We start from the raw sequence: 120,175 nt of genomic DNA, 5'->3' as shown, positions 1-120,175 counted from the left end.
GAAATTGGGTATCCTCCCCAGACCTCTGCTTTTAGGTGTAAACTGGTGGAGTTGGCCCCGAGAGCTTGAAGTGAGCCAGTTGGTCCCCAAGCTCCTTCCTGGCTTAGACAGTCCATGATCCCCCAACCCAACTGCTGGGACTGGGACCTCAGCCTTGAAGCAGGGAATGGTGCCTTCTTTGGAGGGAGCTGTTCTCCCTCTAAAGCATTCTGGTGACTTAAATGTGGACGCCCTTGGGTGTCCCAGCCTAGAAGAGGTTCCTGCAGGAACCATGCAGTACCGCCCAGACACAGCCTCTCTGCAGCCTGAGAAGGATGAGGGTTTCAGTGCACTGGGCCTGGATTGGTGAGCGCGCTGTGAGGTTGTGTATGTTTCCATCCTTCTGCCTGGGCCCAAGCCCCCCAAATCTGGCAGTCCTAGGTCCCAACTAGAGGCAGAGGCAGCACAGCCCCAAATGTGTTTTGGCCCACCACACAGAGGAGACCCTTTGCCCACCCTGGCCTGGCCAGGATTCGTGGCTCCGCCACATGGGATGTCTGAGGATGGTCAGGCTGTGTCCTCCTGGGATCTGAGGATGAACTCCCTTTCTTGACCCCAAGACCATTTAGGGTCTATAGGGGCTGGGCCCAGACTCAAGGTCTCAGGCCCCAAAGAATAGAAGGCAAAGCACCCTCCCAAAAGGTGCTTACCCAGTTCTGAGCCAAGGAAACCAGGCTGAGAATCACTAATGTCTGTCTTCTTCAGATCCCCACCCCATGGGATTCTATGTGAGCAGGACTGCCTGGGGAAGGGAGCCTAGTGTGTGCTAAATAAAGATCCTGAACCCTAACTCAGGGCCCTGGGTTCCAATCAAGTCTTTGCAACCAGCATTCTGAAGGACTTTAAACAAGTTGATCTCCCGCCTGGGCCTCAGTTTCCTCATCAGGCCAATAAAGTCATAATATCTACCTGACTCAGAAGCTCGAGCAGAAGGAGGCAAGGGAAAGAGCCTTGTTGAGCCTGAGGTAGCAATGCCCCCTCATCCAAGAGGGTTTGTGGTTAAAAAGCCTGGACTTGGGCTTGCATTCCGGTGTCCCGGCTCCCAGCCCGATGACCTTGGGCAAGTAACAGGACCTCCTGAGTCTCTCTCTCCACGTCTATGAACTGGGCTGACCTCCCAGGTGTGGCAGGGGCAAGAATGACAGGAAAGGGACTAGGCACACTGTAGGTACTTGATTGGTATGTGCCGTATTACATCACTGTGCAAAAAACTGCCCCCAAAAGTTAGCGACTTAAAACAACACACACTTATCACCCGTACAGTTTCTGTGAGTCAGGAACCTGAGCGTGGCCTAGCTGGCCCTCTGCCCGGGGGTCTCTCATAGGTTGCAATCAAGCTGTCAGCCAGGACTGCAGCCATCTGAGCTTGACCAGGGATGGATCTGCAGCCAAGTGCACTCACGTGCTTGCTGGCAGGGTTTGGTGCCTTGTGGGTTGCTGGGCTGCAGACCTCAGTTCCCCATTGGCCTTGCTGGCCTCACTGGCTGTTGACCGAAGTCCTCCCTCGGGTCCTGCCCATGGGCCTCACAATTGGGCAGCTAGCAATATGGCAGCTGGCTTCACTCAGTGAGAGCACAAGGGTGCCCAAGAGGAAAGCCATGGTCTTTTTGTAACCTAATATCAAAAGTGACATTCCATCACTTTTGCTGTATCCTCTTTGTTAGAAGCAGTCACTAAGCCTACCCACCTTGGAGGAGGGGATTACATGGGGCATGGATACCAGGATGCAGGGATCACTGGGGGTTACTTTAGCAACTCCCCACCACACCTGCAAGGCCTTGTTCTGAGCACAGCCCTCTGATTGAGGGAGCGGTGAAAGGAGGGGGATCCTGGGAGAGGCCAGAGAAAGGTGTGGCCTGGTAAGGGGCTCCTGAGACACATTCCCCTGTGCCTGCCCACCCTGATTTTTATCTTCACCGCAGAGTCTGTCTAATGGTGGGGGGTTACTTGTAGCCAGCAGGAGCTGCATTCCAGCGCTGGGTACTTAACATTCCTGAGGAGCTCTCAGCTAATTACTGCCTTGCCAATCCCAGGCTGGACCACCCAGCTCCCCTGAGCTCCACTGTCTTGGCCAGAGGACGGCGGTGGCTTTGTTCTTGGGTCATTTAGAAAGGCCCAGAGATGGGCCAGATTTAACCGGCATCACACAGCAATGGGTTGGAGGCAACATCAGGGCCAGAGCCCAGGTCTTTTCACCCATAGCCTGTGGGCAATGGGCAGATACAGCAGGAACTTTGGGGCTGAGCCTCCTGGGGCTGAGGTGGACTAAAGCAGACCTCAGGCGAAGGGCTACTGCTCTGAGCCTCCATTTCTGCACCTGTAAAAGGGAATTTCCATGATCCCATGAGATGACAAAGACTCATTCCTTTACCAAACTCCAGACAAGTTCCTATGAGCTTTCTTTTTGAGCCACATCTTTGGGCCTTGCCTTTGACCTGCCTAGTGCAGTTTTAGCAAAAATCCTGCTAAGTCAGTTGGGTGAGAATCTCCCACCCTTATTTCCTTTTAGTATTTTCTACCCACTGATCCCCTTATTCTGCTTGTTGACTGCAAATCCCCAGCTATTCTCACTATATCCAAAGTGGAGCCCAATGTTTGTACTCGCTGCAATAGTTTTGACATCTAGCATGAGAGTCCTGACTAAAGTCTTCCTTATTTACTGTTTTAACCCTTTTAACAAGTGTCAGAATAACTTTTTTCTTTAACACATGCATCCTATTATATATGTTCTAGTCCCTTCCCCACGCAAAGGGGTCCCAGGAGGAACAGCATTTCCACTGCTCCTTGGGTGGTCCTTGGGGATGTAGGCTTGGGGCAGCCAGCCCTTTGTCCCAGCACCAGGAATGAGCAGAGGATTTGGACCTGAGACAGGCCAGTGGGGCCCAAATTCTCTGGATGCCCTTCTTGGCTTCTCCTCCTCTCATAGTTGGGCCTATTCATCTCTGAGTCCTTCGGAGCAAACCCTGAGGGCTGAGGGAGCAAGATGGCATGAGGGAGGCCTCTGGCTAGGAGCCAGGGGAATGCCAGGGCAGAGGCAGGGACTGAGTGGGGCCTGGGCAGCTGAGTGGGACAAAGCATGTGAAGAGGCAGGACAATTCCAGGGAAGACAAGCCTGGCAGAGCCATGGAAGCAGATAGCATGAGCTGCAGGGCCCAGAGGATGGGATATCGCATAAGTGGGAGATGCACCAAGGATTCTGGGAAGCTGCTGCACCCCTGTGCTGTCAGGGGCCCAGTGTCAGTGTCCCCCAGCAAGAGCCACAGGCAGGCAGCCCAGCCTCTCTTCTGCCTGGGGGTGAGGCTCACCTGCTTCTCCCCTCTTTCCTCAGCACCCAATTTCTGGGGTTTCTTCAACCTCCCCAAAATAGTAGACACTTTATTATAAATATAAATCACATAATTTATTAAATATGTTCACATGCACACAGCACAAACTCAAAAACTATCACTTCCCCCATAATTACCTAGCCCCCTCTTCCCTTCCCCTGAGGCAAGCTTTGCCAGTACAAGTAGTTATACCTTTTTTCTTACCCAAACAGTAGCTTACTGCAGTCAGAGGAATGCACCTGGCATCTTTCACTTATTGTTATATATTGGATTATTCCAAACCAATCCACGACATCCATTTGACCCTGGCACAGCAGTCTATTAATGAATATACCAATGTGTATTTAACTAGTCTCCAAAATGGTAGCAGATTTTTACTGGCAGCTGAACTTTCGTCAATAAACATGTGTAGATACACATTCTTTTCAAGGCATATGGAACATTCTCCAGGATCAATCAAATGTTAGGCCACAGAAAAAGTCTCAATAAATTTAAAAAGATTGAAATCATATCAAGCATCTTTTCTGACCATAACAGTATGGAACTAGAAATCAATTACAAAAAAATAAAACTGGAAAAAAAACAAATACATGGAGGCTAAACAATGTGCTACTAAGCAACCAATAGGTCAATGAAGAAATCACAGAGGGAATTGAAAAGTACCAGGAAACAATGAAAAGAAAAACACAACAGTTTAAAATCCTTAGGACACAGCAAAAGCAGTTCTAAGAATGAATCTTATACCAATACAGGCCTATCTCAAGAGACAAGAAAAATCTCAAATAATCTATAATCTTATACTTAAAGTAAATAGAAAAAGAACAAACAAAGCCAAAAATTCGTAAAAGGAAGGAAAGATATATCATGCTCATGAATTGTAAGAATTAATATTGCTAAAATGTCCATACTACCCAAAGTAATCTACAGATTGAAAGAAGTCCCTGTCAAAATACCAATAGCATTTTTCACAGAGCTAGAACAAATAATCCTAAAATTTGTGTAGAACCACAGAAGACCCCAAATAACCAAAGCAATCTTGAGAAAGAGTAACAAAACTGGAGATATAACAGTCCCAGATTTAAAAATATACTACAAAGCTACAGTAATTGAAACAGTATGGTGCTCACCAAATATAAACAGATCAATGGAGCAGAATAGATCGCCCAGAAATAAACCCCTGCTTATATAGATAATTAATCTACGACAAAGGAGGCAAGAATTAACAATGGGGAAAAGACAGTCTCTTCAATAAATGGTCTTGGAAAAACTGGACAGATATATGCAAAAGAATGAAACTAGACTGCTTTCTTACACCATACACAAAAATAAAATAGATTGAAGACCTAAATTAAGACCTGAAGTCATAAAACGCCTAATAGAAACATAGGCAGGCAAGTCTTAGACACTGGCTTCAGCAATTTTTTTCTGGGACATGTCTTCCCAGGCTAGGGAAACAAGAGCAAAATATAAACAAGTGGGACTACATCAAGCTAAAATGCTTTTGCACAACAAAGGAAATCATCAGCAAAACAAAAAGGCAACCTACTGAATGGGAGAAGATATGTGCAAATGATATATCCAGTAAGGGGTTAATGCCCAATATGTATAAAGAACTCATACAAATCAATGATCCCAAAACTAATAACCCAATTAAAAAATGGGAAGAGGAACTGAATAGACATTTTTCTAAAGAAGACATACAGATGGCCAACAGACACATGACTAATCATTATGGAAATGCAAATCAAAACCACAATGAGATGTCACTTCATACCAGTCAGAATGGCTAGTGTCAAAAAGACAAGAAATAACTAGTGTTGGTGAGGATGTGGAGAAAAGGGAGCCCTCCTGCCCTGTTGGTGGGAATGTAAATTGGTGTAGCCACTGTGGTAAACAATATGGAGATTCCTCAGAGAATTAAAAATGGAACTATGACCCAGTAATTCCACTTCTGGGTATTTATCTAAAGAAAATGAAAATACTAATTCAGAAAGATATAGGCACCCCTATGTTTACTTCAGCATTATTTACAATAGTCAAGATATGGAAGTGACCTAAGTGTCCATGGACAGATAAACAGATAAAGAAGCTAAGATACATATATACAATGAAATACTACTAAGCCATAAAAAAGAATGAGATCTTGCTACTTGCAACAACATGGATGGACCTAGAGGGTATTATGCTAAGTGAAATAAGCCAGACACAAATATCATATGATTTCACTTACATATGGAATCTAGAAAACAAAACATACAAAAGAGAAATAGACTCATAAACACAAAGAACAAACTGGTGGTTACCAGAGGGGCAGGGATGGGGAGGTGAACAAGGTGAAGGGGATAAAGAGGCACAAAATCCCTCTTATAAAATAAATACTATGCTATGAGAAGTATAGCATAGGAATATAGCAAATAATATTGTAATAACTTTGTATGGTGACAGATGGTAACTATACTTACCATGTTGAGCAATTTCAATGTATGATTATTGAATCAGGTGTACTATGTTGTACACCTGAAGCTAATAAAATACTGTATGTCAGCTATACTTCAATTAAAAAAAATGTGTAGAGTGTCTGCTATGGCTCAGGCACTCAGTTTTGCCTAGAGATACAGGAGTGGTTGTGACCTGGTCTTTGTGAATTGGAGCTCCCAGGCTCATGGAGGAGACAGAAAGGCTAGGGCATTGCAGAATGGAATAACAACACCTGGTCATCCCAGGAAAGGGTTCTTCTTCCTTGGGCTAGAAGAGAGGTAGGTCTCTGAGCACTTAGGGGGCTTTCTTTGAAAGGTAACTTGGATTTTACTGACAGGAAAGGAAAGGAAAGGAAAGGTAAGGATGGCGTGCTGGGCCCAGGGAACTATGTGAACTAATTATTGGAGGAGTGACAGCCTGTGGCACGTGTATGTAATGCATGAAGATCCACAGTGCATGGACGGAGGGAGGTGGGGATGAAGCGGTTTGGAGAATTCGTCTGGGGAGGCCTCTTATTTCAAGGAAGTGGGCGTGGTCTGATTCCTGCGACTCTACCACAGCCCTGCCTGCACACTCCTCCTTTGGGAAACGGGGCTCCCCGGGAAGGGATGGAAGGAAGAGGGGCCCTCTAGGAAGGAGGCAGGCAGAGGCATCTCTAGGACCCTGGAGCACTGACTGTTGATTATTGAGATCTCCCCTCTGCTGGGCATTTATTTTAATTTAATTTGATTTTTGCTGCATTTACTTTGTCTCTGAACCAGTAGAGAGTTGTTGCAGACATCATAGCATTTTCCCCTAAGTATTTCAGCAACTATCTCTTAGAGTGAGGACATTGCCCACAGAATCCCTATACAGTGATGACACTCAGGAAATTTAATATTGCCATACTGTTATCTAAGGTACTATCCATAAGCAAACTTGCCCAGCTGTCTCAATCATGTCCTTTCGTGCTTCCCTACCCTTCCCAGGCCCCAAACAGGGATCACCCTTTTCCATCTCCTTTAATCTAAAATAGTTCTCCAGACTTTTTATTTATTTATTCCTTTCATGCCATTGGCAATTCTAAAAATCCAGGCCAGACATTTGCATTCTATTCGATTTGTCTGATTTTTCCTCATGTCTAGAATCAGGTTCAATGTTTTCGTTGGGACCCTTAGGGCTGTGTGCTTCTCAGAACCCGTTCCTAGTGATTTTAAATCTACTTACTGGACGGGGTCTGCCAGATTTCCTACTGCAGCGCACTAGGCTCTTAATGTGCACCTCTGCTTCCTTTTGCAGATAAACTGCCTGAAGTTCAGAGAAGACAAGTGACCTGCCCACCTTCCCTGCAACAGTCCCCACAACATACACACAGCTAGGATGTAACCCCATTCTGACTTACTAACCACTGCACTATGCTGCCTTTCCACAATACACAATAATTACAGAAAAATTAGAAAATACAGAAGAGCCAAAAGAAACCCACTAGGATTCCATTACCTGGAGATCACTTTGGTTAGCCTTTTGGGGTGTATCTTTCTGGATTTTCCCCCATGTGAATACACACATATAAATGACATTTTTTACAAAAATGGGATCACCTTGTTGTCCAAGCTGCTGCTTTCATTTAAAGTGCTACAGCCCGAGTAGGGAAGGCACAGGGCCAAGGTTACCGCCTCTTCTCTCTGCCACTCCCCACTCAAGCCTGCCCCAGGAGTGTCAGAAACTCCACCTGTGCTTGAAGGACCCAGGGAAGAAAAGGACAGGGAACAGTGGGCTTCTCCCAAGGGGGCCTCCCAGGTCTCTTAGCTACCGGGACCTAAGTGGTCAGTGGGTGGAAGATCAAGAACACAAGTTCCAGCCCCTGCAGCCCCTATCTTCCCATAGCTCCACAGTCCCATGCACTGGGTGGCCTGGGTATCTTCCCTTCTGTCTCCAGTCACTCAGGTCAACCCTCTTTATGCACCAGCTCTTCCCAACACTGCCCTTGGGCCCCACTCAACTTCACTGTACCTGGGCACCTAGTTGGGACAACATGGAATAATAACCATGCTGCTGGCCCCTGGAGCCTTGTGCACCCTGGGCTTTAATGAGGATGCCTTTAATACATCTCCCCCTCTGCCTGCTGTTGAGGTTTGGTGAGTACTTCTAACCACGTTTAGGATTCCTTCTAATCGCTTTATCAGGAAGGTCTGCCAGCAAGCATGCAACTCTTTTCTTCTATTTATTGAGAGAATGACATGGCTTCTCCCCCGCTGTAATGCACACTTGCTAGAATCCTCAGTATCAGCCATCCTTGCATTCCTGAAATGAACTATTGTGGTATGAAGTATTATTCTTTTAATTTAGTGTAGTGCTGGATTTCTTCTGCTAATATTTTACTTTGAATTCTTATATCTACAGTCACAATGAAACCAGTCCTGAGTTTTCTTTGAGCTGTACATTCTGTGGACTTTGGGCAACTATTAATAAGAATGACATAGAACTCTATTCAAGTGGAAGGATGTCCATAATCTATTTAGTGGAAAAACAAATGATGTATGTCACACAGTATGATCCTATTTCTTTTGAAAACTATACATTTATAGAATTCAAGTGAATGAACTTTAAAAGCTTTTCAAAGGGCAAAAGTAGCTGGTCTCTGCCCCTGGAAAGCCCACTTGCTTGCACACAGCCATGCCTGTACTATACCTGAGAGTCTTTACGAATGATCCTGGAGCTGCCAGGTCCCCCGCTATTTCCCCTATGGGACCCTATGGCTTCCATGGCCTGGCCAGTGTTGGGACTTCTCTCTCCATGTGACCCTACAAGGCCAATCACCCACTGCTGGTGGGGATGGGAGCCAAGCTTATCCCAGGTGTCAGCTTTGTCCTGCATGGCTACTCAGCAGGAGAACCCAGCCAATGACTTCAGAGTCCTGAGATGGGACCACAACAAAGTGAGTGTCAGGCAGAACAGAGGAAAGAGGTCATAGCCACCTGGGCCCTGAAAGGTCTAAGAGGTGGTGGCTTAGGTTTGGGGCCTAGGGGAGGACCACCTCTGCCCCTGGCTGTCTGGGCACATGAGTCATAAGCAGGCCTCAGAGTTGTCGCAGGACATGATGTCAGCCTCCTCGGCCAGCTGGCCTGGTCTAGGGGCTTGGCCAGGCCCTGGCTGGGCTACCCAAGTAGACCACCCCCAGCCCCACACTGAAGACCTAATAGAGCCCAACCAGCTTGGCTCTTCTGCAAGATGTACAAACTTATTTAATAGAATAGTCAAATAAGCCCAGAGAATCCTGGACTCTGCACAAGGCCCCAAAGAACCACAAGGCCAGTGACTTTCTAATGCAGCCCTTCCGGCATGGTGCGTAAGTGCACAGGGAGCACCCAGCCCAGGCTCAAGTTTCTGTCAGCCACGTGACTCTAGGCAAGTTGCTTATCATCTCTGGGCCTCAGTTTTCTCATGATCCTGGAGCTGCCAGGTCCCCCGTTATTTCCCCTATGGGACCCTATGGCTTCCATGGCCTGGCCAGTGTTGGGACTTCTCTCTCCATGTGACCCTACAAGGACAATCACCCACTGTTGGTGGGGATGGGAGCCAAGTTTATCCCAGGTGTCAGCTTTGTCCTGCATGGCTACTCAGCAGGAGAACCCAGCCATTGACAAATGGAAATGATAATAATTCCCACGTTTGGAGTTACCATCAGGATTTAATGAAATAATAAAGGCGAGGCTGCTTGCTCAGTAAGTAGACAGTCACATAAAAATAGATCTCACTGTGTTTTCCTTTAAAACAGGTGGGAGTATTTTAGTTGTAATAGAAACTCACCTGAACTAGGCATAGCAAGGAAAGAAAGTGTTGGGGGTGGGGGCTGTGGAAGTTATTGAAAGGGGGCCTGGAGTATCCCCTGCCATCCCAGAGCAGGACCCAGCTGGCCTCAGGCAAGGGTGGCTCCAGGGCTGGGAGCCCCGTGGGTGCTCAAGTGGGCCCCCTTGGCCTCCTGCCCTGCTGTTCTCCGTTGTCTCCTCAGCCTCTGCTTACAGCCCCTGCCTGGCTCCATCTGCTCTTCCTGTCAGGGGGGAAAGCATGGCTGTCAGCAGCTTGTGGTTTGACGTGGCCTTTGGATGTGAAGACAGCCAGCTTTAGCTGAAGTCTTTTGTTCTGATTCCAAATGCTCTGCAGAAGATACTGATTGGCTCATGTGGGTCAGGTGCTCACCACCTGGGAGAATAAATGTGGCGAATCCCACTGGAAGCCTGTGGGCTAATGGTGGGGGCAGTTTTCACAAAGGGGCAACACTAGGCAAAGAAAACAGTAGGCGTCTCTTGCATGCTCTGGGTTCTACCTTCCCAGTCAGACCCTGAACCCCCTCCCCACTTCCATCCCAGAAGCAAAGCGGGGGTGGGAGGCACTTCTGTCTTCCAGGCCGGTTTACTTCATCGATCTGTGTAAAAACATACCCTCCCACCCCTCTAATACATACAGGACAGACATTCGTGCTTGGGAAACCAGATCCCGGAGCCTCCAACCTGCCTCTCTGCTGTGTCATATGGGTGCTTTGAGGACTGTATAAAAACACTTCATTTAAACTGGGTGGGCACACACTTCCCAGCTTGGCACAGGCTGCATGCCTGGAGGTTGCTACCCTCTGAGTCACTTTCTGCACTGGTTGCCCACCTAGTCCCTGTGGACATGTGGGCAGTGATCCTGCCTGGACGAGTAGTCACTCTAGCACTTGGGCTTTCTAGCCATGCAGACCGCCGCAGTCCCAGTCTCCAGGGTCATGGAACACTGGTGGGGGAGCAGGGGCTGGGCTGCAGTTAGAGTCTGCCTTCAGAGCTCTGACCAAGGGCTGGGCATACCGGGGCCAGAGGGTATGAAAGGCCGGGCGGAGGAGGAAGGGATGCACCACCGGTGGCCAGTGGCAGCTCCCTGGGGAGCCGAGGCCGCAGCAGGACCATGTAGGCCAGGCAGTACTGCCTTGGTGCAAGTCCTGGCCTGTGGGGATTCTGGAATGTGACCTGCGGGAGGCCCTTCTCAGAAGTGTCCACAGTGAGGGCATGTGGGCACAGCACCTGGGCACTCGTGAAGGCCATTCCCATCCACCAACTGGAGCCCTCGATATGCCCTTGAGAAGCAGGCTGCCACTTCACGGAGGGAAAACTGAAGCTCTAAGGCCCCGGCACTTCCTAGGCGGAGGTGGAGTTCTGCAGCCACACTGTGGGCCAGGGGAAACCCCTACTCTTCTGCCTCCAAGCCCAGAGTGGGGGGCTCAGAGAAGGGCCTGTACTTCCCATTGCCCACTCCACGAGCGCCTCCTCTGTGGCTCCCATTTTTCTCTGAGAGCATTGTCTCCATGGTCCCAGCCCACCACAAATAGTGTATCTCTGATGTAGGTATGTGGACTGTCATTTCTAAAGCATCCAGCCCATTAGGCCTCAGGCCCCAGAACTAGCAAGACAGCTTTACTCAAGGGCCCCCAAGAGCCACCTCCTGGCCTTGTTTATAGCATTTCTCTGGCTGGGGACCCCTCAGCCACCTGCCCCAGCTGTCCAGGCCTAGGTCAGAAGTCTGATGGGAGCTCTGGCCCTTCTCTCTGTGGCCCTCCACACAGCAGCTCCATCTCCTCAGTGACCACAGCTCAAGGGCATCTCAGGGTCTTCCATGGGAAGGAGACGTGTCTTAACTATCAAGAAGCTGGCCTAAAGGCAAGTCCACAGAAGAAGCCACGTTGAATCACTGAATGCCTCAGGGGAGAAGGAGGGAAGCCCCTCGAAGGCCCCGTGGAGACAGAACCAGCCGTGTGTTTCAAATACAGAGGTCTTTGTACCTGCTGTTCCTGTTGGTGGGAACACCTTTCCTAGCATCTGTCCTCAGTGTGGCAAACTTGGCCAGTTATAACCACCAGTGTCTGGTCCCCAAGTTCTCTTTGGAGACCCCCACTTCTTAGCTAGCTGGGCACATGGCCCCCCAGAACAATGTGTCCTGGTCTTCCCTGCAGTTAGATCGGCCATGGGATGAAGCTTCGATGACTACTTACAAGTGCAGTGCACGACTCCCAGAAGCATCCGTGAAGAGACAGTGTTGCTAGAGTTGTGCCCCCACCTTGCACCAGGAGGAGCATGGGGGTGCAGGCCACGCGTGGGCAGCAACAAGACAGGAGGAGCTGCGGTGTCTGTCACTGTGCAGTGCCATGGGGGCCTTGGGCCTCCCACCAGCAGATTTCTACGCAAGTCAGACATAACTTTCTATCTTGTTTAAGCTACTGTTATTTGGGGGGTTGTGTTTTTTGTTTTGTAGTGAGGGTGGCAGTTGCATTTACTCAGAGCCAAGCATAAACCTCACTGATAAAGCCAGAAAACTCTTGTCAATCCTCAAGACCCAACTCGATTGTTACCTCCCTCAGGAAGTCTTCCTAATTCCCAGGTAGAATAAACCACTCCCAATCTTGACTATTCTCCTGCTTTAATTTTTATTTTTTTATTCCTCTGTATTGCTACTTACCTGTTTACTTACCTATACTTCTATTTTGTGAGACTGTGAGTTTCCTCAGGTCACGAACATAGAAATATCTAGCTCAAAATCCCTGGAACTAGTAGTAGTACTACTGAATACATACTGAAGGCTTACAATGTGTCAGACACTGTTTTTAGAGTCTATATATTACCTCCTTCAGTCCTTATAGGAACTCTATGAAACAGGCTCAGGTATTAACCTCATTTTACAGATGAGGATACTGAAGCACAGAGAGGTTAAGTAAGTTGCCCAAGGTCACAAAGTGGCAGATCTGGGCCTTAAATCCCAGGAGTCTGACCCTAGAGTCCAAGCTCTTAGCTTGTCATTCTTGTAGGAGCTCCATTAGCTTATCAGAGGAGCGCCTTTGAAACAGGGTGTAGGGGAGCAACACAAATCCCCTCATCTCCCCTGGCAAGACTAAAATGGGAAGAAAGCCCTGGCCAGTGGTCTGGGAACCACGGGACCCAGGGCTCCAGGCTCTGGAGGAGCTTAGGGGTCCCAGGGACTCTAGAGCCCAGGCACCCAACAGGGCCCCTGTTCAGTTATCCATGCTGGGTAACAAACCACCCCACCACTTAGTGGCTTGACATAATAGTGATTTACTACTTCTCGCAGTCGCGTGGGTCTGCTGGGTGGGCCCCCTGCTCATGGGTCCAGCTGGAAGCTCAGCGAAGCTGAAGCGCCCACGAGGCCTCCCTCGCACGCCTGCCCCGGGGCCCCTCAGGCAGCTCCTTGGTTCCTCCTTACTCTCTGGTCTGCCTGCCTGCACTTCCTGTCATGGCAGCTGGCTTCCCAAAGAAAGAGGAAGTGTAAGTCCCCAGGCCGTTTAAGGCTAGGCCTGGAAGTGGCACAGCGTCTCTTCTGCCATGTTCTCTTCATCGAGAAAGTCACAAGGCCGGTCAAAATTCAAGGAGACAGGGCCCAGCCTCCTCTCTCTGGGAGGAGCATCCTGTGGGTGGGCTCAGCCAGGCAGAAATGGCTGGCGACCGCCTTTGGAGAAAATTTACCATCCTTCTTCACAGGATTTTAGGAGGGGGCACCTGGACAGACTGGTATAGGACCAGTAAGATTGCCCCATGTCAGACAGACTGGGTCCCACCTGTGGGTGGGGAAGCTCACCCACCTCTCCGGGCCTCTAAGGCTCATGAGTGTCTGCTCCACAGAGCAGTGAGGGTTCAAGGCAGTGAGCGGTAGGGGAGCTCCAAGAGGGGACATGGCCCCCCCAGGCCACATCCCCAGGATACGGTGACATGGCTTTGGAACCTGGGTAGTCTCAGGCTCCAAAGGTCGTGGCCTCCGCAGCAGCAAAGCCCTGTCCTTGAGGAGCTTCAGAAATGGATTCCTTGACTTCAGTGCTATGAGCAGCTCTGGGGACACCCAGGTTCCAGTGACCCTTACTCTAGGGTCATTGCCTAGGCCAGTCTGGGGCTCCATGTGGAGGTCAGAATCAGAGCAGGGAGGTGGGGCTGGAGCACAAAGGGTAGACGAGCCATGTAGGACTTGGCACCTGAACACACAGGCAAAAGAAAAGAACAAAGCTCAAGCCTCCCCGTCTTAGTCCATTGAACTGCTCTAACAAAGGGCCAGAGGCTGGGTGACTTAGAAACAACAGAAAGTTACTTCTCACAGTTTTGGAGCCTAAAAGCCCAAGCTCAGGGTGTTGGGCTCTGGTGAGGGCCTTCCCCAGGGCTGTAGACTGCCCACTTCTCATTTCATTCCCACAGAGCAGAAAGACAGCAAGAGGTTCTCCAAGCTCTTTCATGAGCAAGTAATCCCATGCATGAGAGCTGCACCCTCATCACCTAGTCACCTCCCAAAGCTGCAGCTCCTAATACAATTGCACTGGGAGTTAGGATTTCAGCATATGAATTCTGAGGGCACACAGACATCAGTCCATTGCACTCCCTATCAGCTTATCAACTTTCAATGGCTCCCCATTGCCCTCTGGGAGACCCCAGGCTCCTGAACCTGGCATTCAGAGCTCACCACTATCGGGCCCCTTGCTGGAGCATTCTAGTCTCATTTCCCGCATTGCCCTCCACGTACTGGCCACACCGGGCGACTTGCCATTCCCCAGCACACCTTGCAGTTGGACACCTGTGCATGTGTCTGCTTCCTCTTTCTGGGACACCTTCTTCCTTCTTCAAGATTCGGCTCTGTGTTACTGGTCTAGGGTCCATTCTTTGACCTCTCAGCCCAGAATCCACTGCTCCTCCCCACCTCATGCAGACCTCCAGCAAAGCCCTTCTCACCTGCAATCTATTGTCAGATCGGCCACATACACATCTGCCTCTGTCACCGACTGCCACAATAATGCTGCATAACAACCCAAAAAGTCAGTGACAAACATTCATTTAGCTCACACATTTGTGGGTTGCCACTGATCTTGGCTGGGGCCTCTTGCACGTAGGACAGCTAGCTGACCTACGATGGCCTCGGCTGGGATGGCAGAGGTAACTTGGCTCAGGGACATGTCTGGTCATTCAGGAAGCTAGCCGGCATGTTCCCCTGACAATGGCAGAAGAGAAAGAGCAAAAGGGAAAATGTGCCAAGCCTCTGCCTGTACCAATCTGTTAACACCCGTCTATCAAAGAAGTCATGGAGCTGAGCCCCGAGCCGAGGATGGGCCAGAACATTCCGGGTGGGAGAGCAGTGCAGAGTGACCAGGCAAGGGACGTGGCTACAGGAAGCGGGGCGTGGGGGGGGGCGTGAAGAATCATGGGCCATGAATACAGTTGATCTTCCGCAACATCCATCTTCTCCACTAGCCCGTGGGTTCAGTCCTCTAGGCTGTTTATCTTCACTGGGCTAAAAATCTGTCCCAGGGTGGTTGGAATTTGATAGGAGGAGAAAAGCTGGGGAACTTGGCCATTCCAAGCTCTGTGACCGTGAGAAAAACATATGCCTTCTGCTCAAAGTCTCGGTTTCCTCATTTCTGCAAAAACAAAGAGGGAAGTCCACCCTCCTATGGCACGGAACTTAGGGGAACCAGGGAGATTGGGTTCTTCCCAGTTTCCTTGACTGTTCCTGGGGACAGCTGTGGCACCCTCCCCACGGGCCACGGAAAGATCAGGGAGGACCGTCTAGGGCTCCGTCAGGCACACAGCAAGTACCGACCTTCAGTGCTGGGTCTTGTTATACGGTCTCCCAGGACCCCATCTCTCTCCTCCCCAGCACTTGTGAAATGGCATGATTTTGTGTTGTTATATGCGGCTATTTGTATAAAGCCTTTGTCCTCAGGCGTGGAGAGAAAGCTCCACGGGGCTGGCGCCACGCTCAGCACTGTATCCTCAAAGGGTGGCCGCCGAGTATCTGCAATGAGGGGCTGAGGGAATGAGCAGATGAATGAGAAGTAAGCAAGGTGGACGGAGGCACAGATGGGTATCCAGTTGGGGCCCTGGCAGGGCTAGAAACAGCTTCATATCTTTGGCCAGGGTGGCCTGAATATTTCAAGTTCCATTACCAAGTCCAATGTCTTTTCCGAGGCAAATCTCAAATTTACGGGGACCCTGCCCCACCCACTCCCACACCCCGTGCCAGGGGATGCACCCTTCTAGGAGTTGATCACCGAGGGCAGTAGCCTGCTCTGCATTCCCATCCCTAGGCACCCTGAAGCCCGAGCTCTGTCCATAACCAAACCCTGACCACTCCGGCCAGGGAGCTAACAGGGCTGCTGTTCCCTTCACAGAGGAAAAAGCTGAGGTTGCTAAGTGACCAAGCAAGTCCGTTTTACACCCCACAGAAATAGCCAAGTAACCAGCCCAGAGCACCCCCAGGCGAGTGGGCACTGAGCAGAACAAAGCTTGGGGTTCCAGTGCGCCCCTTTCACTGGAGACTTCACCCCTGGAGAGAAAGAACCTCTGGCTGGAAGGGCCAGCAGAGATGGTCTCAGCCCCAGCTCCTGCCAGTAAGAGTCGTGACAGGCCCAGAGTCAGCAGCCGTCAGAGTGCCCGCCCCCGCCGTCACTCAAACCCAGAGTTGCTACGTGTAAGAAGCCAGGGGATTGGCTGCCTCGGCCTGGACCGCTGCTCCCCCCAGGGGGGTGTCTTGGTTATTTTTGCCGACCGCAGTGCTGATGGGCAGCTATGATGGTCTTGATTATTTAGGAATGGGAAATGAGGATTTAATCAAGGTCATCTGAGAGTCACACCGACTCGCCTCTGCTGAGCCTCCGCTAGGCCCTCTCAGTCACAGCTTATAGCCCCCAGGTGGGGCTCATCGTTCCCACTGGGCAAATGGGAATCTGAGGGTGGAGATATTAAATTATTGACCCAAAGTTACCCCACTTGACAGTGATAGAAGCTGGAGTATCTTAGCTAGCAGTGACACTGAGATCATTTGCCACTCATTTGTGCCGACTTAGTTGCTTGTCTGCCCCTGGGAGAGTAGAGGAAGGGGGTCATTCCCTTTCAACGGAATTTTTCTTCTTCAGTGACTTGTCTGGCAAACATAAAGCTTTCAAAATATATGATCACACGGGTGCGGGGGGGTGTTACACTGGCTCCTTGGTGGATGTCCGGCGCTCGCATTCGGGGCTGACGTCTCCTCTCTAAAGGCCTTTGTTCCCGTCCACTGGTGTCAGGGAGCCCAGCACCTCCGAGGACTCCTGCATTCCGGCTGAGCACACCAGACCCCGGGGGGCTCTCAAGAGAGAGCCTAAGCCATCTGAAGCAGGGAGGAGAAAGTGTTCTCCACAGAGCCAGTGGCCTCCAACTTGAGTCTCATTTTCTGAGGCCAGCGCCTCTCCCATCCCAGGGAGATCGTATGTGCTCGTATAATGGAGCTGTGGTTTCCACTCTGGGCTCTGCCGCCAAACTCCATGGAGTTTCAAATATTCCCAGGGCCTCTGAGGAGGAAGGCTGCTGAGCCCGTCCAGGGAACGGGCTGCATCTGGTCCGTGTTAACCAGTAGCTGCCACTGCCTGGAACCCTGTCGGGGAGCAGGGCTGGATGGCGGTGCCTTGAGGGAGGACCTCGAAGGAGAGGGCTCAGCTCCCTGCTAGCCTTCCTCCGGCCCTCCCAGCCCTTCCCTCAGGGCCGCAAAGCTGAGACAGTCCTTTTGACATTTAGACCGAATGTCCCATTTCTTAGGGCAGAAGCTGAAGTCTGAGGCGGCACAGGCAGTTCCGAGGCAGGACCCTGAGGCGTCAGGGCTTCATGCCGCTCAAGAGTTCTTCCCACTGCACTGTGCCGAATGCTTAGAACCTGGCGAGTCCGAGGCAGGGCCATCTCCCAGGATGGGGGCACTGCCCAGCAGCTTCCTCGTCTGCCCCTTACAATGCCTCAAAATGGCACAGACAGGCAGCTGCTGGTGGCCAGCCAGGAGGAAGCAGAAACTGGCATTAGGGTTCATGTGACTTCAGCACGAGGTGGGAAAGACCCCGATTTGCAAGAAGGGATTCACAGAAGGTATGAGGTTCCCAAACCAAAAACACAGCAAGGGTTTCTCAAAACACATGTTTTTTGACCTGCAAAAGCTCCCCTCTACCCCAGGCCCATCTTCACAGACAGGGCTCAGCCCATTCTGCCTGGACTCCCGGCCGAAGCCTGGTCCTCCCTCTCATGGGGCCCCTGTGTCATCCCAGGGGCTCCTCACAACAGCCCCGTTTCATAGAGGAGGGAACTGGGGCTGCCCTCTCTGAGCCTGTGCTGGGTTGGGGGGAGTCTGGCTACTCACTCCAATTGCTTCTCCCCACTTCTGAGCTGGGACCAGGGCCGGTGGAGCCCCTGCGGCCTGGGTGTGCTGCTGGCTCTGCTTCCTGGTGCCCCCAGACCTTTGTCCTGGGGCCCCGCCCAGGGTCCAGCTGGGAGGGAGGCAGAGAGCAGAGTGCTTATGATCTGGTTTTGTTTGTGTGCCTGTTCCTTGGCCCCTGAGAAGCCTTCACAACAGTTTTATATAAATAAGAAAGAAAGGGGGTGTATTCTTGGAGCTGTTTTCTACCACCTCCTCATCCACACCCAACATCCTAATGATTTAACCTCTTGTATGTACAAAAAATGTACGTAGTGCTAGAAAAATTTAAACAATACTCATTATTTGTCCTCACTTTCTGGCAAAAAGAAAGAGAGTGAAAAGAAGGAAGAAAAAAAAGGAGAGAAAGAAAAAGGAAGAAAAGACAGAAGGGCGGAAGGAAGGAAAAAACAAATGAAAATTTTCCAAATTCATGAGAGCCCAGATTAGAGAATAAGGGGCTCCAGAAATCTTGACATTGCACAGTCAGACTGCCTCTGGGGGGTATACAAAATGACGTGGGCTCCCTGCTCCACCATCTGCAAGAAGGTGAAGTCCTCTGGGCACATGGCCCAGCCTAATTTAATTCTCTAAACCTTGGGTTATAGATGTTTCCATTTTTCCCCATTATGCTTCTGAAACAAAATTTAAAATACTGAGAAAATTGGAAAAGTAAATTGTCAATATTCCTTCTATCATATTGCAATCAAACACACACACACACATGTGCAAATACACACAACCATATGTATGCAATTCAGAATATTTCTTTTTTCACTGTGCAAAAGACCGACAGACCTGTATTTAAATCCTGGCTCTGGGCAAGTCACTTCAGGCCTCTGCACCTCAGGTTCCCCACCTACAAAATTCAGTAGCTGGTGAAACCACGGGGAGCATAGGAGACAGGGAGTGGGGAGCATCTGGCCGAGGTGAGGGCAGCACTCATTGCTGATTGCTGTTACTTTTGCTGATGTCCTGGGTGCTGCTTCATCAGGCCCCACTCCTGAGGATCCAGAGGGCTTCCATACTCTCATTCATCGCAGAACCACTTAGAGGGGGCGTGCTCCAGGCTGGGGGCCCTGTACCAGGTGACAGGAGCATGGAAACACATGTGACAGGTCTGCCTTCAGTCCAGAGTTCAGTCCAGGAAAGGAGGGGAGATATATAAACTGACTTGGGTCTTGATAGATGAGAACTTGGGTGATGATAGACGGTGGCCACTTAGACAGGTGCTGTGGGACACTGCATAGAAAGTGATGGCACAGCTGGCCCAGGAGAGAAGGGAGCGTGTGTGTGAAACTGACACCTGGGAGGGCACTTCAGGCAGAGGAAACAGCAAATGCAAAGGCCCGGAGGCCCCAGAGAACATGGACCATCGTGGGATTAGCAAGTCATCAACTCTGGCTAGAAGAGCTGATGTTGACATGAAACAGGGCCACTGGGGTCTGAGCCTGGAATGACATGCGGAGAGGTCTGGGGTTCATCCTTACATCAGAAAGAATGATTTCAGCTGCAAGGAGCAGAAAACCCTGATGTGACAACTTAGCTCATAAGAGATGTAAGATCTCATGTGTCAAGAAGGCCGTATTGTAGTCAATTCAGCACTTCCTCCACATCTTTGAAGACTCATTAATTCCTGCCTCTGCTCTACTCCCTTCAGTGTGTTCAACTATTCTCGGATTTGTTCCGTCATGGACCTAAGGTAGCTGCCATAGTACCAACATAACATGCAGACGCCACAATGTCCAGAGATGGAAGAGGGACCATTGTATGTTCCATGGGCTTCCTTCTCTATCTCTTTTACAATCAAGGAACTCCTTCCAAAATTCCCCTTTCTTCCACTTCTCACAGGCCAGGAGGCATCCCCTGCCTATGCCTCAACCAATCTCTCACAAATGGACCATCATGAGTGGCTGAGACCCGTGAAGAGCCTCCCCTGGGGCTGGCCTCTCCTGAAGCTCCAGTGTGAAGTAAGGGGGATAAAGGGACAGTGTGGCTGCTCTGCCAGGGAGACAAGCAGGGGCGGGTGTGGGAGAGGCAATGAGGAGTGTTTGCTAAAATCCTGAAAGCCCTGGGGGCTCATTACTTAACCTCTCTGTGCCTGAGTTGCCTCAACTATAAAATGCAAATAATAGTTTCCCCGTAGGGTTACTTTGAGGATTAAATCACATATTCCCTATAAAGCCCTTACAGTAGCGCCTAACACATATTAAGAGCCAATAAATACCAGTCATCGTCATCATCACTAAGTTACCCTTCTCCCTAATCAAAACTGTGGTTCTCCATGTTCAGTTAGGCCCCAGGATGAAAATAAATCTAGCAGTGTGACAGTTGAGAGGTCTCTTCTTCCCTCTCTGGGCCTCAACTTCCTTATCTCCAAAGCAAAATGATCGGGTCAAGTGACCTCTGTACCTTACCTGTTCAGCTGTGGACCCCTTTGGGGTCCATGACCCACACCAGACTGTTCACCAGTCCTGGGACGCACCACGCTTTGGCCACCCCCAAGCCTTGCTCAGCCTGCATTCTCAGCTTCGGATGGACTCCCATGTTTAGGGGCCTACCTCAAATGTCCCAGGTCAGGAACCCTTCCCAACCTGTGCCGTGAATTCAGCTGAGCTAAGCTTGCCATTGAACTCCATCTGCCAGAAGCTGTTAGTGCCTGTTACAAGGGTGGGTAAGTGTGATGCCTCTCCTGACTGTGAGCCCTGGAGGGGAACCTGTGTTTGAGCTCTGAGTCTCCCAGGACCAACCAGGGGTGGGGCACAGCAAGAGCTCAGTGTTGTGTTCCTTCTTTCTTACTAACACCATGGGTGAGTAGGGTTAAGGACCTGGGGCTCAGAGAGATTAAGTGACTGGTCCCAAATCACACAGCAGGTGAGTGAGATAGCCAGGATTGTATCCCTTGGGTGTCGGGCTCCAATAACTGGGTCTCTTGGGCAATAGAGCCAAATGCCCATGCCCAGATGTTGCCCAGATGCTGCCCATAAGGTGGGTTATATGGCCCAGGATCTTGAACGTTCCATGGGAACTTGAGAAGAATGTGAATTCTGCTGCTGTTGAATGACATGTTCCATAAATTAAATCCAGTTGATTGATGGCGCTGTTTAGTTCAACTGTGTCCTTACTGATTCCCTGTCTGCTGGATCTGTCCATGACTGGGAGAAGGGTGTTGAAGTCTCCAAATGTAATAGCGGTTTTCTCTTTCTCTTTGCCTTCCGATCCGTGTTTGGCCTCATGTACTTTATTGGGCTCTGGTTAGATGCATATACTTCAAGATTGTTTTATCGTTTTGGAGAGTTCCTCCCTTTCCCATTGTGTAATGCTTCGTTTGTCCGTGATCATTTTCCTTGTTTTGAAGTCTGGAATTCGTGTAGGTACTCCAGCCTTTTCTGATTAGTATTAGTGTGGTATAGCTTTCTCCATCCCTTTACTTTTCATCTGTGTCTTTATTTTTAAAGTGGGCTCTTGTAGACAAGAGGTAGTTGAGTCTTGTTTATCCCTCCGATAGTATCTGTTTTTTAATTGGTGTATTTACACCATTCATATTGAAGGTGATTATAATATAGCTGGATTAATATCTATCATGTTTGTACCTGTTTGCTATTTGTTGCCCATGTTTCTTTTTTCAATCTTCTCCTCTTTTCTACCTTATCTGATTCTTTGTGACTCTATTCTCTCCCCTCTCTTAGCATATCAATTAGATTTCTTTAAAAAACTTTTCTAGTTGTCGCCTATCCCTCAATGTACATTTTCAGTGCATCTAAGTCCACTTTCAATAACACTTTATCCCTTCCTGGTGCCTTAAAGCAGAGTGTTTATCCCCGTTCCCTCCTTCGCACCCTTTATAACACTGCTGGTATTCATTTCACTTTTCTATATGCTATGATCACCCAATAATTCTTTTGCTATTATTTTTGCTACTTTTACTTTGAACAGTTACCTATTAGATCAATTACGAATAAGGTTTTATCTTCATTATTCCTTCCCCGATACTCTTCCTTTCTTTATGTAGATCTGAGTTTCTGACTCATACAATTTTCTTGCTCTCCAAAGAACTTCTCTGGACATTTCTTAGAAGGCAGGCCTACTGGGGACCCATTCCCTTTGTTGCTGGAATGGCGTATCCGCAGTACACACATTGCACCTTCTATAATTGTCCTCGTTCCCATATGCTCTGTTCCTATGTGTTGGGTTTTTTCCATTCCTGTTTGTCTTTGCATTTCAGCTTGGGAAGTTCCCAGCGACACATCTTCCTGATCACACTGGCTTTTCCTCGGTCATGCCCAGTCTGCTAACGAGCCCATCAGAAACATGCCTCCTTTTGGTTTCAGTGGTTTTGATTTCTCACTTTTCCTTTTGATTTTTTTCTCAGAGTTTCCATCTCTCTGCTCACACTACCCATGTGTCCTGGCATATCATTACTTTTGCCACTGGAATATTAATCAGTTATTTTAAATCCCCTATTTAATCCCAAAAATCTCTGTGATATCTGAGTCTGGCTCTAATGCTTGCTTCATCTCTGCAGGCTGCTTTTCCTTGCCTTTTAACTTTTTGTTGAAAGCCAGACACGATACAGTGGATTGTAGGAACTGAGGTAATTAGGCTCTTACGGTGAGGTATTATGTTAACTTTGCTGCAGCTGTAGGTGCCAGAGGCTTCAGGTTCCTAGAATTTCCTTGATGGGTTTTTCCTCCCCTGTTGTCTGTGGGTTTCCCTAAGAGTTCCTTCTTGAAAAGAGTCTGTGTCTTGCAGCTGTAACCCACTGTTTTTACCCTCGAAGACCTGCTGCATGGGTGGTAAGGTATTGGGGAAGTGAAGCATTCCACACCCCTATCATTAAATCTAGAATTTTTAGTTGGCCTGAGTCCTGGGCCGTGACCTTCAGAAGCATATCGTGGCCCTTTTTCCCTCCCCTTAAATGGACAGGAGGCTCAAGAAGGCTGGCTTGTCTAATTGCCCTTGTCCCAGGTCAGACAAGGCTCTGAAAAAGTAGTTTCTCCTGAAGGGTAGGTCTTTCTTATGGAAAAAACTCTGGGCATATTTCAAAATGTTTATTTTTCCTGCCCAAAACAGAAGGGGGTTTTCTCTCATCTTCACCATGTAAACTCAGTAGGGTTCCTGGGGATAAAACCCAAGAAAATATGGGGAGCTAAAGGCTAAAACCCCAAAAGACTTTTTTAAATTAATTTTATTTTGGTATCATTAATCTACAATTACATGAAGAACATTATGTTTACTAGGCTCCCCCCTTCACCAATGCCCCCCCACATACCCATTCACAGTCACTGTCCATCTGTGTAGTAAGATGCTGTAAAATTACTACTTGTCTTCTCTGTGTTGCACAGCCCTCCCCATGCCCCCCCATACTATACATGCTAATCGTAATGCCCCCTTTCTTTTTTCCCGCCCTTATCCCTCTCTTCCCACCCATCCTCCCCAGTCCCTTTCCCTTTGGTAACTGTTAGTCCATTCTTGGGTTCTGTGAGTCTGCTACTGTTTTGTTCCTTCAGTTTTCTTTTGTTCTTATACTCCACATATGAGTGAAATCATTTGGTACTTGTCTTTCTCCACCTGGTAAAGCCCCAAAAGTTTTTTAACTTTCAAGTTAGTCCACAGTTTCCAGCAGTTCATTAAAATTATCATTAATAATAATAATAATAATAATAAATAAATAAATAAATGAAGAGGGTGGGAAGAAACTTTTGAAGGTGATGGATTTCTTTATGGCACAGATTGTGGTGATGGTTTAATGGATATATATTTATATGCAAACTCATCAAGTGCTGTGCATTAAGTATGTACAGCTTTTTGTATGTCAGTGACACCTCAGAAGAGTCGTTTTAAAAATTACCATTTAAGTGCTCCTAACAGGGGCTCAGGTGGCTTCTGCTTCAGGGAAGCTGATCTTGGCTGTGATTCTCTGTATTCACCTGTCTCTCCAGACTTTAGGCATTTTGCCCTGTGACCTTAATTCTCTGATGGACCTAAAAGTTGCTGATTTTCAGTTTGTTCAGCTTTTTCTTGTGGTGAGGATGGGAGAGAGAACTTCCAAGGTCCTTATGCATCAGAGCCAGTAGCTTCTCCACTCCTCTGCCAGCTCTGGCCTTCTGGACTTCCCACCTCCTCAGGGTTGGACTCTAGTGGAGGCAGAAGCAGAGGTCAGGTGAAGTGGGTGTGGGGTTGAGGTCAGGCTGGCCACCAAACACTAACTGTGATCTTGGGCTGGTCACTGCACTTCCAGGGCCTGGACCCTCATCTGTAAGCTCAGAAAACAGCTACTTTTCTAGTACAATTATGGAGAAGAGGGAAATCAGTGCCTGGCACTGAGACTGGCATATCACAGGCATTACACAAACACCCTTCCCTCTCCCCAAGGCAGCCCCTGCTACCTCCAGAATCCAGTCTGGTAGCCCTTCCTTGGTGCTGACTGCTCACAGGTCAGCACTGTCTTTCCTCCATCCCACTTAAGCCCAAGGGCCACCCAGTGGAGGGAAAATCGGAAAGCAAGGAGCTCATGTTAACGGAGGGATGTGCCAAGCACTCTTCTAAGTACTTTCTGTGTATTTGATAGTTTAATCTGCACCAAAAAAAAGTGTATGAACTAGGAAATAGTGTTACAGAAAAGGAACACTGAGGCACTGAGAAGTTTACAATAAGAATAACAGTCTGTAAGTGGCATTGTCTGAGTTTGAACCCAGAGCCCACATTCCAGGAAGAGAGAGGAAAGGAAATGAGGATCGTGACCTTGGGAGAGGGGACTCGGTGGTGGAGAATTCCTCCCACCAGATGAATTTGGCTGTGGGTTTTAAGGACTGGAGGTTCTGTCCAGCACCTTTGGGCTCCAGGGTTTACTGAGGGGATGTTTATGCTAACGTGGGAACCCGAACCCCAAGGGACCTGGACTGAAGCTATTGTGGACCCCAGATTCCTATTATCCTGTCTGCTCTGCAACAGGTAGGGGTCTGAGGATGTGCCCACCTGCCCCAACCCATGTTTCTGGAGCTTTTTCAATTTGAATATGTACACAAACCCCTAGGGGTCTAATTAAAATGCAGATTCTGATTCCCTAGGCCTGGGGCAGGCCCAAGATTTCACATTCCTAACAAGCTGCTGGGTCGTGTTGGCGCTGCTGGTCCAGGGACCACATTTGGAGAAAGATTCCACAGGAGCCTGCATCTCTCAGGCCCACAGCTTCTTTCAGTCTCATTTCTCCCACGCCACCTGCCTTGTTTCCTCTGGATTCTCCAGGTCTGGAGTGAGAGTTCTCCCCATAACCAGTGCTTAGAAGGCAGAGCAGTCTCTGAAGGGCATTTAAGAAGAGCTACGTAGGGAAAGGTGGGCCACAATAACCAGTTAACCAGCACAGGCCACGTCTGTACATTGGATCCAGTGTCTCCCATAACCTCTGAGATCCCAGAACGCTGGCTTCTGGCCAAAAAGCAACACTTACATCATCTGTAAAATGGAGAAATGATCACAGAACCTGACCTCACAGGGTTGATGTGGGGATCAGTGGCAGGTGTAAAGCAGTTAGCAGGGTATCTGGCACACAGGAAGCACTACATAAGCATTACCTCTTAGTTTTTTGAATGAATAACCAGCAGATGTGGGTTTGAAACTGACGTACAGATCATTCAGTGCAGTGGTCCTCAAACCTGAGCGTGCATCAGAATCATCCGGAGGGCTTGTTACAACGCAGACCTCTGGACTCCACCCCCAGTGTTTCTGATTTAATTTTGGTCAAAGTTTTCTGATTTAGGCCTGGGGTGGGGCCTGAGAATCTGCATTCCTGACCAGTTCCCAGGTGATGCTGATGGGCATGTATAGGGTCCAGTGGGAGGACCTCTGATCTAGGGGTCCTCCTGCTCCTGCCCCCTGAGGAGGAGCCCCCAGGCCGGAGCTAGCAGGGCTGGGCCAGGCCGCACTGGGAGCTAGGAGCCTTCCCAGCAGCCTGGGCTTCAAGGACACTAGAGAGGGGCTCATCTGAGGCCCGGACCCCCTCCGCAGGCCTCTCCCTCAGGTCTGCGCCCTCTTCCTGGCACAGCGCCCTGGCCCTCAGAAGGCCCCTCCACCCAGCTTTGTTTGCATTCCCAGGGCCTGCGTCAGCCTGGGCAGCGGGCATGTCTATGCGGGCAGGCCTGGCGCAGTCCTCACGGCCGGCCCTGAGCTCCAGGCCTCCTGGCTGGGGCCGCAGTGGCCACGCAGGGCTCACTTAGCAGACCCTGTGACTCACGCTTCCTCCCGGATTCCGGGAAACGCTTCCCTCCTGCTGGGCTGCTCTTTCTTGTTTAATGAGAAGTTCTCTGCAGACTTCCAAGGCAAGCTCGGAATGGGGAGGCAAGGGGAGAAGGTGAACTTACCCATTCCCAAGAGGGCCCCCAAGAATGCCCGCATCACACACGCACACACTCACTCGCACACAGGCACTCCCACCTTCCCCAGCCTGAGCCCACAACCCACCATGGAACTTTGGTCCAGGAGGGCCAGCCCCAGAAATGCTTGCTTTTATTAAAAAGGAATGGCCTCACAAAGGCACGACTGTAGGAAAGGTTGTAATTTGCCCAAATAAAACTTAATTTGATCCATGAAATAGCTGTGGTTTATTGTGTAATAGATGTGCTATGTGTTTCAATTTAATAGAAGCCAATATAATAGGGGGCCAGCTGGGGCCTCCAGAGGCCAGCCTTTTCCCAGCACGCACAGTAGGACCACACCGCCTGCCCTGATGATGGGACCCTCCACCAGGCCAAGATGGAGAAGGGCTGGCCGCAGACTCCTGGCCCCGCCCACGGGGACCCGTGGGAGACAGCCCGGGACAGACGAGTACGAGTGCTTGGAGGGAAAAAACAAGAAATGAAAACCACCCTTTTTCCAAAGCAAGGCTCTGAGTGTATGAGTCTGAGGAGGGGGCTGTGGGGGCTGAGTCACCTTCCTGTCCCCTGCTGGAGTGGGAGGGCCCTTGTCGGGGGGCTGTGGGAGAAAGAAGGATGGGTCTGTCACCTAGAATGTGTTGGGGGTCGGGGATCCCTCTGAAGAAGCATTTAGGGTTAGCCCCTGGGGCAGTGGGCCGTCTCCCTGTCCCCAGAGCCTCTGCATGCAGGCTGTCCCCAGGCTCTGCATGAAGGTGCTACAGGCTGGGGAGGAGCGCCAGGGATCGGGGGCTCTCTCGAGCAGGCGATGTCCCCAGAGATGGTCCAATCAGCACCCCCTAACTCCAGCCCACCTGGCAGTTCAGGCTGCTGCCCAGAGAGGGTAGGTGGGCCGTACAAGGTCAAGCAACCAGGGAGCAGCTCTGGTGGCTCTCACTCCATAGCCTTTGGACCACGCCTGTGCTGGGACAAGGACACGGACAGGGACAGGCAGCGAGGGGTGCCAGGTGGAGCCTACAGACCCCCAGGAGTGTTCAGCAGCTGACAGAGGCACCCATAGGAAGGGAAAGTGGAGTGGGGAGAGGAACCTCACATGAGTCAGGTGTCAGCTGCAAGCTTGGGGATGCTCTAGGCGTGTCCTGTGCAGTATCTCACTTCATCCTCATGACAGCCCTGTATGCTAGGCATTAATGGTGCCATTTTTCAGATGAGGAAATTGAGGCTGGGGTGGTGGCTTGTCCAAAGTCACAGTTACCCCCTGGGCCCTCTGCTACCACCTGTGGGTAGAGACAACTAGTAGCCCCACCTGTTTCTAGGTCCTTCTAGTTCTGGGGCTCTGATCCTGGGTCCCGGTTGCTTGATTCCTTCTCCCCATTAACGCTTCCCTAAAAAGGCCTTTATTTGGCTCTGTGTGAACTTGGACAAACCTCTGAGCCTCAGTTTTCTTATTTATGAAATGAGAATAACTATACATACCCTACAAAGGCTGTTCTGGGGATTAAATGGGATTCCATGTAAAAAGCACTGAGGCCAGGGCTTGGCATTCAGTAGGACTCATTCAATCCAACTATTTCAAACAACTCCCACTTGAGAATACCATTTGCAGGAAAATTCTAGACATTAGTTTGGAGGAAGAACCACTGATTTAAATTCCATCTCTGCCAGTTACTTGCCCAGTATCTGCATAGGTTATGTCACCTCTCTGAGTCTCAGTTTCGTTACTTGTACAATAGACATATTATTACCTACTTCACGAGGATGATGGGATAATTAAGTGAGATGATAGAAGGCACACAATAGGTGCTCAATAAATGACAGCTATTTCATTATTGTTATTATTATTATTACTACTCTCTTTCTAAACTCTTTCCTGTGGCCTAACCTCTAATGCGTCTGATCAACATGTTAGTGAAGTGCGGCCCCATAATCTTGCTCATGCTGACCCCAGTCCTGCAAAGATTTCTTAGTCCCTCTGTGAACTGGGGCCTCTGCACTGAGGCTCAGAGAACCTCTGTATTTCCAGAACCCGAGAGACAAATCAGGGATGAATCCAATGACAGAAAGAATGGAATGAAGTTATTCTGGAAGGATCTTCAGGACATGGTCTTCTGCTCTTCCAAAGAAATGTCACCTCTTCACGAAACCCATTGTTGGGCACAGAAGGCTGGGTCTGTGGGGAGCAGAGGGGCAGGACCCTTATTAGTCAGGGCGGGGTCTTCCAGGGACAAGCAGGCAGGAGGTCTCCTCTGAAAGCCAAATGAGAGGGGAGCTGCACCCTCTCACCTCTCGAGGACTCTGAATGAGTTCCTCTCCTCCCCTCTTGCCCTGCCGACTTCCACCACTGCTGACTGAAGTGCAGCAAGGCCAGGAAGCCCATTTAGAAAGCCATCCCGGGACCTGGTCATCCAAAGCTGCCAACGTGCAGCTTATATGAGATTGGAGCCCTCAGGGACTGTGACTCGTCCAAGGTCACAAGCAGATGCATGTGTTTATGTGCACATTTTTTCCATATTATGTTTTGTTGAATTCCCTTAATCTCAGTACCTCTCGGGGTGCCACAGGGGTCAAGGGAGGCAGCCAAGTGTGGAAGTGCACTGTTACATGATGCAAATGTGAGGATATATTTATTGTCATTTAATACAGTTAAACTTCAATTAGGCAGAACACAGGCAGTTATAAACGTTTAATTGAGATTTAGTGCCAGATCTTTCTTGGTTTGTTTATTGTGGAGAATCTGTCTTTATAAATATAACTTATAATAAAGTTTAATATAATATACTAGAAATAATACATGCTCATTGTAGAAATTTGGGGAAAAAAAGCAAAAATCATCCCAATCCCACAACCCAGAAATATTCGCTGGTTATATATTACATACATATACATGTATTAATATATTATAATATCAACATGTATGTATATATTCAGCACTTTCTTTGCACCTGGGACTGAATTAGGGCTTACTACATAATGTCTATTTCTATGTAAATGAAGTCATATTATGCATATGTAGATTTACCTGCTTTTTCCCATTTGGCATTGTACCATGTTAACTCTTCCAAATATCAAAAATATTCTAAAACATGATATTTATGATACTTTACTTTATAAAAATAACACATGCTTATGGTAAAGTACATAGTCCAGAAAATTAGAAAGTAGAAAGAAAAAAACTCCAGTTGCATCTTATCTCCCCTCCCATTCTGTGAGGTGCAAATTGCCCTTAACAATTAAACATAACTTTTAAAGGCTGCACAGTATATCACGTAGATGTACCATCATTTCTTTAATTCCCTATTTTGGACGTTTAGACTATTTTAGGATTTTTGCTGTTAGAAAAAAGTGACTATTTCTCAGGAAAGATCCCCAGAGGCAGAATTACTGGAACAAAGGGCAAAAAACATTTTTAAGACTTTTGATCCATATTGAGAAACTGATTTCCTGAAGCCACCCCCTGTTTATAGTCCTGTTCATCATAGAAGAGCATTCATCTTGCTCATCTCACTTTATCTCAGCCCCAGTGAGCACTACTTAAAAAAAAAAAATGGTTTGGCCAAAGTGGTAAGTGGAAAATAACATCTCGTTATTTTAACTGAATCTTTTGTTTTCTAACAAGGTTAAACATCTTCTTGATCACTTAGTTTTAAACATAAACAAACTTAGTCACTTACATTTTTTCCTTTTGTTAATATTCTTTTCATGACCACTGCCCATTTTTTTCTCTTGAGGTTTTTAGATGTTTTTCTTTCTGATTTTCAAGTGCTTTTTATATATGTGTTTTTATTTTAATTCTATTGATGGTATGTTTGTATGCACAGAAGTTTCTAATTTAAGTATACAAATATATATATATATAATTTTTCCTTTATAAGTTCTTCCATTACTGCTGTGTTTAGAGAGACCCTTCCCATTCAGAGATCAAAATCATGAGCACTTTATTCTTGGTATTTTATGGTTTCATTGTTTTCACATTTTACAGTCTCATCCATCTGGAATTTATTTGGTTCTTTTGAATGAGGTGGAGATGTAGCTCTTCTCTCCCCTCTGCCCTCTGCCATCCCCTCAGTTTCCCCAGCACCACTTATTAAGTAAACTTTCCTTTCTAGGGGACTTTGTGAAGTGCAGCAGCCCCAGGCACTGTGCCATCACCACCTGAAGACACCCACAGTCCTCCAACAATACCTTCATCTTATATTCACCATGCACCAGGGCCCTCTGCTTCCCCCTAGGGACACAGAACCCAGCACAACACAGCTACCACCCTCAATTAGCAACCAAGCCAGAGAGAAATAGGCCAGTCAATAGACAACAGGCATTCACAGTAAAATGTGCCAGAGGCTTGAACAAGGAGGGACATCTGGGTGCTGTGTGAGGCTGGGCAGGCAGGGTTTGCCTGGCTGGGTGAGGGGATAGCCATTAGGGATGGGTCCCAGAGTAAAGAACAGAACACCAAGAAGTGAACATATTAAAGAAGACAAAGATATGCAGAGGTACGCAAAGGTAACCCAAATGGGTCTGGGTGGCTAGGGCCTGGGTGGGAGGAGACAGTTCTCACTATAGGCCATTTTGTATCACGTGCATGTATCTCCTAAGAAACATATTATATATTCATGGATGAGACTGCAAAATGTGAAAAACAATGAAATTATATATATAAATATTATATATTTAAATGAATAAAAAGGAGTTTGGCAATAAAGCAATGGAATGGGTAAAGGACATCTAGGGAGAGGAGACAGCATAAGCAAAGGCCTGGAGTCACAATTCAGTTCAGCCTATTTAGGAAAAACTTGGTTGAGCCTAAGGAGGGCGAGGGGCTGCAGACCAAGAAGGGTCTTAGATGTCCTGTAAGGGGACTGGACTTCAATGGGCAGCTAATGGAAGGCTTCATGCAGGGGAAGGACTTGGCCAGGGATCCCTCTGAAGATCCATCTGGCTTCAGCAGAGCATGGGGAGCAAAAGGGGCTCCTGGGGGCCTGTGGTGGGGCCACTGTGAGGCGGCTGTGGTAACATCACAGAAAGGGTTTGTTGTTCCCAGAGCCATGGTGGCCTGGGGCTGCCCCTTCCAGCCCAGGAGCCCCTCCTAAAGGAAGTTCAGCCTGTGGGCAGCTAGCCTCTAGTCACTTGTTGATCCCACCCACAGGAGAGGATTCTAGCCCACTCTGCCCAGACCCTAGCCTCAGAATGCTTGGCTTCTCTGGGGGTGAAAGTCAAGGATATTAAAAACCAGGGAGCGCAAGGGCAGGCAGACTTGGAAGCAGGAGCCATCTCAGCCCAGACCCTGGCTCTGTCCCTTACCTCCCACGAGATCTTAGGCGGATCACTGGACTCCTCTGAATCTCCTTTTGCCAAATCTATAAAATGGGGCAGACGTATCTGTGAAAGGGGTCAGCGTGAGTGTTCCACTAGCTAATGCACATGAGGGAGGGGCTCTGTGAAGTCCAATCCCACGGCTCTCAAGACGGTGAATGTTTTAGGGGGAAGCCTGGAAAAAGTACTGCTTAACCCAGAGGAATGTTCAGGGTTTCAGTAGCAGGAAGGCGGGAAGCCTCACAGCTGACAACAACAGTTCAGAAGGGAACCCTGGCCCCGGCTGTGGCCGACTGGCCCTTTCCGCTCTGTGGTCTTGCCATCCCAGGCCCTCTGTCAAGCCCTTCATCCTCTCCTCCTGGGCCACATGTCAGACCACGTCGGTGTTCACATCAGCACTCTAGTTTCCCAAAGCCCTTGCCTGCTCCTGAGTTCACTGGTTCCTTGCAACCACTCTTGAAACAGGTCTTTGACCCATTCCCAGATGAAGAAACTGAGACCCCCCCTACACACACACCATATGAGGAGCAGTATTGGAGAGCCCCCTGGCTGCCCCATGCTCGCCCTGCCTTCTAAGCCTCCCAATCACAGTGTCCAGAACCAGGGCACAAACCGAGAGGCATGAAATTAAATGGGTCAAGGTCTGAGAGGCACGTGAATGAACCCAGCTCCTTGGAGGAGGGAAAGGTGGAGTTCAGAGAGCCCGGAACAAGGGTCAGGCCGACCCTGTTACAGCCCAGCACCAGCACGGGGCTGTGTGACCTGAGGTAATTGTTCTCCTTCGCTTTTGCTTCTCCTGTAAAGCAGGCCTCATCCCACAGATGCTGAAGCCTTGCTGTGAGTGTGAAACAAGCAAACAGATGGTTTGTTATTCATTGCTGTTGTTTGTTCTTAGACTGCCTCCCAAAACTAGTCAGTCCAACTTGTTCTGCTTGCTGACACCACCGATCAGGTGGCATTTGTCAGTCCCACAGGGTGCCTGAGCAATGGCAGTGGGCCTACAGAGGATAACCAGAGGGGCAGACAGGTGTTTTGCATGGACGGTGCGAGAGTCAGGGCTCTCTCGTGCTGTTTCTCATAACTTCTTGGTCTGGGGGGACAGTTAAGAGAAATGGCCATCAAATCACAGGCAGAGCTGCCTGGAGGGGGGATGGCTCACCCAGCAATCAGTATATTAAGCACTTGCACCGGTGTGGAAGGGCCGCCCAGTGCACTGCCCACTGCGAGGAAGGCCCTGGTGTCTGTCTAAGGCTATTCCTTCCCAAGGGCTGGGGTGTCACTCCGCCTCCTCTACCACAAATGCCGTGTGTTCTACTTCTGTGCCTATGACCTCACCTTTTCCCCAATCATCTCCTCCTCATACCCAGGCCTTTCTCCCAGAAAGCCCAGGCACAAGAGCGACAGGGCATTGTTACACATTTTTATACATATTTATAAATTTTATAAAACCTAACCAGAATTCAGCTTGAATCCCCTTTCAGCCAGACTGCCAGGCATAGATTGCATGACCTAGGCTAGTTCCTTGGGGAAAGTAAGAAGGAGCACCCCAGGAAAGGCTAGAGTAGAATTTCAAATTTCAAAACAGGTCCATATAACCGGGCCCTCCTCCTCCCCACCCCACCTTTTCATCCTAGTCATCACCCGGGAGGTGGCCCAGAGTACATGGTCCCTTTCTGGGGTAGGCACAATGACCAAACTACCTTGCTCAGATGTATGGACCAAGAGGAGATAAGGGAGGTAGAGGTGGGACTTGGACGCAGCAAGACTGTCCTTGTGGATGGCAGGGAACAGGAAGGTCATTGAACACCTCGACTGTCACACAGTGGAGTGTCTTCTGTGATAAAAGGCACACCAATATCAGACTACAATGGTCCAGAAAGCTGAAAACATGACACAAGTTGGTTTCACGGGCTGGAAGTGTGGCCAATCAGACTGAAACAGCAATACATAACCTGAAAATACGTCAACGGGGGAGGCACCACCCATAGCCACCAGACAGGGTCAAGGGTCCAAGGCAGTGACTCCACCGTAAGCAGGTAGGAACCATGCCCACTGCAAGGCAGCCAGGTCACCTCTTGGCAGGAGTCACGGGCCTGGTGTCCAGCATAGAAACAGGGAGTCCTTCACTTGTATGGGTCTCTGAGGGTAGGAGCGTGGCCGCATCTGGTAGGATGGTGCATCCAGGCAGCAGCTGGTGCAGCCCGGGCAGGGCACGCATGCAGTCAGTCTCATCAGAGAACAGACCCTCCCCATGGACATCTACAGGAGTGACCCCGCACAGTTTGTGACCCTAGAGAGGTGTGTCTTTAATCTGTCAGCCTGTAGTTTTCCAAGTGGCAGACGAAACAGCCAGGTTATTACTCTACCCAAGAGACAGTGAACATACAACAAGCTTCATCAAATGGAGTGTTGGCTGGAGCGGTGAGAACAGTCTTGAGTTCTGCCCACTGAGCAGGGTGGCTGCACCCATTTTCAGTTCTGCAGAGCCAGCACTGAGGTGGAATAGCCACAGCTGCCCAGGGGACTCCATTGGGACAAACCCGACCTGCAGCAGCAGGAACCCTAATACTAGTCAATTCTTCCCTGGGAGTTTGTCTGCCACAGGGAAATTTCCCCTTATTGGTCAAAATTCCCTTAGAGCAGGCAAGACCCACTTACAGCCTTTTATTGTCATCTTGGGGTGGATCTAAAGTTGGCATGATAGACAAGAGCAGTCATCCTTCCTCAGTGAGATGTGCCCCACCCTCTCATCTCCACGTGAAGCAGCCCAAGGTCTAAGGACCTTTCTGGCTGCTGCCCTTAGCAGTTGTGGGCCTTACTCCTTTCTCTCTCAGTGTAATGCCATCTCCACAACTGCTACCTCAGAGGCAGTAGCTCCTCTGCTCACCCAGGACAATCCTACTGGTCCCTGTTTTGAGAGGGAGGGAGTAAAACTGGCCCCTAGATTGATGAGGAAGTCCCACCACCCAAAGGAGAGTCAGCCACAACAAGGGCACCATTTTGGCGGTTAGTTATCTTTGAACCTACTTCCCAGTACGCACCCTACAGTCACCACTTCCCAATGCCTCCTCATTAAAAGATAGCCATTAAGTATATGGCCCTTTATTGCCCACTTGGCCATACAATTTTCTCAACATGTTTACTACTGATTTCCATGGACTTCCCTCAAAATCCCATTAATTGTCTTGTGAGGCACTCATGTTTCCCCTTCTAGAAAGCCATGTCTCTATCAGCATCCCATCCTCATCACTGTCAAAACTGTGAAGGAGATGAGATTTTACCCTCTTTGCAAATAAAAAGTCAGCTTGCTCTGTTTCCTGGATGCTGGCAGAAGATACAAGACTCCTTGGTCAGAGACAGCAGACTTCTATTACTCATGGCACAGCTAGCAGCATGAGTGTCATGTTTGCATTTGTTTCTTGAGGTACAAAGAGAAACAGGTGACACCTGCACACTCCACAGGGTGCTTTATAGAAGAGAAGCCTTGAGCTTAGGGAACCCAAATCTTTTATAATGGATAGTAAACATCCCTGCCCTCTGCATGTCTCTATCTCCATCTTCTAAGGCTATTAGCTATCATATATCCTTGAAGAGATAGTCTAGAATAAAGATCAGTGCCTTTGCTTGCAAGATTTGCAGTGAAAACCATGGAGAATTGTCTCCCAGCACTACATGGTTTCTCAGTTGGTCCCTACATGATAAAGGATATCATTCCCATTTCATTTAATTAATTTTTTTAAATTAAATTCTAGTTGACATACAATATTAGCTTCAGGTGAACAGCATAATGATTCAACAATTACATACATTATAAAATGCTCACTACCATAAGTGTAGTTACCATCTGTCACCAAAGTTATTATAATATTATTGATTATATTCCCTATGCTGTACTTCTCATCCCAGTGGCTTATTTATTTTATAAGGGGAAATTTGTACTTCTTTATCCCCTTCACCTCTTTCGGCCATCTCCCCATCCCCTGCCTCCCAGTAACTGTGATTTGTTCTTTGTATTTATGAGTCTCCATTACTGTTTTGTTTGTTTTGTTTTTTAGATTCTATATGTAAGTGAAATCATATGGTACTTGTCTCTGTCTGGCTTATTTCACTTAGCATAATACCCTCTAGGTCCATCCATGTTGCTGCAAGTAGCAGATCTCATTCTTTTTTATGGCTGAGTAGTATTTCATTGTATATATGTATCATAGCTTCTTTATCTGTTCATCTGTCCATGGACACTTAGGTTGCTTCCATGTCTGATATATTGGAAATAATGCTAAAGTAAACATAGGGGTGCCTATATCTTTCTGAATTAGTATTTTCATTTTCTTTTGGTAAATATCCAGAAGTGGAAATACTGGGTCATAGTTCTATTTTCAATTCTCTGAGGCGTCTCCATATTGTTTTCCACAGTGGCTACACTAATTCACATTCCCACCAACAGGGTAGGAGGGCTCCCTTTTCTCCACATCCTCACCAACACTTGTTATTTCTTGGCTTTTTGACACTAGCCATTCTGACTGGTATGAGCTGACATCTCATTGTGGTTTTGATTTGCCATTTCCCTGATCTGTTGGCCATCTTTATGTCTTCTTTGGAAAAATGTCTATTTAGTTCCTCTGCCCATTTTCTTTTATCTTTTTTTAATTAAGGTATCACTGATATACCATCCTATGAAGGTTTCACATGAACAACATTGTGGTTTCAACATTCACCCATATTATCAACTCCCCACCCACCCACCCCATTGCAGTCACTGTCTATCCTCTGCCCATTTTCTAATTGGCTTATTAGTTTTGTGGTCATTGAATTGTACGAATTCTTTACATATATTGGATATTAACCCCTTACTGGATATATCATTTGCAAATATCTTCTCCCAGTCAGCAGGTTGTCTTTTTGTTTTGCTAATGGTTTCCTTTGCTGTACAGAAGAATTTTAGTTTGATGTAGTCCCACCTGTTTATTTTTGCTTTTGTTTCCCTAGCCTGGTAAGACATGTCCAGAAAAAATTGCTGAAGCCAATGTCTAAGACTTTCCTGCCTATGTTTTATTTTAGGAGTCTTATGATTGCAGGTTGTACATTTAGGTCTTTGATCCATTTTGAGTTTATTTTTGTGTATGGTATAAGAAAGTGGTCGAGTTTCATTCTTTTGCATATAGCTGTCCTGTTTCTCCAAGACCATTTATTGAAGAGACTGTCTTTTCCCCATTGTTAATTCTTGCCTCCTTTGTCATATATTAATTATGTATGTAAGCATGGGTTTATTTCAGGGTCATCTTTTCTGCTCCATTGATCTATTTGTCCGTATTTGTTGCAGTACCATACTGTTTCAGTTAGTGTAGCTTTGTAGCATAGTTTGATCTGGGAATGTAATATTTCCAGCTTTTTTCTTCTTTCTCAAGATTGCTTTGGTTATTTGGGGTCTTCTGTAGGTCTATACAAATTTTAGGATTATTTGTTCTAGCTCTGTGAAAAATGCCATTGGTATTTTGATAGGGATCATGTTCAATCTAGAGACCACTTTCATGGTATGGACATTTTAGCAATATTAATTCTTCCAATCCATGAGCACAGTATGGTTCCATTCTTTTGTGTCATCTTCAATTTCTTTCAATAATATCTTAGCTCAGAATATAGGTCTTTCACTTCCTAGGTTGAATTTATCCCTAGGTATTTAATTCTTCTTGAGGCAATTGTAAATGGGACTGTTTTCTTAATTTCTTTTTGCTAGTTCATTATTAGTATACAGAAACACAACAGATAACTCATCCCCATTTTACATAAAAGAAAAACAAGGCCCAGAGGAAACACATGAAATGCCCAAGTTCAAAGTGATGAGCAAATGGTAGAGCCCTTCAAACCACTGCCCATGGGCTTTCCCTTCTCTTGAAAGCTGGCCTCTCCATTCTTAGCAGCAGCAGCTTGGGCATAAGGCTTGATGGAAAAGATGGTGAATCACTCTATTCAAAGATGGATGTCACTTCCTCAATATGTCCTCTCTCCCCAGCCATGCCAAATTCAAGAACAGACTCACCTCACTCAAAGGCCTTTGGCATCTCCTGGTCACTTGGGAGCCAACCCCCACCACCTAGAAGCTGTCACAGAAGATGTCTCATGACATCACGTTGCTTGGACTAGGACCAGGCCGTCCAGAGCCCACCCCTAGCAGAGCACCCCTGGGAATCTCCAGCCTCAGATCAAACAGAATGGGATCCCAAATATGTGGACTGACAGTTCCTCAACTTCAAATCCCATGTGACTTAAGCTGGTTCTTCTTCCCTGCAAGTCATGGCAGGAACACCCATAAGCAAGGCCAGGGCAAGTGGTCCCAGTGGTCAGACCTCAGCCCCCTGGAGCCCCAGAGTGAGGAGAGCCCAGGAGCCAGCCAAGAGCTGTCACCAAGGCAGCCCCGGTGCCGCTCAGCTTGCTGGGGATCTGATGTGGTTTTAGATGTTCATCGACATTATATTTTGGGCAGCACAAAGCAAAGGATTCTTAGAGAGTCAAAATAGTTGTCGTCAGAGACAGAAGTGGCAATATCCTTGCCCCATGGGTAGAGAAGGAAAGGAAAGAAGGAGCACGGGTGGGCATGGGGTCACCATTTCCGAAGGGTTTGCTTCCAATACATGTACTTAGAAAACACCAAAATGCTGCCCATGTTTGACAATTTAAGGAACTCAGCCAACACTGAATAGTCCATGGAAGAGAGTTTTTTTTCTCTCCTCTACAAAAACTCATGAATAGATGTGTTTCTGTTAAAATGTTAAGGAAAGTGCATTTTGGACCTCATGCATGTATGCAGTATTGTTTGTGTGTGTGTTTTTCTAGACATTCCTAAAGCGGCATTTTGTTCATTGCTCAATGATGAGGAGTAGAAAGCAAAACTATTAAAAATAAACATTTCCAATTATTTTGCTGGTTCAAACAAAACCCATGCACATATACACACTCAAAGCTAGTAACAAACATAATATTTTAAAAATTCAACAAATGCTAAATATTCCTCACTATTTAGAATAGGAGCCAAGTCCTATTCTAACAGCTTCACAAATATCAACACAGTATTCAATCTTCCTAACCACCCTATGAGTGGTATGGACGGGGCATATTCTTCTGCCCATTCTAACAGATGAAGAAACTGAAGATCAGAGAGACCTGAAGTAACTTGCCCAAGGTCACTTAGCTAGAGGCAGAGCTGGGCCTGGAGCCCCAGGAGTTGCCTCCAAAGCCTGTGTGCTCAGCAGCCTTGGAAAGTCAAGTTCAGAAATGCTGCCACCAGCAGGGTCGGGGGTGGGAACACAAGCTCTGGAAGCCGAGAGATCTGGGTGGAAATCCTAGTTCTGATACTTACTAGCTGTGTGACCTTAGGCAAGTTGCTTAACTTCCCTAGCCTCATCTATAAGAAGGCTAAGATTAAGTGAGATGATACAAAATGCCTAGTATATAATAAGTCCCTCAGTAAATGATAACCGTTACTATTATTGTAAATCAAAGGAAGAATTATGTTACTAGTCACCTTCCTGGCTCTTCCCAGCAGGTCTCATATGGAAAAATCTTCCCCAGCTGCTTCTCTTGGGATATAAGATCTTTGAGTCAACAGGAGGGACTGTCTAGAGCCACTGGGCTCCCCCAGAATGTACCTCGAGACATCCAGTTTAGACTTTATATTTTCAAGGGGAAACTGAGGCCCAGATATGAAGGAGACTCTCCCAGCATGTCTTAGCCAGGTCTTCCATGGTGCCTCAGGGAGTCCAAGGAGGTCATATCAAAAACCATCCGTCTCTGCTCAACCCATGGGCTCCTGGTCTCATGCTCAGAAATTCTAGGCATTTTATCTAACCCTACTCGCCGCCCTGTGACCTGCTTTGAAAGCAGTCAGTGAGCTATGTGAGGCTGCTCCAGCCTATAACCCAGGTGACAATCAGCCTTGACTAGATACCCACTACCCAGCACCCTCTACCAATCCCCAGTGGGGCCAAGGTGACACGCAGCTTCCTCTGAGTTAGCCAGGCTGCTGGAAGTCAGCTAAGGCTTCAAAGTCCCAGGGGGAAGAATTGGCCTTCTATTAAAAACATAGGGAACTCTCATCTCAGGGATGCAAGGATGGTATAACATTCGAAAATCCATCAGCATCATCCACCACATCAACAAAAAGAAGGGCAAAAACCACATGATCTTCTCCATAGACACTGAAAAAGCATTTGATAAAATTCAACATCCATTCATGATAAAAACTCTCAACAAAATTGGTATAGAAGGCAGGTACCTCAACATAATAAAGGCCATATATGACAAACCCACAGCCAGCATCACACTCAACAGCAAGAAGCTGAAAGCTTTTCACCTATGATCGGGAACAAGACAGGGATGCCCACTCTCCCCACTGTTATTCAACATAGTACTGGAGGTCCTAGCCATGGCAATCAGACAAAACAAAAAGTACAAGGCATCCATATTGGTAAAGAAGAAGTCAAACTGTCACTATTTGCAGATGACATGATATTGAACATAAAAAACCCTAAAGACTCCATTCCAAAACTACTAGATCTAATATCTAAATTCAGCAAAGTTACAGGATACCAAATTAATACACAGAAATCTGTTGCTTTCCTATACACTAATGATGAACTAGCAGAAAGAGAAATCAGAAAAATAATTTCATTCACAATTGCATCAAAAAGAATAAAAGACCCAGGAATAAACCTAACCAAGGAAGTGAAAGACTGCTACTACAAAGCCACAGTAATCAAGACAATTTGGTACTGGCACAAGAACAGACCCACAGACCAGTGGAACAGACTAGAGAGTCCAGACATTAACCCAAACATATATGGTCAATTAATATATGATAAAGGAGCCATGGACATACAGTGGGAAAATGACAACCTCTTCAACAGCTGGTGTTGGCAAAACTGGACAGCTACATGTAAGAGAATGAAACTGAATCACTGTCTAACCCCATACACAAAAGTAAATTTGAAATGGATCAAAGACCTGAATGTAAGTCATAAAACCATAGAATTCTTAGAAAAAAACATAGACAAAAATCTCTTGGGCATAAACATGAGTGACTTCTTCATGAACGTATCTCCCCTGGCAAGGGAAACAAAAGCAAAAAATGAACAAGTGGGACTATATCAAACTAAAAAGCTTCTGTAAAGCAAAGGACACCATTAGTAGAACAAAAAGGCATCCTACAGTATGGGAGAACATATTCATAAATGACAGATCCAATAAAGGGCTGACATCTAAAATATATAAAGAGCTCATGCACCTCAACAAACAAAAAGCAAATAATCCAATTAAAAAATGGGCAGAGGATCTGAACAGACACTTCTCCAAAGAAGAAATTCAGATGGCAAACAGACACACGAAAAGATGTTCCACATTGCTAATCATCAGGAAAATGCAAATTAAAACCACAATGAGATATCACCTCACACCAGTAAGGATCGCCACCATCCAAAAGACAAACAACAACAAGTGTTGGTGAGGTTGTGGAGAAAGGGGAACCCTCCTACACTGCTGGTGGGAATGTAAATTCGTTCAACCGTTGTGGAAAGCAGTATGGATGTTTCTCAAAAACCTCAAAATAGAAATACCATTTGACCCAGGAATTCCACTCCTAGGAATTTACCTTAAGAATGCAGCAGCCCAGTTTGAAAAAGACAGATGCACCCCTATGTTTATCGCAGCACTATTTACAATAGCCAAGAAATGGAAGCAACCTAAGTGTCCATCAGTAGATGAATGGATAAAGAAGAGGTGGTACATATACACAATGGAATATTATTCAGCCATAAGAAGAAAACAGATCCTACCATTTGCAACAACATGGATGGAGCTAGAGGGTATTATGCTCAGTGAAATAAGCCAGGCGGAGAAAAACAAGTACCAAATGATTTCACTCATCTGTGGAGTATAAGAACAAAGAAAAAAACTGAAGGAACAAAACAGCAGCAGAATCACAGAACCCAAGAATGGACTAACAGTTACCAAAGGGAAAGGGACTGGGGAGGATGGGTGGGAAGGAAGCAATAAGGGGGAAAAAGGGGCCTGACTATTAGCAGACATAATGTAGTGGGGGGGGCACAGGGAGGGCTGTGCAACACAGAGAAGACAAGTAGTGACTCTACAGCATCTTACTACGCAGATGGACAGTGACTGTAATGGGGTATGTGGGGGGGACTTGATGGTGGGGGGAGCCTAGTAAACATAATATTACTCATATAATTGTAGATTAATGATACCTAAATAAATAAATAAAATACATAGGGAACTCAACAAGGACACTACACTCAATGCCACAAACTGTACACTTAAAAATGTTAAAATGACAAATTTTACAACATTTAAAAAAGCATAGGGAAGGTGAAAAGTTTCTAGAGCTGGGTGGTTGGTGATGGTTGTACAACGATGCAAATGTGCTTAATGCCACTGAACTGTCCACTTAAAAATGGTTAAACTAGTTAATTTTATGCTATATACATTTTACTACGATTGAAAACAAACAAAACCAAAACACGATCTGCACCTCCGCCCTTGTTGCTGCTCACGCACTTTGCTCAGGCTAATGCCGGCTTCACGGAGCCTTTGCCGCATTGCTGAGAGGCCAGCTCTGGAAGGAGCTCCAAGTCATAAGTTTGGCTCCTATTGATTGCTGCTTTGCTGTGCAACCCTGGTTAGTGCCCTGCCCTCTCTGAACCTAAGTTCAGTGATAATGATGGAACTAGATGCACTCTAGGGCCCTTTCCGGCTTGGACGTACCCAGGGTCTGTGTTCTAAATCATGGAAGGGACACCCCCCAACCCCCAAACCAGGCCATCCCTGAGCATGTAGAATAAGGCTGCAGAACCTAAGCCCCCAGAACCTGGGGCTTGAAGGCTGGAGGGGGTGAAGGTTCTTAGGGGCCCATAAGGAGAAAGCAGCTGGAGTTGTCATGGAGGCACACAATACTAATAAACACCCACCCCGGATGCCCACTTGGTTCTTTAGAGTTTATAAAACACTCCCACATCCATTACATCCATGGCCTTTTCATTCTGCAGACATCCAGGGAGCGCAGCCCCTGTGCCCAGCACAGGGCTGTCCCTGAGCTCTCTGGCTTCCAGGTGTCTCCCTGGGAGGACAGCAGGGCAGCAGTGTGGTCAGAGCTTGGATCGGGCAGGCTGGGGTATGGTCAGGAAGAGGGGACAGCTTGGGCACAGTCCTGGGAGAGAGATCTGGAGTGTGGTGTTTGAAGGTGATTGGCCAGACAGATTCACTCAGGGCCTCACAGGCCACTCTGAGAGGTGGTTCTTTATTTCAGGGCACAGGGAGTCACCGAGAGGTCATTGTCGTACAGAGGAGGCACCCCATCAGATTTGGGTGCCGACCATCACTCTGAATGGAGAGTGGATTGGAGGTAGCAGGAGAGGGGCAGGAGGCCCAGTTAAGAGGCCATAGAGGCTGTCTGGGAGTAGGTCCTGGTGTCCCCAACTACAGATGTGCCAGTGGACCAGTGGCTCCACTTTCCAGCTGAGGAAACAGGTTCCCACAGGTCAGGTGGTTGCCTGAAGTCAAGAGTGAGCTAAGGGATCTGGATTTCAGGCCTCATATATGCTGAGTCCCCAACCAAAACTTTTCTCACCAACCTGAGCTGCCTACCAGGCCCCACAATAATCCTAGTGGTCCCTTGCTGAGAGGTTAACAGCCTGTCCAAAGGCCTAACCCTTCTCCATAAGCCTAGTCAGTCACTGGATGGCACCCCCACTCCTCCAGGCCTGAGCCTGCATTGGCACAGGAGGCAGGGGCGGGCAGTGAGCCCCACCCACGTGGCTTCCCAGGGCCAGCTGGGCCAGACCCCCATCACACTCTCCAGAGAACGGGCCTTGTTTAGAAAGCGTCTCCTTTGGAGCCTGAGTCACTGGGTCTCTGGGTGGTCTGGGAGAAGCCGCAGTTACCGTGAGCACCGTGACTGGGGAGGGGGAGGACAGCAGGCCCTGCCACCACCTGTGCCCTCAGCAACCCAGCCTATTGTCTGGGACTTGATTTCTCCATTTGTAAACTGAGGGGCTGGAACTGGAATCTCAGGCCCCCATGAGGAAAGAAAGAGCCATAAAGCCTTCCCCAACACTCGAGGCTACTACATGGGCTCAGGGAGGTCCTCAGCCTCATGGAAGGACAGGCCTGGGAGCAAGATAGCTTTCAGATTGACGCCCCTGGGCTCCCTGAAAACAGTCCTCAGGCTCCAAGACCATCCTTGAGGAACAGGCCCGGCCCAGTGGAACCAATCACAACCAGCGCTTAGGAGGAGCCCCAGCAGGCATCTGAGACAGAAGGCTTGCTCCTTCCCCCAGAAAGCGTGGGCACATGGCAGCGCATGTGACCAGTTTCCCCATGTGAGAAAGGGCAATAACAGAATATGCAACCACCACAGAGGTTCTCAGGAAGACTGGACGTGTGAAAGATGCTCACAGAAAGGCTCGCAAATGGTGAGTTAATGTTCTTAGTTAATTGACTCCAGCCCTTCCTTCCACAGAACCACTCAGCACTGCTCAGTGCTTGAGAGGAGGACCGAGGCCTGGACAGAGCAGGACAGCAGAGGAAGCTGGGCCTTAGCGAGCATCAAGCCTGATGGAGGAGAGTTGGGCTGGCAGGGGGACCATGGGAAAGTTTTCCTTGAAGGACAGTGTGGCCTGTCAGGCTTAACTCCGGACAGAATCAATGACATCTGTCTACACAGGTACCCTCTGAGGATCTGAGAGATGGGCAAAGGGTGTCACTGCTCGATCTGCACAGAGCAGACCCTGTGCTGGGAGGCAGGAGACCTGCGTCATGTCCGAGTACCCACATTGACAGGCTTGCTGACGTGCTCTGGCCTGTTTCCTCACCTATAAAATGGTAGTGTCTGTCCCGGTCACACTTGCTCCCTAATGACGGGGAATTATGATCACCGCCTCCACACCCAGGTGGTATGGTGTGACTGGCTGCTTCCTCTCAAGAGATGGCACTGGTGGGCACTATGCTCTGGGAGCCGGGATGGCCTCAGGGCTCACCTGCCCCATCCCACCTGCAGCCTGGCCTTCCTTCTGGGGGCCCCTACAAGGAGCTTCTTGGAGCCCAGCTGTGATCCCCTCCCTGGTCCACTCAGAAACTAGCTCACCTACTGCACCCTAAGGGTCACCTCAGCTCACCTGGACATCTGAGGCTCCCTTTCCAGCCCTGGCCCTGCCTTCAGAACAGGTGATATGCTCAGATGGTGGGCCAGGTGCTGTGTGCTCAGTCCTCCCAATGCACTCCTACTACTGTGGTGGGAACAATTTTATCCCATCTTACAGTTGGTACCACTGAGGCACATTGTGAAGTCTCTGACATCACTGCAAGTCAGATCCACTGTAAGGATCTGAACTCAGGCAACCTGGCTGCAGAGCACAAGGGCCTAAGAGTCCCCTCTCCTGGCCCCTGGGTGCTCCATGCAACAGGGTTCCCCTGGTTTCTGCTGCTCCCACGGCACGGCTCCTTTGCTCTTGTCCCCAGCCCACCAGTGTGCCACTCATCTGTCCTAGGGGGCCTCCTAATTCAGCTCCTCAGTCCCATGGAATGGGATCCTCACTCCATCTTGAACTCCAATAATTGCCTGAGCTCAAGGAGCCTCCCACGCTGACCCCTTATCAGGAATACACCAGCGAGGCAGGGAAGGGCCTCAGCGTGGGATACCCTGGTGGGACCAGCAGTCAGCAGCAGCCAACCCAGGGGTACCAGTGCATCTTGGTATGGGGACAGGATTAGCAGGAGTGGGGAAAGAGTCCATTGGCAAAGTGATGGTTTATTTCTTAGAGGATGTGATGGCCATGATCCCCACCTCCTGGCATTCACATTCTTATGTAAACCCTCCCACATCATAGTAAGAATGGCTCCTGTGATTAACAGAATATGGCAGAAGTGAATGGTATGTCACTTGCAGGATGCTATAAAAGATGGCAGTTCCACTCTTGGTCTCTCTTTCAATTCAGTTGCTCTGGGGGAAGCCACCGCCTGAGCAGCCCAGCGGAGAGTCCTGTGTGGTGAGGGACCGGGCTTTCCAGCCAACAGCCATGTGAGCGAGCTTGGAAATGGGTCCTCCGGGCCCAGGCAAGCCTCGAACGACTGCAGCCTGGCTGACAGCCTGAACACAGCCTCAGGAGACCAAACCAGGAGCACCCAGCTACACTGCCCCTATCCCTGAAGGCAGAAACTGTGGGAGATAACAAATGCCAGCTGTTTCAGGCGGCTAACTTTTTGGGTAATTTATTATGCAGCAATAGATAATACCCAGGACTGCTCAGAACATTTAGTACGCTAATGTGAATCTCTAAGAAAGATGATACGCAGTGTAACATTCCCCTCAGTTATGGGGTCAAGGAGACCTTCTTTTTGGACTTTCTCAAAAGAGAAAAAATGATTGAATATTGGCTTTGGTCCCATAATTAGATGTAACTTCTAACCTTGGTCTGATGAGCTAGTTATTTACCCTTGAGAATCTCAACTTTCCCTTTTTATGGAAGAGAAAGAAACCACCTACCTTGGCATAAATCATGAACACAGTCCCAGAAGAGCAGGTTCTGAGCTGTTTGGAAGGAGGGGGGTGATGGCAGAGAAGGCGGCTTCTTCTCTGTGTTCTAAGAGGAAATTCACCTTGGGGCTCAGGTGGGTTCCACAAGGTTGTAGGTGTGCCCAAGGCCCCCCATCTCACTCTTCCTCAGGCCATTTCCCCAAAGTGTGATTTTTTTCAGTTTGTGCACAGCTCAAAAACGGGAGGCATGACGTGAGCCTCCACCATCAGACGGAAGAGCTTGTTCAGGACGGAGGGCCCGAACTCTCTCTTCTTCCCGCCGCATCCCGTGGACACACGCAGCCACAGGCAGGAAGGAGTAACAGAACCTTCCCTAGCCTTAGGGTAAACCTGTGTGCTCCCTCCCTTGGCAATTTATTCCCTCTGCTCTTTTTCTGGGAAAAGATTGAAATCAAATTTCAGGATGCCTGGTGGGTCAGAAACCGGGTCAGAAACCCGGGTCAGAAACCCACGGAAACCCTGCATGTTCCTCTTTATGAAAAAGAAGACGGTTTAAAAAAAAAAAAATTATAATGCAAATACTTTTATTATCAATGAGTGACTGGTATTAGCTTTTTGTCTGGGCATTAATATTTCAAAAACCATACACCAAACCCAGGCTTTTCCACCTAGCTCTGCTGTATCTTTTTCTTTAAAACAAAACAAAAAACATAAAGAAGAGGAAGGAGGAAAAGAAAGAAAATATACCTGTATTGAAAGAATTATAAGCCAAAGTGCGTCTTTCTTGTTTTGTCCATATACACACATTGCACCATACATAAATAATTACATTGTAAAAATGACTCCATAATTACAAGTATAATATATATTTCCATATAATATATAAAACTTTATATTAAATCTAGGTAGCTGATATTTGGGGGTTTCGTCCATGGGGACCGTGTCTCGGGGCACCAGCCCCCCCGCCGTGGGGCAGGTGGCAGGGGCCTTGGGCCTTCGCGGCTGCCGCTATCTGTGGTTGTTGAGGAGAATCTCAAGCCAGCAGGGACAGGAGGTGATGAACTGCCGGGAGTAGCAGGGCCCCCAGCCCTTGGCGAAGCTGATGCGGACGCTGTTGGGGTCGTAGGGGCCGTCGGCGGTGTCGGGCTCGGGCCCGTGCTGGAGCAGGCCGGAGCGCTCGAAGTCGAACACCTTGATGGAGTAGCCAGGCGGCACCTTGCGCACCACGAGGGCGCGGCCGCCGGGCGCGTCCAGCGTGGGGGAGTTGACGAAGATGGGGTGCTCGCCGCGGTTGTACGCCCACACGCCATCGGGCTCCTTGCTGAGCAGGATGCCAAAGCCGATCTTGCTGCGCGTTCGCCGCACCGACTCGCTGCGCTGCTCCAGGTTGAGCTGGCCCAGGCAGAAGCCGCTGCCCTGAGGTAGGTCATAGAAGATGCTGACGGCCTGGTCGTACACCGCGTAGAGGCGGCCCACACGTGTCCGGTGCTCCCAGTATGCCACACTGCACCAGTGGCTCGGCTTCGTGGCATCCGGAGACATGCTGGCGTCTGCAGGGCAAGCACAGGGCACAGGGGTGTTACTGGCCAGAGGAGGAGGTGGAAAGCAGAGGACAGCAGAGGCGGCCCTGCTGCCTGGATGGCTGGGGCTTCTAGCATTCAGCAGACATGCACACGTCCTGCATGCCAGGCTGTCCTCAAGAAATGCCCCACACAGCAGGCTGTCCACCCATCCACATGCACATAAAAGAGAAAACCAAGGTTATGAACCTGCAGAGAAGTCAAGGCACCTATTATGTGCTAGGTGCCACCAGTACGCAAACATGAGCCACACCCAGCTACTGCCCTTAGAACTTTACAAGCTAGCAGGAGACAGACACTCATACCCCCAAAGGTGGGACTAGAGGGCTCCAGGTGCTATGTGTGGCACTTCTGACTCCACGTGTGACTTCCCCGGGTCCTCCAGTCACGGTGTGAGAAGGCCACTTTCTCCTCATTTTAGAGATAAGGATCCAAGACTTGGCAGACACCAGCAGCCTGCCCAGGGCCACACAGCCAGTGAGTGGCACAGCCAGGATTTGACCTGGTCAGTCTAAAGCTAGTAAGCTGTTAGGGAGCAATCACCACTCAGAGGCCACTCAGGCACGGCCAGTCCTGGGGCCGGGTGGGGGAGCTGCACCCAGATTCCTTCCAGCAGGAATCAGGGCTGCCTGACTGCCTCCAGACTCTGCCTTGAGCGCGATGCCGAGTCTCCCAGTAACTCCCAGCCCTGGCTCCTCAGGGGGATTTCTTGGTGGGAAGTGCAGGTTTTCACGAGAACTGCAGCCACCTCTGTGAGACAGATGCTGAGGGCCTCCAAGTGCTAAAGACAACCACTTGCAGGGGGGTGCTGCTTCTCTCTGGGCCTCAGTTTCCCCCCAGACGGCAAAGGGATAGCCTGGATGACGACTGGAATTCCTTCTCACTCCAGCTTGAGGCGCCCCTGTGTGTCTGATGAATCTAATGATTTTCTGAGAGCCGACCTAAGTTCACACATAAGCTGGGACGTGGCTGAAAGGGGAGTCCCATCCTCACGGCTCTCACGTGCGGCCAGCTTCTCGGCTTCAAGCCTTCCTTGCCATCCCGCCCTTCCTTGGAGCTCCTGGCTCCAAGCAGCAAGTGGGCGAGGCGTTCCCGTACAGGTTCCTGGCTGGGGCTTCAGCGCCGATGGAGCCGTCCCACCAGAGCAGGGCCCTGAGGAGGGCTCAGCAAGGACCTTAAGGTTCGGCTTCTCCAAGAGAGACCGATCAAAGTCCAGCCAAACCCGAGGGAGAAAACACTGCGAACACCTGCAAGCCAGGAGCCTAGGAGAGGTCAGCTGCCTGCCTCCACCCAGCCCAGCCTAGCAGTCCCAGAGCAGCACGGTGACAGGGCCCCCGACGACCTCTCCTCTTCTGTGCGGGGAGGCCTGCCTTGACACCTAGCAGGAAACCGCCCGAGGGACTTCTGTGGGGCTGCCAGCTCTGCTCGGGCCTTGGGCTAGGCAATCCCACAGGGTGTGCCCCTCACCCTCTGCTGGGCATTAAGGTCCCAGCCACAGGTCCCCAGGCCAGCCCCATTCTGCCTCACAATCCCTGTCCAGGCCCCTCATGGTTCTGGCTGGTGGGGGGTGGGTGGGTAGGGGGGAAGAGGCTCTACTCTCTGTCCTCTCCTCACTGGGCCCTTGGCCAGTCCCAGCCAGGAACACCCCAGGCCACTGCTCCTCTCTCCACACAGTCCGTCTGGGGGTCCCCAAGAGCAAGGAGAGAAGCAGCATCCCAGCCTGGCCAAGAAACTCCAGCACCAACCTTTTCACCAAGCAACAATTCCTTTGGTGCCCTAGACACAGAGAGGTGGGGACGCAAAGAAGGTGGGCTGGACAATGGCGGGCACAGGAAGGCGACAGGCAGCCCTGAGCGCCTTCCATGAGCCAGGCGCCTCTTCCTCACAGCAGCTTGGGCTGCCCCATTTCACAGGTGAGGAACCTGAGGCCCAGGGAGGTGCCATCACGGGTTGAGGGTACACACCAGTGAGTGCCACAGCTGGCATCAGTGCCAGGCCACACTCCCAAGGGGAGCTCTTCTCCATACTCTGGGCAGACTCCCCCCAAAACCCAGGCATTGGGCAAGTCCCTCCCTTTGCTAAGGCTCGGTTTCGCTGTGTATAACCATGACTGCTCTCTTGGCCCCTGCGTTCAAGATGTGCTTACTCACAAGCTGGTTGAGTCACTCTCCACCCTGCAAATGAAAGGCCTTCGCTCCTGCAGACTCACTGCCAGGTCTCAGGGAGGGATTAGTGCTGTCCCCTTCACAGATAAGGCTCAGAGGCCACCCAGTCATAAAGTGGCGGCTCTGCCCCAGGGTGTAGCTGCTACATTGTAAAAGGCAGTTTGGCAGTCAGAATGGGCAGGGGTGGGGGCAGGGGCGGGGGGTGGTGGTGGTGCCAGGAATGGGGCCTGGAGGAGGGGCACTTTCTCTCTCCTAGCTCCCAAAAGGGTTTCCACTCAAGGCCAGGTGGGATTTCCTGTTCCCTTCCTCTTAGTTCCCACCCCAGTCAAGCCAAATGCCCTTTCACCAACTGTTCCCATCTCCTCAAGACCTGTGTCCCCAGCCTTGCCCCCATCCCCCTCTCAGGGAAAAATAGTGTCCTGTGCTTAGTGGCAAACCCTACAGAGCTGCCCCGGGGCCCAGCCTGCCCCCACCATCTGGCTCTGGGACACTGCCTGTGCCAGGCCTCACCTCCTGCAACCTCTCTGGTTGAGCAGCCAGGGTAACACCTCATCAGGCCTGGGCTCCTGGCTAAGTCTTCCAAATTCCAAGCGGTGGACTGCTGCCTCTGAGAAGCCCTCTCTCACCTGTCCCTCCTGGGGGCCCACAGACTTAAATGCAGCCTTTCCCTTGGCCTGACCATGTGTCTGCACTGTTGGTTGGTGCCCCTGTCTGGTCTAAACTCTCAGCCTCAATCCCAAAACAGTATATGTCTCTAGAATATGCCCTCAGAACACTCTAGAAGGGAAGGAGGAAGGAAATAAAATACATCTGCGGCTGTTGCACACTGCCTTCACTCCCACCCCTACTGGAATCCTGACCAGCAGGGGGCGCTGATGGTCTCGACCCCAGGGAATGGGCAATGACTTAGATCTCAAGTGTGACCCTGAGAGCAAGCTGGCAGGTGAGCCCATCACCATGCCTGGGGAGCTCAGGGCCTGCCCATCCTCACTCAGTCTCAGGTTCTTGGGGCTCCAGAACTTGAGGGACCCCTGACATCATCTCGCCCAGGAAGCCTACACTTTGGGCTCTCACAAACCAATAACACTGTTCAACGGGGTGGAGAGGGAATGTCACAGGGTTACCACCCTTTCATTTTGTCATGCACAGACTTATCAAAATCCTGGACTGTCTACAATCATGAGCACAAAAGAAATTTGATACTAACGAAATAGGTAGGACCTAAATCAGAAATGTAAAAGTTAATACATTTAGAGTACAATAAATGTTCTTTTTTCATTCACTGTGGACCAATGAAAACTTAGTCCTGAGACTGGTCTTTGGGAACCACTAGTTAAGTCCAGTGTCCTTCTGCCCCAAAGATGGTGCCCCGGGGGTAAAGGATGACTCACCCAAGGACACACGGCAGCTCAGGGCAACGCTGGCACCAAAACTAGACATCCCAGAGTTCAAATCTAATGCTTGTCCCATGATCCCGAAGGTTTCAGAGTCAGACCAGAGGCTCTTAGCACTATTGGGATGTGTGGCCGTGGACAAGCCACCAAACATCCCCAGACCTCAGTCTCCTCATTTACAAAATGGACTCATGCATAACTGAGTGCCTCGTTTACATTGCCCATTTTCAGATTTTCTGGAAAACCCAGCAGCTGTTTAACTGGATACACAAAGAGGCAGCTGTCTGTTCACTGGCCCCAGAGCTGGCCTAACCGTTCCAAGGCTGGGGGTTAGGGGTCATGATGCAAGGTCACCACCACGGGAGGTTAGTGGGACAGACAGCAAGGCCCTCCTAAAACTGTACAGTGCTTTATCAATATTCTGCGCTCCTAGCCTGGTCCCTGAGGTCAAAGAGGCACTCAGTGAGCGAATGAAGGATGCAGCTGGGAACAATGAATATCAAGGACAAAGACAAGTGTGGCTGTGGCTTGGTTTCCACGCACACATCTGCAGCATGTTCGCCTCTTGTGCAGTGTGGCCCACTGGAGCCGATGCGCTCTGCGAGTGAGAAGGCAGGCGCCCCCAGACCCAGGGTTCCCTCTGCCCCACTCCCACCACACTTCTCATCTGCAACCTGGCCCCACTGAGGCTGCGAGGGGGCAGTCTCTTGCAGATCTTTTTCTCCTCATGGCTCCAAGGCTGTGGTTCCACCATCAGCCTAATTAGGATCCAGCTCCTTTAATTGCAAATAAATACCGGGGAGTCAGACCAGAGTAAACATCAAAGATGCCCGCACTCTGACCGAAACTCCTGCTCACTACCCCCTGCTCAGGGCCTGGCCCGGTTCCCAGCCAGACTCTGGGTCCCGGCTGGGAGGAGAGGCACAGTCTGTTGCCATGTCTGGGGTCGATCCGGCAGAATGGCACCAGGCCAGGGTCGGGTGTCCTGCCTCCTGGCCCCAATCAGGCAGGCTGTCTCCCTTACTCTGGCCTCAGTCTTCCCATGTACAAGATGCACTAAATTTCTGATTGAGTGAATGCTCAAAGCAGCTCTACTTATAATGACCCAAACTCAGAGAACGGTTTGGATGTCCGCCAACAGAATAGATGTTATGGACTGAATGCCTTGCCCCTGCCCACTCCCATCCCCGCCCCCGATCATGGGCTGGAAGCCTAACCCCCTAGGTGTTAGGTGGGGCCTTTGCGAGCTGATTAGGTCATGAGGGTGGAACCCTCATGCAGGGATTAGTGCCCTTAGGAAAGCAGCCCTGGAGAGCTCCCCCACCCCCCACCCGCCGGCTTCCACCTGGGGAGGACACAGCACAGAGCCATCTGTGAGCCAGGAAGCAGGCCCTCCCTAGATCCCTCGTCTGCTGGCAGCTTGATCTTGGACTTCCCAGCCTCCAGAACTGCAAGAAATAAATAGGTATTGTTTATGCCACCCAGTTTATGGTATTTTGTCAGCTCAAAGAGATGACAATCACGGATAAACAAAACTAAGGTATGTCTGTATAATCAGACAAGACTCACCAATAAAAAGGAACAGACCACAGAAACACACACCAACATGAGTGGGTCTCAGACGCACAGCGCTGCGTGAAAGAGCCAGACACAGAAGATAGCCTGCTTGTTTCCGTTCATGTGAAATTCTTGAGTAGACAAAACTGACAGTGAGAGAAGTCAGAAAAAGGATCCCCTCTGGGGCGTGGGGATAGCTAGAAAGGGGTATGAGGGGACTTCTGGGGTAACGGAAATGTCTGGTATCTTGCTTGGCACAATGGGAACTAGGTGTACACATTGTCAAAAACCACCACCTCTATACCTAGGAGCTGTGCATTTCATTGCAGACGTGATACCTTGAAAGAATGAGGATGAGAAAAGTGGGGAGTTGCCCCTAGGCCAGCTCCCTGTGGCTGTCCTGGAGTGGCCTTGGCAGCACTCGGTAGTGGCCCAGGGGACAGGCCCTGTGCTTCCAGGCTGGGCAGGGACGACCCAGCAGCCTCACGGCACCCACATTCCTGCCACAAGAGGGTGGTGGATGCCTGCAGTGGGCAGGAGACTGGTCCGACAGTAGGCCCTCTGCCCTGTGCTGGAGCCAGGCCCACCAATGGTTGGCATTCCTTCCTCTTGGCCTCTGTGCCCAGTTAGCATGCTGCAAACCCAACGTGTAATTTTGTGGAGTTGCTGGGGCACCGAGGGGGCAAACTGCAGTCTCAGGGAGGTGGGAAGAGCTGAAATCCTAAGAAAAGCCTTTAGCTTCTTCGAATCAGCAGTTTTCTGTCAAAACAAAGGGCAGGACCATTCCAGGGTGCTCCCCCGTGGGCTGCCCACTCCAAACGCCTGAGCACACGCAATGCAGCTTGTTTTCCTTGTGATCTCCCCCTTTCCATTTGGCCAAACTGCTTTGGACTTGGCCATCCTGTGAAGGGAACCAGAGATAGGCCCAGGCTGAAGTCTCTGATCCCTCAGATTGGAAGGAAGGGAGATGTAACGGCCCAGAGCATTCGCAGGAGTCTGGGCCCTGGGTCCTCCTGGTCTCCAGGGGCCTGGCTGGGATGCCTGGGCTCCACCATGTTCAAAGCCTCTGCAGCTGCTTCACACTTCCTTGGGCTACGGCAGCCTTTCTGTCTCCTGTGGGGCTGGATGGAAAGGGCTGGCTCGGCCACAGGTCCATGAGCACAAAGCAAGAGCAGACACACCCAGATCCCACTGAGACTCGGAGACTCAGAGGCCCAGAGAGGTTAAGTGACTTGACCGGGGTCACCCAGCAAGTTGGTGGCAGAGCCAGAGAGGAGCCGGGGCTTTTCTAATCCCCTTTCCACTGGGGCCCCTCCTGCCCCCTGGAAAACTTTCTTCTGTCCCATGTCATGCCTGTGGCTTCAAGTTCCCCTCCATTTGGCAGCTTTTTCATCTGCAGCAGCTCCCAGGCCTGGGAGTAATTACGTGGCCCTGCGTCTGGTTAACCTAACACCCCTTTAAAAGCCTTGTTTGCCCATTAGATAAGTAGTTTTTGTTATCAAACTTAAGCGGAAAAATGGAGTTTCCACTTAACCTTCCTTTGTCATTTTAAGCTGGAGAAATGGCTTCAGGTTTTGCAGCAAGACCAGAGATGCAGCATTAATTAGAGGCTCATTTTTTTTTCCTTTGTTAAAGGAGGGGGAGACCAGTCCTTTAGCCACTGGGCTCCGGCAGTAAAAGCAGAGAAGGAATGTGCACGGGGCCATGTTAATGGTCAACAGCTCAGAACGAGCCTCTCTGCGGAACGCTTTCCAAAAGCAGGGCCCAGCTGACAGGAGTTTCCTCTGATTCGCTCCCACCCGCCCCTCCCCACCCGCCGCCTCAGCTCCGGCACCTTTGGCTCCTAGAGGAAGCCAGGCTTCCAAGAGGAAGTTCCTAATCCGTCATTACATCACGGGCGGTCTGGCCACCGCCAGCCCTGGGTCCACCTCAGGGGCTCTTTAGGCCACTGGTCTCTTGAGTCCAAAGCCTGTCTTGCTACCCACTCCCAAAGGTCGACCAGTTGCTCTGCTGGCTTTTTGACCCCCGAGGTGGGGAGTGAGATCCGTGTACCAAGGGAGAATGACAGCGAGAGCAGGAAGGAGGCCAGGAATGCAAAGTCCATGTGGCCAAAATTCACCGTTTTGTATATGCAGAAACTGAGGCTCAAGGAGCTAAAGTGACTTACCAAGGTCACAGCAGAAATTAGTGAATAAACTAGGACTGGTGGGAACCTCCTGCATCGGGCTGGATTAGCGAGAGCTTGGGAGCAACACTACCTGCATGTGAATTACAGCTCTGCCACCGGCTGTGAAATCTTGGGCAAGAGGCTTCACCCCCCTGGGCCTCAGTTTCCTAATCTGTAAACTGGGGGTGCAACCAATGCTTATGTCATTGAGCTGTTGGAATTAATTTCAAATGTGTCTAATGCCTGGTTCAAAGTAAGCACTCCATAAGTAACAGCAATTTATTTTTACTAATATTGTTACCATAATAGTCTTATCTCTACATATTATTTGTACAAATTATTTAATACATTGACTCAGCCTGTACAGTTCATAAGGGTATTCAGTCATAGGTAATGCCTGCAAAGATAAGATGTACCAGAAGAACTGAGAATCAAAGGGAAATCATAATGGCAGTAGTAATACAATATGCCAGATAATAACCATAATAATATACCAGCCAACACTGAATGAATCTTCACCAAATGCCAGACAGAGTGTGAAGCACTTTAAATGCCCTTTAACGACATACAGTTCATCTTCTCAGTCATTCCCATTTTCAGATGAAGGAACTGAAGCCTGAAAGTTGCTAAAGTGTCCACAGTCCTCAGCTGGAAGGATGCAAAGGTGGGATTCGAGTTCAGGTCAGTGGAGGCTTGAGACCAAGGACTTTGCGTTACTCCTGTGGTTTTTGCCATGGGCCACAAAACCCGAGACACTGCAGGATACTGGCACAGGGACTATGCTATAATAATCCAGCCCTGTCCACCCCAAGCCGACAGGCATATGGAGGCTCTGTAAACTTGGGCATTAAAAGGGGTCCTTGGGTGTGGCATCCTGGCGACCACTGCCCCCCCTCCCAGGAGGGCAGTGGTCTTTTCAAATAACATGCCTCACAGCAGCTAGCTATGGTCCCCTATGTGGCCCTGCCAACACATCCTCATTTTTAGTTTTTAAGTCCTACACACTCCCACCGGGCGCTTTGTGCTCTTCAGCCATTCTCCCCAAGTCCAGGAGGTAGAATCATACCCATGCTCAGACAGACCCTAAGTCAGAGAGGCCACACGGTTGGTGGCACGGGAATCCCGACTGGCTGGCCTGACTCTGAGCCCACCCTCCCTCCGACAGGCCCCGCATGCTGCCTGTCTGCTCCCTCTGCTCTTTTGCGGGGGGTGGGGGGTCCTTAGAGCCCCAGCCCTGGAGGGTTTAGGAGGGATGGGGGTATAAGGATAGTCAGTGGTCTCATGCAGTAACCAGCCTTCTCTAGGGAGAGGCCTGCTGGGCCTGCAGGAAGGCCTTTCTTTCAGCCTTGGTGCCCTGACCCCGGCCTGCCTGGCCCCACGTCTCCGGTAGAACAAAGTGGCAGCCTGGGCTGAGGTGGGTAAGGTTTCTACTCTTTTATCTCATGCAGAATTCAAACAAATCCTGAAAAGATGAACTCATCTTGCAATCGTGACATAAAACAAGCTTTCTCTCAGGCCCTAACACACAGGCCTGTTCAGCGTCTCCTCCAGACACATTCCCCAGGACCTACTGCTTCTGGGGCAAGACCATTGCAAGTTCCGAGGGCCCGGGAGCCCTGGCTTCTCTCCCCAGGCCTCACTCAGTGCTCTGTGGTCCAAGATCCCTTCCTGACAACACTCTGCAAGCCGCTGAAGCTTCTGAGAAGCATGCTGAGGTACCATCAGCCTGACCTCCTCCATGAGACCTGATGATGAGGCTCTACACCAGAAACACTGGCATGCCTGCCTAGGCTGGCCCAGTCCTCGTCAAAGAAACTCCACCACCCTAAGCCAGACAAGACGACCCCAAGGGCACAGGACAGGGAAACCACCCAGACCTCTGGCAAGGGACAGTCCGGGTGGACGCGTTCTGGTTCCCGGTGCCCTGGGAGGGAAGGACTGTGACATATCTGCGAGCAAGTGGGGAGACAGCAATAAGCAGCTTATAAAATCAGCCCACATTTTCAAGAAAGAACCAGTTTCTGCAACAAAAGCCTCTGAACTTTACTCCCATTCCAAGTCCTCTTTTGTTTTATCACAGCGTCAGACTCGTGAGTTGTTTGTTTTCTTACCCAGAGTCCCCCTGGGATGGGAAAGCCTGGCTTTTTATATTGCCCCAGAAAGATTCTAAAATAACACTGTTTGTGCAAGAAAATTAAGCTGGGTGCTTTGGTCCCCAGGAAAGAGGCAGCAGTTGCAAGAAGAGGGGGGGTGCCCCCAAACCCTCCCTAACTGCAGGTCTTTACTGTCTTTACTGCTGGTGGCCAAACCTCTCAATTCACACACAAACCAGACTGGTCTTTGGAGCTCCTCTCTTAGTCAGCTGAGTCTAGGTTTTCATCTTAGGCTTTAAGTGCCGAAGTTCACTTATCCAACCCAACCTTGACTTCCCTGTTAAATCTGAGAGCCGAGAATGAAATGAGCCCTTTGGGACTTCAGATGGGGACAGACTGGGCATGCATGAGGCGCTCAGGGATGCTGTGTGGCCGTGTGCCTCAAGGATGCCCATCACCGGGCACACTCCTGCCCTGCAGGCTCCCAGAACTGAGCGAATCCAGGGAGCCTCCATTTTTCTTTTAATTTCCCAAATACTACTTGAGTTTTATGGCAAAACTCCTGCCTCAGACTTCTCCATGGACCAATGTAAAGCCGTAAAAGCAAAGGACCTCAAAATCACCCTCCATCAGACTGGCTCAGCAGTCAGGCACAAGAGGCCACGCTGGCGTAGAAACACGCAGGGGATGACAAGGTGAGGCCACCACAGCCTGGACCCGTCAAATCCCTGGCCTGTTATTAGGGCCCCTTAACTCTCTGTTCCTTGAACACCCCACTCTGTGTACTCTGTCCATCCCACTCTCCCTTGATTTGGAAGGCACCCTGAGACCACAGGCAGCAGCGAGGTGAACTGGCGCAAATCCTAACATCTCTGTTACTGTGGGCAAGTGCCTCTGAGTGCCAGGACCAGCTACATAATTTTGGGGACCAGTGCAAAGCGAGAATGCAGTGCTCCTTGTTCAAAAATTATGCAGGATGTCAGTGGTGCAAGCAGAGTATTGCATGGAGCTGAGGTCCCTTCTGAACATGGGCCCCGAGCACAGCACATGATGCGCACCCAGGAAGGTGGTCCTGCAGCCACTGGTCTCCTAGCCAAGAACCCCTCACTCAATGGGGCTGAGCGGACGGAGTAAAGGGCCTAGCAATTGTTTCCTCCTTCTGTCCCCAGTGTTTGTCAGGCCCTTGCTTAACCATTGAGACCCAGACAGTTGTTACCTCCTTTGGAAAGCTTTCCACAGTCCCTGGAAATATTCCCCTGTACCCCTCTCCCGTGGCACTCTCTTTGATGTTGTCATCAGAAGGGCACATCTCTCCATTCTACTCACCTGCCAGCAAGCTGGCCTGGAAATAGACCTCTGCCCCTCCTCTTGTGGGACCAGGCACTGAGCCACCTGACACGGGTGCTCTCTACAATGGGTGCTGAATGGAATTTTACCTTTGCGAGCTGGGCGGGCAGTGGGGAAATCATCAGGTTTTCCCCAAGTTTGAAAAAGGTGCAGCAACTGTTCCCACTTACCAGATGACACCACTGGCACTCAGAGGCTGGGACACTGAGGCAGGGTGGGCGAAGCATCGTCCTGATTTGCTGATCCTCCTGACACAGCCCAGCCAATAGAATGCCAGACCAGCTCACCATGTGCAAGGCTGGTTTCAGTGGCTCAAAGACAAACAAAAGCAAAAAACAAACCCCATCACCTAAAGCCTACACTCACCTATCTGGCAATGGATGTGGATTTAATTTATCTGGCTTGCTGAGTCTGTGAGGTGAAGGGAACAGTAAACATGGCTTTGAAAGGAAGAGTCAAAGAACATGGCTTTATCCAACACCAGCCTGTTGTTATTTACCAATAAGACAATATCATATGACCTTTGCAAATCAGACATGCTGCCTTGATTTACACTAAAGATGCTGTTTAAATTAAAGTACCAGAGGCAGAGACACTCAATTTTAAAATAATCCTTACATTTACTCCTCCCCTTTAAAATATCCTTTTGTAACATAAAGGTACATAATCTATGCCTCTGTGATAAATACATAGTCCTACACACTGGGTTTTGTTAACGTGAGGGTTTCCTGGATCATTCTTGTATATTTCTGGAACAAACAGGAGTGCTTCATAATAAGTAAAAAGCTAATATTGACTGGAGAGATCATTAAGCCACAGTTAAATACAAACACTTGTAATTTGCTATAAAGAACACAGTAGCATGAGATTTAAACAGTTCCCTGCAAAAATGCTGCAAAATGACCCGTGGGCTTGGCAGAATCTCACCCCTGCAGCCCAGGTGAAGCAGTTGAAGCTGCTCTGCACCATCCATGCCCCAGCTCCAAGCTGCCTGGAAGGGGCTGGCTTGTTTGATCTGGGGTAGTAAGTGGTGAGGAGGGAGGGAGTCAGGCAGTCTGTCCATTAGACTAGCAGGTGGACACAGCCCACAAACCTGGGCCCCGTGCCTCAACCCCAAGTCCAAGACTGGTTTCCAAAGCAGAGGAGGCCAAGCTTGGTTCCCACAATCCCTATAGCCCAAGCCAAGAAGGTGGCTCTATTCCCATCAATGGTGATGGCGGGATGCTATTTTTAAGTGTAGAGGGTTTTCTAATTCTTCAAGCCTGTTCATAAATGACCCCATCATAGATTACAGAATATAAAGCTCAGAGAGGTTGCATGACTGCCTGGCAGTCCAGAGTTAAGGAAGCAAGACCAGGGCTCACCCATGTCTTCTGAGGCTGACGACTGTCACTGTCATTGCCTCCCACCAAGTATCTTGGGAAGGTGTGCCATCACCTTAATAATGGTTTCATACTTCTCAAAGGAATTCTTTAGCCTGAGTCTAGATACACACAGACACACACTGCATGACTCCAGTCGGTGCAGCAACAGTGGGAGAGTGATGGGCACAGCTGCCACCTGTACTCCTGTTTGGTCTTCTATTCCCAGGGCTAACTTTCCAGCTAAGAGGGGCATATGGCTTGTTTTCATCATCTTTGATTTCTTCTAGAAAAGAGAAGGTGCCCAGGAAAACACCTGGGCTGAATCCAACCGATGGCAATGCGCTAGTGCTTTCTAGAACTGCCTCCTCCTCTGGAGGGCTGTTGGCAGCCGCAGGGACCTGTGCCATAGCAGAAGAAAGGAGTGCCTTTCCTCAATCAGGGGAAGCCTGAAGGACTCTTGGGGGAGGGGGCTGAATAACCGGTGTACCCTAGCTAGCCTGGCATGCCTGGGCCTAGCAAACAGTAACAGAGATTCGCTAAGTAATGACACTGCTTAGCGTTGCAGCAGGCACCCTTTGCCACTGCTGGGTTGTTCCCAAGTTCCGCTCTCATCGCTCTCATCGTGTCCTATGGCAATCCAGTTGCTATTGAGTACCTACTGTCTGCATACCTCATCTCATTTAACCCTGAGAACAATCCCAGCAGGCAGGTATAATCTTAAAGAGAAGGAAATGGAGTCTCAGGGAGGTTAAGCCCCATGCCCAAGGTCACACAGCCAATTAGTCAGAATTTGAACCCGGGGCAGGTGGACTCCACACCCACTCTTTCTTCTATTCCCCCTTAGGGAGCGCTCAACTTGTAGCCTATACCTAGTTCCAACAGGCGGATGGCACTGACGACCCATGGGTGTGACAAGCACCTCCTCCACGGAGCTGGCGCTTGCCACGCTGCCCCCCACCCCTTCCTCCTCCCTTCCCTGTGGGCACAAATGGCCCTGCAGGCTGCCAGCGTCTGCATTCCTGGAGCACATGCCCAATTTGGGCCCACTAAGGAGGATCCAAAGTAATTCAGCCCATAAATCATGGCCATTGTGAATTTCCCTTTTAGCCACAGGCAAAGTCAAACTTTTCCTTCCCCCACTGTAGTTAACCACTCTTTGTTCACTGTATCTCTGCAGCTCCGCCTGGCTGGGGGCCAGCTTTCAATTATTAATTAATCTGGGAGGTGCAGGTTGCATTCCTGGCCACCTAACCACTTCCTCCTCAGTCGGGAACTCCAAAGCCAGGCCCTTTTAGTTACATCAAGCCTCTCACAGTACCCAGGCCCTACCTTGCGGCCACAGCTGCAAAAAGGATGCTTAAAACAAGAGTTAAAAATAACAGCAGAAAACTCAAAACACCCAGAAGTCTCCTTTCCCAACACCATCCCACAGTGCCGACCCAGCCTAAATGCCACCATCACCATACAACCACACGCCTCAGCTTCTTGTCTGTGAAATGGGGATATGTTTCCCCAACACAAGGCTGCCATGTGTGTGCATGTGTGGGAAGGGGGTACCTGGAGGTCCCTCCCCTCTGATAATTCTCACTAGCCAGGAAAGGAGACACTAAGACTTAAAGCTAAAAGGCAATCCGGAGCTCGGCTGCAGAAGGGGCTGCCTCTAACTTCATCTGCTTGCTTTAGCCTCACTGCATGAAGAAAAACACCAGGCAGCTGGGTAAGCAGAGGGCAGAAAAGGCGGCAGTTGTGTTCAAGTTTACTGAAGTCATTCAGGTGTCTTAAGGCACGGTGAGGAAGAGGATGGAAGTGAGAGCCATTCTTTGTCTGGGTCAAGTCTTTGGGAGGCCTTGCATAGAGAAACACCCCCAGTAATTCGGGCATCAGCAGAATGAGGTGACCAGTCTTGCTGTGCAATGGAGCCCCCTGTGGCAGTGAGCCCCAATTGTGAAATCAACATAGTTCTCCTAAGGTCAGTGCTGAGCCCCTGTGCTAAGTAGGATCTTTAATTCCTAATTAGAAGTAATGCTAGCTGGATGAATGTCAAAGGTAAGCCATAAAATCAGTGAAGGACAAAAATGAAAGAGAGCACATAATCAGATCATAAGAAAAGGTAAATATTTGTTGTTGCTAGAAATTGCCATTGAGTAGCCTTTGGTTATCTTCTCCCCTCCTCCTTCCTCCACTGGCCCTACACACAGCCCAGAGTACATCACCCTCACCGGGGGTGTCCACTGAGCCAGACAAGCTCCAGGGATTCAACATGTTAAGGTACATAGTCTAGGAAAGGTCATCAAAATCTCACGCTTTATCGACTCCATAATATGTCTGCTTTTGATCCGATACAACATCTGACTTGTCCAAATCTTCATGCAGCATTGACACACCGGGGAGGAAGGGACACTTTTGGATAAAGCATGCATCCTGCTAAGATAAATTATTGTGCACATACAATAAAGTACCATTAATTACGACCCATAAATCCAGAGTTTGTAATAATTCCGAAAGCAGCTGGCTTGAAGTTAAAAAAAAAAAAGTTTTGATAAACAAATGCAAAATATAAATAAGGTTCAGGAGAACTGTTTATCCTACTAGCACTGTATAAACAACTGGCATACCAATTACAAATCGCTCTTATCTGTTCAGTAAAGCAGATCTCCAAATGACCTCTAACAGGAAACATTATCCAGTTAGCATCACAGCCGATGGTATGTGAAAATCCCAAACTTAGTATTTTAGACAGTGGTTTCCTATCACCCACCACCCAATTCACCTGAACTCGTGAGGAGTCCCAGAGTTGTCAGTGTTCCCTTCTGTGTCTAGAAAGGAAGTCACTGGGATGGTCAAACCCCCAGCGCCCAGGCCCTTCAGCGGCACCCAAGAAGCAGTGATAGCCCTTGGCCCTGGCACGCCAAAGTGCCACCCAGTTATCTCCATGCCCTTCTTAAAGCAGCATTTCCTAGGGCATTTGGCCAGGGGACCAAGCCAACAGGGGCATTCCCACGTGAGAGCGAGAGCGCACTGGGGAAGGGCCGCACCCTGTGTGGAAACCCCTCAGGCATCACCTGCCTGCAGCAGGGGATCCAAGGCCATTTAAGACCTCGTTGGCGATTTACAAATTAGCCAGGCCCCATGCTTTCCCTGGGGGGAAAGAGGCATTTTCAACTCTGGGGGTCAATCATGTTTTCTCAGGAGCAGGCAAGGTGAGGGGCCCACAGATAAAGCGTGGGGAGTGTGGGGTGGCAGAAAGAGGCCCCAGGCAAGGTTGGGAAGTCATCAAGCTAAGAGGGTGTGTTGGTCCTGGCCCGCAAGGGACAGACTGCAAGGCCCCAGAGAGGCAGGCAGTGGGCCAAGCTGGAAATACCGAGGGCTGCTCCAACTCGAGGAGACGGCCTGCCAAGTTGGGGAGGCAGCACTGATGGGGGAATGGCAGGTTCCGGCCAGGCGGGTCCCCAAGGCCACCGAGTCAGGAGCAACCGCCTGTGCCTCTGGGCACGTGGGGGCCAGAGCGGTGCCAGGGAGACCCAGAGCCGCCAGTCTCCCTGGGGTGCCTCTGTCCTGGAGCTACCCCGCGGCCTGCCTGCCTAAGGACCCCTGAGGAATGCAGCCCCTGCCAGTGGCACTGACCTTGGGCAGGGAGTCAGGTCCAGCCTAGAGGAAGATTGTTCTTCTCCCTCCACCTTCCTTCTAGTTCTGGAGCTGCTCAGCAGAGCCCCTGAGACACCGTCCACACAGGCCTACTGTTGCTGCTCCCGTGGGCATTTCGGACATCTCCTGAATCACCAAGGCCCTGCCACCTCCCGCCGGGTGACGCAACCAGCCTCCCATGGCTAGCAGGGGGCTCTCAGTTGTGTTCGTTGGGGAGGACTCATCTTGTGCGGTAAGGAAGCCTGGTGTACTAGCACAGGCTTTTTCTCCCTCCTCGTACCAATTCCTTTGCATCCCCTCCTTGGGCTTCAAAAATTGCTATCAGGTCAGATCAACAAAAGCACAGAAGCTGGGGTTTGCCACATGCATGCATCCTGCCACCAGATGGACATTCTGCCAAAGAATGTCACCTGTAGTTCTGCAGTTGACCCACAGTTTGATTAGAAGGTTCTTCATCCATACTGAAGCATCTACTAGGTTCAACCCTCTCCATCCTCATGGCCTTTACTGTAAAACAGACCAACTCACTTATGCATAAAGATCCACCAAGAACCACATCCTAGCAGGCCATTCTGCCAGAGTCTGACCATTTCTACCTTCCCAAAGCACCCCCTCCTGACTGCTCCCACCCAGCCAAGAGAGCTGCCCTGCCCAGGCCTCGAACTTGTGGAGCTCCACCCTGAAAACCTGAAAGCAAATTCCCTGAGGGGAAAGAGTGGGTAGGATGTTTGCAAGAACCACTCATTGTGGGTTTGGGGCTCAGCCGACAGAAGTACCACTGAGAAGCAAGAACATTTGCTTGGGCGGCTGGGCCCCTCTCTCACGCCCTCTAAATACCTACTGTGTGCAAGGATGCACCGACACAGGCTCCCTGGAGGAATTAATAATCTGTGGTGATGGAAATGAGGAGGAAATCATGGAGATGTCCAAGGGAATAAGAAAGATTCTTGTTTTTGTAAACATCATTCTTTTGGCCACTTCCAAATTATTTGGTGGGCTACACACACATTATTTTTCCCTCAAGCCAAAATAGCCCTAAGACTTCCAGTCTAAGGGGAATAAAAGCAACAGCATAAAATTTCTTTGCAGCTGGCCATAAGAGGCAAGCACTAGCACAGGCCTGTAGTTAACTGCAAGCCCGTAGAACACCCCACTCCCTGTGAGTTCTGAGGGTCCTTTCCCTGCTCCCAATTCAAAATGGGCTCTGTCACCTGGAGAATCCACCCACCACCCCAGAGGGTCACATGAATGTCTCAGAGTTGGTGGTGGAGGGCATGTCACAGGGACTGACAGAAACTCTGACAATTATAGGGTGCTGTGGAACCTCCTGCCTAAGGGCAACGTCATGTTCATTTCAAAGAGAAACTTGGAGGAAGTTAGGGAAATCTAAAGGATTCCTGGGGAATTGCTAAATGTCAGGGCTAGAGGTCACTCAGCCCAACCTGCTTGCTTTACAGAGAGGAAACTAAGGCTCAGAGAGCAGAAATCATTTGCCAGAGGCCAGGCAGTAGGGCCAGGCCTCACAGCAAGAGCGCCTGTCTCTGAGGAATGACTCGGTCCCCAGTACCACTGGGCCCAAGGAACAAATAATACTGATGAATCCGGCCAACATGAATTATTTTTGCAAAAGGGTCTGTTTGTTTACCCTTGTGAGTAGCAGAGAGAGAGTCCTTCCTCACATCACTGTCAGAACAGCTCCCCGCCTCTGCCTGAGAAGTGACCCGCCCTGGCTGGCCGGCACCACCACAGACTCTCAGGCAAAGGATGTGCGTTGCAAAAATGGGGCAAAGTTTCCTATTCTGAAGATAACATTGTAAGACACAGGAAGTCTGCGAGCGGTGCCTGCGTTTCCAGAAGGTCTCTGCACACCCATTCGCAACCACTTCCATTGTACAGGGTTTCTGGAGATCCCAGGTGGGGGGTGGGGAGGGAGGCGTGGGCACAGCGCTAGGAAGGAGCAGTAGCCAGAGGCCAGGTGGGACTAGACCAAGGGCTTCCCAGTCCTCCAGGCTCCCCGGGCCTCCCTGCAATGCAGACCCCTCTCTGAGGCCCAGATTCCTCAATCAAAAATAAAAGGGTTAAAAGAGCCAGTGTTTCCCCTACTTCGGGCCCTTTGGTCCAGATTCCCAGGCCCCACCCTTGGAGATTCTGATTCATGGGTCCTGGGTGGAGCCCAGGAATCTATGTTTTTAATGAGATTGAAGAGGCCCCCTTTCTGGCTGTCATGTCGTGATCCCACAAGTGGAGGGCTCACCAGCCTGGCAGGGTAGTGAGAGAGCTGGCTTCCTTGAGGGAGGAATGACAGGGGCAGGAAGGAGACCAAACCAAATTGACTTCCTAGCATTAGACAGACGTGGCGGTCCCAGCGGCCAGGCTGGGAGACCGGCAGGGAAGGCGACTCTCTGGAGCCGCTGCGGATGGCCCTGACTCAGTGCGTCTGGGTGTGTTAGAGGACAGGCCCTCTGGACAGTGTGCACCAAGGCATGGGGTTTGGAATCAAAGACCTCAGTTCAAATCCCAGCTCTGCCACTTCCTAGCAGTGCATCTGGGGTGAATGGCCTTAGCCTCTCTGAGCCTCAGGTTCCCCACCTGTGAAATGGGATCTAGAGTACCCATGACAGAGTCGTCAGATGGGGACTATACTACTGACAGCTGGCATGTCCTGCAAGCTCACCATGTGCCAGGCACACTTAGTTCTGACAACAACCCTAGGAGGTAGATGTTATTAACTGCCCCATTTTACAGATGAGGAGGAAAAAGAGCCTGCTGACCAATCCAAGGTTACCCACCGGTGAAGCGGTGGTGCCGAGATTCACAAACATTCAGCCTGACCTCTCGGCTCCCGTGGGTGTGCAGCAGGCAGGGAGGCCCTCCCCAGACGCTGCCTTCCTTCCATGCTGCACACAACACTGTGCTCCTGGGGGGGCCAAGAGCGCAGACACACCTCTGGCCTAGAGCTCCAAGTCCAGGCAAAGAGAGGACATGATTACACAAGTGCATTGTAACAGAGGGGCAGCAGGCGAAGGGCGGGCCACCAAATCCATCTAGGGCAGGAGGGGTGGAAGGGATGGGGAGGGAAAGTGGCGCTCCAGTGATGAGGAGTGACTGGGCACAGGTTCATGGGGAGAAGACAAGGTGAAACAGCCTCCTGTGGCCAAATCACAGGCCACAGCAGGGCTCCTGCAGAAAGAAGAGTCTACAGAGGTTGGCTGGGGTCAGACCATGCAAGACCTTGAGATCCTACTGGGGTTGAGCATCTGTGTTGGGTTGTGGACAAGGGGGGTTGGGGCCCAATCAATTCGCCACTCTTCCACGGGTGCACACCCCACACCCCAACAGACCATTGGCTCCTTAATAAGGGCAGGGACCCTGCCTGTAACTCCATAATTAATATAATAAATACTAGGAAACAGGTAGATTTTATATGTGGGAACATGAGGACTATAGGAAGACCTAATGCTAAAGATACAGTGCTTTTCTCCTGATCTTTATTTGTCAAGCCCACTTAGAGAGAAGATAAAGCCCTCTGGTTTAAAAATCCAAGGAGTGAGCAACGACCTGGCACAGCCCAGCAGGAGAAGCACCTGTAAATACGTATCAAGTTTACAGTGTTGTGCATAATCCTATGTCTTCTGGGCCTGGCAACTTCTGACAGCAAAGTACCACTCTTCCGGGAGTTTGTCAAATTCTCTTTTCATTTTTATCCATCTTTGACTAGATGTTTCAAAACTATGTTGTTAGGTGTATTAAAATTCTTGAGCATTTTATCTTACTGATCCTTTGAGCCTTGATTCAAGCCAAGGGTCAATAAAGCCAAATTCGGCCCACCCTTTATTCTTGTAAATAAAGTTTTACTGGCACACAGTCATGGTCATTGTTTTAGGTCCTGCCTGTGGATGCCACAGGGGCAGAGTTGAGCAGCTGGGGCAGAGACTGTACAGCGCCAAAGCCAAAAATGTTTACTATCTGGGCCTTTACGGAAGTCTGCCAAACCCCTGATCTATGTAAAATTTGCTTCTGTTTCTTCGAATGTTCTTTTGCCTGGAATTATATTACTTCATATTAGGGCTCCTGCATTTGCTTTTTGTTTAGCATTGACTAGCGTATCTTGTTCTCCCATTCTCTTTAATTGCAATCTTCCTATATAATGGCATTGAGGTGGGTCTCTTCTGGAAATCCAGCAGGTAGCTGGATTGATAAAAACACCATCTGAGAGCTTTTGTCATATTTACTGCCACTAATGTTTACACTTGCCATATTGTTATGTATATATATATATATTTTTTTAATCTACCATGTTTTATTGTTTTCATCTTGCCAAATCTGGGAGTAGTTAACCCTCAGGAGGAAAAGTGGAATTGGCTAAGGAAAGGAGACTTCTGCTTTATCAGTGTATTTTGAATTTTACAGAAAGAAAATATAACTATATTACTTGTGTAATGACATATAACTTTATATATAAAAAGGAGAGTTTTAAAGAACCAAGCAAGATTCATGAATACACAAGGATCTGTATGATGAATTCTTCAGTCAACAAAAGTTCCAGTCCCACTTTCCTGCCCACCACCTCCACCCACAGACACACACAAAGACAACAGCAACTTTATATAAAGAAATGGAGTTTATATAATGTGGAGTTAGCTTCCAGGAGGGTCCCCGGCCCTCTGTGCCAAACTAAGCAGAAACCAGCCCCTCCGGGCCACAGGGAGCTGCCCCCTGAGGTCACTGAGGTGCTGAGGCGGCCGTCCCTCCCTCCCCGGCCCAGCCAGGCCATCTCCACGTTTACAGAGGACTTAGTCCCCAGTGCCCAGTCCCGATGCGTTCCGCCCGCGGCTCTGTTGTCCTGCCAGCACTTCCTTCGCAGCTCGGCGGACATTCCAGCATGCAGGGCGTGTGTGCGGAATGCGGCGCTCCAGGCAGGCCCGCCCGGGCCCCTCCGGCACCGAACTGCTGCCCCCGCTCTCGCTGCTGGCCCCACCTCCAAACTTTCTTTCAGTCCTTTCCAGAAGGCAGGGGCCAAGCAAGACCTCCAAATGATGGGAGTGAGGTCCTGAAAGAGGCCAGAATGAAGACAGACCAGCCCCCGCCTGGGGGTTACGGAGAGCCCCGTCCTGAGAAGGTCGGCCCTCGCTCAGCAGCCAAGAGCAGTGACACCCTGGCTTCAAGCTCTGCCCCTGCCAAGTGTCCTGCAGTCTCTGGGCCTCTGCGCTGCTGAGCTAAATAACTTGTCCATTCCTCCTGACTCCACATGAGTCCCTGTCATTCTGAGTGACTCCTCATTAAAGAAAGGGTGACTGGAGGAGGTCCTCTCAATCAAAAGGGAAGGGGCATTTCCTGCTATGTCTGACATGGATCCCCGGCACCCACAGGCACCACCAGATCCACTCACATGTCGCACCCCTCCTCTTGTGTCCTATCCTGTGTATTGAGGTTGACAGTTCCTGAGGATCTTTTATAAAAGCATTCCCCAGACAGCTGCTTCGCTTCATGCTAGAACTTCTCACACCATCTTCTTTCATTAGATCATTACAACAGTCTGGGAGACAAGGAGTATCCCCTACACTGCACAGATGGGGAAACTGAGGCTCAGAGAGATTAAGCAATTGGCTCACAGAAGGTAGCCCGCAGCAGATGCCCCTGCCCACAACCCCAAGTCTCTGGTCTCTCTCTGAGGTTTTTTTCCACAACACAGAGCTGCCTCAGGTAGACATCAAGCAAAACTTCTCTCCCAACACAGGAGAGTCCAACCCAAACTCCCTGGGGGGGAGGAGAAAGGTCTCTTTCTAGGGAGAAGAAACAGCAATAACAGCCACAATGCCAAGAACCCCCTTACCACAGCCTCACCTCTGTCCAGAGGAACCAGATTATGCCTCGTGCCACTCTGCTAATTTGCTATGTGATTCTAGACAAGTGACGTCCCCACTCTAAGCCTCCATTTCCTTAAAAAAAAAGGGGGTTGGACCATAAGAAACTTTGCTGTCCCTTCCAGCTCCATCAATCCAATTCCACCCATTACTAAATCTGATTGAGTCTCCCCTGGAAGATTCTCCCATGGCAGAGGACCCCTCCCCGCTGTGGATATGTGGGATGGAGGGGAGGACAGACAGAGCAATGGAAAACAAATATTTTCAAGGGACGGGAGTAAACACCACGGTTGGCATGGCAGAGCCGGTGGAGTTGCTGAACTAGAATCCTGAAACCGTTAAAAATAGGAAAAGAAACGGTACAGTTCACATATTTTGCAAAGCTAAGTTAAATCAACATCTGCAAAAAATATCCCCGTTAAACGGAATAGCAGGATTTCATTAAGTAAATTGCAAGTTGGCAAAAATTCTGAAAGAAAGGGGAAAAGCCACGGGCTGGCCTGTAATTTAAACCTTATTTTAACTGTGACAGCATGACTGCAAAGGGCTCCATTTCCAAACAAAAGGAAAAAAATAAAATAAAACCTAAAAAAAAAAAAATTTTTTTGTTTTAAAGGGCCTCCTGCACTCCCAGGCATGGCCCTCCCCCTAGCTTCCACAGACCCACAATATTTTCAGTAATTATAACGTTACCTAGTTTTCCCATGGATGTAACAAACGAGGGATGGAGAGAAGGGGGAGGTATGGGCAAGAGGGAGGAAAAAGTGAGCACACAGACAAAGTCACCATTGTCACCTCTAATTAGGTTTTTTTTACCAAAATGGCTTGAAGCACAGAACTCTGGGAATCTTTTCCTTCCTCCAGGAGGCCTTTCTGTTTAACCCCACTGCGGGTTCCCCTGGCTTAAAGAGCCCCTTACGGGAGGGGGGCCAAGCCCAGCCCTGCCCAGGGAGGAGATTACCCCCAGCACAGCTGTGAGGCTCCTGCCATTCACCCAGTCCCTCCCCTTGGGCAGGCTCCTCCTCCCTGAGCCTCAGTTCCTCACCCCTAACATGGGCTGATAGCTGCTGCCTCGCTTAGGCCAGTTACTGTAAGATCAATGCGTGCACCTTATAAAACACAGGGTGCCCACAAAGCTCAGGGGACATGCCAGGGCTCTTCCACCTGCAGCCCAGGTTGGGCCATTTCTGCAGGTAAACGGATTGCTGCAGAGGTGACTTTGTGGACTGGTAAGCAGTCGTGGGCACAACCCTTCATATTCAGGATCCTGTCCTACACCCAGCACCCCATCCTCCTCTCTAGATCTAGTTCCCTGGGGTGTCATCCAAGGATGAGGTTAGCATGATAATGGCCTCATCATAAAAGGGACTTGAGCAGGAAGGGATCATCTACTTGGTTCTTAAAATTTCTTTCATTTAGCAGTGTAACACCCATTGCCCTTTCTCCCCCATGTAGAATCTGTTAATCCCAGGATCTAAAATAGCTAAGAGTACAGGACTCTACCCATCATGCTATTTTGTAGCAGCACCTAGAAGAGTCTGCAGACCACAGATCCAAGTTGACTCCTCTCTTCTGCTCCCCTGGTACAAAAGGGGAAACGGAGGCCTAGCAACAGGTTGGTTTCAGGGCAGTGGGGACTCCGGGAAGTGTGGCCCTATACTTATGCTGACGAGGCTTACGAAGCCAAGAGGGCCTGCCTGGCATCTTCCTGAACAACAGCAATTTCTGTAGCTCGAATCCTGCCTTTAATTTAAGGCCAACACAAGCAAGAGGGCAGCCCACTCAGTAAGGGTGGCAGTGCCTGAGGAAGTCCAGAGAGCACAACAGCGTCAGATGGAGACAGAGGAGGGAGGAGAAATGCCCGCTTGGGCCTGAGGACCAGATACCGACACTGCCCACTCACGGGGCACTTACTACACATGTGCTATTAACGCCTTCCCCGGAGGGAGGCCAACATTATCCCACTTTCACAGAGGACCAAGGAGCCCATGCCAGCCGTGGTACGTGTGGCGGGGCTGATGCAGGACCCCGGAGCTTGAGCTCCCAGGCCCCTCGGGACCTCTGGCAGAGAGGGCAGGCAGTGCGGGGAGCCAGGCAAGGAGACGGAGCCTCAGGGTCACCCAGCTGGGGCTCTCTCCCTCGGCAGGGCCCCTTCCCCATCCCCACAAATCTCCAAAAGAGTGATGAAGCCCCTGCAGGAGGAGGAAAACATTTTTGTAAGTTTCTTCCTCAAGTTCATGAGGATCTTTGGGGTGGAAGGGTGAGAGTTGTGCAAGGTCGGGAGCAAGCAGAGGATCCCATTAACCATCCTATCATGGCAGAGGGCTGGAGGGTCCACCAAGGCCACTCCCAGCCAGGGATGACCACGAGTTCTGGCCCAGACCCTAGTACAGCATGACCTTGAGTGAGTTGCCTCTCTTCTCAGAGCCTCAGTTACGCCATCTGTGGAGTGAAATCCTGAGTTGAGTGAGCCCCTGATGTCACAGGCTTATGAAGCTGCACCCTTACAAAAGGCCACCCAGAGTTTGGGAGATGAACAGGGATGCAGAGGCCACCCTGGCCACACCTGCTCGCCCCTGGGCATGTCAGAGAAGTGGGGGGCAGTGCTGAGGGTTCCGGAAGACGTCCGATGCACAGAAGGCCCAGCTCTGCCCAGGTCCTGCGGCTGAGAGACACAAGCGCAGGCTGGGGGGCAAGGCTGCTGGCACTGAGGTGGGGCACTGGGACCACTCAGCCTCATCACTTTTTGCTGATCTCAGATCCTACAAGCACCAGGATGGTCTGATTGGGCCTTTATGGCAATGGCATGGGAGGCTATGGAAAAGTGGAAGGAAGAAAAGGGGCTTTAAAACCCTATCCATGAGACCCCGAACAAATTATCACCCCTCTCTGGGGTCCAGTGAACACACCTGTAAAACGGCAATAACTAATCAACCTGCCCAGGGTAGTCTGTTGTGAGAATTCGTAAGAGAACACACATTAAGCACAGAGCACATGGTACATGCTTGGCAAATGCTACTGTCACCCCATAAAGCTTTTCCCTGCAGTGTCCCTCACTGTCCCCTGCCCAATGTGAAATGTCACCGTCATGAAGTCGTCCATATCCACCTCGGCAATCCCTGCTGGGGCCCCACAGCGATCTGTTCAGATCTTTATTATAGATTTCTGTATGTAATCTTTAATTAGGTTTCTGCTTTCATTACACTGTGAGCATCTTGCAAGAAGAGGCTAGAGCTGGTGGAGTGACATGAGACTGTCTATCCTAATGAAAGAACTCAAAGCACAGGGTGATATGACTCCCTATAGTGGCACAGCAAGCCAGGGCCAGAGACGGCCTTGAACCAGTCTTCTGAGCACCAACCCAGGTCTCTCTCCCCAGAAGCCCTCCCCACAACACTGCTTGTCGTCTGTCAGAAAGCAGGGAGGGTACCTCCCAGCCTGCTCTTCGGCCCCAGCCCAGCCCTCCTGACCCACTAGGGTCCTGTGCTCAGCAGAAACATCACTACCCTGGGAGTTCCAAGACCCAGGCAAGCTTCCTGGGCCTCGGTTACTCCAGCTTGAAAATGGGTGAGGCCTGTTTGCCCCTCAGTGGTTTTCCTCAAGGACAAAGTAAAGAGATGGGTTGTAAAGTGCTTTTTTTTTTTTTTTTAAAAAGACACTGTTACATGTAAGGGGTTTTTATTATGTTTATAAGCAACTATAATAAAACATACTTTACATAGCAGCTTCCTACGGAAGAAGTAGGAAGAAAAGTGAGCCTGCCACCCGGAGCCTGGCTGCAGTTCTAGTTGTCAGTAAGTCACTGTGTGAACTGGGGAAGTCACTGGTGTCTCTGGGGCTGTTTCCTCTTCTCAACAAAACAAAGGTTTGGCTGGCTGCCCGCCAACGGCCCTCCAGCGCTGATATCCCACTCCATACCCAGCCCTGGCTGGGTGCTTGAGGATACAGAGTGCACGAACCAGGAGCTCAGGGTCTAGTGTGTCTAAATATCTTGATGCCACCCCTGCTCAAGAAGGGTGTGTGCCACCTCCACAGAACATGGCCTGTCCACCTCCACCTCCTCCCCACCCTCCCCACCCGAGACTGCCTTTCACCTTGACACACACACCTGTCACATCAAGAAAGTGGTGTGGCCCAGGGGCTCAGGAGACCCGGGGTTCGGACTTAGTTCCTATGAGCCTCAGTTTCCTATTGTGAAAGAGGCAGTGACAGGCCCCAGCCTGCCTGCCACCACACAGCCTGTCGGGAAGGCCATGTGCAATTGGACTGGAAGGGATGGAAGGGGGAATGGCCACTTTTTGAGCATCTACATGCCGAGGCACCAGGCTAACAGGGTACTTGGGTTATCATTTAAGGCTCCCAGGAGCAAGGTAGGTTCAGCAAGGCCGCAGGCTACTGACTGGCCCTGTGTATGGATTCGGGAGTAAGATGGGAAAGCCTCCAGGCCTGAGCCCTCTCTGCAGAGCTGTGCTCGCCACCACCATCCTCCCGCCGCCTGCAGAACGGAACTCAACCATCTGCAGGGCACTTTCACAGAAGAGCATCAAACACTGGCGTGCCCGGCACCGGGTCTCCAGAGGCCAGGGGCTTGTCGGGCTCTCCTTTGCTTAGAACAAACTACTGCTCCCGGAGGCCAGTGGTGAGGTCTCTGGGCCACCCGTGGCCTGGCACACAGAAGGTGCTCAACAAGCCCTGGGCAAATGAACAGAACTAACGCCTCTGTGGGTGCCCTGCCCCACATTCCCTCAGCCCTCACCGATTCGGCACATGGCTCTGATTCTAAATGCCAACACCTGCTTTTGTCTGACACCATGCCCTGGCTATAGGGGGCTTTCTCTGCCTGCGAACTGGGAAGTGCCAGAGAGGAATGTCCCAGAAGCCAGGGAGTAATGCCCCAGCTCTCTCATCCATCAGGTGAGATACCTCTGAGGTGAGCTGGACATTGCTTCCCAAAGCTCCCATCAGGATTCAGCTCCAAGCATCCACAGAGGGAACTGGCCTCCTAACACTGCCTGCACTGACTCCTGCCCTTCCCTGCCCCCCTCTCCCACTGCCTTTTCTTGGGTCAATCACCTGCCCCAGTAAACTGCATCCTCGAAGCTCTGTCTCAGGACCTACTTCTAGGAACACCCAAACTAAGCAAACCTTGCCTTGGCACCAAACAAATCATAATTTACAGTAGCTCCTAGACAGGCGGGAAGAACCCCAAGAACAAGGTTGTGTCTTCTGTGCTTTGGGCCCTGGCACCAGGCACAGGCCAGGCTCCCAGAAGGCGCCTGCAAATGGAGCAAAACAAGTGTAAGACGATTCATTCACTGATTTGTCACTAGCCACATGGAATCCTGGTCCTTGTCCTGAGGAGCCCCCAGTCTGGCTGGGAGATGACACATTAAACATGAATGGGTAGTATCATATCATGAAAATAGTCACCAAAAAAAGAGGTATTTGGTACCAAGGGTTTTTCCTATGCTTCTAGACAAAGGTCATGAGTCTTACTGAGAGATGACCCACCCAAGGTCACATGGCCCTTCTGTTGTACCTGTGAAAAGGGATTACCAGCCCCTTATGGGCAGGATTGCTGGAGCATCTCTGTGTCCCCCACAGCATGTCAGATGTGCCCTAGATGCAGCAGGCATTCAATAAAGGGCCGCTGGTTAATCTCTGAGGACAGACCCAGAGCCCCAGCCACAGCGAACATTTGAGGGAGCGCCTGTGTGTGTTTCCCGTGGTCACACATTAACCTCGAAGAACAGCACCTGGCCAAGTTTGGAAAATGTGCTGCAGACCCATGATCGTCCCTTTCTCTCTGACGCCAAACCCAGTCCGTCAGCGGGCCCCCACTGGCTCCACCGTACCGGTGACTTGGAACCACCGTGTATGCACACAGACTCAATTCCAGGATACAGCACGGGACAGGGCTGCCTTAGGGAGGTATCGGCCCAGTCCACCTCCCAGGACTAGAATCCTGAAGTCCCCAACCCCAAGAGGGTTCAATGAGGCAACTGGCAGTGAACACCGAGCACATGGCGCAGCCCCAGGGGTGCCTCATGGTCACTGCGTCCCAGCCCCCCCGGTTTCCTCGACCTGAAAGGGCCCTCAGGAGCTCCTCTTACTCCTGTACTTTTTGACCAGAAGTCACAACATCAGGACTGGGGAGCCCACTGAATCAGATGCGGCACCCAGGCACGTGTCCTGCGGCAAAGTTCTCCTGAGGCTCTGTTCCAAACCCCTCGTTTAACAGGAGAAACTGAGTTTCCAGAAGGGGAGGTGATTGACCCAGGGTTCCAAAGTCAACACCAAGTCCCACCAAATAAAGCATTTGAAAAGCACATTTCATCTAGGCCTCTCCCTATAGCTTTGGAAGGAAACCCATCCAGTCTCCTTTTCCTGAAGATCTCAGGCAAAAGTGAGCTTGGGTGCAGCAGGCTTGGGGAAAACCTGGGGAGGGGCAGGCGCGTGAGCTCTCCCCCAAGGAGTCTTGCAATCTAACGAAGCGAAGAGAAAGATTCAGGTGGCAGTTCAAACGCTCACGTTTTTCGAGATGAAAGTATGTGATTCAATTAAACGTTTAAGTAGTGTTTTCTCATACTAAATCACTGAAACATTTGTGCATTCCTTGAATTTCTCAGGGCACTGTTCATTTTTATTTATTGTTGTAACCCAATGCCCTTAGCAGCATGAATGGTGCTATTTGGAGGAAACGTGTTTTGCAACGGGGAAAGTTGTCCCAGGTCTCTTAAAAGGTTCATTATGTGCGTGGTAATTCAGTTCTATTAATAAGCCCCGACCATATAGGCAGGGCTTACTTTCCATTTAGCATTATATTTTCCACAATTCTGTAAACAGCCCCACCACACAAACCCTTTTGATATTCAATTCCTCCCTGTTTTTTTTTTTCCCTAAACACTCTTTTCTCTGGGCCTATTCCTTATTTAAAAAGAGAGAGAGAGAGAGAGAGAGAAAGAAATCACCAAGCACACATATTTTTTCAATTAGGCCATGCTTGGTGCCAAAATATATGGATCCCACTAATAGCCATAAGTAATCTTAAGGTCTTTTCCCCAAATATTTTGATTATTTTACAAATCCCCCAAGGAATGTGCTCTTAGGGAGATTTATGGAGCCCAGGCAGGATGCATGATTCGGGGAGGGGTCTGGCTGCAATGGGGCAAGTTAGGATATGGGGGTGCCCTCTAAACACTATCTCATGCTAGGGCAAAGGGCAAGGGGGACCCAAAGGGCTCTCAGGGAAAACTTTAGGCCCTCTGTGCGGGGCTGAGGTTGAGTTAGTGGTTCCTACGCAAGACAGATGGCTGTAGTCGGGCCTCTCAGGAAATGGTAGCTGGAACAGAAGCGAATGCCACAGGTAACCCTGATGCCCAGCGACCCCCCAGAATAGCTGCACTTGCCTCACATTCTAAGATGGAGTGTTTTGTTCAACTTCTTATCAAATTTACGCTGCTCACTTTTCAACTTTTACTAAGTATATATAACTAGGGGGGAAACGATGGTGTCAGGGGAAGACTAGCTGGGAATTAGGAACTATCCGTGAATAATCTTCAGGTGAAGAAGTTATACTACGAGACAGGTAGGAAGGTGTCTACAGCCCAGTGGACTCTGTAAACAGCACCTCCAGCCCCCTGGCCGTGAAGTCCCTCAATCCCCTGGGCAACCCCAAAAGGACTTGGCTAGGGACCACCAAAGACCAGCTAAGATGGCACATGGGGTTTTCCTCAGGGAAGCTGAGGGGTCTGGCCAGAGCTTCCCACTCACCTAGGGGCCCAAATCAAGGATGGGCTTGCTAGCAGGGGCAGATGAGGCTCTCAAGGGAAGGGCAGGTGTGATGACAAGGGTCAGGCCCTGGTAGCCAGAGGCCCAAGGCCCGTCCACACCCCACTGACTAGCTGCACGACCTCGGCACACCATGCAGTCTCTGCCAAGCCTCAGTCTCCCCACTTGCCAAGTGGAGCTAAGAATTTCCATCTCTCTGGCTAGATCCTCTTGTGGAAGATTGACTGGATTATTCTTTGTAAACTGAAAATCAGGCCAGACAGAATTCCGTATATTAGTATGGTTATACCAATAACTGACATACTAATAGTCCAAACGCACAGCACCTCGGGAGAGTGGCTTCAACATACTCCTCCCTTATTTATGCTTTTTAACAAGATTAACCCTTCAGAGCCAATGTCTTCAAATTCTGGGGTCATCCCCCCAACTCGGAAATTCAACTCTTTGTCACTGAACCCTGACTCCAATGTTTCAGTGTTAGGTTCACACAGTGGTGGGTTGTGGGGGAGGGGACCTTGCTGGAGTCACTAGTGGGTCACTGTAACCATTCACAGCTGGAAGTGAGCCCTCTCTGCTGTACTTCCATCAGCTACTGCCAGACTGAACCTCACCCTTGACTGGCCACCTGAGGAGGTTAATCATCATGCCCACCAAGGGCCTGATAGCAGCCATAGCCAAAAGCAGCTAAGCTTCAGTTCGACAAAACTCAAGATACAAAAGGCTGAGGGGTATCCAGTCTCTCCCATAGCAAGCCAATGTCCCCAAATGACATGCACCCTGAAAGAGTGAATGACTTCCCACGTGCAGGTATGCACAGATTCCAACCCTCAGCCCCCCACTGCCAATACCAGGAACCCCCCATCCCAGTGCAAATCCAGAAAGGAACTTGGAGCCTCTGTGTCAGCAGTGGGAACAATAGGTAGGCTAAAGTCAGGGTCCCTGAGGATGTGGAACAAAGAACTGGCTCGCAGGGAAGGGAGGCCTTTAACTCCCAGAAATCACACATGTCTCATCCCACACGTTGTCTCACATGCCTGGAGGGAAACCCAGGGTCATGTGGCCCCTTGAAGATCCCAGGTTTGTTGGGGCCAGAAATCCCCCAGCCCTGCAAACACATAATAGGATGGGAGTCACCAGAGTTGCACGGCTGCTGCGTCATGACAAGTCCAGCATCTGTCACGAAACCTCTCACCTGTAATGAGAGGGCTAGGGGCACCCCCTGTGGGGGCAGGCAGAGGCCGGTGAGACTGGTGCCAGCCTGCTCTATCCCCCCGCCCCTAGCACCTCCAGCTGATTCATGGGGAGTCTTGGCCTCTTATCAGGGCCCGCCAGCCAGGCACCAGCACACATCCCCACTGGCCGCACCTTCCGCCCAGAGCAGGCCTTTGTTTCTGGCTCCAAACTGGCTGCGGGAAGTGGGGCACAAGGGAGGGGTGGGGGTGCCGCACGGCCTCATGAGGCACTGCAAGGGGCCTCCCCATCTGATGCCACATGATCCTCACCTAGAGACAGAGAAGCAGAGGCAGAAGGAACCCAAGAGTTCATCTACCACCCACCCACTCACTCTGGGTGAGCAAGTTGAAGCCCAGAGAGGGAATGGGACTTGTCCAAGGTCACACAGCAGGCTGAAGGCACAGGCTGGGTTGCAGGCCCAACTTTCCTGGCCTGACTGTCATATGCTAGGTCGCTGATGCACCATGTGCCCTGAGAAAGTAACTTCAACTTTCTAATGCTTAGTGTCCTCACCAACAGAATGGATTCAGCACTCAGATTTTAAGGATATGATGTTCAAGTTGGGAAAGTATTTTGCCAAAGTAAAAGTGCCTTCCTCAAGTATGAAGCTCTTCTCCTCTTAGCCTAAGCAGAGGGGAGTTTAGGGAAATGATGGTTGGGGAACAGGACTGGAGGGAGAAGGGAGCCACAGAGAGCTGCTTTACTGTGGGGCCCAGGAGGAGGGGGTGGGTTTGCAGGGGGCTGGGGGTAGTCAAGCTGAGGGGCAGAAGGCATGCCAGCCTGGGGCTGTAAAAGAGGGGCCTCCCGGGTTGCGGGGTGGAAGGCCTGGGGCTAGAGCTTGGGATTTTAAAAGCAGGATGTTTGGCTGGGGCCTCTCTCTTCTCTCAAATAAACAATCCACAACCTTATTCAAAACAGAGAGGCACCTCTGGGGAAGGGCTAGATCCCCTTATTTTCATATCTTCTCTTTAGGGGAGTGCCACAAGCCACCTGGGAAGGACCTGCTGAGGGGTGGGATGGGAGGCAGTGGCAGGGACCAGGACTGGGCAGCAGCTGCCCTTGGTCCAGAGGTCACCTGGGGGCGCCCCTCATCTTGCTGGACATGTGATATCAGTGTCTTGCCAACTGGACCCCCTCCCTGCCCCCATCCTGACCAAAGGCGTCCAGATTCTTGGCCTGCAAGCAGAGGGGGCCCTGAGAACAAAGCTAGTCCCTTCAGAAAACTCACACTCAAACAGTGAGGGGACTACCCTGGTCACACAGGAGCAGGGCACAAAATGGGCATCCAGATTCCCTGTCCAGAACTTTCTAGTACCAAAGAGAAGGGCAGGGGATGCACAAGCAATGGGACAGCTCACCCCATTTTCCTTCGGAGATCTGGACTGCTCCTTCACCAATTTCTTAGATTCAGAGGTCTCAAGGGGCCTTCATTCACCCAGTCAGTACTTATGGAGAACAGACACTGTTCTAGGCTCGGGGTGTAACCAGCTGTGAACAAGACTCGAATGCTACTTCAAAGAGCTCACATCAGCTTCCGTTGGTAACAAGCTGCTTTTTGTTATTCGACAAATATTTACCACACGTCTAGTCCGCGTGAGCTCTGAACCAGAAGCCTGGGACAGAAGGGCCAAGGCCCTGACCTCAGCCTGAACCTGTCGCCAGTCCTGGGCTCCCACGCCCGTGGCCTTTCAGGTAGTCACCATCATCCCCATCCAGGCAGAGGGGAAGCCACCAGAGACACAGACCAGATCTCAGCTCTTCCGTGTTCCCAAACGGCCTGAACTAAGGCGGCCGCAGAGCATCCACTCAAAAACTGGGAGTGGACTATTTACCAAATGCCTCCCTTCCTCTAGCAGGAAGTTGCTCCCAGCGCAGTGTTTTTTGTTTTTTTTTTCCTCAACTCTTTCTGGGCTCGTGGTTTGGAAATAGCAAAGGGCTGTGAGTTACAAGATCCGGGCCTTTTCCTCCACGACTGCTGGGAGAGAAAACGGATACAGCCTTTCCGGAGGACACTCTGACCTTAAATGTGCATAGCCTTTGACCTAGCAGTCCCACTTCTAGGAATTTATCCTAAGGAAATAATCAGTGATGTGTGCAAAGACATACGCATGAGGACACTTGCCAAGGGGCAACGTTTAGGATAGCTAAGAAAAAAAAAAATCATTGCTGCAGTGACCCAAATGTCCAGGCCTAGAAGGTTGGCAAGTGAACATGGCACATCCATGAGATGGAATACTAAGCAGCCAGGAAAAACCACACAGAGTATTTGTGGAATTTAGGAAATGTTCCTTAATGTTGCTAAGGGAAAAAAGGGAGATACAAACTACGATATGCACTTTATAGAGGTCCCATCTTTTCATTATGCAATACATATATGAAGAGAGCAGATTTCTACTTCCCATTTTTTGCTAAGAAAGAGGATGACAAGAAAATAATATTCTAAACTAATTAAATAATAATGATTTTCTTTTCAGGTGGCAGAGTTAAGGGTAATTTGTTTTTCCTTTGTATTTTTCTTGTTTTCTAAATGTTTTGCATTAATCATGTGTTACTAAAAAAAAAAAGAAAAGAGGAGACACTCCTGGGGCGTGGCTTGGGCCTGCCTCCTTCACTAAGTGGCTGTATGCAGCCATTTAATGTCTTTGGGAGCCTCATCTGTATAATGAGGACATCAGTGACCTTGATTAACTGGGAAGGCAATACCTCCACAGGTGTCAGTGTGCATCGTCTCACTTCACTCCCAGAAGCCCTTTCAGGTAGGAACCCATTTTACAGATGCAGACTCCATGCAGCCCAGAGGCCTCTGCTACCACCCAAGCCCCACCCACCACCAGCCACCCCAAGAGAAGGAAGCCCAACTAACCTAGGAGGGGCAGCCACTCTGGAATGCCAGGCCTCCAGGTGGGAAGCTCCAAGGAAAAGAATTTCAGGGCCAAAGATTCAGGCAAAAACTCAGTAAAAGCATCCAAGTACAGTTAGCAGAGCCAGGTCTCAGGTAAGGGAGCAGTCCAAAGCAAAGGCCATGACCCGCTGGGCTTCCGTAGGAAGGCTGGGACAGGGCACTGACTGGGAACAGGGTCAAAATGCCAGTGGTGGCCTGAGAGCCACAAGCTATATCAGGAGGGGGCACAGAGCCAACCAGCCTCCCCTTCCCCAGGGGAAAGATCAACCAGCAAGAGCAGTATGGCCAAGTCCCATTCTTGGGACCACTGATTACTGTCCAACAGGCTGGCTGGTTTCCCCATGGGCCCCAAGACCACAAACGTCGGGGCTGCAGAGGATCCCACACAGGGTCTCATTGCCTAGGGGCAGTGGCCTGCCTGAGACCACCAGACATACCTTCAGCCAGGGCAGAACCTCCTATGCTATCTGCAGGAAGCTGAGGGCACCCAGAGAAAGAACTTGTCCCCTTCACTGACAAGGTGAGAACTGAAGTGACTTTCCCTGCCCCTGCCCCAATTTTGTGACTTTCAGAAAGTCACAACTTTGTGACTCTCATCTCTACTAGGGGATGAAGTTTCCAGGTGCCCGAGCAGCTTGGAGGGAATTTTCAGGCTTGGCTGGTGGAGTAACAAGGATCAGTGCCTCAGCCCCTAGTTCCTGCAGCAGGGGCACCTTATCAAGGCAGCAAGAAGATGCTGACACCACCGGGGACTGGCTGAGAAAGGCGAGAAGGGTATCCATGGGGGTAGGAGCAGCCCATGGGTCATCCCTGTGCATGCCCTGGCTGTGAGCCCAAAGCTGCTCAAACAGCTCCCAGAATTCCAGGCTGGGGGGGGTTAAAGGGTCATCAGATCTGGGTAAGCAACATTTGCCAGCTTGCAGGATAAGGGGTATACTGGATAGAAATGGGGGAGCCTTTGCTCCCATGGAAAATTGTGGGGAAACAGGACCACCTCTCCCCCAGCCTGGCCTCCTCCTCTCAGTGACCCCTCACCTTAATTCACAGAGGTCCTGGTCACCTGATTCTCTCAAGAGGAACTTGAGCAGGGAGCAGCCTTACCACCCGATACCCAAAGGTTCAAATCAATGGTTCAGGGGCACTTGCTTGCAGAGGTCCCCAGAGGGACGGGCAGCATCAGAATCTCTTCGGGCACTTGTTCAAAATGTACATTTCTTCTGGAATTCCACAGTGGTGATGGTTACACAACACAGAGAATATACCAAGAACCAAGGAACTGTACACTTTAAAATAGTGAGTTTTATAGTAATCTCAGTGATTAAAACTGCCCCAAAAATGTACACTGCTAGATCTACCCGGGAGAATCTGATTCAGTAGGGCTCAGCCTGGGAATCTGCATTTAACAGACGCTGCAGGTGATGATTCCTGGCCAGGACTGGAAACTCTCAGCCTTGGGAGCCTGGTTTCCACATCATGCAGGATGTTAAAGTCACACCCAGCCTCCCATCAATCTCCCCCCTCATTTTACGGGTGGAGAAACTGAGGCCCAGAGCAGAAAAGGACTCAAAGCTTTGGCAGGATCCTTCTGAAATTCCAACAGTCCTGCCCTAAGAGCAGGGTCTGCTGCAGAGGGTCCCTGCAAGGCCAAGCGCCTTGGCAATCCTGCTCAAACACGAGGAGTGGCTGGACCTTTTGGCAGATGAGAGGGGAAGGGGAGGGCCTTTCCTGTCTGAGCCCCACACAGAGTTCACAGGGCAAAGACATCCACTGTCTCCCCACCTGGACCCAAAGGAACCAGAAAGCCAGAGAAGGTGGAGATTTTTTTTTTTTATTATTGTTATTTTTTAAATACGAATTATTTCCAGCCGGAAGGCAGAGGAATGAGGGCCATTGGAGGCCTCCGGCCACAGGCACCCAGCCAGCCTCGTAAATGTCTGGCAGCTGGAGGGAGACTCAGCTCATTGCTATCGAAATGAGCTCGTTACTGCTAATTTCCCTGGCTCACTAACTGATGTATCCAGTGTGTTCCTGAATCTCCAAAGACGTTTCCTAAGCCACCCTCTCGAGGGATCTGCCAAGAGTCATGCAGTGTGGGCGGATCTCCAGGGTGGCCTCAGTTTCCCCAACCAAAGTGTGGGCAGAAGAAAAGGGAGCAAAGATAGTTCATTCATCTGTGGCTGAGTCAACAATAGTTCGGGTCAACCATTCCTGAGCACTGGGCTGCTCGTTCCTGTGGGTGAAAGTGGAGGTGACAGGACAGGACAATCCCACTGCTGACACCTGGAATAACCCTCACCACTTAATCAAGCACCCACCTTGCCCCCTGATAGTACTGGGCACATGGCATATATTATCTCTTTTCATTTACACAACGATCCAGCAAATAGAACATAAGGATCACTCTCATTTTTTACACAAAGAAACCAAGACTCAGAAAGGTTAAGGAACTTGCTCAAAGCCACACAGCTAGTGAATAGCAAGGCTTTCCTCTAAAGCCAACATTCTGCTCAGCAAGCAAGAAAAAGAAGCCAAACATGACATAGATGATGCCCAGCCTGCAAGCCCACACAGCCTGGGTGGTATGTGTGAAGACCCCTCCTTACTGGGAGTTCAGAGAGGAAGACAAACACCCACTTGTCACCCCAAGCTGGGGTGACCAGAGAAGGCTTCTTGGAAGAGCCCTACCATTCAAGCCCAGGACTCCCTAAGCCCAAAGGAGGGAGTAGTTAACATCACCGTGCTGGGTGTCCATCTCCCGGGGAATAGGCCTGGGCAATGAGCAACACAGCTCAAAGGAGCAGTCAGAGAGGACTGAAGGAGCAAGAGCCACTGCCTGCCCCGTGGGCAGAGCCCTCCTCACAGCTGGGGTTCATCTTCCCACCTGTGAGGCCAGGTGTCCCACTTACAAGCTAGTAAGTCAGCCCTGGTAGACCCATAGGCTGGAATAGAACACACCCATCAAAAGCAATGTTTACGAAGAGTGTTAATGACACAGGAAAATATTTACATAGTGCTGAGAGGGAAAGGCAGGATGCAAAATTGTATTTTTTAACAGAAAAAAAAATTTAAACAAAGAAAGCCAAAATGTTAACAACAGTAGTTATCTCTGGAAGGTAGGATTAAGGGAGTTCCTGTCCTGCACCTCTTTGTAATTTTCTATGCTTTCCAAATTTTCCATAATGAGCCACATGCTTCTTTTAAAAAAGTAAGTAGGTGTGTTTTAAGCTAACCAAAATGATGCCACAGCCAGGGCCTCCCCAAGGGCCCCAAGCGCTGCATGCCTGTGTCTCTGAGCAGCTCTTCACCTGCCCACCGCACCCTCTGTGCTGAGGACAAGGGAGCTAGCTGCACAAGGAGACAGACAGCCTATGGAAGGCTCTCTCTCCAGGAGGCCCTGGGAATAGCAACCTGAGGGCCCTGGAAGAGGGACACACAATGCCAGACATTCAGGGCCTACCTCGCGTGTCTGGAGGGCTGCCTGGTGGAGTAATCCACCCCTGGGCTCCATTTGCAGCCAGGTGAGGGCCTTAGTCCCCCCCACAGGTGATCGAGGACAGAGAGAGGGATGCCTGTGAATGCACTACATGGACTCAAAGATGCCACATCGTATTTCCGGCACCCACCGTGCATGACCTTGCTCAAAAAAGAAAGTGCCCCACCAGCTTGCCCAAATGTCTGGACTACTCCTTCTACATTACGGCCCATCCATCGGAATCCGTTCTCTGGCCCCCATGCAGCCAGCACGCCCCACCCACCCTTCCCTTGGAGCAGGTTATTGGCAGGACTGCTCCAGGAATAAAGCAACATCGCTTGTAAACATTTGGAAGGCTAAGGGCACAACACGGAAAAGTGTTTCTAACATACATTGGGCGAGGAGGACAGAAAACACAATGCTATCTTGCTGCCACTGCACTGAGAGCATGAAAATATATGATACAAGAGACTGGAGGACAGAGAGGAAACAGGGCATGGCCCTTGTGAAATGGGCAATTTTTTTCTATTTCTGAGCAGTCTCTATTAACTGACACTCATTTCATGCACCAATTTTCATGGGGACGATGTGAACAGATACACTTACAAGAGTGGCCCGTGTGCACCATCACCCAATATCCCATTCGGAGCCTGAGACTAGCAATGTCCACCCCTGACCCCACCCCCGTCACACATTCAGCTATGTCCCCACAATTCCAACCTCCCTTGGCTCCCTGATCCTATCTGCCCCACAAGAATGAGAGCTCCCTAAAGCAGAGGGCTGTTTTATTTATCTGTGGCCCGCCCCAGCCAGTCATGTAAAAACAGCCTCTTGGTGTATATTTTCAACAGAATTTAATACAAGGCTTTCAAAAGCCATCGTCCTTTTACAAGATGAAGAGATTTCTGTGAATGGAAGGTGGCGATGGTTGCACAGCAGCGTGAACGTACCTGATGCCACTGAATTGTACACTTAAATATGGTTAAAATGCTACATTTTATGTTATGTGTATTTTACCACAGTTTTTAAAAATACCAAATACCATTCTTTTAATACCAAAAGAGCAAGTGCCCTAGGGCCGCCACTCCTAAGCAAGGTCCTGGCTCCCCCTTCTTCCTCTCCAGGCCCTCAGCCTCCTTCTGGGCCATGGCCTATTTCAAAAGGAGGGAGGCTGTGCACCTCACTTCCATGTTTATCCCGAGCGGAGTGCTGGGAAGCAGAGACCCAGCCCAGGCCAGCCGGGGCCTGGCTCCAAGGCTCTGGGTTTTAGGGGCCTTTTTCCACCTACCCGGGCCCAGAGCTGGCACTGCCCGACTTCCTGGCTCACTTGCTTTATTTTCCCTCCAGTCATTATAACCCTGTTTACCTTTGGGCTTCGCAGGGCCTAGGCTCCAGGCAAGCAGTCTTAAGTGCCAGCCAATAAGAGGAGCAGCAGGAAAGGGGGACCCTCTTGGGGACAATGGGGTGACTCTGATTTCAGTGGTTTGGAGTAGGGCCCAGGTATCAGTACTATTCAAAGCTGCCCAGATGAGTCAAATGGGCTCTGCTGTCAGGCAGCACCCTTACAAGGCCCTGGCAACATACTGCCTCCAAAACCTTGTGCTGGTGCAGTACCCAAGAGGGTTGAAAAACATATGCTTTGGTGTCGGCCCTGAGAATGAACAATAGCTCCAGCACTTACAAGCTACATCAGGTAAAATGCAAGATGCCCAGTTACAATTTGAATTTCCAATAAACAATGAGTAACGTTTTAGTAAATGTATGCCCCCAATACTATATGAGACACAGTCGTACTAAATTTTTTGTTGTTGTTATTTGTCTGAAATTCAAATACAACTGGATAGCCTGCATTTTTATTTGCTAAATCTGGCAACCCCAGACCTAGGGCTAGTTACTTCTCTGAGTCTAAACTTCCCCACCGATTATTAGGGAAATGATCCTGGTGAAAGAAGGCAATGAGATGCTTGGCATAAAGCCAACGCTCAGTGGATGGGAGCTCCCTTTTTCTTCCTTTCTCCTCAGAACCTTGTTTCAGCTTTTCTTTTTCTTTATGAAAATTTCCAGCACACATCAAAAGTAGAAAGAGCAGTAACAATGAAGTCCCATAGATCCGGGCAGTGCACGCTGTTACATGCCCCATCCAGGTCCCTTTATACCCAGCTACTGAGAGGTATGGGCAGCTAATGGTTCACAGATGCCCGATGGGGAGAATTGTCCCAGGCCAGGCAATTATAGCCCCCAATATCGGTTTGTGCATGCATGTGTGTGTGTGTGCATGTGTGCTCACACACACACACATGCTGACAGCCACTGACTCACCCAACACAGGAACAAAAGGCTGACCCCTTTGCCTCAAGCTGTGACCAACTCAGCAGTGCAGGTCCCCCTTCCAGAGCCCCCTGTGGATCAGGCTGAGGCTGGGCTCCAGCTGAGACCACACCCCTGCTGCCCCGTCCTGCTCCCCTCACTCCCCATCTCCTGAGAACAGCCCCCCAGCCCCCCCCTGATTAAACCACGTCCACCCCATCTCCATCTCAGCCTCTGCTTCTAAGAACTCAGCTAAAGCTGACTCTCACTCAGAATCAACAATTATCAAGATTGCTTCATTTAGCCCCTTATATTTCATTATTCGCTTGTCTGTTTTGGCTGAAGTACCTCATATCATTTCCCCCTACATCCTTCATTATGCATCTCTAAAAAAATAGGGGCAGTTAGGTTTTGACTTCCTTCCCTGATTTCCCTCCCATGGGATAGGCTCTAGTGGGGGAAAGAGTCATAACTCGCAGCAGTGCCAAGGGACAGAGACCAGAGGCCAAGCAGGCAGGCACCGGGCCATCCACTCTGGCTCCAGCCCAGCCCTGGACTATAGTGTGGCTTTGGTGGCCAGCACGCCACGGTCATCCTAGGTCTTACCTCTTTTGTGTGGATCAAGAGCTCTGGAACAGTGCCCCAGCATCCTTCTGGGGATGCTGCCAGGGTCTAAGTTTCTCTCTATCCTTGAAGAAGGGGATGGCATTGAAGGGCCAACCTGGCCATGCCTATCTGCTGGCCAAAACCCCTGCCCACCCTTCTGCCTGGGCCTTTGGCAGTCCCATCAACCAGGAGTTACAGCAGCCGAGGGGCCACACTCTGCCATGCGCAGGAGTTTCCTATAGCAGGGGATAGTGTGGATGGGTGGAAGGGCATGCCAGCTTTTCTTATTTTTAATTGTGGTAAAATACACTTAAAACTAACCATTTTAATCATGTTTAAATGTGCAGTTCAGTGGCATTAAGTATATTCACAAGTTTGTGCAGCCATAATTACTACCTAGCTCCAGAAGTTTCTCATCACCCCAAAGAAATCTTGTGCCCTTTAGCAACTCCTCCCATCACACCAGCATTTGAATTCAGAGAAAACCTAAGTTTGACTCACAGCTCCTTCACTTGCTCCCTGTAGCTCTGGTAGGTAAGTAAAACCTCACTGAGCCTCGGTTTCTTCGTCTGTAAAGTGGGATGAAAACTCAAGAGGGTATGACGAAAATCAAAGCCAATAGGTATTCAGCGCTGGGCTGCCCCTGGTATTACTGAATGAAGGCCAGGCCGAGACCTCTACGGAGGCTCTTCTCCTCTTTCCCTCTCCTCCCTGCCAGGCCGTGGAGGAACGTACCCTCGACATTCCGGGCTGTCTGCACTGACTTAGGGAAGAGGGGGCTGCTTCCCTCTCCCAGAGGCGGAGCAACTGAATTAAGCACTAATAGGTTCCAGTGTTTTCCCCTAGCCATGCCCAGACCCGGTTCCAAACCAAAGAGTTACAAAGGCCTTTCAACTCCACACACGGGGGCAAGGTCAGCCAAAACCCGCATTTCCAAGCATGGCGCTTTTATACTTTGAAAACAGCCAAATGTGAACTGGCCGCTTCTGGGGGTCACAGCTCCCAGCGGCCTCTTAGCTGCTGGCACTGATGGCCGCCTCTACAGACACTCCCTCCCTCCCTCCCTGCTGCGGACCCACCTCCCAGTCACCACACTGCGCTATCTTGCCCCATCCAAATCAGCCGTGAGGGCCCAGGGTTGGGAACAGGAGACCTGTCCTCTCAGCACCTACTGTCCAAATCTCCCACCCTGGAGTGTATGGGAACATCGGGCTCAGAGCTGGAAGGGATCTCACCAGGTCATCTGATCCAGTTCTCTCCAGTGCCTTCCATTTTACAGACAGAAAACTGATACCCAAAGGCTAAGAGAACTCACCCAGATGACACATCTGTCTCAGTAGGATACATTCACACTTGACTGTCGTAGGAATGTTATGGGGCAGAGGTGATATTCCTGAGAATCCAGAAGAAAAAATTCTCTACTTTGTAACTCTTCCTCTGAAATGTGGCACTCAACACCAAACACCCAAGCCACTAAAAATCCTATGCATACAAGGTCAACATATAAAAAGTAACTGCATTTCTACATGTTATTAATAAATAATGGGGAAATGTTTTACAATTTTTGGTACCAAGACACATGAACAACATGGTATAAACTTAACCATATGCAAGATCTGTATTCACTGATGAAAGAAATCCAAGACCTAAATATGGATTGGAAGACTAAATATAGTCAAGATGTCAATTCTGCCCAAATGATCTATAGATTCAATGCAATCCCAATCAAAACCCTGGAGGTCTTTTTGTAACAATCAACAGCTGATTCTACAATTCACATGGAAATACAAATGCCCGAGTAGCCAAAACACCTTTGAAAAAGAACACAAGTAGGGGGACTCAAACTACTTGATCTCAAAACTTAATGTGAAGCTACAATAATCAAAGACAGTGTGGTGCTGGTAAAAGACACACACACACAAGAAATCGGGAAACAAATATATACATGATCAATTGATTTTTGACAAAGGGGCCAATGTAATTCAAAAGAGAAAGGGCAGCTTTTCAACAAATGATATTAGAACAATTGGACCCCATATGCAAATATAAAAGATCCCAGATCAGACCTCATCTCACACCTTATGTTAACTCCTGGATCATAAATCTACATGTAAAACCTAAAACTGTAAAACTTCTAGAAGAAAACATCAGAGAAAATCTTTGTGACTTTGGGTTTGGAAGAGTTCCTGACACAAGAAACATGAAAAGAAACCTTTGATAAATTGGACTTCAGCAAAATTAAAAACTTCTGTTCTTCAAAAGACTCCATTACGAAAATTAGATGACAAGTCACAGACTTGGAGAAAATATTTACAAAACCCTTTTTTTTTTTTTAAAGGACTGAAACCAAATTTATAAGGAACTCCCAAAATTCAATAAGAAAACGATCATAAACTGCACATATAAAATACTTAAAAATGTGCAAAGATTTGGACACTATACCGAAGATATACAGGTGGCGAACAAGCACACAAAAAGATGTTCAACATCATTAGTCACTAAGAAAATGTGAATTAAAACCACAGTGAGATACCACTAAGCATCTACTAGAATAACTCAAATAAAAGTAAACTGACTATACCAAGTGCTGGTGAGGATACAGAGTAACTAGAACTCTCAAATGCTGCTGGTGAGATTATAAAACAATACGACCACTTTGAAAAACAGTTTGGCAATTTTTTATGGAGTTAAACATTCCTTTGACCATAAACCCAGCAATCCTACTTCTAAGTATTACCCAAGTGACTTGAAAACTTATGTCTACACAAAAACCTTAACACAAATGTTTAGAGCCAAAAACACTGGAAATAACCCAAATGTCCATCCACATAGCAAGGATGAGTCTCAATGCATTATTCTGAGTTAAAGAAAAAGGTACAAAAAGGTTGCTGCATAATGAAATTTGTACGATATTCTGGAAAAGGTAAAAACAACAGAAATAGAAATCAGATCAGGGCTTGGCTAAGAGTTGGGGTAAGGACTGACCCCAAAGGGGCACCAAGGATCTTTCTGGGGTAATGGAAATGTCCTTTATCTTAGTTGTGTGATAACTGTCAAAATTCATAGAACAGTACACTTTCAAAAAGTTTTGCTATATATAGATTGTATCTTAATAAACCAAAACAAACAGCAAACCCTATTTAGCCTCATGAGGGTTTGCCTTGTTTCTCCAACAAGCCTGTGAATTCACTGATAGAATGTGGACATGATTCTGGCCCAGAAAAGTAAAGTGACTTGTCCAAGGACGCAAGCTCTGGAGTGAGGTGGATCTCGGTTCAAATCCTACCTCTGCCACTTACTAGGTTGTTGTCCTTGGCAAATTACTTCCCCGCTCTGGGCCTCATTTTTCTCATCTATAAAGTGGGATAAGTAGTAACTGAACCTACCTAATTGGGATTGAATGAGTTCAAGGAATAAGAAACATATACAGTGTCTGCACATGTTTTATACTCAAATTTTAGCCACTATTATTACTACTCCCACTGCTATTGTCATTTTTACCATGGAAGTGTCAGGACTGGGTTTTGGGGAATGACTCTAAATTCTACCTTCCTGCATGAGGTGGGCAACGCCAGGAACGAGGGCCACCAGTTTTCTGGTTATATCCCTGAGAGGCAGAGGTACATCCAGGTCCTGCCCAGACGATATTCACAGCCTGGTTGGGGACAGTGGATAAACTCAGGGCAAAGTCAACACACTGCAAGGGAGCAGCATAGAGATGAAAACCACTGAAAGTTCAGAAACAACTTTCTGCACAGCAGGCTGTGAAATCCCTGAAGGCTCCCTGGAAAAGGAAAACTCTTAATGATCCTCTAAGGGCAAATCAGGTGTAATCAAATCAAAGGAAAGGAGCTATCAGTAAGGCAGGAACCAGAAAATCCCTCTACCCCTAACTTCTCCCCCACCCATCCCTGGCAAAAGACAGCAGGCAACAGGCAGCCTTGGCATTTCCTTCCCAGGAATAGCCTTAGGCCAGGGGGAGGTGCAGGCATGACAGCAGAAAGTCCAGGCACCATGCATCAGCCAGGTTTCAATATGTGTCCCCAAATCTGGGCAGGAGGGTCCAGAGAAGGGCTGGCCTGGGCTGCTGGGCTTTCAGTTTTCCATGGACCTGAATTTGGGTTTGTCTGGGGAGTGTTTTCTTAAGCCCAAGTGTTTTTCCTGCAGCCCTGGCCCGCCCCCTCCCTGTTCCTCCTGGCCCTCCTCTAGAGTGCCGGCCAGTGAAACGCTGCCGGGCTCACCCAGGGCTGCCTTTGATGCGCACCCCTCTCCAGACTTTAATGTCGCCGTGTGCATGGCCCCTTTAATAAGTTATTTCCGTGGAAAACCCTGGTAACTCAGTCATGAATCAAGCCTATAAACACCTCAAACCCATCAAAGCACCCAAGAAAGGTAGGAGGAGGGCAAGCAAAGAAAATCTCTTACGGTAACTCACACACTGCTCCCTCAGAAGGGCTGGGCTCCCCTGTTGTCAGAGGCCCCACTGGGGCTGAGCCAGCCCACTGAAAAAATGACCTACCACCCCCAAGCTCAGGGAGCCGAAGCCTCGGAGGACACTGCCCGTCTGTGTGTCCTGGGAACGATGCGAGAGTCCCGACCCAACGCCCAGCAAGATTTACAGCCCGGAGAGGCATACCCGGCCGGCTGCTCCCGGGCTACAAGAATGTAATGTTTTGGCTACCGGTGAAAGGCCCAGTTTATTGGAAACACACTTATTTTCCAATGTTTGGTTTCCTTCCACTCTTTTCTCCTTTTTGTTTTTCCCAGAGTGCTCTGCCCAGGGCCTTCAGAAAGGATATGGAGCTAAAATCCTGCTTCGGGGTGAAGGAGGGGGCAGGGGTACAGAACCTGAACGCATCTGAGTGGAGGACTGAGCACCACCGCTGTGTGGGCAGAGGCCCTGGCGTGGAGCAGCCTGGCCCAGGTCTAGATGGAGCTCTGCCACTCGAGAGCTGTGAGGCCAGTGATAGGCACTGCCTCTTTCCAGGGGTCATCTGCAAAATGGGTGGGATGAGGCAAACCCCTCCCAGAAGTGCTTCTGAGTCAACACAGTGGTCTAGGACAACAGTCTAGCAGAGCACATGTTTAACATATAGCCCAGTGATTCCATCCCCAAGTGTACATCCCATGCCACAGAAAGGCTTGTCCAGGAATATTTACTGTAACATCATGGGTAGAAGCCAGAGACTGGGAACTACCCAAGTGCCCATCAATAGTAAAATGGACACATTAGACTAGGAGAACTGAGGCAAGTGTCCACAGATAATTATCCAGCCATGAACGCGCAGTCGCAGGTGTTCCCAACAATATGGATGAGCCTCACAGACATGCTGTTGAATTAAATAAGACCCCACAGGATTTGGTGGTTGCCAGAGGCAGCGGGTGGGGAGTGGGGAGATGGTCAAAAGGTACAAAATTCCAGGTATAAAATAAATAAGTCCTGGGAACACAATGACAATGTACGGAGTGTTGACTATAGTTAACAACACTGTATCACATATTTAAAAGTTGCTAAGAGAATAGATCTTCAAAGTTCTCAACACAAGAAAAAAAATTGTCAACATGTGTGGGAGTGGATGTCAACCAAATTTTTGTGGTAATCATTTTGCAATATATACATTTGTCAAATCAGTATGTTGTTACACCTACAACAAATACGTTATATGTCGATTATGTCATAGGGGATGCCTCCATGTGTACCAGCTTCATTAAGTAGTCTATAGCATTCCAAGTCAGGATAGAGCTGGGTTACCTGTGGGGGGTGGGACACAGGATGAGAGGGTGCTTTTGAGGTCACATGTTTCTTCATCGGGGCAGTAGTTATACGAACCCATTTGGTTTGGGATGATCTGTTAGAAGGACAGTGACGTATGTCCTTCTCTGCCCATGCATATACATCAATAAAAATTTACATTATACGAACAAAACTCTATACCCTTGGGCCATACAAACCCAATCTCCAAGACTACAGTCAATCCACCTGTCAATCAAAAGTATTCCAGGGACTCGCAGCCATGGCCCACCACAGGGAGAAGTCTGGCCCTCTCTGTAGTGGCGTGCGACACCCTCTCTGGGGCCTCTCTTCTTACTGCCCGGCCAGGATCATTCCCATTCCCAGAACAAGCATCTTCCCATCGCCTGGCCTTTGCCCAGCAGTTCCCTGGGCCTGGGGTGCCTTTTCTCTCTCAGCCTGGTGAAACCTTCTGCCTCCTTTACCCCAGCTCCACTCCCAGCATCCCTTGCAGCTGCCCTAGGCAGCAGCTGTCCCCCAGCCCACACAATTCACTTAGGAAACAGCATTTACCTTGCCTCTTGAGAAAGTGATTTTTTTCCCAATCTTTCCAATTAGATTCTAAGTTAACTAACAAGGCCTTACCTTGGACATCTTTTCCTTCATGCAATACTACCCCTCATGCAAATACTTGGTTACCGTTCACTTAATTACCATTTTCAGAAAATTAATGTGTGCCAGGCACTGTGCTACCTACAGTATGGATGGGATCTCCATGGCACCCATGAGGTGTTGCCAAGCCCACTTGTACGAAGTGGAGTAAGGCTACAAAAGGGAGGCTAAGTGATTTAGCCCTCAGGTCTGTCAGGGCCCAGAGCTGGGGCATTTCCCCTCTGCCTTTCTGGCTGAGCAGCCCGTCATCTATACCCCTTCACTCCATACCCTGCTCAAAGGTCCAGGAGCAGGCCTGGGCTGAGCTGAGGGGTGCATTCTACTGTTCAGTAAAGCTGTTCAGACCCAAGGGACGCATCAGGACAACAAGGAGGGCGTCAGGGCTTTCTTGAGCAGTCGCAGAGAACCAGCTTTCTGCAGAAGATGAAAACCGCAACCCCCTCATGGAGGAGCTGGTCCAACACTCAGCTTTAGCTGAGCATCTCTGAGCAAGTCACTTTACCAGACTCAGTCTTCTCACCTGACAGCTGGGAGTCACAATACCCACTTCACCAGGTGGTGGCAAGACCGACAGCTGTAAGTGCCTGGTGACCCCCCTGAGCGATGGTCAGACGTCACCTCACTGGTGCTGTCACACTGCTAACCCCCAGCTACTACAGCTGAAGGGACTAGAGCCGGGCAGCTCACAAACAGATGGGGCTGTTCTCAGATGCTATGTGTACCTGTCCCAGAAGTGATTGCACATAGGCTGGGGGCCCAGATACAGAAAAGGCTGCTGCCTTGAGGGGAAGATGCCTGGATGCTGGAGCTCCCTCTAGGTCCGTCCGGATCTGGGCTCTTACCCCTGGCTACATATTACAATAACCTGGGGAATTTTTTAAAATACTGATGCCCAGTCTCTTTTCCAACCATTTCTGGAATGGGGTCTGAGCTTTTTAAAAACTCTTTGGGGGACTTTAATGTGCAAAGGTTTGAGAATCCATGAGTTGGACCAAATGACCCATTTTACAGATGGAGAAGCTAAGTGGAAGCAGTTTGCGACCACACGGGACATGGGGCAGAGCCATGACTGAGACCTGGTGTGACCACTACCTTTAGACTCAGAGGGGCCCCTGGGACTCTCCCTGGCCTTTGTCTTGTGAGGAAGAGGGCAGTTAGCTAAGACACAGCAGGGCAGCCAGGCAGGAGGAGCCGGGCCTGTCCCCCCATGCGCCTGCGCTCTGCCTGCCTTAGCTCCTCCCTCTGGTCAAGCGGCCGCAGAGGCCCCAGGGGCAGGGCTCCCTCAGCCTGAACCGGAGTCACATTGAGCCGAAGATGGACAACATGAGCTGAGAAATAAATTCCAGAGGTGTTGAGAAGCCATGGCCTCTATGAAATCTGTTTGGTTTTACTTTAAAATCTCTGGGGGACCGTTCTGTGAATCACAAACACAGTCCCAACATCTACTGCCAGGCAGACCTGAGCTGAGCACAAGGTGGGGAAGACCCAGGACCTGCCTTCAGAGGCAAGGCCCCCAAGCCCCACTCCTAACATCTGCTCTGTGAAAGCAGCCTGGAGTCCTTGCTTTGGAAATAGTGCCACACTGGGAGTAGGCCTGGGCGTGACCCTGCACATCCCTCCACCCAGAGGGGCAGAACCTGAGGCCCAGAGCAGACATGTGGTTTGCAGAAGACCACAGAGCTGCACAGTGGAAGGCTGGGACCCAGCAGAGGCTGGAAAGGAAGGTGAGCAGAGCCAGATGGAGGGGTCAGGGGACACAGTCTGGGATTCCCTAGGGTGCACACACCCTGAAGGGCTGACGAGGAAAACCTGTCTACAGAGGTGCCTGTGGGGTGCTCCGTTTCACCCATTCAGCCAAAGAGGATGGAGCCAGAACAGCCTGCACTTTGCCCCCATCCCCCTCCACTGAGCACATCTGCCCGGCAAACCCCTCCCCTTCGACGCTCCCCAGGGCTGCTGAGGAGCCAGACAGGTTTCAGGCTGAGTGACCAGTCCGCTTCCCCATCTTCTCCCCACCCCACCCGCCCCCTGCCTAGCCCAAAGGCCCTAACAGCCCAGCTTCTCCCAGCTTGGTCCAGCACTGGCACTACCCGAACAACTCAGAGACTAAAATGGCTTCCAAGCTCCTATCTCTAAGCTCCCACCTCTACTTTTAAAGATCAATTAACATCTCAGCAATGAGTCACCTGGTAGTCTGGGACACTGGCTTTGATGTCTGCTCCAGACATGAGACCTCTGTTTTTCCAAACCCAGAAACTTCTACCACGGGGTGAGGGCAGCATCCTTCCCTCAGGCCAAGGCACTCCCTGCTTTGCAGAAGTGCCAGCCCCTGACTGATTGGAGGAGAGGGCGGGTATGGGGAAAGGGCCCGTGAACACCAGGAATTCTTTCCACAAAGGGCAACTGGAAAAGCGATGTATCTCCACTTCCCTTAGCGGCCAAGGGCTGTGGAAGGAGAATGTTTAATATAAAAACATCTGACAAAGTACCTTCAGGATATATTTTCTGCATCAAAGAAGGAGCTCTTGGCAATAGCTGCTTTACCCAGACAAGGAAACTTTCGAGCGTGGCTCGCAGTTGTTACAGATGCCCCAGGAAAGTGTGCCAGCGGGGACAGGAGGAGGGTGAGCCTTGGGGCCCGGCAGACAGATGGTTGTGATTATGCTGGATGCAACCAAGTGCATTTTCTGGAATTTCAGGTCTCCTCAGAAAACCTGCCGGTTCTCCCGGTGAGGTAGGGTGCCTGAGGCGTAGGGACTGGCAGCCTCCAGCTCATCAAACAGCCCTGGACAGGAACAGGACTCTCCCTCGGCCCAGCAGCCTCCTCTCAGAAGCCCACCCACCCACCATCTTATTTATTCACCCAGCAACCATCCGATGAGCAGAACTACTCTGCGGCATGGTAACAGCTGTTCATGCCAAATCTTGGGTGCCCAGGGACACAAAAGCCCCAGAAAAGCATGAACCTTGTGAGTCCTGCATATTCCAGGGAGCAGAGAGGACACGGCGCCAACCAGTAGGGAACCACCAGGGGCCAGACTGCCCGGGTTCTGATCCCAGTTCTACCACTTTCTGGCTGGGTGGTTTGAGCAAATTACTTAACCTCTCTGAGCCTATTACTTCTCCTTTAATTTGGCTAAAAAAAAGTGGCTATCCCATAGAGCTGCTGGGACAATTCCATGAATGAAGACGTGCATGGATGGCACTTAAGAGAGTACCTGGCACCAAACTCTGTATTAGCTGTGATTCTTAAATATCTATTGTGTTCTCTCTGAATTTCTTTGTCCCCTGAAAAAATTCATTCATTCATTCACTTACTCCACAATGAACTCTGACTATGGGTTAGGCTCTGTGTCAGATGCCTGACGAAGTCCAGAGCCCCCTCAGGACCAAGTATAGATCACAGTTTCTCTGGCCCCAGTGACCACAGTCCCTTTGTTCTAGCCCATTCCTCCAGATGCAGAAGAACCTCTGGATTCATCTTTCCCTATTCCCCCACCTAGCACATATTAACTTTCTAGCTACAAACAGAATACCCAGTGGCATTGCATGCCTCCCTGCTTCTACACAAGCTGTTCCTTCTATTGAGAGGCTGTCTATACCCTGTTGTCTTCTTGGTGAACTCCTAGGCATCCTATAAAACTTAACTCAGAATCACTTTCTCCTTGAAGCTTCCCGGAACATCCCATTCAACCCCACAGAGTCCCCTGCTCTTGTTTCTGTGCTGGTGCAAGTCTTGCCTACATCTCCACAGCACTTAGCACAACTCTTCCCTATTCTTTGCTTGCTGTCTACCTACCTCTCCTTCCAGATCATCAGCTCCTAAAGGAAAAGGTCCAGGCTTTCCCACTTTGTATCACCTGCCACTGGCATCCAGTAGGTTCTTAATAAACATTCAAAACATTTACTTATCACCCCAAAGCCTACAGTCAGTAAACACACCAGCCCTGGGGTCCTTTGTCGGGGACCCTGGAAGGTATAAAAGCTGTGTGATCTCTGGCAAGTCAGTTGCCCTCTCTGGGCCTTTGGTTCTTCATTGGTCAAGTGTACCCCTACTCTGTCCCTAAACTTTTGTGCTTAGAGTGGATTGGGGGGCAAGACACCCATCCCCTTCCTCCATATAGCCTTGTCCCAGGCCATGGTTTGCTCTGGGACAATGATAAGCTAAGATGGATCAGACCAGAAGCACCAACTGGCTGCACAGTCCCTCAATGCCCAGGAGTTGGTATCCTCCACCTGGAACACAGCCTCAAGGGGCCCCTGAGATCAGTGGCCCAATGGCCCCAATGTACAGCTGAGCAAACTAAGACTAGCCAGGTAAAGAGCTTACCTAAGGTCACACCACAGAGTAAGGGGCAAAGCCAAGCCTGGAACCCCCTCCAGCATGCTGCTTACCACCCAAAATTGCTTCTTGGCAGACCAGGTTGGCCAGGTCTGCCCTTCACCCCCAGCACCTCCACTCCAGTCTCTAACAACCAGCCCAGAAAAAATGAGTCCTTTGGTGATACCCAGAAGGTTCCAAGGAAGGAAAAAGGCTTTTTTCTACTTTAGTTGATCGAAGCTTAAAAATGCATGGCAGAGGTTTGATACAAGTTCCAAATGTTGCCAGTTTTGGAACTGAAGGTGGGTGGTCCTTCTCCCCAGCCCTGAGAAGAGGTAAGGAGTCTGGGGCCATTTCTGAATTGGTTCTGGCCTAGGAGTTCGGTGTCAGTCCTGCAACCCATTCACCACCTCCAGGCTGGAGCCTGAGCTAGGGGTAAGTGGAATGGGCTACACTCCAGGGCCACCTCTTAACCTATGAAGGAGACTGAGCTAGGCTCAAGTCTCCCTGTGTCAGGGCACCATCTGCCCAGAACTCCAGGGAAAATCTTCCTGCTCTCCTAAGCCAAATGAAGCCCTCTTTTCAGCTAAGACTTTACCAGGCTGCCCACTTGCTCTCTGTTCTAAAGCAGTAAGTCGGCCTGTAGCAACCCCCAGACCCACAGGCCATGAGCACTTTCCCCTGTCAGGATGATGAGTCCATGACAGCATCTTATCCAGGCCCTGCCTGTCACCAGGAAAAACTCCAGGTGTGATCAGTTTGTAAAAATTCACCAAGCTGAACACTTACCTAGGCACTCTGTATGTAATAGTAAAAAGCTTTTGAAAAGTGTTACATAGCCCTTGGCCTCCCCTGCTTCATCTCCTGCCAAGACCTGGTGCTTTGCTTAGGCTTCTCAGTATCAGGCTGTTTTCACACCTCCAGGTCTCTGTATTTACTATTCCTTCTACCTGGAATGTGTCTCCCACCCCCAAATCTTGTCTCTTTGGTAGACTCCTATTCATACTGAAAAACCCAACTTGGACATCACCTCTTCCAGAGTATTCCTGGGCTGCCTCTTGACTATACCAAGACTTGATCCTCAAGGTATTCTTCATCTGGACTGCCTCTTATACCACTTCTCATTATGTACTATTTCAATCATCACCTATCTGTGAGTACCACGAGGGCAGAGACGATGCAGTTTTTATCTGGGTGCCCCTGGCCCTAAGCACAGTGCCTGACGCACTGTAATGGCCACACCTACTACATGCCGCATGCTGAGCCCTGGCTGAGTCACAGGCATCATCTCATGTAACCTTCACCTTAAGGAACATGTTATCATCCCCATTTTATAGGTGAGAACACTAGGAAAGTGGTTAAGTGGCTTTCCCAAAGTTCCACAACTAGGAAACGGCACAGCTGGGACTTGGGGTACACAGCCCATGCTCTTCAGCCCACCCTGCTATAGAAGCTCAGCGCACACTGTCTGATCTGAACTGAGCACCCAGAGAACAAGGAGCTTTAGGGTCTGTGCCAGGAAGGCATCTGAGGACAGCATGCTTGGGCCCGAGAATCAGGAAGCAGCGGGAAGTGATGCTGCCCCAGCACACTTCTCTCCTGGCTTCCGTAGGCACTGATGAAGAACAGCAGACAGCAACAGCCCCAAAGGGCATCTCTTCAGGGACCACAAAGAGGACAGGTGTCAGCTGGCGGGGCAGCATGCCGCCTGGACTGTGACCTGGTTTTACTTGCTGATGCTTGCTGTGTGGCCACTCTCCTAGCCTCTCAGAGCCTCTGTTCCCAAACTCTGTCAATCTACACAATACAAGAATCCTTTGAGAATGATCGCTGCCCCCAAAAGCTTACAGTTTGCTTGGCGGAGGAAAGATACCCACATCTGGCTGAGCCCCCAACTCCCCACATGGTCTTGCCTAGTTCCCTTCCTTCCCTGGGCCTTCTCCTCTTTAAAATGAAGGCCTCACCCTTACTGACGGAGCTCTAAAGAAAGAAGAGGACTAAGATACCAGTATACAACCACGGCCAGCAAAAGGGACAGAGAGCCTGGTCCCCATGACAGGCAGCTTTCACTATGCCTTGGACCCAGTGGGTGCTTAATAAAGCACCTGAACAGTTATCCAGTAGACACTAGAATAGGATACCAGAAGGGAGTCATTCGTTCCTGCAGAAGCCTGCCCAGTGCGTCACTCCTCAGCCCCATAGCACTAGAGTCAGGCAGGCCCGGCTTCTAAAGTACTTCACCACTTCAGGCTCCAGTTACGTGGCCCAGAGCTCTGAGTACCCAGCACTGTGCCTGACCTGGCTGCTCCTTCTCACCCAGGAAATAAAGCTCTTTGTGTCTTGGTCATTCTGTTCTTCTAGCCTAGAGTCGCCTAAAGCCGGAAGAACCCTGCCCTCCTCCCTCAGTCCCCCTCAGAGTGGCCATTCCCATGGGGCCCTTCATTCTGCAATTCTTTGAATTTATGGCATGTTCTGCCTTTAAATTGCCAAGAAAGGTTGCCTCCCAACCACTCACACCTTAGTATGAATTGGACTAGCTAATTTTGCTTTCTGCCCCAAATTAACTGAAATCATGGAATGGGAGACAGGTGGAGATGTTGAAGAGAGGAAGAGGATGGCTTGAGGAGACTTCAGATAGTCGGGAGGCAACACCCTACGCCCTGAGCAAGGCAAGGAACCTGGAGTGTCAAGGTTCTGAATGCACCCCAGAAGGGTTCTAGGCTCTCAGTTTTACTCTAATCCCACCAAAGACTCCAGGTGTAAGGGTCTTTAGATTTAATGGAACCTGTGCATTCTGCGCCTCACTGAGAAATCTTGGTGAAGTCACTTGCTCCCTCTGAGCTTCAGTTTTCTCATCTGTTTAGTAGGGATCATGCATCTAAATTTGGAGCTGATGTAGAGATCAGAGTGTTCTGTCAACCATTCTGCAGAGCGTTGAAGCAAGATAGTCTCCTGCCTTGCTGACCCCTGCCCTGCCCACAGACGCATCCTTGCCTGCCCGCCTGTGACTGAGCCTCGAAATTCCCACCATTGCCCCTAAAGTGGCCTCAACAGCAGTACAGGGGAGTGCAGCAGAGACCTTTGAGCTGGATAAAATTAGACAGCCCTGGGCCAGGCACTAGGATGGTCATTGTGTGAGACAAATGAGGGCGATCTCTGTCTGGAGGCTGCAGACACCCTGCCGAGCACAGCTCCCATTCCAAGACACTGAGAGGGGCCCCGCTCTCAGGGACAGCAGCCCCTCAGGACACAGGGGGCCAGAGGGGGCTGGGAAGCTGGCTAGTGTGGTCTCTGGGTGGTGACCCGGAGGAGCACAGAGCCCGTGCCTCTTGCCAGCCCTCCGGGCTCCTTCTGATCACTCTACCTTGCCAACCCCTTCCAGTCCCCTGCCAGGATGTGTCTTGGGAGTGGCACTAACACTTGCTGTGGAAAGCTAGGCAGGGCTCTCAGGTCACACTGCTCGGGCTCCCATCCCAAGTTTGCCACCCGACAATTCAGGAGTATGCGGAGCTGGCTGGGCAATGTGCCTTAGTCTCCTCCTCTATAAAATAGGGGAAATCGCATCCTCTCACTGGTTGTGGTAAGAAGTCAATGAGATAGAGAATGACCAGCACTTAGCGAAGTGCTAAGTAGTGAGGGTCAATAAATGTCAACTATTGTCAGCAGCAGGATCATTATTATCTGTCCTTGAACATCAAAGGCCCAGGCGTGGCCCAACACTTTCGGCCCCTCACCTTTCTGACCTCACCTCCCACCCTGCCCTCAGGCAGGGTCCTGCACTCCAGCTCTGCAGGGTGACTTCTGCCTTCACTGTCCCCACACCTCTGAGCTCTTCCCTCACCCTGCAGGGCCTCCCTCCCTAAGGCACTCCTCCAGCGACAGCCACCCTAGCCCCGAGCCAGTGGGCTCCCAGGAGGCAGGGGCAGCGCCAACCCACTGGTCCTCAAACCCCCGGAGCACAGGAGTATGTTGGAAAAGCTGAACAGGAAGCCCCCAGACAGGGAGAGGGGGCATGTCATTCCTGCAAGGGGCCTGGATGGCCATGTGGGGAACGCTCCACTCACCTAACCAGACCACCTGGACCGAGCCCAGCAGACCCCCTCCACCTCCCCCATAGGAAATCCCAAACGTCCCCCTCAGTTCTTGCAGCTCTGGAGAATTCCAAGCCAACAGATGCCACATTTTCTCATGAGAACCCCACAGTCCTCATCCCCACTAAAGAGCAGCAGGGGCTTTCTCACTGGCCAATACCAATGACTGCACTGGGATAGCTGGGCAGGAACGCCACACACAGGCCCACTGGGCCCCAGAGGCAGCTAATCTAATGGCCCAGCGTCTGCAGAGCCTTCCCCCCAGAAGGCACTCTCTCCTGGGAACCGGATCAGGGGAGGGCCTCCTGCAGGTGCTCTGGGGTCTGCTCCTCCCTGCCCAAGGAGGGAGCCACACACACCAGGCTGGCTCTGGGATGACAGAGATCGAATGCCTGTGAACACACCCTGCATCTCTGAAGCACCTCTACACATGGGAGTTTCCACCAGTAACAATGGGGGGAAGGGGACGTGGAATTACCCACCCACCCCCAACAACTAATGCCAATGCAATCCATCCGAATCACATACACTCGGAGGGTCAGCAGGGACACCGACTCAGGCATTCAGAAGTACGTTTAAGCCGTGGGCTTCAAAACTGTATGTGGCTTACAGCCACAAAGACAGAGGAAAAAGAATAGATTAAACTGTTAACTTCTTGTGTTCATCTGGTTCATCTTTCAGAGAAACACGTTATAATTAAGTGGGGCCAGACAGCAGAGAAAACAAAGTGGCCCAATAAGAGGGGCTACCAGGGAACAGAAGGCAAGTAGGACCCAGAAGACCTGGCCCCCAGTACCAGCTGTGCCGTGAGTCCCACTGTGTGACCCTGGGCAAGTCACTTCCTGCTCCAACTTCTTTAAACGGATGTTCTCTCATGAGCTTCCAGGGCTGTGATAGAATACAGAGTGGATGGGAAAGGGCTCTGGACATGGGAAATGGCCAGGCAACCACGAGCAGCCAGCGCTATGTCACCCTTAGAGTCATGGGGACAGTATGGCAAGAATGACAGACAGAACTTTGTGTGAAAGAAGTTTGTCAGAGGTGCATTCAGCTCTTGCAGAAAAGGGGGGCACAGATGGTGGTTAGGAAGGAGCGTAGTGGTATAGCAGCAAGTGGCTCTGCTGCTATGTGACCGTGGGCGAGTTATTTTACTATTGTTTGGGCATGATGCACGTCAAGGAGCCCAAGTACAGGACATGGCCCAAAGTGAACACTCATTAAATAGCTATGACCACTGTTGTTGCAGTTAGGACATGGGCGTGAGGAAGGCAAAGGAGACCTCAGACGGAGGCCTTCACGTGGAGATCCAGCCATACGCACTTGGGAGGCAGCTCAGAGGCCGCCACCCCACACAGCACACAGCCACAAGCCCCAGCCGTCCTCACTGCACACCCATCTGCCATGCTCCCAAAGGGCCCCACAGACCTTGGTGCCAGAATCCCACCTGGCCTTCGGTGCCTCAGAATACCACCAACCTCTCATTTCTTAAGGAAAGCTTGATTTACATATTCCTGAGAACATGAGGGTCCCTATGACCAACTCTTAACGGGCGGAGGGCTCCAAACCAGGATTCTCACTGCATCCCAGCCCAGCATCCACTGCTCAGGGAGAGACATGGAAACAACCAGCCTCTGGCAAACTCCTTGCTTGCCTGATGCCCCCTCAAGCTTGTTCTACCCTCTCCTTTGGCCCCCCTCTTCTGACCCTTCACATAGATCCTTCCCCAAAATGGGGATGGAGTTAAAACCCACGAAGATCAATGTGTACAAACACGTCCATTCCACCACTGGGAAAAGAGGATGACTTGCTAAAATGCAGGACAAAGAGCCATGCTGGGCTTTAATCATTTCCACGAGAGAAGATGAAGGGACAACTGGTTAAAATGTGGACTGACAGGCATTTTAAAAGTCCCTCTTCAGGCATTTTTACGATTTTAGGCACTTTAATAATGATCATCCTTAAGTCTCCTTCTAACAGATTATTCTTAACCCCAAGAACATCAGCGATGAAGATGCTGGCAGTCTTCCCACCCAAGAGGTTGGGGGAGGGAGGGAAAAAAGGAGGAGAAAACAAAAGGACCTCCATCAAGCCCCTGTCCCCGGCCTGTCCCCTTCTGTAAAGTTCAACACGACAGCAACGTGCAAGGAAAAAAAAATGCCAACCTGAGAATTCACCCGGAGCAGTGATGAGGGAGTTGGTGGCCTCCGTTTCAGTGTAAGACAATGTGGAATCAGATAGATCTACGGGAGGAAAGAGAAAGAGAGCTTAGTTGGCTGTGGGGTGCTCTTTGCTTGTCTTCTTTCTCATGCATCTCTGGGTGTGGGTGTGTACACATGTATGTGTGCACATGTGTGTGCATGCAAGTGCTTGCAAAGAGCAGCATGTCCCTCAAGACATTCTGATGCCGCTCGTCACCCCATCCCATGATCACACGAGACCAGGCCAGCCGGCCCTGGGACTCTTCTGGAAAATGCTGACTGCTGCAGCTCTGGTACCTAAAAAAGTTTCAATGGCTCTGACCACAGAAATAACCCAAGTTCAGGGGACCAAGCAAGTAGCAACTTGGAGCCTCCTTGGGTAAGGATAAATTAAGCCCCTAAACAATTCATAGTTGCTGTACTTAATTACAACCATTAAAATTCTTAAAATTGTTCCTTCTTGCTTCCTTCCTTCCTTCCTTCCTCCTGCTGGAGCTGGGGAAACTGTTTTAACAAGTTACCAGCCATCCTCACTCTGTCCCGCTTACACCCCTCTAATTAAGGGCTCAAGCATTTGCTCCCAGATTAGCAATTTTTCTCTCTCCCCTCCTCCAACTCTCTAACGTCCAAACCTGCTCACAGAGCAACTTTCAATGCCTGGACTGGTTTTTTTTTAAAGGCGTCATTTTTTTTTAAAGTAGTTTTAAGTACTTCATATGGCGTGCATTATTTGTTTCCCCTGTCTGCCGTGCAGTCAGATGGGGAGAGGAAACCCCTTTGCACGTTTTTCCTTGAACACTGAGCACTAGCTTGACAGGCCGAGGCCTTCTGGAGCAGGCAGACTTGGAAAACATGTCCTGGGCCAGTGCCTCTGCGACCAGCAGTGGGGTGCTGGCCCAGTGAGAGAGTCAGAAGGTACATTGCAAGGCCTGCAGCATGTTTCTCATCTGCTGACCCAGCTTAACCCAGGCCTGGCTCGGCTGGTCCCACCTGGCTCAGGAGAGCCACTCCAGGCTGGGGTTCCTGGGACAAACCCATCGGCTCTCACTAGCTGGGATTCCATTCGATCCTGCAGGACTTTTTTTCCTCGTACCACATGGCTTGGGGAGCGGGAAGATGAAAGATTAACCAACTTGGCCTTTTTTTTTTTTCGTTTCCCACTTGCCAGATGCTGACTGGGTGTTCTGGGTTTTATTTTGTTTTTTGGTCTCATGTGATCACACAGGCTTAGAAGTGAACTGACTTTTTGTTTATGAAAAAGCAACAATGCAAGGAAAAGAAAATAATACAAAAAATAACTCAAGACTATTTATCAGGGCATGAAAAAGTTATCTGCTGGTAAAACGTGTTAGGAGGGAAATAAGGACAGATGGAAAATCTCTTAAAAAAAAAATCCTCCATGCCTAAGTGGGAATGTATTAAGAGTTTTACTTTTAATACCAAATGTCCCCAAAGCATTCAGCACCCCAAGACTCGTTTGAAGTAACAACATTGCAGGCTGAACTGTTTCTTAGTGAACCACTGTGGAGCCAATACAAACAGCACCGTGGGGTTCCCAGGAGTGGGAATGACTGGCAGTTTCCACCTTTCACAACTATCACGCACTTTCCAAACCTTCAATCCAGTGCTTCTTGGGAGAGCCCCAGGGGCTGTTGTAGAAAAAGAACACTCCCAGCCTTGATCCTTAAGCCCCAAGGAGGGAAACGAGTCTAGAAGTTACAGCCCCAGGCTTGAGTCCCACCACCGCTACTAGTCAGCAAAATCAAGGGTCACCGACTTTTTCTGCAAAGGGCCCAATACTAAGTATTTTCAGCCTCACAAAACCGTACATTTTTTGCTGCAACTATTCAACTCTGCTATTATAGTGTGATAACAGCCATAGACAATGTGGAAACAGGTGAGTGCGGCTATGTGCCAGGAATTTATTATGGATGCTGAAATTTGAATTACATGTAATTTTCACATGTCACCAAGTATTATTCTTCTCTTGATTTTTTTTTAACTACCTAAAAAAGTAGAAACCATTCTTAGCTCACGAACTACACAAAAACAGATGGTGACTGTAGTGTGCAGACCCCTGAGGAATATGACCACAAGCAAGTGCCATTTCCTCCTTCTAAGACTCAACTGTCCCATTTACAAAATAACCAGGACATCTGTTGATTTCTAAATGGTCACTCTGCAGGGCTGGGCATGTCCCGATTTTTGCAGCTTTATCACAGGCTGACCCACAATTCCTGAGGGCAGTGATTGTTGACATTCAAACTGAGGAGCTACATTTACTAAAAACATTTGAGGGCTTTTTTTTCCTCTGTTGGAACTCAGGCTTTGGAACTGGCTCAGCCAGGCCTGTGAGCAAAGGATAGGGAACTGCTGAGCTGAGCAGGGGCCTGCTCTGCGCTTCTCAGCCCTGCTGCTCTTTAGCTGGGTGGCCCTCCCTGCTCCCTCAGCTGGATTCCTCACCTCTGGAGGGATAGCATCTCACCAGATGACCTCTTCAGTTCCCCAGAGAACCAAATAAAGCTCCTCCGTCTACAGGATGACCATACATTGGTAAAAACAATGAAGGCGTGACCATCGCTAAGCCACTAACTCACGCACCATCATAGGACAGCCTCTGTCCTCCTAGACAGATCAAAGTCCTGCAGGGACCCAGTGGGCACTTCTTACTCCACAGGGGGGCCTGGAAGGAAAACTGGACTGGATGCCTCAGAGCCTATGACACTTAGAAGTGACCTCCCAGATGATGCTGACACATACTACTGGGAAGAGGCCTTTACCAAAAACAAAACAAAACCCACTTTTTGTGGTCACTTGGTGGAATGTGTTAGCATCACTGCCACGCCATCTGACTTTTAAAGCTTGAGTCCCACAGGAACTGCCTGGGTCGCAAAGTTGCTCGCCTGGTACTATGAAGGCTAAACTAACCTGCCCCACCACTGGGATTCTCCACTGGAGAAAACAGGAGGGCCAGGAAATAAGCCGTCTCTGCTTTTAATACCACATGCATCTCCTCCAGAATATGGGCCATTCCTCTGGCCCCAAGGTTTTAGAAACCTTGTCATGCCTCTGCATAGGACCTACCTAAAATGACGTTGAACTTCAACTGAGCACATCTAGGGGATAAGCCATGCCAGGGACTTTTTAAATGTTCCAACTGTTCAGGGGAACCTCCTGGCTTAAAAAGGGGGAGAACATACAGCTCCTCTCCACAGTGACTGCATGCTCAACCTGTCACAGGACAGATTAATATGCACTAACGGGGGACAGCCTAAGTTTGCGGGAGGGAAAGAGGAAAAGAGACAGAAATACCAACACACCACGAGATGCTTAAGTCAAAAGCCATTCATCTCCCACAGGCCCATGTTTAAAGGTCACAGAGAGGTTAATGATGAGCCAAGGAATTTCAAGATGTAAATAGCCCACTGCAGAGGCTGGGTCCACTTTGGCCCAACTGCCGGTGTGTTTGTAAAGCTTCACCCCATTTCAAAGGCAACCAGGCCAGTTTTCAACTGAGGCTGGGCACTGGACTGAAGGGGAGCCTTGGGGGAATACACCTTCCAAGGGTTGGGAGGAGGATACACTTACCCAGTGGCTTGTACTCGTCGTGGGGAGACAGCCGAGAGTAGGGGGGCGGTGGTGATTCTGGAAGACAGGAGACATGTCACTGCTGGGGTGGGAGCATTCATAACTGAGGGTTCCACATGCTTCTGATTATTGGTTTCCTCAAATAATAAACCCAACCCCCAGGAAACCCTCTTCTCTCCCACCACCTATGGAAATCTATTGGAAGAGCATTGCCCAACAGATAAGGCTGCAGGCTTGGGATACAGACCTAGGCTCAATCCTTGCTCTACCACCTTTGGCTGTGTGACCTTGGGCAAATTACTTCACCTCTCTGAGCTGTTTCTTCAACTCTAAAATGGAGACAGTAATCGTTTGGACCTCCCAGGTTTGCCAGGGGGGCAAAAAAAGATAATGTGTGTGAAATGCTTAGCACATCTCTTTGGAAAAATGTATCAAGTATTTATATATATAAATAGTCATACTGTGGAAATATACCTCCATAAACAGCAACTATCATTATTATAACAAGAGTAACACAGGTGGAGGTAAAATCAAAGCTAAAGTTGTCTGATAAAATAAAGGATGCTCCATTAAATTTGAATTTTGGATATGTACTGCATAATTTTTTAGGGTAAGTATGGCCCCTGCAATATTTGGGACATACTTATACTAAAAACATACGTGTTGTTTATCTGAAATTCAAATTGACAGGCATTCTGTATTTTTATTTGCTAAATTTGCCAACTCTAGTCAGAATTGAGTGTGAGTGCAGGGGCCCAGGTACAGAAGCTTGTTTCCAAACAAGCTTCATTAGAACCAACATTCTTTGGGGCAGGGAAGAAGGCAAGATTAGTTGGGACCTAGGAAACCAAACCCAGCTACCAAGATGGGAGACCTTACACCAGTCACTTCCAGCTCTCAGCCTCTGTCTCCCCTTTGTAAAGAGGAACAGAACACATGCTCTCTCCTAGCTTCCGACTCAGACCCTCTGGGATTCCTTAATGTTTCTGGTATTTTTCTTTTGGTTTCCTTTCATTTGCCTAAAATAACCCTCCTAAAAACATATACTTTGTCCTCAGAAGAATTCCTTCGCCTCTTGCTTTACAGGGAAGTAATAATTTGCTAAACTAAGTAACAATTTGCATGAATGAAATGACCCTTCATTTTCCATATATGAAACTACACACCATCAAATCGCAAACTAAAACAAACTCTCAGTGGTAGTAAAGTGGTAATAACTAGTATTAGGCAGGTATCAGTAATGACACAAGGCGTAATAAGTGTTTTTTGCAGTTGTAATAAGGCACAATTAGTTGTAGGAACATTTATTTTGCTCTGTGCACCCAATGCAGCTTCACTGCTTCCCTACCCTGGCTCTTCCAGCCAGAAATTAGTCAACAAAGGGAAGGCTCAGGTCTAGAAACAGGGAATCTGTTGTGGGCGGGAGTTAGGGAAAAGGAAAATCAATCACAGAATAGCCACTGGGAGAGAAGCAAACACTTACTGAATGCCTACCCTGTGCCTCTCCCCATGCCAGGCATTTTCAATTTCATTTATTGTATTTTCTTCTTTTGCACCTTCGTTATAGAGTGGTTAATCATGCTCATGGGGCAGCTACTTTTTGTTTTAATCCTTTCTTAAAAATAAAGAAGATATTCCCATTTTACAGATGAGAAACCGACTTACCCAGTGTCCCCAGCCAATCAGGGTGGAGCTGAGATTTGAACAGTAGTCTGACTCTGCTTTACGTCCCAATGAGACAGGCAAACAAGAGGCACCTGTCTTACACCCCTTCACCCCAGCTGGGTCCAGTAGTCACACATACAGAAAGTGCTCAGTAAATGCTTATGGACAAAGACAATGGCAGTGAGGATAATGGTAAAGTTGTGGGCATTTGTGGGTAAAGATGTGGAGAAAGAGGACCTCTGGGACCCAAAGGAGAACTTGAGCAAGATTCAAGGAGGGGAGCTATGTGCCTTCAGTGGGAGCCACCTTCTCCAGTGGTCCTCAGGCCTTGGGGAGGCTAGAGACCAGACCTGAATGAGAACAAGCCTCACGGGACAAGAGGAAAAACACAGGTAGGCCTATAACACCTTGGGGTAAGAGAATTGAGGGCAGTCTTAACAGAGAAGACTAAAGCCTGCACCCTGGAAATTACTCCCTCTCAGAGCCAGACAGGGAACTGGTTACAGAGCCAGAAGCCAGAAGCCAGATCTCCTGATGCCCAGCTTCATGCCTTTTCCATTAACCCACTCACTTATCAGATGGTCTGCAATTCCTGCATTAGGGTCCCTTATGCAAAAACCTCATTTTTTGCAAAAATCTGGACATCAGACCCCCAGATCTGTCCCCAAAAATGAAACTTGGCAGTGAAAAGCCATAGAGGCTAGAGTCAAGCCACTGTGATCAACCCCAGCATCTCTTTCAGGGCTGCTTTACCTGGGACCCAAAAGGTAGAGACGGGGGGGGGGGGGGCTCATGAAGTTGACACCCAACAAACATACATAGGAGCCGCCTGCTTGGGCCTTGAGCCATGACACCTACCACCCACAGCCACACCTGGGTTGGGGGATTCTAACATGAGTGGGGTACAAAGCAAATGCATAAGCTTGAGATATAAGACATATCAGCTAGGGAGAATCCACAAAGCTTTCAGGAGGGACTTTACAGGCCCCGATTTGCTCCAGAAACATTGTTTGCACGGAACTGCTTAACTGTAGAGCTGGGAAGCTAAACATTAAATACTATCCTAGTCAAGTAAAAAGGTATGAAGGCCTACTGACTTCACCCCGAGACATGGGGATTGAGAAGTCAGAGACTGACCCAACACAACTTCTTTCAACTGATGGAGCAACTGAGGTCCAGCCAGGTAAAGGATCCACCTCAGGCCACACAGGAAGGTAAGAGATGTTATTCTACTTCAGCTAAACAAAGATAGAGGCTAGCTGGGGACCAACACCAAGTTCTTTTTTCAAAAAATTGAGTTATTCACATACCCTAAGATTCACTCTTTCACAGTGTGAGATTCAGTTGCTTTTAGTATATTCAGAGTTGTGAAACCACCACGACTGTCTAATCACAGGACATTTTCATCACCCCAAAAGGAGCCCTGTGTCCTTAGCCATCAGTCCCTATTACCCCAGCCCCCAAGCTCTAGGCAACCACATCATCTACTTTCTGTTCCCATAGATTTGCCTTCTGGACATTTCACACAAATGGATTTACAAAACATGTGGCCTTTTGTGTCTGGCTTCTTTTATTTGGCATGTTTTCAAGGCTCTTCTATGCTGTAGCATCCATGGTGCTTCATTCTTTTTTATGGCTAATGATATTACATTGTATGGATATACCACATTTGTTTATCTGTTCATCAGCTAATGGCCATTTCAGTTGTTGCCACTCTGGCTATGAGGAATAATGCTGCCATGCACAATACCCACAATACTGGGTAACCTTTAAATGGCGCCTCCACTCCACTCCCACACATCCAGGACAAGTGCATCTGGGAGAATGGAGTCCCAGGACCTTGACTCAGGCGGGCACTCAGGTGGAACACTGGGTGTGTGAGACAGAAGGTCAGAAGAGAAAATGTAAGCTGCCTCCAGGCCCTCTGTCCGCTCTTCTCTTGGAAGTTATCTTGGTACTTGCAAAAATTGTGTTGATTTTTAAATAACTTAGATGATCTAAACTTTCAGAGGAAAATTCCTAGAGTCCTACAGGCCCCTCTGAATGAAATGAAGGTGGAGGGAGGTGGGGGAGAAGGGGAAAGAGAGGGAGAGAGAAACCTCAGAAACTCCAGCCCCTCAGACATCCAGCCTCAGGCACCAACTTCAGGAATGTTCTCCAACTTCCTTCAGAAGTTAGAGCAGTCAGCCAGGGGCCAAGTGTACCAGAAGGCCAGGGCTCTGCTCAGCTCAGCCCAGTCATGCCTCTGGTTAGCCCCCAGGGGGTACTTAGCCTTTTGGGATCTAGATCCCAATTCTAAAGCCAAAAGAGTTCACAGCCTCCCCAGCGCCTGGTCAAGTTTCAGTTTGGGACATTACCTTCCACCCCCATCTTTGCAGCCCAGCATCTTGCTTAAGAAAGCCTCTACATGCCTTCCTGAGCCTCCCAGTTTCCAGCCTCCCACGGGGTAGCCGTGGTGGGGGAGGGGGCCTCCCAGGAGCCTGTCCTCTCCACCTCCCAAACCTGAAGGCCCTGGGGTGGGAGACGTGGAAAAGGAGCTCCTTGCTCTTTAAGGCCGGCTGAGCCTAATTGCCCAGATTCTCCCGGCAGCCAGATAAACAGCGCAGCCGGCTGGCGCCAGCGAGAGGCAGACTGCACATTATCACCCCTTCCTCACCTCCAAGGAGGAGCTCCGAGGAGCAGGGCAGGCAGGCTGAGGGGCCGCCAGAGGGGCGGGGCGGGGGCTTGGAAGCCCAACTTGAAATTGATCTCATTTCAAAGGATAATGCCAGGCCAAATAAAAGGAAAACTTTCTAGCCCATTCTCAGCCCTACAGCCCTGGTCTTGGAACCCTGTGTTTTCTTAGGCAGCCTCCTCCAGTCGTTCAGCTCTCTCTCGTTCTGTCTCTTTCCCTGGCGCAATTTGGATAATAGTAATTTACTGAATATAATTACAGAAAAAAAAAAAGTGGTGAAGCAAAGAGCAGGAGGTTTATTCCGAAGTTAATGGATACTTTCAGGAGAAAGGAGCTCTATAAACACAGGTTAGAACTGTGATTAAAGTATTTCTCCACATTTCCGTCCACATAGGCACAGAGCTCAGCGAACTGGCTTTTCCCAGGACAGAAAGACACAGAGGAAAAGACAGTAGGGGACTGATTCCACAGGGGCAGGAGGACCCAGGCAGAGCCAGGCACAGAGGGAGGACCACAAGACAAGCAGGGGAGAGAGGGCAAGGAGGGAGAAGCAGGCCTGTCGCCCGGAACCTGCACAGCAGACCTCCGGGACTCTGCCCACTCCCTCACTTTACAGATGGGAAAATAAGCCCTAAGAGGGTTACTGGCCCCAGGGCCCCAAAGCAAGTTGATGGACTGAAGCAGAGTTTGCTCTGAGCAGCAGGGGTTCGCACTGCACAAAAAGGGGTTTCTGTCACTTTCAGGGGGCCATGGGAGTGACTGGTGCCAAGCAGGTGTCCCTCAGTTGGCCTGCGGGGTGTTTCAGTGTACTCTCTAGCTGGGCTCCTACTCTGTGGGTGTAATGTGTCTGTCTATCTGTCCCAGTGCCCCAGCCCTCTCCCAAAGAGCCCTGGAAGGAGCAGTCTCCTTATCAGGACGCGCACCGCTGAGCTCCAGCTATGCACCCGCCCAGCTCCGGGAGCCAGGCTGGCAGCCAGGCGGCAAGGGTGGGGTAGGCAGCAAAAGGCTCCCCCAGTTCTCAGTCCCAGCAGCCCAACAAGCAAGGGATGAAGTGAGAACATCAACCTGGCAACTACTGGAAACTCTTCCCAGACCACTGGTTCTTCCAGCTACTCCCAGGACGGCTAGAATGAGGGGCCCCTAGGACCCGCGAAGAGGCAGGAGAACAGACACAGCCCCTGGGAGAGCTCCTCCTTCTGGGAAGAGAAACTTGCCAATGCTTAAAGTCTAGAATTAAAAGTGGAGAATGTTCCTAGAGCCACCCCCTATTGACGGGTAGGCAGACTGAGAGGCGAGGCTCCTTGGCCAAGGCCAAGTGGTCAAGTTGTCATTACCAGCTGGGCAGAGCCTAGGACGAGGTCTATGGTTAAGAGCCATTCCACTGCAGTTTACCTCTCAACCCATACCTGCCCAAGTTCCCCAAACACAAACCAATACCTACACTGCCTTCAAACCCGAGGAGGACCGGCACGGGTAATACTGTCTGTTGTCTCCAGTTTTCACTCCACCCTGCCCACACCTGAGCTTGCCTGGCACCTTGACTGTCAGCTGGCCCTCTTCTCCTCAATACCCACTTCCCCTTACCCATCCTCCAAGGATGCGCTCCAGGTTAGAACTATGGGGCCCCTGGAAGTGATCCACACACCCCACAACACTACGATAGGTCAGACCCATTGACCTAGCCCTTCTTCCCTCATCATCTGAAGACTTTATTGCTTGAGGGCATGGATCCTACTCCAGTTTCCACTCTCCTTGCTACAGCACCCAGCACAGTGCCTGGCACAGAGTAAGCACTCAACGACCATTTGCTGTCAGACTGACCCCTTGAGAGAGAAACATACCTGGCAAGACCTCCTAAAATTGCAGAGTGTGCCCCACCAATTACCTCCCACTAAACAAAATGACCAGTGACATGGCAACCACAAATAGGACCCCCTCCCCCAGAGGCAGGGAGTAGACAGGGAGGCCAAGGGGAGGAAGCCACTTCCAGGGGAAGCTGTCAGGAAGAGGCACAAAGGGCACAGAAAGCCTGCCCTGGGCCACAGGTCAGGGATTGCCAAAATTCTCTGAATGGAGCCTGGAGTGACCATGTGGGGAGCTGCATGGTCAGACCAACGCTGCCTCTCCCCACTCACCCCCAACAGTGCTCTCTCTTCAGGAATCACCACTGAGGTACCTTCCTGTCCCCTTCCACACTGGAAGTCAAGAGACCTGCTATCTGACCTTCATGAGCTCCAAAGCTAGGTTCTGACTCTCTTCAGAGGGGCCAGAGGGGACTGGAAGAACTCAGGACCCTCCCGACCATCTATAACTGCCAGTCCCGTCCTGCAGACCCCACAATACCACCTAAGATGCATACACCCCTAAGATGCTAGACGCTGAAAGGTGTGAACCCTCCAGGGGGGAGGCTAGAGCAGAGGGACTGGAAGTTTCTGGCCTGCCAGGAGACTCCACCTGGCCTCACCTTTGCTCCAGCAACCAGGGCCTGCCATGGGAAGCAGGGCTGGGGGTGGGGTGTGTGCAGGAAAAACCAGAAAGAGAACAAATATGGGGGACAGTTCTCAGAGATAATAAAATATCTGGCTTCCTCGGCTACTCACAGATGCCCTCGGGACCCTGAACTGTATAGAAAAGCTGGACATAGGATTGAGAATGATGATATGGAGGACCCTGGCATCTGACACCCAATGGATGCTGGGAGCAATCAGGCTAAGAGGGGGATCCCCACTTTGACGAGTTACTCTGCAAAAGCTTTGCTCCAAAGTATACAAAGAAACAAGTGGGACAATTTACAAACACATTTGACTCTGCCACGAACTGTCTACACCAAATCTCACAACTGTCTACTTGGATATACAGATGTATAGCATAGGTATAGGTGTATATTCGTAAATACTGCAGTTCTGAGCCCAGACTGAGGGTGAATGCAGGGTGCAGGGCACTCCTGTCTTTGGCTTCTCCTAGGTCTGCTCTCCCCTTTCACCCTCCGTGAAAGTGAAGCCTACATTACATCCCTGAAGCTGCAAAGACAAAACTCCAGCGTGTACCCTTTCAAGTTTGCCAGAGCCTCCTGATGAAGTTGCCATCTGATGTGTGTGCCCAAATGCCCACTCCCCGGCTTTCCTGCCCGGGTGAGGCGTCTCCACTGGGCGCTCCCACAAGTCCACGCGCCCGAGGTGTCACAGGCTGAAAGAAGGCCACGGAAGGGCCGGGAGGGGTTCCCCGGGGCACCGGCGGGGAGGAGCGCTCACCTGGCCCGCAGAGCCGGCTGAAGTGGTAGGGGTTGCAGCACACCGTGGGGCCGTCGGCGGCGGCGGCGAAGCTGTGGCAGCCGCAGAGGGGCTTCAGCTCCACGGCGTGCTGCAGGTCAGGCCAGCGGAAGAGGCGGCCGAGCAGCAGCTGCGGCGGCGCAGGCTGGCCGCCCAGGCGGAGGTCGGCGCGCGGCACCAGCACACAGCCTCCCGGCACGCCGCCGCGAGACTCCACCGCCTCCAGCAGCGTGTCCAGCGAGCGCTCCTTGAGCCGCTTCAGCAGCGAGTACGTGACCGTCTTGAGTTCCTGCTCCAGCAACAGCAGCCGCGAGCGGGCCTCGCGGCTCCGTCCGCCTCCCGCCGGCTCCAGGGCCGCCCCGGCCAGGGGGTCGCCGGCGTCACGGGGCGCGCCAGTGGCGTCCCGTTCCGAGAAGAGACAGCAAGTCACCGTCTCGCAGTCACTTTCGGGCAGCCAGCCCGGGCCTCCCCGCTCCGCCACGTCCAGCGGGGAGCCCACAGCACAGGCCCCCGGCTCCGACATGGGCCTCGGGGGACCCCCTGTACGCCGGCGCCTCCCCGCGCCCTGGGCACCTCGCTGTCCCACCGCGTCCCGGGGGCGCCGCGGGGCTACCGGGCGGACTTCGGAGCGGCCGATGCCTCCGCCTTCTCGTGCCCGCGGGGCCGGCTCAGCTCGGCCGCCCAAGCTCCCATCCTCGCCGCCGCCGCCGCCGCCGCCGCCTCCTTCCTCCGGGTCGGGGACCACACGACTTCGCCAAAGTCGCCGCACCAGCCCCGAGCGTTTGGACCTGAACATACGATATCCTTTGGCGCCGGGGGTGGGGGGGGAGGCGGTCTCCGGTTACCGGGGGTCCGTTTCCTCAGCGAGGCGCCGACTGCGCGGGCCGCAACCCCACATGAAGCTCCGCCGCCCGGCGCCGTGCAGACCGCGCACAGCTTGTTGTCGAAGGGGCGCCGCAGGGCTGCAACATGAGGGAGCTCTCTGGGGCGGGACGGCGGGGAACACGCGCACGCCGAGCCCCAGTCCGCGCCCGGCCCGCGGCTACATGGACCCCGGCGGCCGGGCTGCTCAGCAACTCCAGCCCCCGCGCTTTAGGGGGACTGCAGGCGGCGCGGCGCCAGGAAGACCCCGCATGGGCCGGCGAGCCTTCAAAAGTTGCGCGGCTGGTCCATGAGCACAAAGCGCTCGCGCTGAACAGCCCCAAGTGTGTCTGGGGAAGCCCTGCCTTTAAAACCCAAGCGCTTAACTACATGGGCTTTTCCTGCAGAATCCGAAATGCAGGCTTGTTGATACCCTCAGCTCCCTTCTTACTCCCTGCAAAAAGAAAAAAAAGGAAAGAAAGAAAAAGAAACCCCAAAAAAACCCAAAATCCCCGGAATTGCATGCAGGAAAAGCCACTCCGTCTCAGGTCCCAGGCGCTAGATGCACTTGGAGCAAGTTTCTCCTGAACGCGGGTTGTCAACACATGAGTGGAAACTGTAAAAATCCCAAAGAGCTGCTGGGAATCCTTAATTAAAAATGCAATCCACCGAGGCTGAGGTCGCAGCCCGCCCCACGCTGCGCTCGGACGCCGCGGGCGCCGCGGCTACAGAGGTCGCACCCCCTCCCCCCTCCACAAAAAGTGCCTCCCGGTGGCCCCGCGGTCCCTGCGAGGTCTGACGAGACAGCGCCCGGCGGCTCTTTCTCTCGGCTCGGCTCCCTCGCTCGCTCCCCCACTCAGCTCTCTCTCTCTCTCTTTTTTGTTCTCCTCAAACGCACACTGAGGGCCCCCGGAGGAGCGCCGCGGAGTCATTGGCTGCCTCCCATCATATGCCAGTCTAGACACTTTGGCGGCTCCGCGGCGCTGATTGTTGCGCAAACAAGGTTTCAAGTTTCTTAACTCTTAAAGGAGAACACGTCCCATTGCAGGGCTCGAGGCTACGAGGGGCTGGCTCCCGGGGCGGGCCAAGCCCGGGCCCCCGCCCCACGCTGGCCCCAGCATCCCCCGTCCCTGGCCTGACAGCGCCCCCGGCCCACTCTCTGGCTTGCTTTGCGCCGCGGGCACGGATACGAGCGAGCACACGCACATGCGTGCATACAAACACACAATTACACAAACCACGGGCAGGCAGCGCGAGGGCTCGGTGGACCCACTTGAGACTCGGACGCAAACGCGCCGCGCTTTGCCTCGCCTTGGCTTGTGCACAAACTTACAAATACACATTATACTTTAGAGTTGTTCCAAACCCCCATCCCAGGGAAGGCTAGTAAAACAGTGTGTGCGTGTCTGCCTTCCTGGATCGCGTCTCTTGGGGGCAGGGAGCGGCTGATTTGTTGGGGTAGCGGGATCTAACGTAATTGCACGAGGTCTCTGCGCCCTACTTCTTAGTCTGGGGTCGTGCTGTCGGGCAAAACGGGGGTCGGGAGACGCTCTGCGCACGGACTTCAGGCTTGCCCGAAGGAGGGAGCTGCACAGGGAGGGGTAGAGGCGAGGAGCGTCTCTTGCTCTCCGGCTCCTCGGTCCTCGCTTGGAGCTAGAAGGGCCGCCAGCTGTCCCAGGCGCCCGCAAGGCCGAGTGGCTTTCTCTGTCCCCTTCCCCACTTTATTCTTTGAACCACATAGAGAGATGCGGGTACGGGTCGTGTTTTCCCCTGCGACGTTTCGCCAAGGAAATGGGGGTGGGCTGGAGGACCGGGAACCGGGTGCCGTCCTGCCGGGTCCCGGGCTGGCTCGGGGGCGCGGCGGCCACCGCCGGCCCGCTCGGCGCCGTAAGAGTTAAGGCCGCTCCGGCCCCTAGAGCCGGCGCGGCGGGGTACCTCCTCGGGCGCGCTCGCTCGTCCGAGGGTGGCAAAAGTTCAAGCTTGTAAAGTAGGGATTGGTCCCGCGCGGAGGAAAAAAAGGCATAGTTCCCCCCCTTCCCCCCCAGGGCGCGGCGCCGATTGGCCGCGCTGTGGGGCGGGCACCTCCCTCTCCGCAGAGTGAGGCGGCACCGCCCCCGGCGCAGCGCCACGCCCCTTTCCGGGCAGGAGTTCGGCCCCGCACTGAATGAAAGAAATTCCGCTACTCTCATTGGCCCGGGGCTGGGCGCCATTCCCCCGCAGGGGCCACAGGGGCGCCGGCGCGCGGGTCCCTCTCGGGGGTGCCCACGTGTGGGGCTGGCCTTGTGAGTGTGCGGAGGTGCGAGTCACCGTACGGACTGCGAGCCTGCCTGTGCTCTGGGGAAAGGACTGTATATGCCAGAAGGACCCAGAAATATCTGCAGAGCCTTACCTGTCTGAGAAATTTCCTCAACCCAGCCCCCAACCCCTCATTCCCTACTGCTTTGGCCAAATCTTCAAAATACCTGTCTTTGGCCTCAGCTTCTTGTTTGAAAAATAGAGACGATGATCTGCCCTGCTTTCTTCACTGAACCACGCAGATCTTAGGAAATAGTTCATTTTAAATGCACAATCGCAGGTAAAGAGCAAGATGAATTTTCACAAGTGAATATATCCACCTGTGTAACCAGAGCCCAGAAGCGACTCTTGTGGCCCCTTCGGGTCACTTTTTGACACCACCTCTCAGCTCCCTGCCCCACACCCTGGGTTGAGGGGGAATAAATGTATCTTAAAATACAAGGAGAAACTCGGTGTAAAGTAATTTATCAGGGTCTTTGCTGGTTTGACTGTGGATTACAATAATAATAATAGCTCACGCTTATTGAGTCCTTACAACGGGAAGTTGTACCGAGCATTAGGAGGAATAGGTCATTGAATTCTCACAACATCCCATAGGTACTAGATCAGGAAACTAAGACACAGGAACTTGCCAATTTAATTTGCCATTGAAATGAAGATAGTGTTGAGAAGGCTAAAATGCTACCAGAGGGACACAAAATGGTACACATTGCCACGCCCAACAGCTAGGAAGTGGTGTGTGGGTCTGTGTTGCCAGAGCACATCCTTCAGAGTGGTGACTTTCAAAATGTGGTTCATCGGACCTGCTGAATCCAAGTGTCACCGGGTGAGACCCCAGACTCCACATAACACTTTGCAGGTAGGTATGTCACCACCATATTACAGATAAGGCCACAAAGGTACAAAGACACTAAGTAACTTGCAAAAGCTTTTAGTTAGTGGCAGAGGTGGGGTTTGAACCTGGCCATTGTGTCTGGGGGAAATGATATGTGTAGGGGAAGCAAAGGGGATAGAAACAGCAGGCAGGAGACAGGTTACTCCTCAGGGCTTCCGCAAAT

The 120,175-nt window shown here is 50.2% G+C and overlaps 1 protein-coding gene across 1 annotated transcript; it reads right to left on the bottom strand.

Annotated features, from left to right (window-relative positions):
- Positions 1-46,832: 46,832 nt before the first annotated feature.
- On the bottom strand, positions 46,833-119,020 carry SMAD6 (SMAD family member 6). The gene is made up of 4 exons (XM_037010036.2): positions 115,944-119,020; positions 108,354-108,410; positions 104,730-104,807; positions 46,833-47,815 (listed from the first exon to the last, which is right to left on the bottom strand). The coding sequence occupies exons 1-4, from the start codon at positions 116,755-116,757 to the stop codon at positions 47,274-47,276; spliced, it is 1,491 nt and encodes a 496-aa protein (XP_036865931.2). The 5' UTR covers positions 116,758-119,020; the 3' UTR covers positions 46,833-47,273.
- Positions 119,021-120,175: the final 1,155 nt, after the last annotated feature.

Source organism: Manis javanica, chromosome 8 (genome assembly GCF_040802235.1).
Source record: "Manis javanica isolate MJ-LG chromosome 8, MJ_LKY, whole genome shotgun sequence".
In the NCBI taxonomy this organism is placed as follows: Eukaryota; Metazoa; Chordata; class Mammalia; order Pholidota; family Manidae; genus Manis; species Manis javanica.
The sequence above is the reverse complement of the archived record's forward strand: the minus strand, read 5'-3'. Positions and strand labels throughout refer to the sequence as shown.

What these genes read in the sequence shown, in the direction of transcription:
- SMAD6 (XM_037010036.2), bottom strand. Translation starts at nt 116,757, where the DNA reads ATGTTCAGGTCCAAACGCTCGGGGCTGGTGCGGCGACTTTGGCGAAGT. An exon ending in CAGCCGGCTCTGCGGGCCAG is followed by an intron (nt 108,411 to 115,943) that starts GTGAGCGCTCCT and finishes CCTGTCTTCCAG; the next exon opens with AATCACCACCGCCCCCCTAC. An exon ending in TGCTCCGGGTGAATTCTCAG is followed by an intron (nt 47,816 to 104,729) that starts GTTGGCATTTTT and finishes CTTGCCCTGCAG; the next exon opens with ACGCCAGCATGTCTCCGGAT.